At 42.6% G+C, this 143536-nt stretch overlaps 5 protein-coding genes across 6 annotated transcripts; 2 read left to right on the top strand and 3 right to left on the bottom strand.

The window, feature by feature from the left end:
- Window positions 1–24401: 24401 nt before the first annotated feature.
- On the bottom strand, window positions 24402–28129 carry inhbab (inhibin subunit beta Ab). The gene is made up of 3 exons (XM_047368920.1): window positions 27868–28129; window positions 27115–27680; window positions 24402–25802 (listed from the first exon to the last, which is right to left on the bottom strand). Exons 2-3 carry the CDS (start codon window positions 27524–27526, stop codon window positions 25027–25029), a joined length of 1188 nt encoding a protein of 395 aa, XP_047224876.1. The 5' UTR covers window positions 27527–27680; window positions 27868–28129; the 3' UTR covers window positions 24402–25026.
- A 9430-nt stretch (window positions 28130–37559) lies between these two features.
- Window positions 37560–88174, top strand: amph (amphiphysin). Its single transcript, XM_047367573.1, has 22 exons — window positions 37560–37715; window positions 45969–46049; window positions 46390–46444; window positions 46553–46647; window positions 47890–47985; window positions 48053–48160; window positions 48232–48317; window positions 53931–54006; window positions 54081–54163; window positions 57983–58121; window positions 71321–71440; window positions 71516–71599; window positions 72389–72415; window positions 73872–73895; window positions 80134–80358; window positions 84331–84372; window positions 84748–85023; window positions 85682–85717; window positions 86412–86462; window positions 86738–86926; window positions 87015–87116; window positions 87211–88174. Exons 1-22 carry the CDS (start codon window positions 37647–37649, stop codon window positions 87313–87315), a joined length of 2169 nt encoding a protein of 722 aa, XP_047223529.1. The 5' UTR covers window positions 37560–37646; the 3' UTR covers window positions 87316–88174.
- On the bottom strand, window positions 87884–97196 carry LOC124870154 (ATP-dependent RNA helicase A-like). Its single transcript, XM_047368680.1, is given in 20 exon segments — window positions 87884–88415; window positions 90528–90643; window positions 90727–90956; window positions 91034–91161; window positions 91291–91452; window positions 91533–91644; window positions 92328–92488; window positions 92561–92713; window positions 92789–92862; window positions 92936–93030; window positions 93107–93320; window positions 93396–93493; window positions 93577–93733; window positions 93805–93887; window positions 94988–95129; window positions 95217–95241; window positions 95243–95391; window positions 95478–95555; window positions 95702–95880; window positions 97058–97196. Coding segments are annotated over 20 exon segments (2676 nt in total). The 3' UTR covers window positions 87884–88234.
- Window positions 97197–99400: 2204 nt separating this feature from the next.
- Window positions 99401–123776, top strand: lamc2 (laminin, gamma 2). Its single transcript, XM_047368266.1, has 21 exons — window positions 99401–100306; window positions 105922–106098; window positions 106167–106284; window positions 109945–110066; window positions 110148–110279; window positions 110364–110553; window positions 111026–111138; window positions 111671–112063; window positions 112148–112381; window positions 112490–112626; window positions 115465–115612; window positions 116156–116361; window positions 116509–116588; window positions 116675–116812; window positions 118743–118887; window positions 118969–119118; window positions 119256–119370; window positions 120824–121020; window positions 122225–122383; window positions 122459–122558; window positions 122672–123776. Exons 1-21 carry the CDS (start codon window positions 100231–100233, stop codon window positions 122923–122925), a joined length of 3384 nt encoding a protein of 1127 aa, XP_047224222.1. The 5' UTR covers window positions 99401–100230; the 3' UTR covers window positions 122926–123776.
- A 311-nt stretch (window positions 123777–124087) lies between these two features.
- nmnat2 (nicotinamide nucleotide adenylyltransferase 2) lies at window positions 124088–136995 on the bottom strand. 2 transcript variants are annotated; one of them, XR_007038698.1, is made up of 12 exons: window positions 136798–136995; window positions 133965–134053; window positions 131848–131915; window positions 131535–131613; window positions 130587–130713; window positions 129706–129786; window positions 128386–128430; window positions 128126–128202; window positions 127360–127461; window positions 126813–126880; window positions 126548–126679; window positions 124088–126454 (listed from the first exon to the last, which is right to left on the bottom strand). XR_007038698.1 is itself a non-coding variant. In XM_047368267.1 (11 exons), the coding sequence occupies exons 1-11, from the start codon at window positions 136880–136882 to the stop codon at window positions 126352–126354; spliced, it is 924 nt and encodes a 307-aa protein (XP_047224223.1). In that variant the 5' UTR covers window positions 136883–136992; the 3' UTR covers window positions 124088–126351. The 2 variants fall into 2 exon arrangements, 1 of the variants encoding a protein (XP_047224223.1); XM_047368267.1 differs by lacking the exon at window positions 126548–126679 and having other exon boundaries at window positions 136798–136992.
- Between the last annotated feature and the right edge of the window lie 6541 nt (window positions 136996–143536).

Here is a 143536-nt window from a genome sequence, read left to right as displayed (position 1 = left end):
TCCTAATTTACCTCAGATTATATTTGCTCCTAACCCAGTTCATAAGAAGCTTCAGACAAACATTATGCTAAAAAAAAAAAAAAAACCAGATCTGTTTTAAAATAAAGAAAAAGCATGTTTAAAAAACTTGTTACTGTGGTGGAAAATAACTCCACGGTTCTGAAGGCCTTTTCTATGAGTCTTTTAGGAAACATGAGATTAGTTTAATTTTGTGTGGTACCACTGTCCAATCAGATTCTTTTTCACACTCTGACACAAAATAACCAACATCTATCCAGTCCTGCAATACAGGTTTTGCCAAAGGGATGTGTGGGACAGAGTCTCCTGTTTTGAAAAACTGCAGCTGGTGTGAGTTCAGACAAACAGCGACCGCAGCTGTATTAGCTGTATGGTTAGTTTTTCACAAGAAATGTGGAACCAAGCTTTCTCATATTCTTTGTCAGGACCCAAAGACACATGAGCAATACAGTTTAAATCAACAGATTGCATAAAATCAGAGCAGGGATTAACAGCTGATCTAACCTCCTCCAGCAACTGCTGTGAAAACAATGAATTTTGAACTTTCCATACATAAGCATAATGTAATGCTTGTGTAGAAGACTGTATTGCAGTAAACACTGTTTCAGACTGAGTAGAGACCTTTACTCCCTCTGGAGTAGAGATTAATGTTATTCCAAGCTTGCACATGAGGTCTCTCCCCATCAGATTAATGGGACACAGTTGTGAGAACAGAAAACAATGTTTGAAGGAAAACCCCTCAGGTGTTACACATGCGATGGGTTTTGTAACATGTTCCTTCGTAGTCTGCCATTATGCTGACATAGAGAAAACATAGTTTCCACTGAGTTTAGGGGGTGTTGGAAACTCATCCACCTTAACAACAGAGGAAGTTGCTCCTGAGTCTACCATGAGTGATATTTTCTTCCCTGAGACCATGTGATCAAACATTGGAAAAGCTTTATATGCCTCTGAGGTAAACTGAGCATAGGTTGGAGGGTAATTCTCAAACTTCTGTTCCAAAACGGAAATAGCATGTTGTAATTCAGTCAAGTCATGATTACAGTCATTGCAAAGCAGATCTTCATTGCGAGAAACAGGAAAAGAAGGAGAGGTAGTTTGGACTTGTGTGTGTGTATGCAGGTGGGAAATGGGAGGAGTAGAGAGAGTGTGTGTGTCAGAGAGGTGTGGTGCGGTACCGTCGCTGTGGTGGCCTAGCTTCCTCTGTCTTGACTAGTCAATCAGCCTTGTAAGGTGGAGCACTGGTTGGATGGGGACAGTCATCTTGCCAATGTCCTGTCTGGCCGCAGTTGTAACAGGCCCAAGGGTCTCTGCCACGTCCACCACGTCCATGTCCTTTCCATCTTCATTGTCTTCCTTGATCTCTCTCTTGTCCTCTCTTTGTGGCGTGCTGGTACATTGTAATTGCAGCAAGATGCAATTCTTTTTTCAGATTTGTCCTTTTTAATTTTCTTCAGTTCGTCGGCCATGAGTTGAGCATGTCTGGCATATCTGCGAACATCAGAGAAGCGAGGTTGTTCTGCCAAGCCCACATATGTAGCTTTTTGAGACTGAGCAGATTAGTGAGAGAACTGTTGGACGACTAGGAGTGACGAGAGCCTTTTTCAAGGCCAACAAAACACAAAAAAGAAGGGAGGAACAGAGACACAGCCCAGCTGATCGACCGCATTAAAAAGAGGATCAACCCATGAGCCCAGAAAGGACTGTGCCTCAAAATTAAGAATCTGATTTCATCTAAAGCCTTTTTATCCAGACAACAGAAGTGAACTTGATCGGTGAACAGCTGATTGCTCTAGGTTTCAGGCTTCTGGAAGTCCTGAATCAACCTCAGTTATACCTCCAGGGTTTCCTTCAACTGTTCAGCCTCTGGAAGCTATGGTCTTCTGAGACATATAACAACAAAGATCCTGTTTAACCATCAAAGCCTGGAGCATCAGTTCCTGCCACTTAAAGGAAGAAACCTGAAGATTAAGTCGTATTTCCTTCAAGAAACCACTCGTTGTTACCAGAAGAACCGTCTCCATCAGGTGCATGGATGAGCCTCCGTCTTCAAAGCTTCTCCAAACCCACTAGTTTCAGCATCAAGGAAAGACAGGTTGAGTTGATTGATTCATTTCTATTATTGAAATTATTTTGTGTTGCTGAATTGAAGCTGTTACTGACCCCTGCAAAAGCATTACTAATTAAAGAAAGCATATCAGAATCAGAATCAGCTTTATTGCGAAGTTCGTACATACAAACAAGGAATTTGACTCCGGTACACTTTGCTCTCTGGTTTTTGTTTTTTGCATTACAGAATATACATATTTACAATATACCCATATATAATAAAAAGGTGCATTTGCAACATCTGTATGCTGTTGTTTTGTTCTCTATTAAATGTTCTTCAGAGAAACAGCCTGGGGGAAGAAACTGTCTCTGTGGCGGCTGGTTTTAGTGAACAGTGCTCTGTAGCGCCACCTGAAGGTAAAACTCTGAACAGTTTATGTGCAGGGTGTGTGGGGTCTGCAGAGATTTTAGCAGCTCTTTTCCTGACCCTTGACCTGTATAAGTCCTGGATGGAGGGAAGGTCAGTCCTGATTATTCTCTCTGCAGTCCTGATTATTTGTTGCAGTCTGGACCTGTCCTGTTTTGTGGATGATCCAAACCACACTGAGATGGATGAAGACAGGACAGACTGAATGATGGCAGTGTAGAAAATGACCAGCAGCTCCTGTGGAAGGTTGAACTTCTTGAGTTGCCTCAGGAAGTACAGTCTCTGCTGGACCTTCTTTCAAACAGTGTCTATGTGTGAAGACCATCTCAGGTCCTCAGAGATGGTGGTTCCTATGAACCTGAAGTGGTCCACGGCCGATACAGTGTTGTTGAGGATGGTGAGGGGGGTGTATGGGGGTGGTGTTCTCTGAAAGTCCACCACCATTTCCACAGTCTTGAGTGGGTTGAGTTCCAGGTAGTTCTGACTGCACCAGTGTACCAGCCGATCCACCTGCTGTCTGTATGCAGACTCATCAACGTCCTGGATCAGTCCAATGACAGTGGTGTCGTCTGCAAACTTAAGGAGTTTCACGGACGAGTCCGATGAGGTGCAGTCATTTGTGTACAGAGAGAAGAGGAGTGGGGATAGAACACACCCCTGGGGGGCACCAGTACTTATTGATCTGGATCGGGAGAAGATGCTCCCCAGTCTCACCTGCTGCTGTCGGTCCGTCAGGAAGCTGTTGATCCACTGACAGGTGGAGGCTGGGACGTTGAGCTGGGTGAGCTTCTGGTGGAGGATGTCTGGTATGATGGTGTTGAAGGCTGAGCTGAAGTCTACAAACAGGATCCTGGCGTACGACCCTGGAAGGTCGAGGTGTTGCAGGATGAAGTGTAGACCTAAGTTAACAGCATCATCTGCTGACCTGTTTGCTCGGTAAGTAAACTGCAGGGGGTCCAGCAGGGGGCCTGTGATGTCTTTCAGGTGCTTCAACACCAGCCGCTCAAAGGATTTCATGACCACAGATGTCAGGGCTACAGGCCTGTAGTCATTTAATCCTACGATGGTGGGTTTCTTGGGAACCGGGATGATGGTGGATCGTTTGAGGCAGGAGGGGACCTCACATTTCTCCAGTGATTTGTTGAAGATCCTTGTGAAGATCGGAGCGAGTTGATTTGCACAGGCTTTCAGACATGATGGGGAGATGTTATCAGGTCCTCCAGCTTTCTTTGTATTCATGCGCTGAAAGTTTACCTCTTCCTTGGAGATCTAGAAAGGCTGTTCTTAAGCTTCTCACTGTAGCTTCTCTTAGCTGCTTTGATCTCCTTTGTTAGTTTGTTCCTGGTCTGCCTGTACCGCGCCCAATCTCCACTGGTGTGAGCTTCTTCTTTTTCCCTGCGCAGATTCCTGAGGTGTGGAGTAAACCATGGCTTGTTATTCCCAAAGGTGCAGAAGGTCTTGGTCTGCACACACATGTCCTCACAGAAACTGATGTATGATGTCACCACATCAGTTAGTTGGTTTAAGTCAGTGGCTGAGGTTTCAAAAACAGTCCAGTCTGTGCATTCAAAGCAGGCCTGTAGCATCTGCTTTGATTCCTCAGTCCACTTCTTAACACTGTGAACCTTGGGTTGGGAAGCTCTTAGTCTCTGTCTGTAGTTTGGGATGAGGTGGATTAGATAATGATCCGATTCAGAGTCTTCACTTGCGAAGGGGAATTGTCCAGTTGTCTTTTCTGTTGTGAGCTTGGTGCCAGCAAAAAGGAGCTCAGGTGCCGATGTTCGAGAAGGAGGAAGAAGCAGGGTGTGCTGATGCTTGGGTCTTGGAGTCGAAGGAAACAGGAAGCCGCCAGCTTGGTCCGTGTCCGAAAGGTTCAGATGGAAGTGAGAGAAATCCATGAAGCACTAGGGATCCAAGGCTTTATCTGTTATACATGAAATGTAGGATGTATGCGAAGGCTTGCAGGTAGACGGAGACGGACCGATGAGGGGCTGATCACTGTCTCAATCTCATAGGGTCCGATGAAACGAGGTGAAAGTTTTCGGGACATAGACTTTAATGGTACGTCACGTGCAGATAACCAAACCTTTTGGCCAGGCTGATAGTCCGGGGCAGATCGGCGTCAACGATCAGCGAACTGTTTATTCTGTTCTGCAGTTCGTTGGAGGGTTTGAATGGAGGAGTTCCATATGGTCTTGCAGCGACAGATGTGTTGGTGGACTGAAGGGACCGTGATGTCTGTCTCATCAGCAGAAAACAAAGGTGGCTGGTAACTTAACGATGCTTCAAAAGGGGAACGTCCTGTAGCAGAGGAAACGTGAGAGTTCAGAGCATATTCAACCCATGGCAGGTACAGGGGTTAGACAATGAAACTGAAACACCTGGTTTTAGACCACAATAATTTATTAGTATGGTGTAGGGCCTCCTTTTGCAGTCAATACAGCGTCAATTCATCTTGGGAATGACATATACAAGTCCTGCACAGTGGTCAGAGGGATTTTAAGCCATTCTTCTTGCAGGATAGTGGCCAGGTCACTATGTGATACTGGTGGAGGAAAACGTTTCCTGACTCGCTCCTCCAAAACACCCCAAAGTGGCTCAATAATATTTAGATCTGGTGACTGTGCGGGCCATGGGAGATGTTCAACTTCACTTTCATGTTCATCAAACCAATCTTTCACCAGTCTTGCTGTGTGTATTGGTGCATTGTCATCCTGATACACGGCACCGCCTTCAGGATAAAGTGTTTGAACCATTGGATGCACATGGTCCTCAAGAATGGTTCGGTAGTCCTTGGCAGTGACGTGCCCATCTAGCACAAGTATTGGGCCAAGGGAATGCCATGATATGGCAGCCCAAACCATCACTGATCCACCCCCATGCTTCACTCTGGGCATGCAACAGTCTGGGTGGTACGCTTCTTTGGGGCTTCTCCACACCGTAACTCTCCTGGATGTGGGGAAAACAGTAAAGGTGAACTCATCAGAGAACAATACATGTTTCACATTGTCCACAGCCCAAGATTTGTGCTCCTTGCACCATTGAAACCGACGTTTGGCATTGGCATGAGTGACCAAAGGTTTGGCTATAGCAGCCCGGCCGTGTATATTGACCCTGTGGAGCTCCTGACGGACAGTTCTGGTGGAAACAGGAGAGTTGAGGTGCACATTTAATTCTGCCGTGATTTGGGCAGCCGTGGTTTTATGTTTTGTGGATACAATCCGGGTTAGCACCCGAACATCCCTTTCAGACAGCTTCCTCTTGCGTCCACAGTTAATCCTGTTGGATGTGGTTCGTCCTTCTTGGTGGTATGCTGACATTACCCTGGATACCGTGGCTCTTGATACATCACAAAGACTTGCTGTCTTGGTCACAGATGCGCCAGCAAGACGTGCACCAACAATTTGTCCTCTTTTGAACTCTGGTATGTCACCCATAATGTTGTGTGCATTTCAATATTTTGAGCAAAACTGTGCTCTTACCCTGCTAATTGAACCTTCACACTCTGCTCTTACTGGTGCAATGTGCAATCAATGAAGGCTGGCTACCAGGCTGGTCCAATTTAGCCATGAAACCTCCCACACTAAAATGACAGGTGTTTCAGTTTCATTGTCCAACCCCTGTATGGGCACCAGTCTGTAGGATTAGTAGATGTGAGACAGCGTAAGGTGGATTCAAGTTGTTGATTGAGTCTTTCTGTTTGTCTGTTGGATTGGGGGTAGTAGCCAGAGGTTAGTGAAACTCTAGCTCCCAAAGTTAAACAAAAATTGCTTCCAGACCTGAGAGATGAATTGTGGACCTCGGTCAGATAGGATGTCGTGTGGTATGCCATGTAAGCGAAAAATATGTTTGGTGAGAAGTTTGGCGGTTTGCAGAGCAGAGAGAAGTTTCCTGAGTGGGATGAGATGGCATGTCTTAGAAAATCGGTCAACAATTGTGAGAATAGTGGTCATACCTGAAGATGAGGGTAAACCAGTAACAAAGTCCAAAGCAATATGTGACCAGGAACGACCAGGTATGCTAAGTGGTTGGATGAGACCGGCGGGGGGTTGATTGCTGGTCTTGTTTCTGGCACATGTGGAACAAGCCTGAGCAAAATCTTTAACATCCTTATGGATTGAAGGCCACCAAAACATTCTCTGTCTTAGAGCTATTGTCCTGCTAACTCCGGGATGGGCTGAAAACTTAGCTGTGTGTACCCAATCAATGAGTCTATGACGAAGCTGAAGTGGGACGTAGGTATGATTGGGTGGTCCTGTCAAGTTCTTGTTGTTGTGCTTTGCATATTACATCTTCCATCTCCCACCTGAGCGCCCCGACATTCCAATTTGGCGGTAAGATGGGCGCTGGCTCCTTTACAGATTCATCACCTGCAAACTGCCTGGAGAGTGCATCAGGTTTAGCATTCTTAGTTTCAGGTCTGAAAGAAATACAAAGGTCAAAGCGTGAAAAGAACAAAGACCACCGGGACTGACGTGGGGTCAATCTTTTAGCAGATTGTATGCAAGCCAAATTCTTATGGTCCGTCCAGACTTGGACTGGATGTTCTGTGCCCTCAAGCCAGTGGCGCCATTCCTCAAGAGCTAGCTTAATAGCCAGTAATTCCTATCTCCGATGTCATAGTTTCTCTCTACATTGTTCAGTCTGCGTGAAAAAAAGGCACAAGGAATCTCCCATCTTCAGAGTTCTGTGATAAATGGTAAATGGACTGAACTTATATAGCAATTTTCCAGTCATACAGACCACTCAAAGCACTTTACACTAGAGCCACATTCACCCAATTGCACTCACACATTCATACACCGATACGCAGATCGGTAGGCAACTTGAGGTTAAGTGCCTTGCCCAGGGGCACATTGACATATGGCAGGAGGAAGCTGGAATCGAACCCACAACCTTCTGATTGCAAGACGACTACTCTTCCTACTGAGCCACAGTCGCCTCCATAAGAATGCTCCTACCCCAATGTCAGAGGCATCAACCTCTAAAATAAACTGTTTCGAAGAGTCAGGGTGAATTAAGATGGGAGCTTGAGAGAACTTCCTTTTAGAGCCTGAAATGCTTCTTCACCCTCGGGTGACCATGAAAATGGGACCTTGAAAGAGGTTAAAGCAGTAAGCGGTGAGGCTGTCTGACTGTAGTTTCTTATGAAGCGTCTGTAAAAGTTTGCAAACCCGAGGAATCTTTGTAGTGCTTTGCGGGTGTCTGGTACAGGCCACTCCAGGACCGCCTTAATTTTCTCGGGATCAGATCGAACCTGTCCACTCTCAAGAATGTATCCTAAGAAAGTGACAGAGGTTTGATGAAACTCACACTTTTCACTCTTCACAAAGAGACGGTTTGCCAAAAGACGTTGTAGTACATGGCATACATGGCGAGGATGCTCCTCAATGTCCTTAGAATAAATCAATGTCATCAAGATATACAAAAATGTTCAAAAAGTCTCTAAGTACATTGTTAACAAGTGCCTGAAAGACAGCAGGAGCATTGCATAGTCCAAAAGGCATGACCAGGTATTCAAAATGACCGAGAGGAGTCTTGAAGGCCGTCTTCCACTCATCCCCCTGGCGGATCCTAACAAGATGGTAAGCATTTCTCAGATCTAGTTTAGGGCATACTGTAGCACCATGAACCGGTTCAAAAGCTGATGAAAGTAGTGGAAGTGGAAACTTATTTTTGACGGTGATTTTATTAAGACCCCTATAGTCAATACATGGTCTTAAAGAACCATCCTTTTTGCCTACAAAGGAAAATCCAGCCCCAAGAGGCGAAGAAGATGGTCGGATTATCCCTGCTGATAAAGATTCACTAATATAATTCTCCATGGATTTCTGTTCTGGGTGGGGATATTATATAGTCTACTAGATAGTAAGGGGGCCCCAAGGACGAAGGTCGATAGCGCAGTCGTAAGGCCTATGGAGTGGTAAGGACAAAGCCTTGCTTTTACTAAAAACTCCCTAGATGTTTTGATATTCTAAGGGTACATGTGAGAGATCTATCTCCTCATTTTCCTCACTACTCTGTTCAGAAAAGCTTGGGGAAAATGCTGACTGAAGGCAAGATGAATGACAACTAATGGACCAAGATTCAACACGACCCTTCGACCAATCAAGATGAGGATTGTGTTTTCGTAACCAGGGGTAACCTAAGACCAAAGAACCACGGGATACTGTAAATACAAAGAAAGAGATTTTTTCTCTATGGTTCCCTGATAACAAAAGATCAATGGGTTTGGTCCGATGTGTAATTTGCTGTAAAGCCTGACCATCAACGGCTAATACAGATCCCGGGGAAGGAAATGGTTCAACCTCAATTCCTGCTTCGCTTACTAACCCTGGATCAATTAAATTCTGTTCACTTCCAGAGTTGACCAAAGTGGACATAGTCAAGGTTTGTTGGTTAACCATGACAGTTGCTGGTAAGCTGAGTTTAGGGGCTTCATTATCTACAGAATGGTCCGCTAACCCCCCCTTTATGGTTAGCGGACACTGTCTTTTGGCTGCCCGGGACAAATAGGACAGTTAACAACAAAATGATCAGGAGAACCACAATAAAAGCACTGTTTGGCCTGTCTGCATCTCTGTCTTTCTTCTGGAGTTAACCGGGTGCGTCCTATCACCATAGGTTCTGACCCAGTAGCTAAGGGCTGAGTGGGTCTTGCAATGGGTGAAAAGTTAATCCGTGATGTAATACTAGATTCTCCTGTTCTGGTTCTCCTTCTCTCCCTAATTCTATTATCCACTCTTGTGGCCAAGGAGATTACTTCATCTAATGTGTCAGGTTCATCAATAAAGCCAACTCGTCTTTTAAAACCTCGTCTAAAGCATGAATAAATGCTGACCTTAAAGCAATATTATTCCAACCGGAAGCTGCTGCCAAAGTACGAAATTCTATCAAAAACTCAGTGAGAGGTCTATTGCATTGCTTTAATGCTCGCAGCTGCCTTCCGGTGCCTGACTGATCCACTTCAGTGGAGAAGGTTTGCTTAAATTCAGAAACAAATTCTTCAAAAGCAGAACCAAAGTTGCAGGAAACAGAAAATTGGGCCTCAGCCCATCGCAAAGCCTTGCCGGTCAATAAATCAATGATATATGAAATCTTAACATCATCATGCGGGAAGGAACTTGGAGAGTGGTTGAAAACTAAGGCACATTTGAGTAAAAATCCTCTACTATTACCTACTTCTCCAGAAAACTTATCTGGGTAAGGGGAAATGACGTCACAAGTGTGGGACAGTTGTGGAGTTACCGGGGATGCAGCAGCGCCATCTACCAGTGTGGTGGACTGGGCACGGAGGGTTTGCTGTAGCATGGAGGTGATCTGCACTAACTGCTGGTTGGTTTGACGCTGCTGCTCTGTAAGAAGATGGAGAGAAGAGTCATGAGAATGAAGCTGATTTGCATGTTCTGAAATAGTTCTTCTGAGTGTTTCTGCAGGGTCTTGTTGGCCAGAGTGTTCTGTCATTTTCGGTATAGATTTGACCAACATACAGAGAACACTCAGAAGGAAAAGTTTTACGGTTTTTATTATCAACAAGGTAGTCTAGGAAGGGAACTGGGAACACCAACTGTAAGGGAAGGAAACAGAATGGATTGGTGAACAAGCGAATGATATGAGGCAACTGATTACTTAGATCTGAGAAATGACTTACTAAATTGCTGTAGCAAGAACCGCCAGGGGTAGAGAGATTCAGAGTCTTCACTTGCGAAGGGGAATTGTCCAGTTGTCTTTCCTGTTGTGAGCTTGGTGCCAGCAAAAAGGAGCTCAGGTGACGATGTTTGAGAAGGAGGAAGAAGCAGGGTGTGCTGATGCTTGGGTCTTGGAGTCGAAGGAAACAGGAAGCCGCCAGCTTGGTCCGTGTCTGAAAGGTTCAGATGGAAGTGGGAGAAATACATAAGAAGGTAGTTCCTTAACTCAGTACTTAATAATCCAGGTACTCAGAGATACTCTGGAAACGAAGTCAGAACTCAGCAAGGTAACAAAGCCTCAGGTAGAAACCTGCGAGGGAACAAAAAATGCAAGATTACTTGAGTTCAAAAACAAAGCACAAAATTAGTAGTGGCTGAGCTTGTTACCACTAAGGCAAACACTCTGGCATCGAAGTGCTTGCAGTCTCCCGCTTAAGTACTCCTCCAAGCAATCACCAGATAGGGAACACCTGTCATCCGGTGCACCTGAGAACTCCAGCACTAACTGGAACACTGAATGTTTAGTTAAACAAGTACACAAAACACAATACTTTAAAGCACAATGTTAGAAAATTGGAGAGAAAATGGCGCTCTACACACCTAGAGAATTCCTGCTTAATCTGGAAAAATAGCCTACTGTTGTATAAAAAGACACTTCACCAAGCTAGAACAGCTTATTTCTCATCATTAATAGAAGAGAACAAGAATAATCCTAGGTTTCTCTTTAATACAGTTGCTAAACTTACACAGAGTCATAGCTCTGTTGAGCCATCCATTCCCTTAGCTCTTAGCAGTCATGACTTTATGGGATTCTTCTTAAATAAAATTGATTCTATTAAAAATAAAATCTTTGACATACTCCTGAAGATGATTACTTCATCCTCAGCAAGTGAGACAACATTGGAAATAACTGCAGAACCTGATTTGTGTTTGGACTGTTTTGATCCAGTGGAGCTTCCTGAGTTATCAGAAATATTAGCTTCATCTAAACCTTCAACTTGTATGTTAGACCCAATCCCAACCAAATTATTTAAGGAAGTGTTCCCTCTGATTACCAGCCCCATTTTAGATATGATTAATCTATCTTTAGTAAATGGATCAGAACCACAAGCTTTTAAGTTAGCTGTAATTAAACCTTTACTTAAGAAACCTTCGCTTGATTGAGATGATTTAATAAATTACAGACCTATATCCAATCTTCCATTCTTATCTAAAATTCTTGAGAAAATAGTTGCTAATCAAATGTGTGAACATTTATACAGCAATGACCTGTTTGAAGAGTTTCAGTCAGGTTTCAGAGCTCATCATAGCACTGAAACAGCTCTGCTGAAAGTCACTAATGATATTCTTATGGCCTCAGATAATGGACTTGTGTCTGTTCTGGTTCTGTTAGATCTCAGTGCTGCATTTGATCCAGTCGATCATAATATTCTCTTAAAAAGGCTGGAATATGCTGTAGGGATCAGGGGAACAGCGCTAGGCTGGTTTAAATCTTATTTGTCTGACAGATTCCAGTTTGTTCATGTAAATGATAAATCATCTTTAAACTCCAGGGTTAATTGTGGAGTACCACAGGGTTCAGTACTTGCGCCAATTCTCTTTACTATATATATGCTTCCAATAGGTCAAATTATCAGGCAGCATAGGATAAATTTTCACTGTTACGCTGATGATACTCAGCTTTACTTATCCATAAATCCTGATGAACCCAACCAGTTAGATAGACTACAAGCATGTCTTGAAGATATAAAAACTTGGATGACTTTACATTTTCTGCTTCTAAATTCAGACAAGACAGAAGTTGTCGTCTTTGGACCGGAGTCTTTAAAAAAGAAACTGCTTAGTCAACCACTTAACCTGGATGGCATTAAACTGACCTCTGATAATAAAGTAAAAAACCTTGGTGTTATTTTTGACCAGGACATGTCATTTAAATCCCATATTAAACAGGTTTCTAGGATTTCCTTCTTTCATCTCCAGAACATTGCCAAAATTAGAAATATCCTGTCCAGGAGTGATGCTGAAAAACTAGTCCATGCATTTGTTACTTCAAGGCTGGACTATTGTAATTCTTTACTATCAGGATGTCCACAAAATGCAGTTAAAAGCCTTCAGCTGATTCAAAATGCTGCAGCAAGAGTTCTGATGAAAATTAAAAAGAGAGATCATATTTCTCCTATTTTAGCTTCCCTTCATTGGCTCCCTGTTAAATCCAGAATAGAATTTAAAATTCTCCTCCTCACATATAAAGCCCTTAATGATCTAGCTCCATCATACATCAGAGATCTGATTGGTCCATATGTTCCTAACAGAGCACTTTGTTCTCAGACTGCAGGTTTACTGGTGGTTCCTAGAGTCTCTAGAAGTAGAATGGGAGGCAGATCCTTTAGTTATCAGGCTCCTCTCCTGTGGAACCAGCTCCCAGTTTTAGTCCGTGAGGCAGACACCCTGTCTACTTTTAAGGCTAGGCTTAAAACTTTCCTTTTTGATAAAGCTTATAGTTAGAGTGGCTTAGTTTATCCTGAGCTATCTCTGTAGTTATGCTGCTATAGGCTTAGGCTGCTGGAGGACATAATGACCACTTTCACCCTCTTCGCTACATTCTCACACTACTCTCCAATTCTGCATTATTTGCTGTTATTTCAGCTTTTAACTTTGTTCTCTCTATTCTCTTCCTAGAAGCTACACCTGGCCTGACTCTGTGTCTACCTGTGACACCTTTCTGGAGAGGGACATCGTCCGAGCTTCTGCTGGCAACAACTTAATGCTCACCTTCTACAGATGATCCACATGGCCCTGTCTTTCAGTGTTTAACCCTTTCTCTCTCCTAGACATGGCTACTGACTGAGCTTCTACTGTAACTAACTCTATGTTCTCTCTTTCAGACTCTAACCTTGAAAACTGGCTCAGAGTTTATCTGTTCTTTCTTTCTAGATGAAACGACTAAAAGAGCTACATCCATTAACATTTACTTTTCCTTCCCATAGAAAGTACTCCTAGATCAGTGCTTCTTTGTTCTCTTTGTGTCTCTGCTCTGTTCTCTCAAACCTCCAGTCGGTCGTGGCAGATGGCCGCTCACACTGAGCCCGGTTCTGGTTCTGCTGGAGGTTTCTTCCTGTTAAAAGGGAGTTTTTCCTCTCCACTGTCGCTACATGCATGCTCAGTATGAGGGATTGCTGCAAAGTCAACACCAGTGACTGTCCACTGTCTCTACATGCTCATCCAGGAGGAGTGAATGCTGCAAGTCACTGACTGGATGCAATCTGCTGGGTTTCCTTAGATAGAAAAACTTTTTATCCAATTTGAATAAATAACTGAATCTGACTGAACTGTTCAATGGTTACGATTAACTGGAATGTATGAACCTGACTGTTGTGAAGAACCTTGAGACGACATGGGTTGTTATTATATAAATAAAACTGAAATGAATTGAATTGAACCTTGTTTAACCACTCTTTGCTCTTTCTAGGGAACTCACCGGCGACTACACTTTAGGATACCCAGGCTGGCCCCGGTGGCCTAACCCTTAAGCTGACTTCGTTCCTGAGATCTCCTAAGGATATATTCACCTACGGATCTACAAGTCTCCACCATAACCTGGAACTCATTCTGGCTGGCTGCTCCTGTACCTCGAACTTTGTCATGCTCATTCATCCTCACCTGTTCACCCTCCACTGAACCGCTAAAACACCGCCTACCCGCCAAGTACAAGAGTCTCTGCAAACAGATACTCAGGACTCCACCAGCCGGGGACCCGGGATCACTGGGAGCGGAGAGGCAGGTTAGTGGCTTGAAAAAGCTTACGCAAATACAGGTCCTTCTCAAAATATTAGCATATTGTGATAAAGTTCATTATTTTCCATAATGTCATGATGAAAATTTAACATTCATATATTTTAGATTCATTGCACACTAACTGAAATATTTCAGGTCTTTTATTGTCTTAATATGGATGATTGTGGCATACAGCTCATGAAAACCCAAAATTCCTATCTCACAAAATTAGCATATCATTAAAAGAGTCTCTAAACGAGCTATGAACCAAATCATCTGAATCAACGAGTTAACTCTAAACACCTGCAAAAGATTCCTGAGGCCTTTAAAACTCCCAGCCTGGTTCATCACTCAAAACCCCAATCATGGGTAAGACTGCCGACCTGACTGCTGTCCAGAAGGCCACTATTGACACCCTCAAGCAAGAGGGTAAGACACAGAAAGACATTTCTGAACGAATAGGCTGTTCCCAGAGTGCTGTATCAAGGCACCTCAGTGGGAAGTCTGTGGGAAGGAAAAAGTGTGGCAGAAAACGCTGCACAACGAGAAGAGGTGACCGGACCCTGAGGAAGATTGTGGAGAAGGGCCGATTCCAGACCTTGGGGGACCTGCGGAAGCAGTGGACTGAGTCTGGAGTAGAAACATCCAGAGCCACCGTGCACAGGCGTGTGCAGGAAATGGGCTACAGGTGCCGCATTCCCCAGGTCAAGCCACTTTTGAACCAGAAACAGCGGCAGAAGCGCCTGACCTGGGCTACAGAGAAGCAGCACTGGACTGTTGCTCAGTGGTCCAAAGTACTTTTTTCGGATGAAAGCAAATTCTGCATGTCATTCGGAAATCAAGGTGCCAGAGTCTGGAGGAAGACTGGGGAGAAGGAAATGCCAAAATGCCAGAAGTCCAGTGTCAAGTACCCACAGTCAGTGATGGTCTGGGGTGCCGTGTCAGCTGCTGGTGTTGGTCCACTGTGTTTTATCAAGGGCAGGGTCAATGCAGCTAGCTATCAGGAGATTTTGGAGCACTTCATGCTTCCATCTGCTGAAAAGCTTTATGGAGATGAAGATTTCATTTTTCAGCACGACCTGGCACCTGCTCACAGTGCCAAAATCACTGGTAAATGGTTTACTGACCATGGTATCACTGTGCTCAATTGGCCTGCCAACTCTCCTGACCTGAACCCCATAGAGAATCTGTGGGATATTGTGAAGAGAACGTTGAGAGACTCAAGACCCAACACTCTGGATGAGCTAAAGGCCGCTATCGAAGCATCCTGGGCCTCCATAAGACCTCAGCAGTGCCACAGGCTGATTGCCTCCATGCCACGCCGCATTGAAGCAGTCCTTTCTGCAAAAGGATTCCCGACCAAGTATTGAGTGCATAACTGTACATGATTATTTGAAGGTTGACGTTGTTTGTATTAAAAACACTTTTCTTTTATTGGTCGGATGAAATATGCTAATTTTGTGAGATAGGAATTTTGGGTTTTCATGAGCTGTATGCCAAAATCATCCGTATTAAGACAATAAAAGATTTGAAATATTTCAATTAGTGGGCAGTCACTGGGTGAAACCAGGGAGGCAGACTCAGGCAGACAAATCCAGGGGTGAGGCAGGAGGCCAGCCAGTCTCTTCAAAAGTAAGTAAGTAAGTAAGTAAGTCAAAGTTTATTTATATAGCGCCTTTCACAGACATTAAATGTCACAAGTTGCTTTACAGAAGTGCACAATTATACATTAAGATAAAACAATAAGGCACAAAAAATTTTATAAAAACCATCACTATGAGGGTAGTGGTAATATATAAGTTACAAGCCTATAGTAGCATAACTACATCCAACACACTGGAACTGTTAAAAAGGTTTGCAAAAGAGATAGGTTTTAAGTTTGCTCTTAAAAAAGTGTCTTGGGCCGTCCCCTAGGCCTCCTCCCTGTGGGACCTGCCTGGAACACCTCCAGTTCCAGGCTTCCAGGAGGCATCTGAAACGGTCAATCTGATTGTCACAAATCAAGTCATTAACTCACAAAGTCTTTGAAGAGAGAGATCTTATGTTCAATAAGCCACAGTTAATTGTTTTATTTTTCTTTTCTGAGTTTTTATTTATTTTTATGAGATTTTCATGGTTTCCTCCTTTTAGATTATTTTTTAATCTATTCAATTTTGGTGAGAGCGAGACACTGTCTTAATACAATAGGGTTATGGGTGGGAATCAGTACAGAAGTTGCAGAGAGGAGTGTTAAACTACGACCCTGCGTCCTGCATGAATGACCTTGCTAATTTAGAAATTCTGAAATCTTAAAAAATAGAATGGCTGAATGAAAACAGCTTCATTTGGAGATTTTATTTTATCTAGCTGGTATGCATTCTGGGGATTTAAATAATGTGACAGAGAAAAAGAAACTTCCTGGTCTGGACCCTGGGTTGTCACCTAACGAATCTTACATCGTTACACAGTCGGGTTTTACCTCATGAACTGATTCTCCTTTACCTGATCAAGATGTCTGGATTTCTAAAAATGACACATTTTCCTACTTTAAGTAAATGATTGATGTCTTTATAGATGTATCCTTAATTGCAGAGAGCAACAGGAAACCGTACTATCCTCTGAAAGATTCAGAGTAGCTCAGTCCTCTTTCAGGTCGGCACTGGGGGCAGATAGGGGGGACGTCATGAAGGTGTGATCTAAACATGCTGATCTCAGGTCTGATTTAGCAGCACGGTGTGGGGGTGAATGTCTGTGAATAGCAGCAGTTTGTGTTGGAGCTGGTGTCGAGGTTAACAGGCCTTCTCTCGGTTAACAACGCTGACGTATCCTGCAGCCACCCACACACAAAAAATAGATCCTTCAGTTTGACTCACATGACGGTCGTCCACCTCTCATCACGTTTCTCTGGACGTCTGCGAGTGCACACTCGCTGCCTCCTCAGATGATTCCCACAGAGAAGAAACCTGACTTTGAATGAAAATATGAAGGGATGATCAATGCTTGAGCTCATCCAGCAGAGAGTGCTGTGATTTTCAGGACACATCATTCTCAGTAACTACCATGAGTTCCTTTGTTTATTGGACAATCATCAGAATCTATTCGGGCTTTCACCTGCTGACACCTGTAGATGGCGCTGTAAAATATATATTAATTCAATTCAATTCAGTTTATTTATATAGCGCCAATTCACAACACATGTCGTCTCAAGGTTCTTCACAACAGTCAGGTACATACATTCCAATGAATCGTAATCATTGAACAGTTCAGTCAGATTCAGTTATTTATTCAAATTGGATAAAAAGTTTTTCTATCTTAGGAAACCCAGCAGATTGCATCCAGTCAGTGACTTTGCAGCAATCCCTCATACTGAGCATGCATGTAGCGACAGTGGAGAGGAAAAACTCCACTAGCCATTACTTAAAACCTAATTAAGCCAACCAGAACAAAAATCAAGTGTACAGAAAAAAGCCAAGATGTTCTAACAAACAAACATTTATGAGATAAACTGTTTTATTAATGATCTCAACGATCTGATCTAGTTCACTCAAGAGATTCTGTCACATCTATTTTTTTTATAAAGCTTTCCCTGGCAGTGCAATTAGGTACGGCAGGGGTCCTTGGTTTGGTTCACTTAACAGTTCAGTCTAAATCTAGACTTGTAAATATAGTGAGGACATCTATGAAAATAATTGGGTCAAATTATCTGCCTCTGCCCTTGGAGTCTGTTAATGAGCGCACAGTAATTAGACAAGCGAAACGGATCTTGCAGGACCCGTGTCATGTGTTGTTCTCAGAGTATGAACTACTACCTTTGGGTAAACGCTACAGAGCCATTCGTTGCAAAAGCAAACGTTTTCAGTTTACTTCCTACTTCCATCTCTCTTTTTAATAATCTCGACCATTTACTTGATTGCTTGGTGGAAAGGGATAGTTTTTATATCGGTGTTTCATCTCTTAATTATTTGATTATTATCTAATCACAATGATGACTTTTTATGTTTGTTATTGCAACATTGATGAATGTAATGTGCTAGAACACGCAGTAGTCCTATTTATTATCATCCATTCTTTTTTGTTTCCATGCTTCTACGCTTGTTTCAGTGTGTATTTGTATGTCTGTACCACAACATGATTTTGCCTTGGTCTTGTCTTATACTGTGTCTTTATGTTCTTTGCAGTGACTGTACTGTTACCCACTACAAATTTCCCTTAGGGGACACAAAAGAATATCTTACCTTATCTTATTTCTCATGCAGAGCTCATCCAAAACAGCTGCCCTGTTGAACTCAGAGCATTTAACTAAAAGGGTAAAGGTTCTACCCATTCATTCTGATCCTTCACAGTGTGGATGTCGTTGTCTTCAGCAGTCAGAAGTATGCATCAGAGGAGATTTCCACTGTCAACCATAAGAGGGCGCTCACATATTTAATCATCAAGTCAGAGGATTTAACTGCATCAGACACTGAACTGCATTTTACAAGCATGTCCATGAATGTGTGGAAAGGTTTAAAGTGAGATCAACAATCTGACCCAACCCCTGAATACTGCACTAGATCAAGGCCGGAGGACAGAGATCTGAAGATGTCACACCTGGAGAAACAGGCCAGATTCAAACATCTATACACACAGATCTGCAGCAGGCCCCGGAAGATAATCCAGTCTTATTTTGCTGATTTTTCCACAAGTGGAATCAGGAATGACACTATTTTACACATCTCCTGTTTTTATGCTGAATCAGAGCTAGAGAATTATGTCGTCACAAGGCTCTTTACAAAGTCAATTCAATGGAATCATACACATTTCAAGTAAGATTCATACATTGCAGTTAATCCAAACTATCACAGAGTGCAGTCAGATTAAGTTTATTGCTGAAATTGGTTAAATGTAGCGGAAAAATTGTCTTATGCTTTAGATTTGGATAAGTGATTATGCTTCAACCAACACTTATAACAGTTGCATGCAAATGAGTTAATTAAAATGTTCTCATAACCTTGCTGAATCATGCTTTGAGGAAGGGAGGAAAACTGCCTGGGCAGTTTCAGACAGGAGGTAATGCCTTGTGAAAAGAACACCCTATTGTCTCTGGAAATGTTTATGCAGACGTGGTTTTTTTTGTCTAGCTTTGTAATGTATAAAGGAGCACTGAAGACTGCCTGCAGTGCTCATTCACTGAACTGTGCTTTGTGCCTTTCAAACGCTGTGAGCCTTTGAAATAAATACTCTGAAGACTAGTCTCGGTAGAAATCAATTTATTGAAGCAGTAACTCACTCTATTGATAATAGAGTTCCATAACAATATTTTTCTATCTAAGGAAACCCAGCAGATTGCATCCAGTCAGTGACTTGCAGCATTCCCTCCTTCTGGATTAACATGTAGCATAACACAGTTGGTCAGAGCAAATGGATTTGTTTGAGAGAGACGGGGTTAAACACAGAAAGACTTGGCCAGGTGTATCATCTATAGAAAGACAATGTGAAGATATTAGCAGCAGTAGCTCAGTTGATAGTCCCCTTTAGGAAGATGTAAGTTAAGCAGAACACCAGGACAGATGTAACAATAAACTGCAGATAATGCATAATTGGAGAGTAGTATGAGAATGTAGCGAAGAGGGTGAAAGTGGTCATTATGTCCTCCAGCAGCCTAAGCCTATAGCAGCATAACTACAGAGATAGCTCAGGATAAACTAAGCCACTCTAACTATGAGCTTTATCAAAAAGGAAAGTTTTAAGCCTTAAAAGTAGACAGGGTGTCTGCCTCACGGACTAAAACTGGGAGCTGGTTCCACAGGAGAGGAGCCTGAAAACCAAAACCAATTATTGTAGTTTTGTATCATCCACCAGGACCCTATGCTGAATTTTTAGATCAGGTCTAAGAATTTTTTTATGAATTAGTGTTCAGTAATGATAAAGTTTGATTATGACTATAATAATCATAGATATATTTTGATGTTGACTTTAAAAGTGATAGTCTATATTTGGCATTAAATGCTTTCTTAGAGTGGGGCTGCACGGTGGTGCAGTTGGTAGCACTGTTGCCTTGCAGCAAGAAGGTCCTGGGTTTGATTCCCAGCCTGGGGTCTTTCTGCATGGAGTTTGCATGTTCTCCCCGTGAATGCGTGGGTTCTCACCAGGTACTCCGGCTTCCTCCCACAGTCCAAAGACATGCCTGTTAGGTTAATTGGTCTCTAAATTGCCCTTAGGTGTATGAATGAGTGTGTGTGTGGTTGTATGTGTGTTGCCCTGCGATGGACTGGCAACCTGTCCAGGGTGTACCCCGCCTCTCGCCCATAGACTGCTGGAGATAGGCACCAGCTCCTCCGCGACCCACTATGGAATAAGCGGTAGAAAATGAATGACTGACTGCTTTCTTAGATAGAAGTTGCACAGACCTACACATGTCGTACCCATGGAGGGGTTGTGCAGGCGGTTGCATACTGTGCTTTTTTCCTCTCCTACAGCATATGATTGGCAGTTGGAGCTCCGCAGGGGTTCCTAGTTGAGCTCTTCAGGAGGGCTTCTTAAAAAGCAGGAGCCTAAAGGGAGACGTCAGCTTGTTATTCAATTCAGTTTATATTTTTTATATAATTAACAACACATCTGAAGGCTCTTTACAGAGTCAGTTCAGTGGAATCATACAGATTTCAAGTCAGGTTCATACATTAATCCTTATTATCAAATAGTCAGATTCAGTTTATTATTCTAACTGGTTAAACGTTTTTTTTTTAACGGAAACCCAGCAGATTGCATCCAGTCAGTGACTTGCAGCATTCACTCCTCCTGGATGAGCATGTAGAGACAGTGGACAGTCACTGGCGTTGACTTTGCAGCAATCCCTCATACTGAGCATGCATGTAGCGACAGTGGAGAGGAAAAACTCCCTTTTAACAGGAAGAAACCTCCATCAGAACCAGAACCAGGCTCAGTGTGAGCGGCCATCTGCCACGACCGACTGGAGGTTTGAGAGAACAGAGCAGAGACACAAAGAGAACAAAGAAGCACTGATCCAGGAGTACTTTCTATGGGAAGGGAAAGTAAATGTTAATGGATGTAGCTCCTTTAGTCGTTTCATCTAGAAAGAAAGAACAGATAAACTCTGATCCAGTTTTCAAGGTTAGAGTCTGAAAGAGAGAACATAGAGTTAGTTACAGTAGAAGCTCAGTCAGTAGCCATGTCTAGGAGAGAGAAAGGGTTAAACACTGAAAGACAGGATCATGTGGATCATCAGTAGAAGGTGAGCATTAAGTTGTTGCCAGCAGAAGCTCGGACGATGTCCCTCTCCAGAAAGGTGTCACAGGTAGACACAGAGTCAGGCCAGGTGTAGCTTCTAGGAAGAGAATAGAGAGAACAAAGTTAAAAGCTGAAATAACAGCAAATAATGCAGAATTGGAGAGTAGTGTGAGAATGTAGCGAAGAGGGTGAAAGTGGTCATTATGTCCTCCAGGAGCCTAAGCCTATAGCAGCATAACTACACAGATAGTTTCAGTTCAGATTATTTAGTTAAACGACGCTTATTTACAACAATGTCGTCTCAAGGAACCCCACAAAGGGTCCCACTGATGGTCATTGTTATACTAAAAACCACAAGGATTGGGATACCTCCCTCTGTCAGACTGATTATAACCATTGGAAAAGAGAAGGGGTCATACAGGTAGCAGAAATGGAGGGTGTGTTTGCACCTCAACCATAACTGAGGCTAAACCTGACTCACCCTTACTCCAACCAACAGGGAGGGAGGAAGGCTCCCTCCCTGATAAACTAAGCCACTCGAACTATAATCTTTATCAAAAAGGAAAGTTTTAAGCCTAGCCTTAAAAGTAGACAGGGTGTCTGCCTCACGGACTAAAACTGGGAGCTGGTTCCACAGGAGAGGAGCCTGATAACTAAAGGATCTGCCTCCCATTCTACTTCTAGAGACTCTAGGAACCACCAGTAAACCTGCAGTCTGAGAACAAAGTGCTCTGTTAGGAACATATGGACCAATCAGATCTCTGATGTATGATGGAGCTAGATCATTAAGGGCTTTATATGTGAGGAGGAGAATTTTAAATTCTATTCTGGATTTAACAGGAAGCCAATGAAGGGAAGCTAAAATAGGAGAAATATGATCTCTCTTTTTAATTTTCATCAGAACTCTTGCTGCAGCATTTTGAATCAGCTGAAGGCTTTTTAACTGCATTTTGTGGACATCCTGATAGTAAAGAATTACAATAGTCCAGCCTTGAAGTAACAAATGCATGGACTAGTTTTTCAGCGTCACTCCTGGACAGGATATTTCTAATTTTGGCAATGTTCTGGAGGTGAAAGGAGGAAATCCTAGAAACCTGTTTAATATGGGATTTAAATGACATGTCCTAGTCAAAGATTACACCAAGGGTTTTTACTTTATTATCAGAGGTCAGTTTAATGCCATCCAGGTTAAGTGGTTGACTAAGCAGTTTCTTTTTTAAAGACTCCGGTCCAAAGACGACAACTTCTGTCTTGTCTGAATTTAGAAGCAGAAAATGTAAAGTCATCCAAGTTTTTATATCTTCAAGACATACTTGTAGTCTATCTAACTGGTTGGGTTCATCAGGATTTATGGATAAGTAAAGCTGAGTATCATCAGCGTAACAGTGAAAATTTATCCTATGCTGCCTGATAATTTGACCTATTGGAAGCATATATATAGTAAAGAGAATTGGACCAAGTACTGAACCCTGTGGTACTCCACAATTAACCCTGGAGTTTAAAGAGGATTTATCATTTACATGAACAAACTGGAATCTGTCAGACAGATAAGATTTAAACCAGCCTAGCGCTGTTCCCCTGATCCCTACAGCATATTCCAGCCTTTCTAAGAGAATATTATGGTCGACTGGATCAAATGCAGCACTGAGATCTAACAGAACCAGAACAGACACAAGTCCATTATCTGAGGCCATAAGAATATCATTAGTGACTTTCAGCAGATCTGTTTCAGTGCTATGATGAGCTCTGAAACCTGACTGAAACTCTTCAAACAGGTCATTGCTGTATAAATGTTCACACATTTGATTAGCAACTATTTTCTCAAGAATTTTAGATAAGAATGGAAGATTGGATATAGGTCTGTAATTTATTAAGTCATCTCAATCAAGCGAAGGTTTCTTAAGTAAAGGTTTAATTACAGCTACCTTAAAAGCCTGTGGTTCTGATCCATTTACTAATGATAGATTAATCATATCTAAAATGGGGCTGGTAATCAGAGGGAACACTTCCTTAAATAATTTGGTTGGGATTGGGTCTAACATACAAGTTGAAGGTTTAGATGAAGCTAATATTTCTGATAACTCAGGAAGCTCCACTGGATCAAAACAGTCCAAACACAAATCAGGTTCTGCAGTTATTTCCAACGTTGTCTCACTTGCTGAGGATGAAGTAATCATCTTCAGGAGTATGTCAAAGATTTTATTTTTAATAGAATCCATTTTATTTAAGAAGAATCCCATAAAGTCATGACTGCTAAGAGCTAAGGGAATAGATGGCTCAACAGAGATTGTTAAATCAATACATGTTGTCTATGCCAGCAGCATTAATTGAATTATTTTAAATTAATTAATTTTCAGTCCTTCCTTTGTTAGTTCTTTCTATATTATTACCGAAATCTCCATCTTGAAATACAGTTCTCATATTGAAGGCCAGCCACTGCCTTAGCTCAGTGTGTTGAACCAGTGAACCCAGTCTGGAGGTGCCTCGGATTTGTTGGACAAACATTACGTGAGTATCCCAGCCTTTCCAGTGAACAAACTCAGACTGTTTGTCTCCTGGTTGATCAAACATCTGGTTTCAGGTCAGATTTGCTCTCAGGTCAGGTGATGACGTCAGTGTAAGAGAATCTGCTCTCAGGTCTGTTTACTGGCAGAATTTTGTGTTTGAACAGAACTGGAAATGAGCCAGTTAGTCTTGAAGGGAAGTGGGACACAGCTTCACCTGAGCTGATCATGTGACATAAATCAGCTGTCAGTTTGGATCTGATAGAACCAGCTAAACCAGATTAGAAGGGGAACCTATCTAAATTAACAGATTTCTGTCTTATTTATCCACTATGTTTTCAGGAAAGAGGTTCCGGATGCTTGGTGTTTTAGTCTTTGGGGCTTTTGACCAGTGAAATACACTTGGTTGTGGATTCTCCGCTTCTGCTTGGCCTGTGAAGGATTAACCTTCCTAACAATACGTACTGCACTGTGGCCTGCAGAAGCCAACCAGAGGCCAGAATGGGACTTAGGAGGAAGTGGAGGCGTAGGTCGGGTTCTTCCATCAGCCTAATGGTCTTTTTGGAAGCAGCTTGGAGCGGATCTACAAACACTGCCAGAAGACAACTGCTTTTAAAGAATGTCAAATACCCATTATCTGAAGATGAAGCAACTGGGACAGGTGCAGAATGAGACCGAAGCAATCAAGAGTCTGAAACCTAAAACCAGTTAAAACACTTTGTGCTTGCAGTTTTCATGGCCAGTGTCAACCCTTCACTACTGAGGATCTTTGTTTCTAATCTGAGTGAGAAATATGGTTCAGCAGAAACTTCAGGACTTCATCTGCTTCAGTTGTTTTTCACAGACAATGTCCGTCTGATCAGGTTTTAAAAAAGAAACATACAACATTTTGACTCACAGTTTAATGACAAATCCAAAATGATGCAAATAAATTATGTCAAGTTCTAAATGAAGCTCTGGAAACAGTTTCGGGTGTTTCATATTTTTGTCTCATTTTGATTTCAGAAACATGAGCCAAACTTTGATCATCGTCTGGATTTTGGCTTCTATCTGAATCTGAGAGGCAAAAAAACTCCAGAAGGTTTCTCTGCAGGTCGGTTCTACCTTCGCCTCCCTCAGCAGTTCTAATACTCTGTGATGATTGGCTCGTCTCCATCTAGTTTGTCCACTGAACCTCCACAGGAACATATCAGTGATGAACAGTTTTTCTGGAGCAGAAACAGAAGCCGGTCCAGTGTGAATGTTCTGTTGCAGAGTTAGCTTGGTCCAATGTGGAAAAGCATTTGTGCATTAAGAACATTAAGGGGCTTTTGGGAGGTTTTGCTGCTGCAGGTTTTCAGTCTTTCTAAAGTCTTCAGTTCTATGAGCAGCCGCACTCGTCCACAATCATGTTCTGGATGTCCTTCTTGATGATCTTCTGCTCCTCATTGTAGTACAACATGGACATGGGCCGCAGCCTGGTGGGTACACAACAGGACTTCAAGTTCTGAAATGGGCCGTAGCCCCTCATACGGTAATGACTGATGACCGCCGCGTGGAAGGACAGCGCTGAGTTGCCCATGTTGCTGGGGCAGTCCCCCTCGCAGTAGTTGGCATGGTAACCAGATGGAGCAATGATCCAGTCGCTCCAGCCAATGTCTTTAAAGTTTACGTAAAACTGTCGTTTACAGCAGACATGGATTTGGCCGTTGCACTCCAGACCTCGTTTAACTCTCCTCTGAGGCTCCTCTGAGGCCCGCAGCATCACCATGAGGAACGGCCGGTGGGACTGATCCTGGCCTGTTCCTTTCGCTCCGTGGCCGGGTGTAAGGATGGGCAACGCCCCAACCTTGGCACAAAGTGGACAAGAAACTTGCAAGCTGAGGGAGGTGCTGCCTCCATCCAGCAGAGTCTGAACGCTGTGAGTCACAGTGACTGTGTGCCAGCCACTGCGACGGCTGTCCACCATCTTCTCTGAAACAAACTCGTCCTTATGAGAACCACCATCATGGCAAGTCCACAGCAGTTGCAGCATCACTTTGCGCCTCACCCAACTGACCTTCGACATCTTCAGGAAGATCCAAACATTGGCCTCCTCCACGACGCCACTGCCACTGTTCTTCAGAATGTCAAAGGTCACTGTGTTTGGAGAATGTCCTGCAGCGGAAAACATATGACATGTTAGATCTGCTTGTAGAGACGAAGCTGAAAAGATGGTTAATTTCTACAAACCCCCCACCTGGTATGCAAATTAACTAACAAAGTGAAGGTCTCTAACAATAAATGCATGAATGGATCTTTGCCTCCTGATATATTGGACATAAACAGAGAATCTAAAAAAGACCCGGAACGGAAGATCCTGTCCTGTTGGGTCTTCTTTGTCTTGTGCTACAGAATAATTACTGAGACCCAGATTTCTCTGAAAAAAGAGATTATTTACGCCCTGAGACCACTCGGTATGCCCCCCCCTCCCACCGGCTCGTTACTGCCCATAAAATTTGGCAAGCCTCTGAAGAACCTTTTAATGACAGCTTTGTCAGCAAAGAAGGAACTATTTATAGCACAACACCATTATGCACATTTCTGTCAGCAAACAACAAGTGAACTATGCTGTTCACGAGCTGCGTCACATTCTCTGCATTACTTTTAGAGTTAAAACTGAAACTTTTAAGTTCTACGAGTCATGTGGTTTCTGCCTGTTTGTTGTATTTCGGTTCCCATTTGAGCTTCTGTATAAAAAGCGAGGCAAACCCAGTGCAGGATCTCTGCCTGCTGAAAATCTTACCAACCAAGAATAAAACTATGTTTTTACCACTGGGATTCTGGGACGTTTAGGACAGTTCACATGAATCTAAAGTCTGTAAATCAGTAAAAACTGTCAGATGCAGCAACTTTCATGATCTGATCAATAAACATCATTCTGACTGGATTCCAGATTTACAGTATATTCATCTGATTATTCAAGATGTTCTGGACTCCGATGGAACCAGATCAGATGGTGGTGTTTCCTAGCTGAATCCTTTTATTCTGTTCTATCTAAATCTTTTAATTTTACAACGTTTAATCCCAACGTGATGAGCACATCTCTGGCAAATTGGTTGGCTCAGGAACATGACCTTCACATGGAGAAAAGTTCTTTCATCTGACAGAAATCTGTAAACAAACTTTGAACTGGTTGGATTTTTCTGAATGAGCCGATAAGAGAGAACACACAGAGAACGTGACGTCTCCCATGCAGCTGAATTGCCAGTTTGTATTTCATCATGTTGATCATCCAGCTCAGGTTCCCTTCTCATACACACAGTAAAAGCACCATCATTCACCAGTTAGTTCAACCATGATATGGTTTGGAGCCTAGATTTATTAGGGGTTAGCAGCTCTGCAACCTGCAGTTACCCAGGACTGATCACACCCTTAACTGAGCTGGACTCAGCCATGACAAGCTGATAAAACCACAAACAAGACTCACCTGGCTCTCCAAAGATGATCAGTTCCGATGGAGGTTCAGGTGCTGTTGAGGTCCCAGGACCTGAACTTTCCTCTAGTATTTCTACAGTACCATCTTCAGTAACACGCCCAACGTGTAGCTTCTTGATGGCGTTGAGCAGTGCTGCACGAGGAACCGGCATTGTCAGGTTGGGTCGGGCACTCAGGTGCAGCATGTTCAGGATGTGACGCTTCACTGCTTCCACCATGTCGCTTTGATCTCCAGATGAAGACAAATTCTTCCTCATCTGAGACATGAAGCAAGATGGGCATTCAGAAGAGAGTGCCCCTTCCTGGAGATGTGGTGCAACCTCCAGTGGAGAGGAGATTGTTGGAGAAGTGTCAATCAGAAGAAAGATGGACATCACAAAGAACAACCCAGCCCAAGAAGACATACTGCTCCCTGTTGATGGTCCTACAGAGGATGAAATCTGTAAAGTCACTGTAGAGTCAGATGGTAGGACCAGAGAACCGAGGCTGATGGCAGAGTGTGATGGTAGGGTTGAACTGTCCAGAAAGTTAAGTCACAGCAGACTCTGGTACGAGGATCTGGTGGAGGGTTGCACAATAAAATCAGTTCTATCCAGAGAGTTATGCAGGTTCTGGGTCAGACAGTATAGTCAGATGTTAGAACCAAACCCCAGAGTTGGGTCGTCTTTCAGGGGTTTAAAATGAAAAAGATGCAAAAGAAGCAGTTATCAAGTTTGAGGCATCAGTAGGTGAGATTCTAAAGTACCTCCTGATGGTGTGATGCTCATTTAAATCTGTGGCTCTGGTCCTTCAGTCCTTCATGTGCCGGTTGTGATGTTGGGGATTCTGCTGCTGGTTCAGGTCTTCTCTGGTACTGAATTTGAACAAACACTGAGCAGGGTCACTCTGTTCTCCCTCTATGCTCTCTGACAGCAATTATACCTCTAGCAGTTAAACTCCTCCCTGCGTTCCCAGAGGTATTTTCCCTCTAAGTCACTCACACACTCGGCATGATCTCTCAGAATATCTCAGGACTGTTTGTAGTGTTTCTTCCTGATGCAACAACGTCACGACAGAAGAGGAGGAAGGAGGGAAGAGGAGGAAGGCAGCATCCCTGATTCATTCATACCACACACACACAAACACAGATGAATCAGAGCAGCGTCTTCGTCACCTCACGTGGAGGAGAAACTCCGTTGGTGTGAAATACATTTTTTTGCTCAAGATGAGTTGTTATAATCAGAGTGGAGCAGATGGAGTGAGTTCATGTCGAATCAGATCTTCTGACATCAGCAGGCCCTCTGCTGCTGACGGCAGGGAGCTACAGCATCACCTGAGGCGTGATTAACCTGTTCCTGTTGGTTGTTCTGCAGATGCAGAAAAACTGAGCTGCAATCTCCAGTTCACAGCAGGGCAGATAATTCACTAATTAATTCACTAATGAATCTGTTAAATCTGTCAGCAGCAGCTGACTAACAGAGAGCTTTAAGCAAACGAGGCAAAGAAAGTTTCTGCAACCCAAAGGGAGACTTTATTTAACGCCAGGAGTTCAAAGAGCTCTTGCTAAAAATTGCTAAACATCCCTGAAAAGCAGAGAGAAGACCTCAGGGCTCTGCAGAAATCATGGATGCAGACAAACATGAGTGGACTCATAGGTCCTCCCTGATCATTTCACTTGAAATAATTGTATTTAATTAGGAAATTGATCACATACAACATAAGCAAAAAGATTTCAGACTCTGTTTTAACCTTGTGCACCGTAGGAGTGAATGACAAAAACAGGCTGGCCAAAATTGTCAGCAAAGGATGCTGGGAGATTTTTACCAAAAGCTAACCAAACAAAAGGCCCAACAACCCACGGCACCCACTACTAGGGGAATTTGTTAAGCTCCTTTGGGAGGCGATATAGAGCAGCAAGAGCAACCAAGAACATTTTGAAGAAATCTTTCAAACTAAACGCAATAATGTTGCTCAACTGTTGACCGTCATTCAGACTTAAGTTTTGCCCGTTTTGTTCATGACCTTTTGTGCTTTGTGTCATTTATTGTGTTTTTATGGTTTTAACCACTATGTGAACCCAAAGGGAAATTTCCACATTTATGGATAATAAAGATTATTATTATTATTGTTTTTAATATTCACAATAAATGTCATAAATACATTATCCAGAAGAAATGGAAACAGAAAATATATTCGGTCCAGTCATACAGACAGACTCAATTACATGCATTCCAATTCACTCCTAGTTATAAAACAATTCAGGTGCAATTGCACTGCTTTGCAGCAATCCCTCATAATAATCAAACATGTGGCAACAATCAGAGGTGGCACAAAAGTAAAAACTAATTTCCACCGGTAATGTAACTGAACAACTATAATGATAACTCTATAAAACAAAACACGTTTTCCTGTGTTACAAACTGTATTCCCACTAGACTCGGGTGATTTTGCCTCTGTTCTCTTACGACTTTTACGTTGTGTCGTTATACATACATGTAGAAAAAACAAGCCAGATTTGAGACTATAAGGTTAGAAAGTACCGATATTTGTGTTGATGATAAGTAAGGGTAAAAAGTCATCACAAAAATAAATACTCAAAGTACAGATACCTGAAAACGATACTTAAGTACAGTTATGAAGTATTTGTACCTCAGTACTTCCAAACTCTGGTGACAATGGAAAGGAAAACCCCCCTTTAACAGGAAGAAATCTCCAGCAGAACCAGAACCAGGCTCAGTGATTTAAAGATTTGCTCCTGGTGATGTTTTTATCGCTCAGCAACACATATGAAATCAAACTCTGGTCAATTGTATATATATATATATATATATATATATATGCGGCCAATACAGGGTCAATTCGTCTTGGGAATGACATATAGAAGTCCTGCACAGTGGTCAGAGGGATTTTAAGCCATTCTTCTTGCAGGATAGTGCCAGGTCACTACGTGATACTGGTGGAGGAAAACGTTTCCTGACTCGCTCCTCCAAAACACCCCAAAGTGGCTCAATAATATTTAGATCTGGTGACTGTGCAGGCCATGGGAGATGTTCAACTTCACTTTCATGTTCATCAAACCAATCTTTCACCAGTCTTGCTGTGTGTATTGGTGCATTGTCATCCTGATACACGGCACCGCCTTCAGGATACAATGTTTGAACCATTGGATGCACATGGTCCTCAAGAATGGTTCGGTAGTCCTTGGCAGTGACGCGCCCATCTAGCACAAGTATTGGGCCAAGGGAATGCCATGATATGGCAGCCCAAACCATCACTGATCCACCCCCATGCTTCACTCTGGTCATGCAACAGTCTGGGTGGTACGCTTCTTTGGGGCTTCTCCACACCGTAACTCTCCCGGATGTGGAGAAAACAGTAAAGGTGGACTCATCAGAGAACAATACATGTTTCACATTGTCCACAGCCCAAGATTTGTGCTCCTTCCACCATTGAAACCAACGTTTGGCATTGGCATGAGTGACCAAAGGTTTAGCTATAGCAGCCCGGCCGTGTATATTGACCCGGTGGAGCTCCCGACGGACAGTTCTGGTGGAAACAGGAGAGTTGAGGTGCACATTTAATTCTGCCGTGATTTGGGCAGCCGTGGTTTTATGTTTTTTGGATACAATCCGGGTTAGCACCAGAACATCCCTTTCAGACAGCTTCCTCTTGAATCCACAGTTAATCTTGTTGGATGTGGTTCGTCCTTCTTGGTGGTATGCTGACATTACCCTGGATACCGTGGCTCTTGATACATCACAAAGATTTACTGTCTTGGTCACAGATGCGCCAGCAAGACGTGCACCAACAATTTGTCCTCTTTTGAACTCTGGTATGTCACCCATAATGTTGTGTGTATTTCAATATTTTGAGCAAAACTGTGCTCTTACCCTGCTAATTGAACCTTCAAACTCTGCTCTTACTGGTGCAATGTGCAATCAATGAAGACTGGCTACCAGGCTGGTCCAATTTAGCCATGAAACCTCCCACACTAAAATGACACGTGTTTCAGTTTCATTGTCCAACCCTGTAAGATCCCTATTGGCTTCACTCAGTCCTACCAGGAAATCTACAGGCAACTGCACCCCCGCCCAAACATTAAAAAGTAGGGTGTAATGCCAGGGAATTGACCAGCAGTTGTATTATATGCAAAGGTAACTTGAGAAATATGGTGAGGCTATTTCTGTTCAGGTGAAGGTGTTCAAAGTAAGTCATGTAAGGTGTGATTAAAATGCTCACACTGCCCATTCCCCTGAGGACAATAAGTGATAGTGCGGCTTTTCTCGATTTTATACAACTTACAAAGCTGATGGATCAAATTACTCTCAGAATTTCACCCTTCATCTGAATGAATCCTGCTTGGAGGACCGAAAACATACTTGTGCTTCTGCAACAGTACTAGCACAATAATCTTTTGTGGGGACAGTCTGCGTAAAGATTGAGAAGACCTCTATCTTTACAAGACCATTTTCTCTACCATCTGTAGATGGCTCTAAAACTCTGAAATCTATAGCCAAAATCTCATGAGGTCTGGATGCTTAGATTGTCCCCATATAGGTTTAAACCTTTGGCAGCAGAGCCTTTGACAAAACACACCTTTCACAATTTTTACACCACATCTCTACATCTGAATACATATTAGGCCAATAGTACCACAAGCGATTTAACTGCAGAGTCCGCTTCACACCTTGATGGCCATGATTATCATGAAGTGAGCTAAGGATTCCTTGCTGCAAACACTGCAGCAACAACAGCTGTATAATTTCAGTCTGGGTTGGCGTCCCTTTCCAGCTTGCCTTTTATAGAAGCTTAGACCATGGGGAAAGTGCGACACCTTGTGGTACCACGCATAACAAAGTGAACGTGGAAATATGCACAGTTCCCCTGTTTTACCTCTGCATGTTTCTGGAGTGAATATCCCCTGTGGTGACACCTATCTGCCAAAAAATAATTAGTGTATGTATGATAATCTCTTCATCCATGCAAGGCCGAAGAAAGGGGGGACAAACGGCTGAACTGTCGCATAGCCCGGGGATGGTTGGGTGTGTGTATTTTGGGGGGTGGGGGGGTATTTGAACCATCAAATTATAATTAAATACATATATACATTACCAGTCAAAGTTTTTAGAAACACTTTTTCACTTAATGGATCTCTTCATTTTCACCAAAGGAAACAGAACTGTTAATGAACACACAGAATTCTCGTACTCGTACTCGTCGTCTTCCGCTTATCCAGGACCGGGTCGCGGGGGCAGCAGACTCAGCAGAGACGCCTAGACGTCCCTCTCTCCAGACACCTCCTCCAGTTCCTCCAGGGGGAGCCCAAGGCGTTCCCAGGCCAGCCGAGAGACATAGTCCCTCCAGCGTGTCCTGGGCGGTCCCCTGGGCCTCCTCCCGGTGGGACGTGCCTGGAACACCTCCCGAGGAAGGCGTCCAGGAGGCATCCGGTATAGATGCCCGAGCCACCTCAACTGGCTCCTCTCGATGTGGAGGAGCAGCGGCTCTACTCCGAGCCCCTCCCAGAAGGCTGAGCTCCTCACCCTATCTCTAAGGGAGTGCCCGGCCACCCTACGGAGGAAGCTCATTTCAGCCGCTTGTATCCGGGATCTCGTTCTTTCAGTCATGACCCAAAGTTCATGGCCATAGGTGAGGGTAGGAACGTAGACCGACCAGTAAATTGAGAGCTTTGCTTTTCGGCTCAGCTCTCTCTTCACCACAACGGACCGGCACAGCGCCCCCATTACTGTGGGCCCACCACCTGCAGGGGGAACCGTGAGGGACCGGTGCAAAGAGGATTGGGTGGCGGACGAAGGTGGAGACCTCAGCGGCCCAATCCCCGGATGCTTAGGCTGGCTCTAGGGACGTGGAATGTCACCTCGCTGGGGGAGAAGGAGCCTGAGCTTGTGCGGGAGGACGAGAGATATCGACTAGAAATAGTCGGGCTCGCCTCCACGCACAGCGTGGGCTCTGGAACCCATCTCCTTGAGAGAGGTTGGACTCTGTTCTACTCTGGAGTGGCCCACGGGGAGAGGCGGCGGGCTGGTGTGGGTTTGCTTGTTGCCTCCCAGCTCAGCCTTCTCGTGTTGGGGTTTACCCCAGTGGATGAGAGGGTCGTATCCCTGCGCCTTCGGGTTGGGGATAGGTCTCTGACTATCATTTCAGCCTACGGGCCAAGTGGTAGTGTGGAGTACCCGGCCTTCTTGGCGTCCCTGTCGGGGGTGCTGGATAGTGCCCCTCCCGGGGACTCCATTATTCTGCTGGGGGACTTCAACGCTCACGTGGGGAACGACAGTGACACCTGGAGAGGCGTGATCGGGAGGAATGGCCTCCCCGATCTGAATCCGAGTGGTGTTTTGTTATTGGACTTCTGTGCTAGTCACGGATTGTCCATAACGAACACCATGTTCAAACATAAGGGTGTCCATCAGTGCACTTGGCACCAGGACACCCTAGGCAGGAGGTCGATGATCGACTTTGTTGTCGTATCATCAGACCTTCGGCCGCATGTTTTGGACACTCGGGTGAAGAGAGGGGCTGAGCTGTCCACTGATCATCACCTGGTGGTGAGTTGGATCCGCTGGAGGAGGAGAAAGCCGGACAGACTTGGCAGGCCCAAGCGCATAGTGAGGGTCTGCTGGGAATGCCTGTCAGAGCCCTCGGCCAGGGATGTATTCAACTCCCACCTCCGGGAGAGCTTCGACCAGATCCCGGGGGATGTTGGAGACATAGAGTCCGAGTGGACCATGTTCTCCGCATCTATTGTCGATGCTGCTGCCCGTAGCTGTGGCCGTAAGGTCTGTGGTGCCTGTCGCGGCAGCAATCCCATAACCCGGTGGTGGACACCGGCAATAAGGGATGCTGTTAAGCTGAAGAAGGAGTCCTATCGGCTGTGGTTGGCTTGTGGGACTCCTGAGGCGGCTGACGGGTACCGTGAGGCCAAGCGTGCTGCGGCCCGGGCTGTGGCAGAGGCAAAAACTTGGGCCTGGGAGGAATTCGGTGAGGCCATGGAGAAGGACTACCGGTTGGCCTCAGGAGGGGGAAGCAGTGCTTTGCCAACACTGTTTATAGTGGGGGCGGGAGACTGCTGACCTCGACTGAGGACATTATTGGGCGGTGGAAGGAGTAGTTCGAGGATCTCCTCAATCCTGCCATCACGCATTCCGTGGTGGAAACAGAGGCTGGGGACGCGGGGTTGGACTCTATCATCACCCTGGCTGAAGTCACCGAGGTGGTTAAAAAGCTCCGCGGTGGCAAGGCTTCGGGGGTGGATGAGATCCGCCCTGAGTACCTCAAGTCTCTGGATGTTGTAGGGCTGTCATGGTTGACACGTCTCTTCAACATTGCGTGGCGGTCGGGGACAGTGCCTCTGGACTGGCAGACTGGCGTGGTGGTCCCCTTTCATAAGAAGGGTGACCGGAGGGTGTGTTCCAACTACAGGGGGATCACGCTCCTCAACTTCCCTGGTAAGGCCTACGCCAGGGTAATGGAGAGGAGAGTCCGACTGATAGTCGAACCTCGGCTTCAGGAGGTGCAGTGTGGTTTTCGTCCCGGCCGTGGAACACTGGACCAGCTCTATACCCTCTACAGGGTACTCGAGGGTTCATGGGGGTTTGCCCAACCGGTTCACATGTGTTTTGTGGACCTGGAGAAGGCATTCGACTGTGTCCCTCGTGATGCCCTGTGGGGGGTGCTCCAGGAGTATGGAATCGGGGGCCCTTTACTAGGGGCCATCTGGTCCCTGTACGAGCGGAGCAGGAGTTTGGTTCGCATTGCCAGCACTAAGTCGGACCTGTTCCCGGTGCATTATGGACTCCGGCAGGGCTGCCCTTTGTCACCGGTCCTGTTCATAACTTTTATGGACAGGATTTCTAGAAGCAGCCAAGGGCCGGAGGGGGTCTGGTTTGGGGACCAGTGGATTTCGTCTCTTCTTTTTGCAGATGACGTGGTCCTGCTGGCCCCCTCTAGCCAAGACCTACAGCATGCGCTGGGGCGGTTCGTAGCCGAGTGTGAAGCGGCTGGGATGAGGATCAGCTCCTCCAAGTCCGAGGCCATGGTACTCAACCAGAAAAGGGTGGCTTGTCCTCTTCAGGTTGGAGGGGACTTCCTGCCTCAAGTGGAGGAGTTTAAGTATCTCGGGTCTTGTTCACGAGTGAGGGAAGAACTAAACATTTTTATATTTGTATATTTATATTTGATTCTTCCAAATAGCCTCCCTTTGCTGTGGTGACTGCTTTGCTCTCTTGGCGTTCTCTCCATGAGCTTCATGAGGTGGTCACCTGGAATGGTTTTCTAAAGAGTCCTGAAATAACTTCCCAGAGGTTCATTGAGAGACGGCCTGATTAATAGTGTGTGTGTGTATATATATATATATATATATATATATATATATATATATATGGCTGCACTGTGGTGAAGTTGGTAGCACTGTTTCCTTGATGGTCCTGGATTTAACTCCTGGCCAGGGGTGTTTCTGCATGTAGTTTGCATGTTCTCCCAGTGCATGCGTGGGTTCTCACCGGGTACTCTAGTTCCTCCCACAGTCCAAAGACATGCATGTTAGGTTAATTGGTCTCTCTAAATTGCCCTTAGGTGTGTGAATGAGTGTGTGCATGGTTGTTTGCGATGGACTTGCGACCTGTCCAGGGTGGACCCTGCCTCCCACCCATAGACTGCTGGAGATAGTCACCAGCTTCCCCGCGACCCACTATAGAAGAAGCGATATAGAAAATGATTGACTGACTGATAACATTTTTATAGTTTTCCCAGTAGTCATGATTAAAAACAACCCCATCCCAAACGCAACAATGCTTTGGCCTCTTTTGCTAAATGTAAATTGCTGTCTGCTGAAATCTGGAGCGCAGGTCCAGCAGGTGAGGACCGCAGGCTGAGTGGTTTTTGAAAACCTTTCTGTTGACCATCATATGTATTTGACAGTCAAATTTCTACCATAAATTATAAGCGATTTAGATCATTGTTTTAATTTGAAAATAAATATGGAAAACGCAAGTTTGACCCAGCATTGGACTCAGGTGCATTAGTTAAAAGACCGAACGTGCCTAAATAATTAAAGAAACCAGTTGTAATGAAAATGAGACAATCTGATGTTAAAAGCATAAATAATTATTTAATAATTTCATGGTTCTTGAATATAATCTAAATCATGAATTTATTTGATCTCTCAGTCTTACAACAAAAATAAATCCATAAATATACTTCCAGTGCTGGCGCATGTTCCCCCCTCTGCCAGTCCTCCAATGGCGTCCATCCTGTCATCAGCGGGCTCCAAACACAGCATCCCCAGGCCCTTTTTCTGATCTCTGGAGATTTTAATCATCTCTCCCTGTCCTCCACTTTCACAGTCCTGAAGTATTTGGGTCTTGATTTTCTTTTGGGTGTTTATTTTGACCATTTCTTTGCTGCTTTGCTCTTTAGATCTTGTTCTCTTAATGTAATGATGGTTTGAATGATGTGGTATATTGTGATGTGTAGTACTTTTTATAATAGGGCAACATGATTTTTGTTAAGACTAGTGACTGAAGGGGAATTGCCTGGGCGTGGGGTAATTCGACGCTACAGGTAGGCCTTTAGGGTTTTATATTTCAATTATTTTGCATTACATGTGATATTTTTTATACTGTATTTTGTCAAGTAGGGCCACACTTTTTTGATGACTGTGGATGGTTTTGCCATGATGGGGTTGGCTTATTCGATGCAACAGTTGTACAGTGTTTTTAATTTACTTTAGAGGATAATGTGATTAAATCATGTTTATTGTGAGCCTTTAGTAATTTGGTGTTTTTACAGTTTTAGCACAGTTACCTGCTGTCCTTTTAGAATTCAGTGTTTTGTTATTTGTAAGTCCATCCAGCTTTTGGGTTGTGTTTATTTTTCTGATATGTCAGGGTGGACTAACTATTCTTTACATTTTTGTTTGCATGTCTCGTCTTTTGTTTTCGGGTCACTTTCCTGGAAATAAATATCCTTTGTCACTGACATTCTTAAATATCTGAAACCCGATCCTCTTTGGAGTGTTACCTTTTGTGGTGTTGACAAAAGTACAGTGAGAGTGCTTCTATGGTTTACAGTGAACAGTTGTGGGTCTGTCCACCTGAAATGGTATTCTGAATTAAATGTTAATTGGATAACAGTGAATGAATAAAGTTTAATTAAAGTTTAATGGGATAGCCTCTTATCTATGTGGAAAATAAATATTGTTAATGGTCTTTATTTCCTCGTGGATAATTTGACCACACAACTTCATTGTTAATATATCCAAAGGTTTGCGTGGAAAACGGCGTGTTTTAGCTTTTTGTGTAAAGGAAGCAGAGCTGATAGCTGGTCTCATCAACATGTGTTCCGACCTTTTTGCCGAAGCTTCCCAAAGCTCTTCATCACTACTGACTTACACACAACCGCAGCTTTGGCAGGAATATCCAATCAGCTACTGGATTGCCTCTGAAACCCCGCCCCCTACCCGAGCGCGCACAGACACGCACACCTTCCCCCTCCTGTCTGCTCTGTAATCCTCCGGTCTTTGCTGGCATTATGGCGGAAATTAAAACGGGAATATTTGCGAAGAACGTGCAGAAACGGCTGAACCGCGCACAGGAGAAGGTAGGAGCCCTGAAGTTTGGCCGCAGGTTCGGGCGAATGTTCGGACGGATGCAAGATGGGAGACTGGAGGAGGATGTGCGTCTAGAGAGAGGCTGCAGGCCTCCGCAGCTTCTCCCTCAGCTGATCTGAGCCTGTCAGAATACATCCCACATTTTATTTTGTTACATTTTATTAATTATCCTTTAATTCGATACGGAGAACATGACGTCACCATGCCTCCGTTTAAATCAACTGATTAATAAATAATAAAAACAGCCAAATTGTAGGTCGCTGACGGAGAGCGTTTTGATTGGCGCATTACTGCTGTCAGTACATAAGCTTTCAGCTGCGGTGGAAAACGTGTTTTCACGTGATGGTGACGTCACTGCATTTCTGTCAAAGACTTCTGATTGTCAGAGCCTCTCGTTCTGATTGGCTCAACTCTGTGCAGGTACGAACTTTATTGATCTAGTGAAGAAGCGGTTCTGTCACTGCAGTAGAAAATAAAATACACACTGAAGCTGGTGGACCCTGTTCACCTTCAAAGTCCAGAGTTCAAGGTTCACCGGTAAGACCAACAGGAAGCGTTCTTTCAGAGATGGGGAGTTCTTCTCTGCGGGGGTCACCTCAGTGTGTTTGTGACTGTCCATGAAGAACAATTTGATCAGTGAGACATCCTGTTGAAGCTCCCAGAGCACATCAGCATCTGAGAAGATGGAGCTAATTTCTTCTTCTGTTCATCCATTGTTCATAGAATCAGAGTTGGTCCTCCAGTCATAACAATGGAACATCAGCAGAGTCAACAAAGTCCTTCAGCTTTACTGGTTTAATGCTTAAAAACATAAAATAACCAGTAATTAGAAAACCTATTGGGGTTAAAATGCTCAGAACAGCTACATGTTAACAGTCTTTGATAGTTGAGGAGTGGAAGAGCATCAGATTGTTTATGTGGGTAGTTAGTTAACAGATGGTTATTAGGTTGGTGGGTTAGTTACCTGACTGTTATATGGTTGATGCGTAAGACAGTGGCGACGTGGGACAAAGTGTGGTTGGGAGGCTGTTATATGATCCCAGAGCCGTTGTGTAGCTGAGAAGCTTTCTGACCACAATGCAGCTGCTGGTCTCCCGTGTCCAAGGCCTCAACCTGCCTCATCTATTTTTGTGATTGTATTGATAAGGATGTAGAAAACCCACTGAAATCATTTTCCCATAAGTCAGACGCTTTAATTTGTGGGAATTTTTAATATTGGTTGGCTTGATAAACGTAAAAGTAAAGCACTCAAAAAGATAGTTACCTAATTGACTTTAATCCAATTATTGAGGCCTCAACACAAATGACAAAACTACAAGGATGTAAATTGCTTTGTTTTTATTCAACAACTCTGAAAGAAATATAAAATCACAGAATTTTATAACTTGTAAGGTAGATATGATCCTATTCACTTGATACTGGCGGAGGTTGCTGAGGAACTCGTTCTTGAAGAGCTTCACGCAGACAAATAGGAATTTCCTCACTGTTGTGGGAACGTTTCCATGAAAAATAAAATTTCACCAGACAGTTTGAAGAGGTTCTGATTCTGAGGGACGGTGTAATGAATTGTTTGGGTTAATACCCCCAACAACTGTATATTTAGACAACTGCAGCTTCAGCATACTAGAGCTCGAAATACAAAATTGCAGCGAGAAATAAAAATGGCGGATACGCGAAGTTGGTCACCAGAAAGTCCATGACCTTTTTTGTTGTCCGATGAGCTAACCCCTCCCTCCTAAGACTATTTGGCTACTAGCTTTACTGGTCCTTCAGATCCCCGCTCCGTCCATTCCTGCGTTTCACTCTTTCCCGCCTAACAGCACCTCGGTAGATATGCGGTGTAACTCTAACTGTGTTGATGTCGGTTGTTCTGTTGACGGGAGTGGTCCTTCAGATCCCCGCTCCGTCCATTCCTGCGTTTCACTCTTTCCCGCCTAACAGCACCTCGGTAGATATGCGGTGTAACTCTAACTGTGTTGATGTCGGTTGTTCTGTTGACGGGAGTGGTCCTTCAGATCCCCGCTCCGTCCATTCCTGCGTTTCACTCTCTTCGTCCATCACTACATCTTAGTTGTCTTGAGTTGTCTGTCTCCAAAGCCTCTCGAGGATCCTTCGAGTAGGGATGGATTAAGACTATTTGGCTACTAGCTTTACTGTCTGGGTTTGGTCATTCTACCCTCAATAAAGCCCTATCCTCACCTGCACACTATGCAGTTACTGCGAGGGTTGTGACTGACGGCCTTATCAGTCACAGACAACCTTACTCTCTTTCAGGCTGTCGATCCGGGGTACTCAGGCAGAGACGTCCTTCTGCTGAGCATCCTTCTTCTGGGGCCCCTTTATCTCTTTCAGGGTCCCTGTTCGGGCGCCACCTTTCATTGTCCGATGAGCTAACCCCTCCCTCCTACTTCCCCATGTCTAAAGGGATTGCTCAATCCAGCTCTCCATCCAACGGGTCCGGACTTCCCTAAACCTGAAAGATCTTACTAAGTAGGTTTACTGAAAGTTCTGTTTAAGCTGGTGTCGGGAAATGACTCGCCTAGCCTCTGACAGCCTTCATACAAAAGTCTCGCCCTTTCTTCAACTGGAGGTCCGGGCAACCGAGTAGCCTCTCGCAGTCATCCACACCTTCAACAGTCACTTTTGTTCACGGCTGCTCATTCCCTAATTTACAACTGGCTCTTGGTATATGGGCTAGGTTAATTTTAGTAGCTCAGCACGAGCCCCAATGGCGCTGTTTTAACAAACTTGACTAAGGCAACCTATAAAAACCTCCTAAAATATCTTAGAACCAGGCAACAAGACTTTTTACCACCAATGAAAAACCAACAATGCGGTGAATCAAATAATTGAATGTCCACGATTTAACTAGAATTTTATATGCTTTCTTTAATTAGTAATGCTTTTGCAGGGGTCAGTAACAGCTTCAATTCAGCAACACAAAATAATTTCAATAATAGAAATGAATCAATCAACTCAACCTGTCTTTCCCTGATGCTGAAACTAGTGGGTTTGGAGAAGCTTTGAAGATGGAGGCTCATCCATGCACCTGATGGAGATGTTTCTTCTGGTAACAACGAGTGGTTTCTTGAAGGGAATACGACTTAATCTTCAGGTTTCTTCCTTTAAGTGGCAGGAACTGATGCTCCAGTCTTTGATGGTTAAACAGGATCTTTGTTGTTATATGTCTCTGAAGACAGTAGTTTCCAGAGGCTGAAGAGTTGAAGGAAACCCGGAGGTATAAATGAGGTTGATTCAGGACTTCCAGAAGCCTGAAACTTAGAGCAATCAGCTGTTCACTGATCAAGTTCACTTCTGTTGTCTGGATAAAAAGGCTTTAGATGAAATCAGATTCTTAATTTTGAGGCACAGTCCTTTCTGGGCTCACGGGTTGATCCTCTTTTTAATGCAGTCGATCAGTTGGTCTGTGTCTCTGTTCCTTTTCCATCCAAGCTTAATTTCTCCATCCGATCTTGTTCGCTGGTCTTCTGCGAGGAAACAACCCCGTTTCTGCTCTCATCATTGTTTTTATAGCGCTTGATGCCTTCACCGGTCAGGTCTTTATCAGGCTTCTTAGTTATTGCGCAACCTTTTCAGCTCAGCTTCTTGATTATTGCTCAATACTTTAGTCATGGTCATTATGACCCACTGTTTCTGCTTCTCAGCCTTGGAGATGCCAATAATATCCACGCTGGTCTGTAGTCGCATCCTCCGTTGCTGTCAGCATGCAGCTGGCTCTCGTCACTCCCAGTCATACTACAGTTTTTTCCCTAATCTGCTCAGTTTTAAACTTTACACAGTATTACACATTTCATTCTTCAGCTTTCAGCATTCACTTTAAAACACCGTTGCAAAACCATCACTTCATTCATTCTTTTTATTCATGCTTTACAAATGATTAATGTTTTATTTCTTTCATATATAGCTGATTGAAAATGTCAAACCTTAATGTTTTTCCTCTAATTCTCAGTTCTTAACCACATTTCAATCATACATCTTTTAACTTGTTAATCAAGGACTACTAATTTTATTCAATACATGTGAAAGAATATAAAATCATCATACATCATTTCTTTGGATAGACTTCAAATGATAAGACAGATAATATGTGGCTCCACACAGGCCTCTCCAGTCTCTCAGCTCCAGAATATGAGAACATGCTTGTTTCACTCCCCACTGCTTCAACTGTGTGTTTTAATAATTATTGCATGGATTACACATAAGGATATTTATTGTTACTTTTATGGAGTTAACTGTGAGCAGTTACTACTTTTTCTGCCAACTCCCATGGCAGGTTATGCGATCTCAGTCCATCTAGGCATATTGTTACCCTTCTGAGGCCGTGGTTGATGGCAGCATTCAGTCCTTCTTCCAGGGCTACCCACATTTTCTCTCTGTACTCTTTCAAGTCTTCTCCCTTTTTGTAAGCAGCAATGGGAGAGTGGATTACAGCATAATAAGGGTAATAGTTGGTCCTTGGCTGGGCTCAGCTTTTCTTTGGTCTTGCTCTTGTTCTGACTCGATGCCCTCTTCTTCACTCTCTGTTTCTTCAGTTAAATCATAAGTTGGTATCTCTGAGTCAGCTCTGTGGTGTTTTCTTTGATCTGGTCTGCCAGACTCACTACACTCCTCAAGCAAACTCTCTGTGTCGTCATCTTGGATGGCTCGGAGCTTTTCTTTGAACTGGCTCATCCTTTTGATCTCCTTTTCATACTCTTTTAACCTTGCCGTGGCTCTGGTGTTGGGGCTTGTGAGGTACCCGTTCAGTCCAGACTCACTTGCAACCATCTTTACGATTGGGTCATATTTTTCGGATGGACTGTACAGTGAGGTCAGTTTCCCCAGTCCCCATAGTTCAATGAACCCTGTCCACCACCGTAACCATCGACCAATTTCATCCTTCCTCTGGACTGCCTTGGGGCATGGTACCACGACAAGTCTATATCCATATTTTATCTCTGAACAATAAAATACGTCATCTCTTTGGAGGTGATCTGTTAGCTCACTCTCTAGTGCTTCTTTCGATTGCTCTTTGTTGAAACTGAAGAACATTTTCTTTACTGATGGAACCCATGTTGAACATCCATCCCCGCCTAACAGCACCTCGGTAGATATGCGGTGTAACTCTAACTGTGTTGATGTCGGTTGTTCTGTTGACGGGAGTGGTCCTTCAGATCCCCGCTCCGTCCATTCCTGCGTTTCACTCTCTTCGTCCATCACTATGTCTTAGTTGTCTTGAGTTGTCTGTCTCCAAAGCCTCTCGAGGATCCTTCGAGTAGGGATGGATTAAGACTATTTGGCTACTAGCTTTACTGTCTGGGTTTGGTCATTCTACCCTCAATAAAGCCCTATCCTCACCTGCACACTATGCAGTTACTGCGAGGGTTGTGACTGACGGCCTTATCAGTCACAGACAACCTTACTCTCTTTCAGGCTGTCGATCCGGGGTACTCAGGCAGAGACGTCCTTCTGCTGAGCATCCTTCTTCTGGGGCCCCTTTATCTCTTTCAGGGTCCCTGTTCGGGCGCCACCTTTCATTGTCCGATGAGCTAACCCCTCCCTCCTACTTCCCCATGTCTAAAGGGATTGCTCAATCCAGCTCTCCATCCAACGGGTCCGGACTTCCCTAAACCTGAAAGATCTTACTAAGTAGGTTTACTGAAAGTTCTGTTTAAGCTGGTGTCGGGAAATGACTCGCCTAGCCTCTGACAGCCTTCATACAAAAGTCTCGCCCTTTCTTCAACTGGAGGTCCGGGCAACCGAGTAGCCTCTCGCAGTCATCCACACCTTCAACAGTCACTTTTGTTCACGGCTGCTCATTCCCTAATTTACAACTGGTTCTTGGTATATGGGCTAGGTTAATTTTAGTAGCTTGGCACGAGCCCCAATGGCGCTGTTTTAACAAACTTGACTAAGGCAACCTATAAAAACCTCCTAAAATATCTTAGAACCAGGCAACAAGACTTTTTACCAACAATGAAAAACCAACAATGCGGTGAATCAAATAATTGAATGTCCACGATTTAACTAGAATTTTATCTGCTTTCTTTAATTAGTAATGCTTTTGCAGGGGTCAGTAACAGCTTAAATTCAGCAACACAAAATAATTTCAATAATAGAAATGAATCAATCAACTCAACCTGTCTTTCTCTGATGCTGAAACTAGTGGGTTTGGAGAAGCTTTGAAGACGGAGGCTCATCCATCCACCTGATGGAGATGTTTCTTCTGGTAACAACGAGTGGTTTCTTGAAGGAAATACGACTTAATCTTCAGTTTTCTTCCTTTAAGTGGCAGGAACTGATGCTCCAGTCTTTGATGGTTAAACAGGATCTTTGTTGTTATATGTCTCTGAAGACAGTAGTTTCCAGAGGCTGAAGAGTTGAAGGAAACCCGGAGGTATAAATGAGGTTGATTCAGGACTTCCAGAAGCCTGAAACTTAGAGCAATCAGCTGTTCACTGATCAAGTTCACTTCTGTTGTCTGGATAAAAAGGCTTTAGATGAAATCAGATTCTTAATTTTGAGGCACAGTCCTTTCTGGGCTCACGGGTTGATCCTCTTTTTAATGCAGTCGATCAGCTGGTCTGTGTCTCTGTTCCTTTTCCATCCAAGCTTAATTTCTCCATCCGATCTTGTTCGCTGGTCTTCTGCGAGGAAAACAACCCTCTTTCTGCTCTCATCATTGTTTTTATAGCGCTTGATGCCTTCACCGGTCAGGTCTTTATCAGGCTTCTTAGTTATTGCGCAACCTTTTCAGCTCAGCTTCTTGATTATTGCTCAATACTTTAGTCATGGTCATTATGACCCACTGTTTCTGCTTCTCAGCCTTGGAGATGCCAATAATATCCACGCTGGTCTGTAGTCGCATCCTCCGTTGCTGTCAGCATGCAGCTGGCTCTCGTCACTCCCAGTCATACTACAGTTTTTTCCCTAATCTGCTCAGTTTTAAACTTTACACAGTATTACACATTTCATTCTTCAGCTTTCAGCATTCACTTTAAAACACCGTTACAAAACCATCACTTCATTCTTTTTATTCATGCTTTACAAATGATTAATGTTATATTTCTCTCATATATAGCTGATTGTCAAACCTTAATGTTTTTCCTCTAATTCTCAGTTCTTAACCACATTTCAATCATACATCTTTTAACTTGTTAATCAAAGACTACTAATTTTATTCAATACATGTGAAAGAATATAAAATCATCATACACCATTTCTTTGGATATACTTGTTTATATTTTTACAAAAGATAAGACAGATAATATGTGGCTCCACACAGGCCTCTTCAGTCTCTCAGCTCCAGAATATGAGAACAAGCTTGTTTCACTCCTCACTGCTTCAACTGTGTGTTTTAATAATTATTGCATGGATTACACATAAGGATATTTATTGTAACTTTTATGGAGTTAACTGTGAACAGTTACTAAATGTTGCATGGATTACATGGAAATATCTCACTTTATTTTGACACCTTGTTTAGCTGTTCAGCAGCAAATACTGTGACGTAACGGTTCAAAAAAGTTATAGAGAACAGAGAAAACTGAACAGATTGACAAATACGACCCAAACAGAATATAAAGGTATCTCTGTAGGACCTGGAGAGACTAAATTCAATTTATCTACCCTCCTACAGACTCCAAGTACAGAACGACATCTATTTAAGGGCTAAAAAAGTTGATTTCCATGATATGTCCCTCTTAATAAATTAGGGCATTACAAGAGACAAATGAAATGGTCACATGTTCATCTCCAACGATTTAATGAAACAAATGTTTACAACAGCAGTTGGTGTAGCCCAGTAAAAAATCTCAATATGTTATCATGTTTCTTTGAGCAACAGTTACAGCTTGGCAATGACCTCTCATGTTGCTGACAATTCAACTTGTCTGCTGAAGCACCACAGTCCATTCTTCTAGAAGGGCTTCCTTCAGGTCATTGAGGGTTTATGACTACATAAGACTCAGTTGATCCCAGAGGTCTTCTATGGGATTCAGGTCTGAAGGAAGTGCAGGTCCCTGGCCTCCAGCAGCTGTAACCTGATGATGTGACCTCAATAAGCTGGGTGATGTGGGACCATAGTAAATAACTTATACTGTTGTGTAAACAGTAACATATTAACACATCAAGAATCAGAGACTAAGAAATATTTTTAAATGTTCTAGTCCTAAAACCAAACCTATAAACTCCCTCATTTATTATAAAACAATATTCAGGTTATTATCTGATTCTTTACTCAGGTTCTACAGAAACTGGGAAAAGCAGATGAGACCAAAGATGAGCAGTTTGAACAAGTGGTTATTAACTTCAAGAGACAAGAGGTGAGATGTTTCTTCTTCTGCTTTCTTTTCAAACACTGCTTCCTGAAAGAAGAATAGACAATGTAGTCATCGTGAATCTGTTTATTCATTCTTTAAGTTGCTAAATAAAACTGGATTAGCTAATGTGACTGCAGGAGGCCATGCTAATTTTCAAAGCTACCTGTATGAATTACCAGGTCTGCCTGACTCAGACCTATGCTCCAGAAAACCTCCTGAGCTTTATTTCAGTTTTCTGTAGTCCAAGTATTTATTCTAATCAGTTACTCTTGAGATCGTCATAATCTAAAGCTTGACTCTTCTGATAGGAAGTTCAATCTTATTTTACTCTTTTTTCTATCAGTCTGAAGGTGCTCGGCTGCAGAGGGAGATGAAGGCCTATATGTCTGCCATCAAAGGTGACAACTGATCAATTCAGTCTCATTCTATTCCAGTAGTCATTTGTGCTTAATGGATCTCAGGCTCTCTTCCTTGAAGCACTTGATGGAACTGTGTTTTTCTTATAGGCATGCAGCAGGCGTCCATCAACCTGACACAGTCTCTGCATGAAGTCTATGAACCGGACTGGCATGGCAAAGACGACATAGTGACTATTGGGAAGGTTGGTCTGGCAAATACTTCTGGTTGAGTGAACCTCAGCTGAGTGAATATCTGAGGAATACTGTAGTTCAATCGATGGACTATGTCTGTGATGTAACAGAAATATCATCTTTTTTATCATCTTTCTGTTTTTTGCTGAGTTGACAGCTCTATTGGCTTCTGCACACCTGTCCTCATCTGGCCTCTTTCTCCTTGCATCGTGTGTCCAGGTTCCAGGTTTTTAAAACCGAATACCAGGGGTCGCCCACCTTCTCCTAAACACAGACTTGACTTGCCCTTCCAGACTTTTTTGAGGGCCGGTGCGGGCTGGATGTGTATTGTGAGATAGTAGGGGGAGGTTGTCTATTGTCTGTCTAAGAAAGAGAGGGGGAATTGTATTTAACTGTCTTACAACCACAACAGCAGTCCATCCTCTGTGTGTTTTTCTGCTGCTCATTCAAGGACACAGGTCAAAGCACTTCGACGTTTAGAAGTTTTCAAATTAAAAGCTCTCACACGCTCTGCTTTTCAATACTGCAGATATTACTACATATTGATTGATCCGCGGTCCTGTACCAATACATACACGGCCCTGTATCGGTCTAGGACCCAGTGGTTGGAGACGCCCGGAGTAGACCATCATTAGATCCTGTCATTTTCAGGAATTTGGGTTTCTTTGGTTAATACAACTCCTGTTTGGTGCATGAGTTGGTTGAAACCGCAAGAGTCAGTGTGGTGAGCTGAGGTTCAGATGCCGAGGGGTGAAATAATAACCTGAGGTTTTGGCAGCGCTGGGGGTAGGGTCTTGGAAGAATATGTTGACCTAAAGTGATCTGTTTAGCTCAGGTTGAAACAATAGGGGGAGATAGTTCAACCTCAGGTTCAGCCAAAAAAAGTTGGGTTGTAAAGATTTCCGTAATTATGTTAAAATAAGACTAAACTTAATTGTGTGTTGTTTAAGTTGTAATTTTTGTTTCTTGATATTAGCTGTAAACATTGTTAGACTTTCTGTTTAATCTGTTTTTCAGTTTGGGGGTAGCCATCGTTAAGAGTTTATCCTGGACAGACCAGTTCTTGTTGTCTGGGTTAGACTTCATTCAGGGTCCACAGTGGTTCTTCTCATCAGGGTTTATCCTTTGTGCAGGCCACACCGTACAAAACCCGGTTCTTCTGGTCTTACGACTTTGTTGCACCCTAAAGACCTATGCAAACATTCAAATTAACTGATTTGTGTCAACAGATCTCAACTCTGTGTGTTATGCAGGACTGTGATGCATTGTGGGAAGACTTCCATAACAAACTGGTGGACTCAACTCTTCTGAACTTGGATGGGTACCTGCAGCAGTTCCCAGACCTAAAGGTAAGAACAGCTTGTGTACAAGATTGAAGGAAAAATATGGAGGAAAAGTGACACTTCATGGTTTCAGGTGCGTGTGGCCAAAAGAAGCCGCAAACTCATTGACTACGACAGTGCTCGTCATCAACTGGAATCTTTGCACGCTGCTGGGATGAAGAATGACAGAAAGGTTCTGAAGGTGAGCCTGAGCTGATGCAGTTAGAATGTGAGGTATATGAAGGTGCTTACTCTGTTTCATGAACCCCGCAGGCAGAAGATGAGCTTAAAAAGGCTCAGAAAGTGTTTGATGAGCTGAATGTCGGTCTGCAGGATGAGCTGCCAACTCTTTGGGATTGGTGAGTCACGCATACACATTCCTGTTGGAGCTGTAAATGGATCGGTTGTCAGGTTGAAGAAGCAGCTATTGGTTGGATCTGCCTCTTATAAAACCCCTTTCCTTTTGCAGCAACTCCCCATGTCCAGTATCGTTACAAAGCAGAGCAAGCAGAACAAGAATTATAATAAAAAATCATAATTTGAGAAAAAAAAATTAATTAACCAAAAATCATGAGGTACTCAGGATGGAGCTCATCCACCCCCGAAGCCTTGCCACCGTGTAGCTTTTGGACCACCTCGGTAACTTGCCCAATCCACTTTGCACCGGTCCATCATGGTTCCCCCTGCAGGTGGTGGGCCCACTGGGGGATAGCCTTGCGTCTCTCATTTGGGCTTGGTCCAGCCGGGTCCTGCGAGGAGTAACCCGGCCACCAGGCGGTCGCCAACGAGAATCGACCCCAGGCCTGGCTCCAGAGCGGGACCCCGTACCATGTGCTTTGTTGTAATAGTCCTCAAAAGTATTACCAATGTAGTGTTGGGAAGCACAAAATAATACTTAATAATGTACAGATGTAAACACTTCAATATTTTGACCTACAATGTCAAAAATTCTTACGTTATATTGAACAAAACATAATAGTCCTTTCCGGAAGGACCACCGCCAGGTACACCACACCTCTCGTAGAGAAGAGCAGAGGAGAGCCCTGGGGGAACCACTCAACAGCCGCATTGCAAAAGCCCCAGAGAGGTGCAGCAATGGGCCTGCAGCTAGCTATGCCGAAGCAGATCTAGCCAAGGACCCAAAGACCAACAGAGCCAGGGGCCCAAGCCCCACCAAGCAGCCACCAGGAGTGAGCTGGCACTCACCCAAGCACCCAACCCCAGACACAAAGAACCACCAACGCACTGGCGGGCAGAGACACCAGTCATTAGCAGGGAGTGTGATGGAAGGAAATAGGTCCCACATTTAATGGGGGGCATAAGATAATCCAGGACAGTGGTTAGTCTACCACCTCAAAAAGCCAACGAAGACACCTCCACACAGCGCGAGCCCCGCACACAGGGTCCCGCTGATGATGTACCCGCACCCCAAGGCCCTACATGAGTGTGGGAGTGAGATGGAGTGGGTAGGGGGAGATGTCCGGGCATGGTGAGGGAAGGACTAGGGGGCAAAATGCTCTCCCAGGGAGCCAGCTCCTGGCCAGTTTACCAGGATCCACCGGCACATCCAGCCCGGGGCTAATTGCAGCAGCACCACCGAGACCCAAGAACTGACTGGAACCAGGACCAACAACCCGGCACCCCGGGACCGCCCAAATCCTCAAAACCCTCATCCCCCGCCTTGACATGCAAGCCACCGACCGAGAAGCCACACAAATGCACCCTCACCAGCCTCTCAAAAATAAAGCCCCTCCACTAAAGTGCACCCCTGCAACAAGAAGGCCCACAACATCTACACCCAAGAACACATACCCAACACACATTCATTTATTCCTGCAGTGATTAGGTTTTTGAAAAATATAGTGTGATTTTATAGAGTCCCAAGATTATAGGTAATCCTCTCTGTGGAAACAAGCTTGAAGCTGGGTTGACTAATAGTTGTGGAGAGTTTCTCCGCCCACTGAGCTGGGGAACGGGACTAATAAAACTGCCGATCAAGGGACCCAGTCCAGTTTGCTGAGAAGTGTCCCAAGACCCAAGGCTAAGAGTAAGGTGTGTCATCAGTTAATCTTCAGCATCTTTTTGGACACCAGAACTTGACGGATCATTGACTTTATGGAAAGTTTTGAAAAGAAATGAAGAATTCATCAGCAGAAAGCCTTTTATACCCCAATGGGTTTTCATGAAGTTTGTGCTCGAAATTACATGCCCAAATCTAATTGAGTTTTTCTCAGCAATTACAAACTCTTTTTAAATAATCCTGGTAATGAATTAAAGGCTAATACTTAGGAGATTCAATCAGAAGTGTAAATATCACAGTAGCTGCTATTGCTTCAGATAATGAGGTGGAACACAAAAGAAATGGTTTATTTTTCCTTTGCCAGATGTTTTTCTGAGATTGTTTTTCTGCATTGTACAGTATATAAACCTTTAAGAAATATGATGAATAAGGCTACAAACTTATGAAAACCCAAAACTTGTGGACATTTGATACGCTGCTGATTCTGCAGGTTTTCCACCTCCAAAGCTTGTAAAAGTCTTTCATTTTTATCAAAACTGCTCTTCAACTGTGAGCGACGGAATCTAGAACATAAATCCAGAAAATCACATTGAGTGATTTTTAAGTAGTTAATGAGCATTTTATTTCATGACATCAGTATTTGATCCCCTACCAACCAGTAAGAATCCCAGCTCTCTCAGGCCTGTTGGTTCTTCTTTAAGAAGTCCTCCTGGTCTCCACTCATTACCTGCATTAACTCCACCTGTTTGAACTCGTTACCTGGATAAAAGACACCTGTCCACACAATCAGTCAAACAATCTCCAACCTCTCCACCATGACCAAGTCCAGAGACCTGTGTGAGGACATCAGGGGTAAAATAGTAGACCTGCACCAGGCTGGGATGGACTACAGGAAAATAGCCAAGCAGTTTGGTGAGAAGACAACAACTGTTGGAGCAATTAGAAGAAAATGGAAGAAGTTCAAGATGAAGGTCAATCTTGAACTGCCAAGAGGCCCATGATCACTCTGGATGAACTGCAGAGATCTACAGCTGAGGTGGGAGAGTCTGTCCATAGGACAACAATCAGTCGTACACTGCACAAATCTGGCCTTTATGGAAGAGTGGCAAGAAGAAAGCCATTTCTCAAAGATATCCATAAAAAGTCTCGTTTAAAGTTTGCCACAAGCCACCTGGGAGAAACACCAAACATGTGGAAGAAGGTGCTCTGGTCAGATGAAACCAAAGTCCAACTGTTTGGCCACAATGCAAAACGATATGTTTGGTGTAAAAGCAACACAGCTCATCACCCTGAACACATTATCCCCACTGTCAAACATGGTGGTGGCAGCATCATGGTTTGGGCCTGCTTTTCATCAGCAGGGACAGAGAAGATGGTCAAAATTGATGTGAAGATGGATGGGTCCAAATACAGAACCATTCTGGAAGAAAACCTGTTGGAGTCTGCAAGAGACCTGAGACTGACGGAGATTTATCTTCCAACAAGACAATGATCCAAAACATAAAGCCAAATCTACAATGGAATGGTTCACAAATAAACGTATCCAGGTGTTGGAATGGCCTAGTCAAAGTCCAGAGCTGAATCCAATGGAGAATCTGTGGAAAGAGCTGAAGACTGCTGTTCATGAACGCTCACCATCCAACCTCACTGAGCTCCAGCTGTTTTAAAAGGAAGAATGAGCAAGAATTTCAGTCTCTCGATGTGAAAACTGATAGAAACAAACCTCAAGAGACTTGCAGCTGTAATTACAGCAAAGGGTGGTGCTACAAAGTATTAACGCAAGGGGGGCGAATAATATTGCACGCCGCACTTTTCAGTTTTTTATTTGTTAAAAAAGTTTGACACATCCAATAAATTTCATTCCACTTCACGATTGTGTCCCACTTGTTGTTGATTCTTCACAAAAATTAGAATTTTATATCTTTATGTTTGAAGCCTGAAATGTGACAAGAGGTTGAAAAGTTAAAGGGGACCGAGTACTTTCGCAAGGCACTGTACATCTAGTGAAACACAGGACTCAGCTCATTGGCACAAGATTTAACAGACCAGCCACATATGTTATCAGGTCCGTGGCTTTTGTTCACTTTTAAACTGAAAATACTTTTTAACATCCTGGAGGTTGATATTAAAGTGCTCTGTGTCTTTAAGGTTATGAATAAGTTTCTGAATTTCCTTGCTAAAGTTGCAGGTATCAAAACGACAGTAAAATGAATTAAAAGCATTTGCCAGATCAGAATCTAAATTAAAACCAAATTAAATGACACGGTGCAGCTATGTGGCTTCTGAAGGCCCACAATAGTCTTCATACTAGTCCATGCTGAACCAAGTTTGTTTGTGGCCATTTTATTCTCCAATTTAGCTTTGTACTTTTGTTTTGCTTTTAAAAGTTCAAGTTGTAATTATTTTGTTGCTAAATGCTGGTTGGGAACGGTTGCTTGTTTAAAAGCAATTAATTTCTTGTGTTAACAGGATTTGACTGATTTAGTAACCCACGGTCTGTCATTTGGATATATTTTCAATTCAATTTAGTTTATTTATATAGCACCAATTCACAACACATGTCATCTCAAGGTTCTTCACAAAGTCAGGTTCATACATTCCAATTAATCCAAACCATTGAACAGTGCAGTCAGATTCAGTTATTTATTCAAATTGGATAAAAAGTTTTTCTGTCTAAGGAAACCCAGCAGATTGCATCCAGTCAGTGACTTGCAGCATTCACTCCTCCTGGATGAGCATGTAGAGACAGTGGACAGTCACTGGTGTTGACTTTGCAGCAATCCCTCATACTGAGCATGCATGTAGCGACAGTGGAGAGGAAAAACTCCCTTTTAACAGGAAGAAACCTCCAGCAGAACCAGAACCAGGCTCAGTGTGAGCGGCCATCTGCCACGACCGACTGGAGGTTAGAGAGAACAGAGCAGAGACACAAAGAGAACAAAGAAGCACTGATCCAGGAGTACTTTCTATGGGAAGGAAAAGTAAATGTTAATGGATGTAGCTCCTTTAGTCGTTTCATCTAGAAAGAAAGAACAGATAAACTCTGAGCCAGTTTTCAAGGTTAGAGTCTGAAAGAGAGAACATAGAGTTAGTTACAGTAGAAGCTCAGTCAGTAGCCATGTCTAGGAGAGAGAAAGGGTTAAACACTGAAAGACAGGGCCATGTGGATCATCTGTAGAAGGTGAGCATTAAGTTGTTGCCAGCAGAAGCTCGGACGATTCCCCTCTCCAGAAAGGTGTCACAGGTAGACACAGAGTCAGGCCAGGTGTAGCTTCTAGGAAGAGAAAAGAGAGAACAAAGTTAAAAACTGAAATAACAGCAAATAATGCAGAATTGAAGAGTAGTGTGAGAATGTAGCGAAGAGAGTGAAAGTGGTCATTATGTCCTCCAGCAGCCTAAGCCTATAGCAGCATAACTACAGAGATAGCTCAGGATAAACTAAGCCACTCTAACTATAAGCTTTATCAAAAAGGAAAGTTTTAAGCCTAGCCTTAAAAGTAGACAGGGTGTCTGCCTCACGGACTAAAACTGGGAGCTGGTTCCACAGGAGAGGAGCCTGATAACTAAAGGATCTGCCTCCCATTCTACTTCTAGAGACTCTAGGAACCACCAGTAAACCTGCAGTCTGAGAACAAAGTGCTCTGTTAGGAACATATGGACCAATCAGATCTCTGATGTATGATGGAGCTAGATCATTAAGGGCTTTATATGTGAGGAGGAGAATTTTAAATTCTATTCTGGATTTAACAGGGAGCCAATGAAGGGAAGCTAAAATAGGAGAAATATGATCTCTCTTTTTAATTTTCATCAGAACTCTTGCTGCAGCATTTTGAATCAGCTGAAGGCTTTTAACTGCATTTTAACCACCTTGCATAGAATAATCACGTCTCTCCAAAATGTCATGTAAGACTATGTGACCTCCAACCAATGAATGCATTTTCCTTCTCTCTAGCCGTGTAGGTTTCTACATCAGCACCTTTAGGTGTGTGACAAATCTGGAGGCAAAGTTTCACCGAGAGATCTCACTGGTGAGTTCATTTGTTCCTCCTAACCCTCTAGAGAGATGTTCAGAGAGCTGTAGTGATCGGTTTTCTCCTTCTAGGTGTGCAGGGAGCTGTATGAAGTCATGACCAAATTAGGAGAACAACACTCAGACAAAATCTTCACCATCCAAGGAGCTCCAAGGTAATTCCAATAATTTTGTAATTCTTCAGCATGTGACCAAATTGTTCACATAATTGCTCAAACATAGAAAGATGTTAAGGTGTAAACAGAAGCAACTCTGTGTTTACATGTCTCCTAATTGGACTTAGAAAACATTTCGTGGCCCTGGTTTAATTCAGATCTGCATACTTGTTAGAAAATTGGTGAAAAAATGGCGCTCTACACACCTAGAGGATCCCTACTTAATCTGGAAAAATAGCCGACTGTTGTATAAAAAGACACTTCGCCAAGCTAGAACAACTCATTTCTCATCATCTATTTGGAACAAGATGGCGCAGACGATGACCTCCTCGGAGCTTCGCTCTCTCTTTGTTTTTGTATTTTGTGTGTTTTTATGTTTTTCGAGCCACAGTCCTGTGGTCTCATTCAGTAGAGAGGAACTTCTCAACATCAGAGAGTCCTCTCTTGGGATTTTTTCACCATCTTTCATCGATCCGAGGTTGACTGAGCTTCTGGCAAGCAGAGCCGCGCCACTCTATGGGATTCTGCGCGGACTGAGACGTCGGAGGGGGAAAGCGTGCTGGTAAAGGTCCGCCAAAGAGGATTTCGCTCTTTGGCGGACCAAATGTCCGCTCTCTAAACAACAAGATGGACGAGCTGCTTCTTCTCACCGGTAAAAACACGGACCTCCACGGATCAGCGGTTCTCTGCTTCACCGAGACATGGCTGAGTGAAAACATCCCGGACCGAGCACTGCTGATGCCGGACTTCCAGCTGCTCAGAGCGGATCGCAGCGTGGAGCTATCGGGGAAGAAGCGAGGAGGCTGAATCTGCTTTTATATAAATGAAGGTTGGTGCAGAGACGTAAAAGTGCTGGAAAAACATCTAGTCCTGATCAAAGCAGATGCTACAGGCCTGCTTTGAATGCACAGACTGGACTGTTTTTGAAACTTCAGCCACTGACTTAAACCAACTAACTGATGTGGTGACATCATACATCAGTTTCTGTGAGGACATGTGTGTGCAGACCAAGACCTTCTGCACCTTTGGGAACAACTAGCCATGGTTTACTCCACACCTCAGGAATCTGCACAGGGAAAAGGAAGAAGCTCACAGCAGTGGAGATTGGACGCGGTACAGGCAGGCCAGGAACAGACTAACAAAGGAGATCAAAGCAGCTAAGAGAAGCTACAGTGAGAAGCTGAAGAACATCCTTTCTACTGGTGACACTTCAGCTGTATGGACTGGTCTGAGAAACCTGACTGCCTATAGGAGCCCCTCCACCCATCCTGAACAGAGTCGTCTCCTGGCCAACCGTCTGAATGGCTTCTACTGCAGACATGACAAGAAGCCGTTCACACCTCAAATCATCTCCTCTACATCCCATTCAGGGACAAATTCCTCCCATAAAGCAACCAACCCTCCACCATCAGATCCTCTACCTGCACTAAAGATCTCAGAGGAAGATGTAAACAGGCTCTTTCAGCGCATGAAAACAAACAAAGCTGGAGGACCTGATAACGTCTCCCCATCATGTCTGAAAACCTGTGCAAATCAACTCGCTCCGATCTTCACAAGGATCTTCAACAAGTCACTGGAGAAATGTGAGGTCCCCTCCTGCCTCAAACGATCCACCATCATCCCAGTTCCCAAGAAACCCACCATCCTAGGATTAAATGACTACAGGCCTGTAGTCCTGACGTCTGTGATCATGAAATCCTTTGAGCTTCTGGTGTTGAAGCACCTGAAAGACATCACAGGCCCCCTGCTGGACCCCCTGCAGTTTGCTTACCGAGCAAACAGGTCAGCAGATGATGCCGTTAACTTAGGTCTACACTTCATCCTGCAACACCTCGACCACCCAGGGACGTACGCCAGGATCCTGTTTGTAGACTTCAGCTCGGCCTTCAACACCATCATACCAGACATCCTCCACCAGAAGCTCGCCCAGCTCAACGTCCCAGCCTCCACCTGTCAGTGGATCAACAACTTCCTGACGGACCGACAGCAGCAGGTGAGACTGGGGAGCATTTTCTCCCGATCCAGATCAATAAGTACTGGTGCCCCCCAGGGGTGTGTTCTATCCCCACTCCTCTTCTCTCTGTACACAAATGACTGCACCTCATCGGACTCGTCCGTGAAACTCCTGAAGTTTGCAGATGACACCACTGTCATAGGACTGATCCAGGACGGTGATGAGTCTGCATACAGACAGCAGGTGGATCAGCTGGTACACTGGTGCGGTCAGAACTACCTTGAACTCAACCCACTCAAGACTGTGGAAATGGTGGTGGACTTTCAGAGAACACCACCCCCATACACCCCCCTCACCATCCTCAACAACACTGTATCGGCCGTGGACCACTTCAGGTTCTTAGGAACCACCATCTCTGAGGACCTGAGATGGTCTTCACACATAGACACTGTTCAGAAGAAGGTCCAGCAGAGACTGTACTTCCTGAGGCAACTCAAGAAGTTCAACCTTCCACAGGAGCTGCTGGCCATCTTCTACACTGCCATCATTCAGTCTGTCCTGTCTTCATCCATCTCAGTGTGGTTTGGATCATCCACCAAACAGGACAGGTCCAGACTGCAACGAATAATCAGGACTGCAGAGAGAATAATCAGAGCTGACCTTCCCTCCATCCAGGACTTATACAGGTCAAGGGTCAAGAAAAGAGCTGCTAAAATCTCTGCAGACCCCACACACCCTGCACATAAACTGTTCAGAGTTTTACCTTCAGGTGGCGCTACAGAGCACTGTTTACTAAAACCAACCACAGAGACAGTTTCTTCCCCCAGGCTGTTTCTCTGATGAACATTTAATAGAGAACAAAACAACAGCATACAGATGTTGCAAATGCACCTTTTATTATATATGTGTATATTGTAAATATGTATATTCTGTAATGCAAAAATAAAACCAAAGAACAAAGTGTACCGGAGTCAAATTCCTTGTTTGTATGTACGAACTTGGCAATAAAGCTGATTCTGATCATTAGAGAACAAGAATAATCCTAGGTTTCTCTTTAGTACAGTTGTTAAACTTACACAGAGTCATAGCTCTGTTGAGCCATTCATTCCCTTAGCTCTCAGCAGTCATGACTTTATGGGATTCTTCTTAAATTAAATTGAATCTTTTAAAAACTATTTTATTTTCTGTTTTATCTGCTCTGTCTTTTCAAGTTAATTGCGGTAGATTCACTTTCCTTTCTGTTGTTGCTCCATGCATGCTCATTATAAGGGAATGCTGCAATTTAGTGACTCAGTGCTTTTTACTGGGTTCCCTTAGATAGAAGACTTTTTACCACATTGAATAAAAAAGTGAAATGCACTGAATTATTTGATAACTAAAACTGAATTGAAAATGAATTTAATTCTGTCTGTTTAATTAAATTGAGCATATAATTCTGTATATACATTTGATCTGTTTGTTTTGTAATGTTCCTTCTGTTGTGAAGCGGTGGTATTTAATGCACACCTGTTCATACAATTTTGAAAATCACATGTTCAAATAGGCAGTTCTCTGTTGAATCTCTTCTTTCTTAGCAACAAAACCTTACCTGTTCAGATTAACCTTTATTCTTAGTGACTGTCTGGGTTAAAGTCTTGAGTTTAATCCTGGACCAGCTGGATGTTCATTTGGTAAATGCAGTGTTGATGCTATTCTTTGAGCTCGTTTCATTGAACAATTGGCATTTTCAAAACTTGGTTCTAAAGAAATACTTCACATATATTCAACAGTTTTTATTGTATAAAGGAAACACAAATGTAATAGAAAGACTTGCTATTGAATGTGAGTTCAGCCAATCAGAACCTCCCTTTATTCCTTTTTCTTAGTGACTCTGGACCACTTCGCCTTGCCAGAACCCCGTCACCACCGGACGATGAGACTCCGCCAGAGAGTCCAGATGCCAGCTCCAATCACATGCTCCGCCCAGTTTCACCTGGGCCGCCTCGACCAAAATCCCCAATTCAGGTAATGTCAGCCCAGGTGAGCACAGCTGGATCCAAGCTGACACAAAGAAACATCCATAATAACAATGTATCTAACATAAAGTAGGCACTTGGATAAACTGTCATCCCTCACGAGCAGAACATTGTTTTTAGAATTTGTATCTGTGTCATTTATTTATTGTTTTTGCATTATTAAAAATTGGATGATTTAAAATTATTTTTCTCAAGGAATCTTCTGCTTCCTGTCCTGATGTCACATCATTGGCCGCTGTTGATTGGCTCGTGTGACCTAAACTAAAAGCACAAATTGTTAAAAGATATAAATGTTTTTCATTTTTTCATGTTTTTTTTTGTTTTAGATGATGAATGAATGAATGATCTTTTTGGTAGCACTGTTGCCTTGCAGCAAGAAGGTCCTGGGTTTGACTACCGGCCGGGGGTCTTTTCTGCATGGAGTTTGCATGTTCTCCCTGTGCATGCGTGGGTTCTCACCGGGTACTCCGTCTTTCTCCCACAGTCTAAAAACATGACTGTTAGGTTAATTGGTTTCTCTAAATTTCCCAAAGGTGTGAATGAGTGTGTGCATGGATGTTTGTCCTGTATGTCTCTGTGTTGCCCTGCGATGGACTGGAGTCCTGTCCAGGGTGAACCCCGCCTCCTGCCCATACACTGCTGGAGATAGGCACCAGCTCCCCCGTGAACCACTATGGAATAAGTGGTATAGAAGATGAATAATGAATGATCTCTTAATAATATAAAATATAAATACATGAATAAATAGACGAGTAAAAGTAAAATAAATGTTATTGTACTTCTTTCTGATGTGTCCTTTAGTCAGTAAATATTTTTCAGTTAATTTCTAATTGATTTTCTATTGTCATTAATTGCATTTATCTTGACCTATTATCAGTCATAACTCCACCAATACTTGCCCGATTTCAACATTAAGATATCATTGTTTTATGACTGGAAGGGTTCTGCATGTTAAATCAGGAAACACTGGCACTTTAAGTATTTACAAAAAATATCTAAGTGCGTACATAAAGTGAAGCGATAACCGCTGACAAAAAAACCTAATCTCACTTAATCGAGGATGTTCGGCGTTTCTTTCTAGAAAAAAGTTCAGTAAAATTATACCAAATCATTTTAGGGCGTTGAACTGGCGGTAAAGGAGCTGGAGCCAGAGCTGCTGTGAGGTTTTGTATGACGACTTAGATATAGGTGGACCTATCTCCACACACAGTTTGGGACCTGGAACCCTGACCCTCTGCTGAGCACCTTGTGTTGGAGTTCAGTAAGTTTAAGAGGTCGCCTCTTTGCAGCTCCAGTTGCAAAAGGAAAGCTTTTGACTGTTTTCCGTGCTTATTTGGGAAATAGTTAAGAGTTAAAATTAAGATTACCTGGCCTTCTTGGAGTTTCTGGATGGTGCTTTGGAAACAACTTTCATCTGGGAATTCAGTTGTGCTCCAGGAGGGACTTCAGTGCCTGTGACATTGTGTCTTGGACACTCGGGTGAAGGGCAGAGCTGTTAGCTGATCACAGGGGGAGGCTGCCAGACAGACTTGGGAAATTGAACTAGTAGGAAATCCTATTATGAGAGACTCTGGCTCATACCTCCAGAATAATTTTTAAAAATATTCACAGGGAAGCTGTGGGCATGGAATCTGAATGGGTCACGTTGCGGGTGACTACTTCAGACCCAGAATCAGGATACAGATGAAAGGAGCATTTGTTTGAAGAGGCACTAATGAGTCCGTTCCTCTAAGTTTGAATTCAGGGTTCTCATCTGAATGCAATAGAGTGCCCCCTCTGGATCAGGGTCAATCTTTGACTCAAGCAGAGGAGTTCGGGTATGTTGGTGTCTTGGTCAACAATCATGTTAGCATGGATGAGGACATGGGTAGACAGTTTGGGGCCTAATCTGCCACTGCAGGTGTTGCTTTAGTCTGTTACGGGAAAGAAAGTGCTGAGCCAGAAATTAAAGCCCCCAATTTACCTGTCTGTCTGCATACATCTCTCACTATGGTCATGAGAGACAGATCAAGACTAAAAGAACTATATTCTGGATGTAATTGCCAATAATGAACTTCCTCTGTAGCGTGGTCAGATTAAGGGTTTGAAATAAGATGATGGGCTTACCTTCTGGAGGATTCAGCTAAGGTAGTTCATCTGATGAAGATGATCCTGGACACCCAGCAGAAGGTTTACTGGGAGAGTCCTACTGGGAGGAGAATCTGGGGCAGACCCAGAATATGTTAAATGGACGTTTTATCTTATCTTGCCTGGTAGTGCCTTAGGATTCCCCAGAATGCGTTGGACAGTATCACTGTGAAGAGGGATGCCTTGGTTTCCCTCCTGAAAATGTTTGTGATCCAAACTCAAATGAGCAGAAATCAATAGATGAAATTAAAAAAAGAATTAAAGAAATAACACCAAAATTTTGTAATCAAGAGTTCAACATTCTGGAAAAAAATCAGTGACATTGTTTTAACTGATGGCACATCTTTTCAGGCTAAGTAGAAGAAAAAATAAGGCTTAAGTCTTTAATAGGCATTTATCAAACAAATCTCTGCAGACGTCTTACTGTGCACGAGTTTGCACTAAACAGCAAGAGCAGTCAGACCAGCTGGAACACTGGAAACCATTCTAAAAGTCCTTCAAGAACCTAAATCCATGCGGAGAGCAGAGGTTGTTCCCAGTCATCTTGATCTAACACCTAGAGAAAGGTCAGAATATGGAAATATCCAAGGAAGACTCCGGAGCATCAGGACCAAAACCTCAAAGCAGTCAACCTTGAAATAGAAACTGCACAACAAAACAAATTAAAAACAGATGAGTAGAAACAGAAGTCTGTGTTCGAGGGGAAATTATAAGAAATGGGCTGAAGGAAAAGAAGGCAAACTTGAACCATCATCATCTAAATAGAACAACAGGTTCAACTGGGGTGAGGGGGAGCATTATTGGGTAGTCAGGGATCAGATTAAACTGGGATTAAATTAAATTAATTTACTGATATGGACCCAGTTCACAACATTCTGAGTCCTGGAGATGATGCTAAAATATTAGTGTGATGCCATCTTGTTCCTTCTCACACTATGGCACATCCTCTCTTGGTTCACTGGTGTAGGAAGATAACAGTCTAGCAATACATTTCTAACCATTTGAAATTTTAGCATATACATTTCGATAAGCAGCTGAACCAGCCTGCCACAGATTCTTTGGACACATGCAGACTGATTCTACTAGCATTTGTGAATGGATGAGTCACTTTCAGGAGCTCAGTGAATTCCAGCTTGGTATTCTGGTAGGACGCCACCTATGAAACAAATCCAGTTGGGAAATTGTCTTGCCCCTAAATATTCCATTGTCAACTGACAGTGTTATTATAAGAAAATGGAAGCCATTACGAATGACGGCAACTCAGCCATGAAGCCGTTGGCCATGTAAAATATTCGAGCGGGGGCAGCAGTTGCTGAAGTGTTTGGTGCACAGACTTTCTGCCGAATTAATCGCTGCAGACCTTCAAACTTCATGTGGCCTTAGCTCAACAGTGTGTAGGGAGCTTCATGGAATGGGATTTCGAGGCAGAGCAGCTGGATCCAAGCCATACATCACCAAAGGTAATGCAGTGGTGTAAAGCATACCACCACTGGACTGTACAGCAGTGAAGGAGTGTTCTCTGGAGTGACAAATCACTCTTCTACATCTCGCAAGCTGACTAACGAGTCTGGGTTTGGTGGTTGCCAGGAGAACGGTACTTATCCGATTGTATTGTGCCAAATGTAAAATTTGGTGGAGAAGGGATTCTGCTATGGGGCTGTTTTCAGGTACTGGGCTTTGCCCCTTAGTTCCAGTAAAAGAAACTCTGAATGCTTCAGCATACCAAGAGATTTTGGAAAGCTCCACGCTTCTAACTTTGTGGGAACAGTTTGGAGATGGTCCCTTCCTCTTCCATCATGATTGTGCACCAGTGCACAAAGCAAGGTCCATAAAGACATGGATGAAAGAGTTTGGGGAACCTTAGTTTGACCCAACATGTTAATCAGAGACTGATGGGCATAACACATTTTAAATATGTTCCAAACTTCCAAGCATCCTGACCTCAACTTGATAGAAAACATTTGGGATGAATTGGAGCGACGACTGAGATCCAGGCCTTCTCGTCCAACATCAGTCTCTGAACTCACAAATGTGCTTCTGGAAGAATGGTCAAAAATTCCCGTGAACATGCCCCTGAACCTCATGGACAGCATTCCCAGAAGAGCTGAAGCTGTTATAGCTGCAAAGGGTGGACCAACCTAATACTGGTTCAGTATTAGGTTGGTCTACGAAAATCTTACACTGGATTCTAAAATCCAGGGAGCAAATGCATGTGGATAAAACTGGGGTTATGTGGCATTTCCTGTTAGCCGAGGTTGAAACCCTTGTCTCCGCATTCTGCACAGTCTGAAGTCATGTGTGGATCCCTACAGACATGCCTGGTTTAAAGAAGGAAAAAGCCTGTTGCAATAGTCCAAGTTGGACAAAATAAAAGCATGGATAATTATTTCTAGTTGTACATGGTAGTGACATGTCCTTGGTAAAATATGTAACTGAGGGCATTTCAAAACTAAAATGTATCAGTAATTTCCCATTTCATACTGGTTCATGGTTGTTATCAGTGAAGTCCTCAAAGAATACAAGCTCTCAGAAAAAGACATGTTTGGGGTCATAATTCCAGTGGTTTTCCACAACGTTTAATTCAATTCAATTCAGTTTATTTATATAGCACCAATTCACAACACATGTCGTCTCAAGGTTCTTCACAACAGTCAGGTTCATACATTCAAATTAATCCTAACTATTGAACAGTTCAGTCAGATTCAGTTATTTATTCAAATTGGATAAAAAGTTTTTCTATCTAAGGAAACCCAGCAGATTGCATCCAGTCAGTGACTTGCAGCATTCACTCCTCCTGGATGAGCATGTAGAGACAGTGGACAGTCACTGGTGTTGACTTTGCAGCAATCCCTCATACTGAGCATGCATGTAGCGACAGTGGAGAGGAAAAACTCCCTTTTAACAGGAAGAAACCTCCAGCAGAACCAGAACCAGGCTCAGTGTGAGCGGCCATCTGCCACGACTGACTGGAGGTTTGAGAGAACAGAGCAGAGACACAAAGAGAACAAAGAAGCACTGATCCAGGAGTACTTTCTATGGGAAGGAAAAGTAAATGTTAATGGATGTAGCTCCTTTAGTCGTTTCACCTAGAAAGAAAGAACAGATAAACTCTGAGCCAGTTTTCAAGGTTAGAGTCTGAAAGAGAGAACATAGAGTTAGTTACAGTAGAAGCTCAGTCAGTAGCCATGTCTAGGAGAGAGAAAGGGTTAAACACTGAAAGACAGGGCCATGTGGATCATCTGTAGAAGGTGAGCATTAAGTTGTTGCCAGCAGAAGCTCGGACGATTCCCCTCTCCAGAAAGGTGTCACAGGTAGACACAGAGCCAGGCCAGGTGTAGCTTCTAGGAAGAGTAAAGAGGGAGAACATAAAGTTAAAAGCTGAAATAACAGCAAATAATGCAAAATTGAAGAGTAGTGTGAGAACCTAGCGAAGAGGGTGAAAGTGGTAATTATGTCCTCCAGGAGCCTAAGCCTATAGCAGCATAACTACAGAGATAGTTTCAGTTCAGATTATTTAGTTAAACGACGCTTATTTACAACAATGTCGTCTCAAGGAACCTCACAAAGGGTCCCACTGATGGTCATTGTTATACTAAAAACCACAAGGATTGGGATACCTCTCTCTGTCAGACTGATTATAACCATTGGAAAACAGAAGGGGTCATACAGGTAGCAGAAATGGAGGGTGTGTTTACACCTCAACCATAACTGAGCCGGTTTAGGCTCAACCTGACTCCCCCTTACTCCAACCAACAGGAAGGGAGGAAGGTTCCCTCCCTGATAAACTAAGCCACTCTAACTATAAGCTTTATCAAAAAGGAAAGTTTTAAGCCTAGCCTTAAAAGTAGACAGGGTGTCTGCCTCACGGACTAAAACTGGGAGCTGGTTCCACAGGAGAGGAGCCTGATAACTAAAGGATCTGCCTCCCATTCTACTTCTAGAGAATCTAGGAACCACCAGTAAACCTGCAGTCTGAGAACAAAGTGCTTTGTTAGGAATATATGGAACAATCAGATATCTGATGTATGATGGAGCTAGATCATTAAGGGCTTTATATGTGAGGAGGAGAATTTTAAATTCTATTCTGGATTTAACAGGGAGCCAATGAAGGGAAGCTAAAATAGGAGAAATATGATCTCTCTTTTTAATTTTCATCAGAACTCTTGCTGCAGCATTTTGAATCAGCTGAAGGCTTTTAACTGCATTTTGTGGACATCCTGATAGTAAAGAATTACAATAGTCCAGCCTTGAAGTAACAAATGCATGGACTAGTTTTTCAGCGTCTAGTTGAAATATGCAGTACCTGAATACCAGCGTTTAGTTATTTCATGAATTTTTCTCCTTCTAGGTCTAACTCAAAATGTCCCATCATTTAGAGAAGTTTAAAGGGCATCCTTGCCAGAATGTTGAAGAAAACAGTTTGGTTTCAGATCTGATCGCAGATTACGGTCCTACAAAGTAAACTTAAACGTGAGGAAATATTCCTGATTTTTGTCAAGGGTTGTATTGTTAAGGGGTCATGGATGAAACAAATGAATCAATATCAAAGGTATTAATTCCTGAAAGTAGAGTCTGATTGATGAAGTTGATTATTGATTATTGGCTCTGAACTCTCTCTGATTGTTTTTTCTTTTCTGCTGACATCTGTCTGTTACTTGGTGAGTTACGTGACATTCTCTGTATTCTGTCTAACATCTGTGTTTCAGTTGTGTTTGTGTCCGTATATGTGAATGTTCTGTTGGTGAAATCTACCAGAACATCATACCAGCAGGACCTACTGGTTCTGGTTATGATCAGCTCATGTGACACTGTCATGACATGTTCTCCAACATCTCGAAGGAAACTAAAACTGCATGATGATCAGTTTTTATTTCATCACACACTTTTACTTAGAAAAATTTAATTAGTTTAGTAATATATTTGATAAAGACTATTTATTTCTAATTACTTGTTTCAACAGTATAGCAGTCTATCATAACACTAATCAATAGTGGGTAAGAGATGAAGATGTTGGATTTTACAGACATCTGATCCACTAAATAAACCTATTCGTGTGTGTGTGTATGTACGGACCTGAAGATGCATCAGATCCAAACAAAAACTGAAAGTGCAGCATCTAGTTTCTGTTAATGTGTAAATCACTTAAACTCTTTGTTAGTGTGAACTAATATCATGGCAACGCCTCCAGAGACCGATCAAGTGGATTTATAACCTATCTGAATCCAACCCTGTTTACCACAGTTTATAAAGAAGGATCAGAGTAATGAGCAGGAGCCCAGCACAGACTCACATGCTGGGAAGTTGGAAGATACATTTTAAATGTAAGCTAGAAGCTGCAGATTTTGAACAAGTCTTTCCAAACAGTTGAACTGCCCCCATAATTATGACCCAAAATCCACTTGTTCTGCCTATCAATTGGGCATAATTTGATGTTTATTGCATCCAGATATCAGGTTATGATACATGTTCATATTATTAAAAATATACAGTACCTGAATACCACACCTCTTCTTCCTCAGTTATACCCCATAAAGTCACAACAAACGCAACTGTTGTTCCTCTGGTAACATTAGAGTGACTGTGTTCAGATGAACTGATTTCATCTGAACCGTGTTCAGGCAGAAAATGAACTTTATCTAGATGTTCAGGTGGACTGTGTCCAGATGTTCAGAGGAACCTTGCTCATTTAATCAGATGAAATCTGTCCAGGTTTTCATATTAACTGTCTCTAGATGTTCAGGTCAACCATGCCCAGGTGTTCATCTTAACTTTACCCAAGTTAACTGCATCCAGATTGAATTCAGTTTTATTTATATGGCACCAATTCACAACATATGTCGTCTCGAGGCTCTTTACAAAGTCAGTTAATCCAATCATACAGATTTCAAGTCAGGTTAATACATTCCAATTAGTCCTAACTGTCAAATGGTGCAGTCAGATTCAGTTATTTATTCAAATTGGATAAAAAGTTTTTCTATCTAAGGAAACCCAGCAGATTGCATCCAGTCAGTGACTTGCAGCATTCACTCCTCCTGGATGAGCATGTAGAGACAGTGGACAGTCACTGGTGTTGACTTTGCAGCAATCCCTCATACTGAGCATGCATGTAGCGACAGTGGAGAGGAAAAACTCCCTTTTAACAGGAAGAAACCTCCAGCAGAACCAGAACCAGGTTCAGTGTGAGCGGCCATCTGCCACGACCGACTGGGGGTTTGAGAGAACAGAGCAGAGACACAAAGAGAACAAAGAAGCACTGATCCAGGTGTACTTTCTATGGGAAGGAAAATAAAAACATTATTGGTCATAGCTCCTCTAGTGGCTTCATCCAGGAGAGAAAGACAGCTAAGCAGATAAACTGACCCAGTTTTCAATTCTAGAGGATTAAAGAGACCACATAGAGTTAGTCTCAGTAGAAGCTCAGCCAGTAGCCATGTCTAGGAGAGAGAAAGGGTTAAACACTGAAAGACAGGATCATGTGGATCATCTGTAGAAGGTGAGCATTAAGTTGCTGGCAGCAGCAGCTCAGCCGATGCCCCTCTCCAGAAAGGTGTCACAGGTAGATACAAGGCCAGGCCAGGTGTAGCTTCTAGGAAGAGTAAAAACAGAGAGGGAACATGAAGTTAAAAGCTGAAATAACAGCAAATAATGCAAAATTGGAGAGTAGTATGAGAATCTAGCAGAGAGAGTGAAAGTGGTCATTATGTCCTCCAGCAGCCTAAGCCTATAGCAGCATAACTACAGAGATAGCTCAGGATAAACTAAGCCACTCTAACTATAAGCTTTATCCAAAAGGAAAGTTTTAAGCCTAGCCTTAAAAGTAGACAGGGTGTCTGCCTCACGGACTAAAACTGGGAGCTGGTTCCACAGGAGAGGAGCCTGATAACTAAAGGATCTGCCTCCCATTCTACTTCTAGAGACTCTAGGAACCACCAGTAAACCTGCAGTCTGAGAACAAAGTTCTCTGTTAGGAACATATGGACCAATCAGATCTCTGATGTATGATGGAGCTAGATCATTAAGGGCTTTATATGTGAGGAGGAGAATTTTAAATTCTATTCTGGATTTAACAGGGAGCCAATGAAGGGAAGCTAAAATAGGAGAAATATGATCTCTCTTTTTAATTTTCATCAGAACTCTTGCTGCAGCATTTTGAATCAGCTGAAGGCTTTTAACTGCATTTTGTGGACATCCTGATAGTAAAGAATTACAATAGTCCAGCCTTGAAGTAACAAATGCATGGACTAGTTTTTCAGCGTCACTCCTGGACAGGATATTTCTAATTTTGGCAATGTTCTGGAGATGAAAGAAGGAAATCCTAGAAACCTGTTTAATATGGGATTTAAATGACATGTCCTAGTCAAAGATTACACCAAGGTTTTTTACTTTATTACCGGAGGTCAATTTAATGCCATCCAGGTTAAGTGATTGACTAAGCAGTTTCTTTTTTAAAGACTCCGGTCCAAAGACGACAACTTCTGTCTTGTCTGAATTTAGAAGCAGAAAATTTAAAGTCATCCAAGTTTTTATATCTTCAAGACATGCTTGTAGTCTATCTAACTGGTTGGGTTCATCAGGATTTATGGATAAGTAAAGCTGAGTATCATCAGCGTAACAGTGAAAATGTATTCTATGCTGCCTAATAATTTGACCTATTGGAAGCATATATATAGTAAAGAGAATTGGCCCAAGTACTGAACCCTGTGGTACTCCACAATTAACCCTGGAGTTTAAAGATGATTTATCATTTACATGAACAAACTGGAATCTGTCAGACAGATAAGATTTAAACCAGCCTAGCGCTGTTCCCCTGATCCCTACAGCATATTCCAGCCTTTCTAAGAGAATATTATGGTCGACTGGATCAAATGCAGCACTGAGATCTAACAGAACCAGAACAGACACAAGTCCATTATCTGAGGCCATAAGAATATCATTAGTGACTTTCAGCAGAGCTGTTTCAGTGCTATGATGAGCTCTGAAACCTGACTGAAACTCTTCAAACAGGTCATTGCTGTATAAATGTTCACACATTTGATTAGCAACTATTTTCTCAAGAACTTTAGATAAGAATGGAAGATTGGATATAGGTCTGTAATTTATTAAATCATTTTGATCAAGCGAAGGTTTCTTAAGTAAAAGTTTAATTACAGCTACTTTAAAAGCCTGTGGTTCTGATTCATTTACTAAAGATAGATTAATCATATCTATAATGGGGCTGGTAATCAGAGGGAACACTTCCTTAAATAATTTGGTTGGGATTGGGTCTAACATACAAGTTGAAGGTTTAGATGAAGCTAATATTTCTGATAACTCAGGAAGCTTCACAGGATCAAAACAGTCCAAACACAAATCAGGTTCTGCAGTTATTTCCAACGTTGTCTCACTTGCTGAGGATGAAGTAATCATCTTCAGGAGTATGTCAAAGATTTTGTTTTTAATAGAATCAATGTTCCGGAGGTGAAAGAAGGAAATCCTAGAAACCTGTTTGTGGGATTTAAATGAGATGTCCTAGTCAAAGTTAACATCAAGTTTTTTTTAACTTTATAACCAAAGGGCAATTTAATGCCATCAAGACTGACTAAGCATTTTCTTTTTCTAGAGGGTCTGGTCCAAAGACATCCCTTACCATCCTCTTCACTATGCATGGTGAAGATAAACTAGGGCCCCCACCCAACTTCGTTTGTCACAGTTCCTGTGAGTTTAAACCATTTAATTATTGCTCTTACTGAAAACATGGACAAATTCAGGCGAGCAGATGTGTTCTTTCTAAAATGGAGAGGGTTATGAAAACATGAAAATTGGTTCTAAATGAATGTTGGATGTCCTGTTTGAATGTTTGGAGTCATTAAATCAGATTATGTCAGTTTTGTTGTTCTCAGCAGCTCCTGTGCTTGATTTTCTATAAGGACCTCTTTTCTGCTTACATTGAACCCCCTAAAGAGAACGTCTAAACAGCTATTGCAATCCTTTACATGACCTTTCAGAATCAAACATAAGAAACTATGAAATTACCTTTTATTTTAGCCTCATTCATGGACAGGTTCCAATTGAATAGTTCATAGTATAGCCCTGTGTTAGGGTGTCTTCACACTGGCCACTTTTGGTCCGCTTTAAACGGACCAGAGTTCGTTTCCCTCCTTGGTCCGGACCGAGACTCACTTTTTGAGGTGGTCTCGGTCCGCTTCCAAACGGACTCTGGTGCGGTTCGTTTATGGTCTGAATACAAACCGGCCCCGATCCGAACCATCTACAAAAAGCGAACGTTTCTTTGGACATAAAAAGCCACCGTAGCCGGTAGCAAAGGTGTGTGTTGTAAGGTAATCATACCTGATAAGCTGTGTGTTGCTTAGCAACGCTACTGGCTTGTTGCACGTAGAGAACGTCGGTGTTCAACACGTAGAGAACGTCGGCGCTCATCACGTAGAGAACGTCGGTGTTCAACACGTAGAGAACGTCGGCGTTCATCACGTAGAGAACGTCGGTGTTCAACACGTAGAGAACGTCGGCGTTCATCACGTAGAGAACGTCGGTGTTCATCACGTAGAGAACGTCGGTGTTCAACACGTAGAGAACGTCGGTGTTCAGCACGTAGAGAACGTCGGTGTTCAACACGTAGAGAACGTCGGTGTTCATCACGTAGAGAACGTAGGCGTTCAACACGTAGAGAACGTCAGCGTTCATCACGTAGAGAACGTCGGTGTTCATCACGTAGAGAACGTCGGTGTTCAACACGTAGAGAACGTCGGTGTTCATCACGTAGAGAACGTCGGTATTCATCACGTAGAGAACGTCAGCGTTCATCACGTAGAGAACGTCAGCGTTCATCACGTAGAGAACGTCGGTGTTCATCACGTAGAGAACGTCGGTGTTCAACACGTAGAGAACGTCGGTGTTCATCACGTAGAGAACGTCGGTATTCATCACGTAGAGAACGTCAGCGTTCATCACGTAGAGAACGTCGGTGTTCAACACGTAGAGAACGTCGGTGTTCAACACGTAGAGAACGTCAGCGTTCATCACGTAGAGAACGTCGGTGTTCAACACGTAGAGAACGTCGGTGTTCAACACGTAGAGAACGTCGGTGTTCATCACGTAGAGAACGTCGGCGTTCAACACGTAGAGAACGTCAGCGTTCATCACGTAGAGAACGTCAGCGTTCATCACGTAGAGAACGTCGGAGTTCAACACGTAGAGAACGTCAGCGTTCATCACGTAGAGAACGTCAGCGTTCATCACGTAGAGAACGTCGGCGTTCAACACGTAGAGAACGTCGGTGTTCAACACGTAGAGAACGTCAGCGTTCATCACGTAGAGAACGTCGGTGTTCAACACGTAGAGAACGTCGGTGTTCAACACGTAGAGAACGTCAGCGTTCATCACGTAGAGAACGTCGGAGTTCAACACGTAGAGAACGTCAGCGTTCATCACGTAGAGAACGTCAGCGTTCATCACGTAGAGAACGTCGGCGTTCAACACGTAGAGAACGTCGGCGTTCAACACGTAGAGAACGTCGGCGTTCAACACGTAGAGAACGTCGGTGTTCAACACGTAGAGAACGTCGGTGTTCAACACGTAGAGAACGTCGGTGTTCAGCTCGCGTTCTCCAACAGGGTTCCAACATTATAAATGTAACGTCTCAATGTCTGTGTTGAATGAGCTGCTCTTCAGCCTCACAATAATATTACAGCTTTAATAACGGCGTAAATATGCAGAACAGAGGAGCTGAACGTCTACAGATGTTTTCCTCCATTTCCGGGTCTGTGTTCTGTCCCGCCTCCGTCATTTCTGTCCAATGGGAACAATGATCGTCACCCGCGTGGCTTTGTTTACAAGTAATAGTTCACTTGAAAAAAGTACAATGTAAAAACAAACCGCACCAAATGAAAAAAGTAAAGTTCGCTTTTGGTCCGGACCAAACAAGCGGACCAAAGAACCTTCCTGGTGTGAATACATCCTTAGTGGCAAGGGTTCAGAACTGATGCAGTTCTACCTTCAAACCTTAACCTTTTCTGTCAGATTCAGTTGGAGCTCTCCTAATAAGTGCTTAATTTTTGTTGGCAGCTTAAAAAGGGTCCACCTGTTCCTCCACCTCCTAAAGTCACACCCACCAAAGAAGTGGCTGAAGAGCAAATTATTGATTTGTTTGGTGGAGAATTTCTACCTGCTCCATCACCATCTCAGGTAGGAAACAAAATTAAAATCCAGCTTATGTGAGTTTTTTCCCCTTTCAACTTTTGTTTCTGCTGCTATCCACAGCCAAATGAACGACCAGGAGAGTCTCTTCTTGATCTGGACTTTGATGCTTTTCAGCCAGATGACAGTGTTTCACCGATTCCTCAGGTCAGGTGCTCTAACTCTTATTGACAACAGAACCAGAACACACCACAACACAACACACCTAAGAGAAAACGCAACAGATTTCATAAGAAGTGAAACAGCCCTCACGGTCAAACAGTGGTGCTCATGGAAGGAAAGCTTTGATCTGGATCTGATCTGGTCCACGTGTAGACCAGTGATGGGGATTTGAATGATTTTATTTACTAGGAGCCAGTATGTCTTCAGCAGCCACCAGAGGGCATCTGTGATGACATCAGGAGTAGAATGATGGTGTTATCAGGCAGCAACTGGACCACCCGGCAGTCAGAACAGTGAGTGTCACCAGACATAGAGGAAGCCTGATCAGACCGCAGTACCTGCTTTGATGGAGGTTGATTGGGCCCACGTTGTGTGTGGTCCAGGCAGTTTGGTCAGATCGTGGAGTCACCCAGCATGTGGAGCACATAGATGTTACTGTGGGTCAATGTTAGAAACAGTGGGTATGTGAGGGCCGCCACATATTGTGTCATTCTGCCCTCTGGTGGCTTGTCTAGATTTCCCAACTGGTTGTAAATCAAAATAAAATGTTTCCTTCTAATGTAAGGTGACCCTATAATAAAATAATTATTGTGTTGTCATCATTATTATTGTTATATCCACACCAGATAAATGTTTCTTGGTGTTGAAGTGTTTTTCTTTAGTAAATTTAGTTGATCCGGTTTGAATTGAAGCCAACTAAAACATGACCGAAAACAGTTTAAAGGGTGTTTTTTCAGATACGAGCTATATTAACATGTTTTCTTCTGGTTTTAGACGGCTGTACCATGGGACATGTGGTCGGTGAGTAGAAACTCCCAAAATCTTTATAGAAGCAACTGGTTTTGCTTTTTATGAAACACTTATAGGTTGTTTTTACAGTGAGTTTAAAAACCAAATAATTTATTCTCTCATAGAGGCATAGATAGAATGATGGAGAAAGAACATTCTGTTCATGTGTCGACAGATTTGGGTTGTCCAAAATAAAAATACTAAAACTAGATGAGAACAGAGGATTCTGTGTAGGATTATCTAAGGTCCGATTTGGAACCGATCACAAACAGAAGCCATGACATCTCCCCTATGATGAAACTCCTTGCAACACTTTTCTTCTTGCGTCTGGATCATTCCAGCATCATCGCTGTCAGTGAGATCATCTGCTGCTGAAGCACAAACCTGATCATGCAGAGGTGTGCATAACTGATCATCTAAAGATATTTTTTCAGGACTAGTGGCCTTTATTTATTTATTTCTTTTTTGACAGTAGGCAGACAGGAAAGAGGGTTAGAGAGAGGGGGAGACATTTGGCAAATGTTGCTGGGTCCGGGACTCGAACCCAGGACGGCCGCTTTGAGGACTGTAGCCTCTTCATAGGGTCGCGCGCTTAACCCTGACAACATCAGCGCCGCACCCTGCATAACTGATCATCTGCCAGAGAAGCGCACACACTCTGTAACTGTAATTGCACATTTGCCCTAGCACCAGTTTAGCATTGGGAACAGTTTGATGTAAAAAGGGCACAGGTTCACCAGACAGTCCAAAAAAGGTGGTATTTTGTGTTGACATCTTGGCTTGATGTTGTCCACTACTACTTCTTTTCCACCAATGTGGTTTGGAGCTCATTACGGTTCCTGAATGGGATTTTAAACTGATAACGTGTTTTCAAATGAGGTTCCAAATTGCAAACTCTGGTTCAACTCTGGCAGTGCAGAATGCTTTGTTCTTCTGCGCAAAATGTAACTTCACCTGTGGGCGGGTTGAAGCTGCAAACAATAAAAACAATAGAAAAAAGAAGTTCAAAACCCCCCTGATCAGCACCGCTTGAAGAACAAGAGTTCCTTTAGTGGAAAAACGCTACGTGATTGTTTTCTGTCAAAGCTTCCACTTCTCTGGTTTGGATTGTGATCCAAGTCACATCAGGTATTCAAACTAGGATCCCAGGAGTGTTTGAAATCCCCTCAACTTCCACTGTAGTTGTATGTAAAATAAAGGATCCAGCAGTCTGCAGATAATCATGATTTTGGTTGTTTTAAATGAGGAACAGTGCAGATATCAAAATTGGTAAAATGGACGTGTTTCCATCTGAGAGATGTTTGTGCCTTTCCTAAAATGTACAGTTCTGGTTGTTTTTAGATTATAAAGTATCCCTATCCATAAAAGTTTTTCTGCAAAAAGTATGGCAACGTTTTCATAATTAATAAATTGAACAGGTTGTAGGAGTTCTGTACTGATATGGACAATGGTCTGTTCTTTATTCCAGGAAAATTCCCAACCTGCTCAGCCTGTAAGTACCAGTCTCAGCAAACTGACACTCTTCTTTGTTGGATGCATGTATTATGTCAAACTGATGTAACTCAAATGTATAAACAGCACATTCCTAGAAACAGATCAGTCACATATTTTTAACCACCCAACTCATTTAATTTGTCTTTTGGAGTAACACAGCATTGATGAGTCAGGGGCTGGATAATTAACCTCTGGGGAGTGAAGCCGGGTTCTCTGTGGTGAAGGTCTAATCCAACAGATTTCATCAGATCTTATTAATTTAATGTGTCTCTTTGGGTTTGGAGACACATTAAATATTCTTTGTTCTTTAAACCCTTTCTGAACCTGACAAACCTCAAACTTTATAGACAAACGGATCCAATTTCAGTTCCTGAAATATATAATCAAGCCTGTGCAATAATAAATCTAAGCAAATCCAGCCAATTAAGTCACTAACTTTGTTAATCAATTTTCCAGATGAGCATGTGGCGACAGTGAACTGTTGATTGCGTTATGTCGTTAACTTTGTAGCAATCCCTCATACTGAGCATGCATGTGGTGACAGCGGAAATGAAAACTTTCCTGTAACTGGAAGAAAGTCCTGCAGAACCTGGCTCAGTGTGAGTGGCCATCTGCCGTGACCCACTTAAGGTTTGAACAGAGCTACACATAAACGTAGGTGTAGCTTCTATGAAGAGAAAAAAGAGAAATCATAAGGTCAGCAATAACTAAATAATACATAAAATGAGAGTAGTAGGAAAATGTAGCAGAGTGAGGGAAAATTGATTATTATTATGTCCTCCAGCAGCCAAAGCCTATAGCAGCATAACTACAGAGATAGCTCAGGGTAACCCAACCCTAAACCCTAACCTTTCGCTCTAAAAACACAACAAACATCTTACAGTTTCAGTAGTGTTATGGGAAAAATCATCTTTTACCAAAGGACATCAATGATTGCTTCTTCACAATGTCTCAGGATGCTAGAGTCTGTTTATCTCTCTTCTCTGAGGTTAATTACAAACTGCAAAATGTCAACACACCATTGTGATTTCTATTCATGGGTGGGATGGTTTGGTTTGGCTGCTCGAAGGAATTCCCATTGGTTAACGTTTGTTTACAAGGAATTACTTGGACTGCTTCCAGCCTATATCTGTACTGCAATTACATTGAGAAATGTTGATTCGTATACCTTTAGTTCACACAATTTGCTGCTTCTTCCTAGTTATTTTATTTTAAAGTAGTTTAAGAGCACCTCCTAACAGTAATTGAACTGACTCTGCATAACTCCCATGGTAATAACAATATAATGCATACAACCTGTTAAATAACCTGGAAAATCAAAGTTTCCAAACAAACTGCCTGTCAATCAAAGGTAAGAACAAGGTTTTACAAGTTTGTCATGTAAAATTTCCAGGGAGGAAGGATGGGAAGGAAGGGCAGAGCAATAGGGAATACAAACATCTTTCAATACTCTGTGGTCTTTCCCAAATTAATCCAGAACTGTAAAATATTTCACAGTCACGTACGTTTGCACCCTGCAACCCTTCTGGTACATCTTTAACATTTCAGCCAGTTTAAAACGTGAACAAGTATTGAGTCCTGAACACAACTCTGAAAACAAAGTTGACTGATCCAGGTCCTGCTGCTGATTTCATGAAATTCTTTAAAAGGTTGCTAGAGGATAAAGAAAGGAAAAGCGTGTCAACACATGAACTGTACAGCAGATTCAACTGCAGTTATGACAGACAAATGCAGAGAGGAGGAGAAGGAAACAATATAGTGGACACTTTCTCTTACCTTCCCTTGTCTGTGTCCTCCTGTCTAACAGGCAGACAGGAGGACAGATACAATAAGGGAAATTCAAGAGAGAAAATGTTTTCACTCTATCTGTCCTTCAGTCCGTGTCGACATGGACAGAAGGACAGATGGATGGATACAGTGAAGGAGAGTCTGAAACAGTGGTCAATCCGGATCTACTGAAGCTGGAGGAACAGAGAAAAAAAAACCTGAGAGCACATAACAAAGAGAACAGATTATGTGTAAATGTATAATCTTACCATTTTAAAAGTTCCACTGGTAGTCCTTAAATCTGCAGAGGAGAGTGGAGATGTGGGTTCACTGTTATCTGTTTCTTTTACACAAGTTGTTCTGTTGTTTTTTAGGTTACTTTTCCTTTTGCTGCCTTTGTTCCTCGTTCAGGGTTTAGGCTTATAAATTGCCTAAAAGCAGACGAAAGACATATAGCTCAGTGTTTAAACTACCCTTTTCTTTATTTTATAATAATAATAATACATTTTATTTAATAGGTGCCTTTCTGGCACTCAAGGTCACCTTTTTAGGGTACATATTGCAAAATACAGCAGTAAAAAACCTTTTACTCCAAAAACGTAACAGTAACCCATTACTAAATTGACAAGAAAGAGAAACGAAATATATATAGTCATGGCCCTAAATGTTGGCACCCCTGAAATTTTTCAAGAAAAAGAATTTCTCACAGAAAAGGATTACAGTAACAGATGTTTTGCTATACACATGTTTATTCCCTGTGTGTGTATTGAAACTAAACCAAAAAAGGGAGAAAAAAAAGCTAATTGGACAGAATGTCACACCAAACTCCACAAATGGGCTGGACAAAATTATTGGTACCCTTAAATTTGGTTGCAAACCCTTTAGAAAAATTAACTGAAATCAGTCGCTTCCTATAGCCATCAGTAAGCTTCTTACACCCCTTAGCCAGAACGTTGGACCACACCAGTAAGAGAGAACTACTCCAGTTCTCTCTTACAGGAAGGGCGCCTTTTCCCAACAGCAATTTTAAGATCTCTCCACAGGTGTTCAATGGGATTTAGATCTGGACTCATCTCCAAAATATATGTGTGTGGTCCGCTCCGCTCTGTCCACATAACCTCCAGCACTGGTTCTGTTCTGGTGCAAATCTCCCTTTTGTCTTTGGGGTTATAAAAAAATCAAATTATGTTTTTCCAATTGAACTCTCGCTACGTTCTTGACCCGGTGGTAATATGTTACACCCTGCAAATATTACACTAATATTCCTCTGTCATCTCATTTTCAAGTTCTCATTGCCATTTTTCTTCTATATAGAAAGTCGAGTTCCCCGTTCTCTTTAAAAGAGCTTGGTGCAGTGATGAAATCACCCATCCCATCTTTCCTTTATACGCATCAATTATTACCATGATTACTCCATTTTGCACCACAGTTTTGCCTATTTTATTTCCTTTATATAATGATCCCTTGCCTGTAGATATCTGAAATAATCTGTTCTATGTAAATTAAATTTGTATTTAAAATTTTGAAAGCTCTGCATTCCCCCCTTATCTAATATTGTGCATATAGCTGTGACACCTTCCCTAACCCATCTCTTAAAACCGATATCTTCCCTTCCTGCCTGGACTCTAGTATCATATTCTAACCATTCCAGGATCTTTGTTTCTTTTTCTAATTTGTGCCTCTTTAATATCATGTTCCAAATTTTTTGTGTGAATTTAGTTATGGGGTCTAACTAGTTATACTCTATTTTACGTAATTCTTTATCCCCTAATAATTTTTGAATTTGATAATTCCCATTCTTCATTTCAATAGGTTTCCACTCCCTCGATGTTCTGATTCTGCCTGATTGCTTGGGCCAGGGGTTCAATAAAGATGTCCAAGTGTTGGAGGTAGACAGCAGCCCTGTCTTGCTGATCTCTTTGAATATCTTATAAAATTCAGATGGGACCCCATCACAACCTGGAGTTTTATTACATTTTGTTCTACTAATTGCATCCCTCGTCTCTTCCTCTGTAGTGACTGAGTTTAACACTCTGTTCTGACGTTGCCCTATTGATGGCAGATCCAGGTGTTGGAGAAAAGCTTTTATACTCTCCTCATCTGCTGCCTCTGTGCCTCTGGCCGTGTGTTTAGTGCCCTGTAGTTCTCCTCAAATGTCCTCTCTATGTCCTCTGGTTCACTTAATAACTTGTTTGTGGGATTTCTAATTTTATAGATAGTGTTTGTTTGTTGTCTCCTAATTCGTCTGGCTAATAATCTGCTTGCTTTGGGTCCCCCTTCGTGGTTTGCTTCACAAATCAAGCTTTTTTTTTCAATCATCAATCTTCCTTCTGATTTCCTTAATTGTTTTAAACGTGTCTGTGTCATTCATATTATGATGCTGTCTTTGTAATTCCGTTAATTGTCTAATTTATGGCATTGTTCCAGTTTATTTTTTCTTATACATGTTGTGTGTGCTATTAATTTGCCTCTAACTGCCTTCAGTGCATCCCAAAAAATGGTTGGGTTCACATCTCCATTATTGTTTTCATTCCTGTATCTGATTACATCTCTCTGTATTTCTTCCACTACTTGTTTATTATTAAGTATCCCCACATTTAGTCTCCAGATTGTATTCTATTCTTCTCCTGCCGTTTAACATCCCACAATGCAACTGTACATTTAAAATTTATAGTACAGTGGTCCAATAAAATGTCATATTTTTTCCAGATTCATTTCTATTCACAGCAAAATTCTGTATTTTCAACCTTTGTCACCTTAACATAAAAGGATGATGTAGTTTTTACAGTTATTTGTGACAGTGCAGACTATTTTCAAGAAATGGAACAACTGTGCAAATAACAGCAGGGATGTCAACACTTTATAACTACCTCTACCACAGTGATGAAATTGCACTTTTCCAAGCCTTCAGGCACTGCCTCCTCCACAGAGGACATGGTAATTGATTGAGGAGATGCTCAACATGCTCGTTCCAGCACCCGGCACTGTCCTCAATCTGGGTCTGCAGTTCCCCTCCTAAAGCATACACAGCTTGGGATGGTTTCCCCTTTCCACGTAGCCAATTGGTTTTCCGGAACTTCCATGACGCCAATTGAAAGTCGCTCTCCATACCCTCTCTGAATTCCTCCCATTACCCGGGTTTTTGCTTTTGCCACCACAGAACCCATAGTCCCTCTGGTCCCTCTAAGCTGTTTCTGGAGTCGCCAAGAACAGCAAAGCCCTAAAGGCCGTCTTTAGCCTGAGAGCTTCTGTCACCACTGGTGTCCACCTGCAGGTCGTCTGGTTGTAGTCGCATCAAGCACCGTTTACCTTCCTGTACGTCGCATACGCAGTGGAGGTCCTGAACATGGGCATTCTGATTCCATGCCCCCAACCTCAGGTTCCTCTGTCAGATGTTTCAAACTCACCAGGTCTATCTGGCAGCCTCCCCTGCCACTGGATCCAGCTCACTAGGTGGTGGTTGGTTGACAGCTCTGCCCCTATCATCATCAGAGTGTCCAAGACATAAGCCATAGGCCTGATGTACGATTACAAAATCGATCATCGACCTTTGGCCCAAGGTGGCCTGATACCGGGTACACTTATAAAAAACCTTGTGCTCAAACATGGTGTACGTCATGGGCATTCCATGTCTCGCCCAAAAGTCCAACAAACAACAACAAAAAAAGACACGGGTTCAGATCAGGGAGGCCATTCTTCCGATCACAACCCTCCAGGTAGCGTGCGGCCATTGCCCACATGGGCACTGAAGTCCCCAGGAGCATCACTGAATCTCCAGATGGCACCCTATCAAGAGACTACAAGAAGGCTGGGTAATCTGAACCACGGTTCAGTGCATAAGCAGAGACAACAGTCAGACCCTTCCCTCTTGCAACCTGATGTTGGAAATGGGCAAATCCCTTGCTTCCTGGCAAAGCAAAGAGAGCAGCAGTAGTAGTCTGTAGGTACAAACACCACAATGTGGATGATCCCTCATTGTTAATTTGATCGGAGAAATATGTTAACTGGCAGAACCCGATACAGATAACATGTTCACAAGTATTTTTGTTGTAGTGAGTTGTTTTGAGTTTCTTGCATTAGTCAGAGAGCTCAACCAGGCACAAGGGAAATCTTCAACATTCATTTTACACATATTTTTCAGGTGATCCATCGAGATATGCACCATGCCACTTTGTTGCTGTGGTCCAAACTATATCTCTGAAGTCACACTTGGGCTGTGATCTCCCTTGTCCAACCTGAATCATATGTTTCATTAAAGGTTTTTTGATGGATGAGTTTATGTTCATAACCACCCACACAGCTACAACAAAGAAACCAGCTTACTCATGTTTGTATAAAATCGTAAATCACATGATCTGATATCGTGACCTGAACCTTATATCCTAATGAGCCCTTAAACCCCTTCACTGTGGTTTTGTATAGAGCAAGGGTCAAAAACTTAACCCCAATTCTTCGTTTTGCTTAAACAGGTTGCCGATGCTGGATTTGCTGCTGACTGGTCTGCAGACTTTGGTTCAATGTCAGCAAATGGAGATGTTGCTTCAGCTGCAGTCCCCATAGCTTCAGAGATGCCAGAAGGGCAGCAGGTCGGTGTTCAGGGTGGAGCTCAGTGCTGGCCCCAGGCTGAAAGCTCACCACCAGGTGGAGACACAACTTCTGTCCAGGACAGTGAGCCCAGACGAAAGGAAGATGAGGTTAGCAGCTGGGAAACCCTGACCCACTCCAACCTTCATCCATCTACAGTCAGTGATGTTAGAGATAAGACTCAACAGGTAGAACTAGACAGTGAAAATGTGGGGAAGGAAAATCGTAGGAAATCTACTCCAGGTCTTATTTTCACCAATGAGTTTGGTGACGTTATCGAGGATGGCACAGGTGATGAAGGAGATAAGAGGTCCAGGTCTCTGGATGGATCTGTGTCTGAGTATGAGACTGCTGAAGAATGGGCTGATGGTGGCCAGGGAGGTGGCTGGGTGAGTGCTGATGATGAACTTTCATATGCATCTCGACTTCCTGTGGAAATAATGGAGAACAAGGGAGGTGCAGCAGATAAAAAGGAGTCAGCAAAACAGAGTGGCCTCACATCACTGTATAAAAATCTCTCTGAAACTGTAGGACAAGAACTCTGTAGAGGAATATCTGCCATGACAGATGATTCAGACCTTGATGCATGGGATTCCCATCCATTGCCTGAATCTCAGGGGGGACCTGAGTTTGTATCCAATCCTTTCGCAGAATCACATGGAAGAGTTGGTTTTGAATCTTATCTGTTCACAGAATCACAGCAGGGAGCTGGGTTTGAATCAGATCCACTTGCAGGACCACATGGGGGAGTTGAATTTGAAACTGATCCATTCGCAAAACGACAGGGCGGGGGTAGGTTCGAATCTGATCGATGTGCAGAATCAAACGATGGAGCTGAAGTTCATCGGTTAGCTGAAATCGAAGTGGGAGCTGGATTTGAATCCAGTCAGCTCACAGAATCACAGGAGGGAGTTGGGTTTGAATCTGATCCGTTTGCAGAACCACAGGAGGGAGTTGGGTTTGAATCTGATCCGTTTGCAGAACCACAGGAGGGAGTTGGGTTTGAATCTGATCCGTTTGTAGAACCACAGGAGGGAGTTGGGTTTAAATCTGATCCGTTTGCAGAACCACAGGAGGGAGTTGGGTTTGAATCTGATCCGTTTGCAGAAGCACATGGGGGAGTTGGGTTTGAATCTGATCCGTTTGCAGAAGCACATGGGGGAGTTGGGTTTGAATCTGATCCGTTTGTAGAACCACATGGGGGAGTTGGGTTTGAATCTGATCCGTTTGTAGAACCACATGGGGGAGTTGGGTTTGAATCTGATCCGTTTGTAGAACCACATGGGGGAGTTGGGTTTGAATCTGATCCGTTTGCAGAAGCACATGGGGGAGTTGGGTTTGAATCTGATCCGTTTGTAGAACCACATGGGGGAGTTGGGTTTGAATCTGATCCGTTTGTAGAACCACATGGGGGAGTTGGGTTTGAATCTGATCCGTTTGTAGAACCACATGGGGGAGTTGGGTTTGAATCTGATCCGTTTGCAGAACCACAGGAGGGAGTTGGGTTTGAATCTGATCCGTTTGCAGAACCACATGGGGGAGTTGGGTTCGAATCTGATCCGTTTGCAGAACCACAGGGGGGGGTTAAGTTTGAATCCGATCCGTTCGCAGAACCATGTGGGGGAGTTGTGTTTGAATCCGATCCATTTGGAGAATCCCGGGGAGGTGAGTTTGAATCCGAACTATTTGTAGAATCACAAGGGCAAGTTGGGCTTGAATTTGAAACTTATTCTAATAGCCAGTTTAGGGACAATAGTGGATTTGGATTTGATCCGTTTGCCGGGACTTTAGGGAATTGTCGGGTTGTGTTTGGTAGAAATGGAAAAAGTGGGTGGGATTTAGACCCTTTTGCCAACAGCTATCCAACAGCCTCCTCAGGAACTGAAGATCCATTGTCCAGCACCTTGGTGTCTGACAGCCATGGATTCATCTCCACTGTCATTCAACCAAACTACATCTGTGGAACTGCAGCTGAGCAAAATAGAGAAGTTAACAAGCCCAGAAATCCCAAAGAACAAGAAAATTCAGACATGTCCGAAGATGAGGCTGCAAACCGAAGATTGGGAAAGTTGTACCAAGAGCTAGATACAGGAAAGGAAGAGGTACTTTGCCTTCCATCCTCCCCCTTAAGTATGATAGGCTAGCATAGAGTAGCATAAAGGTCAATACAGAAATCCCCTTCCAGTCCTTCATCCTCAAAAATATTAAGAAACTAAATCAAATATTCCTAGAACCAAGATCCCAGCCTGAGCTCCTCCTCATCCTCTCTCCTGTCTCTAAAAGTCTTCTGTTGGTACTTGTATACCCATTTTACATTATAACCATTTTCAGCTCAGCTAGCTTCATTTCCCAAAGACTTGATACTATTTTTCTGAAATGTTATTTAGGTAAACGTTCATTTTAATAGATATTTAAATGTAACATCTTCATACGATATGTTGGTAACATGATGGATAAAGAACAGGTTTCAAATATTTAATCTGCTTGTTAGTAAGATTTTAGTTGCAGACTTTTCCATACAGTTTTTAAAGATTTCTTATTTGTTGTTTCATTTTCAAGAAAACACAGATATTTGATATTGAATTGTGTACTAGACAGAAGTGACTTTTAAAGAAAACTAACCCCGCCATCATGTGTAACTGGACCAAAACCTCCTAATTATAGCACAAAAATCCACTTTTACCTCATTCTGGTGTTTGTTAGTTTATCCTAATGTCCCTCTTTGCCTTTATTCCTGAATTATGTTTCAAAGCCATATTTATGGAAAGAAACTTACCATCAAAAAATTAATTTCAATTGCTCTGACTGAATCTGTAGTTTTGCGTAATTTGAAATTAAGTGCATTGGTCTGAAAACGAATTTCATCAGACTGAAACTGAATTTGTTTGCTTTGAAACTGGCTTTGGTTGTAAGGAGGCGACTGGCTCAGTAGGAAGAGTAAACATCTCGCAATCAGAAGGTTGTGGGTTCCATTGCAGCTTCCTCCTGCCATATATGGATGTGCCCCTGGGCAAGGCACCTAGCCTACCGTTCTGTGTATCAGTGTATGAATGTGTGAGTGTTAGTGAGTGCAATTGGGTGAATGTGGCTCTAGTGTAAAGTGCTTTGAGTGGCCTGTATGACTGGAAAGGCGCTATATAAGTTCAGTTCATTTATCATTTGTATTGAAAATTCAGTTTCACTACTTTAACTTTCAGTCATCCTTTGAAGGTTGCATTTATAGGCTGATTACGTCATGGTGAAATGACAAAGACTATCCAACTTCGAAGGCTCCTTCAAATGCGGCCGACAAATGAGGTCGAAGTAGATTGTTCAAATGGAAGTAGCAAAGGCCGGAGGCGACAGAATAAAATTGGATATGTTGTGCATTCTGTGAAACAAAATGAACTTTTACAAGTTTTTAGATGAGAATGTAGTTGTGTAAACCTGAATTACCTGATCGGTTTATCAGGATGTTGCTTAATTGCACAAGTGTGGTAACGTGTTCAGACATGCCCGCTGGTGGCAGCTCACCATGCTAATCTGGCATGTTTAGCTAATAGCTACAGGTAGCATAAGTGTTACTGTTTGACCATCATTTGTTTACATGACACTTCTTATAGATGCTCATTTGACTTGGTGATTGATATCTGCCAAGCTCATGAACGTTGCACTGCTGCAGCTCAACATGCCGTAAAGGAAGTTTAACTTGATGTGAAACGTAAATCAATCAATCTGTGTTTGATTAATCTGTGGCTATCCTCAAGGACTTCGATGTGTGACACAAAAAACTGAATTTTGGAACTGAAATTTAATTACAGACCTGAAAGTGAAAGTAGCCAAACTGAATTTTTAATACAACGAAATACATTTTAAAAGCAAATGAATTCATTTCCAAAGCAAACAAATTAACTTTTAAACTACTGAATTCCGTTTCAGTTTACTGAAATTTATTTTCAAACCTATGCATTTAATTTCAAAAAACACAAATACAGATTCAGTCTAAGCAATTCAAATTCAGTTTCTGATGGCACAAGTTGCTTCTCATACTTATTGCCTACTATTAACTTATTGTTTCTGCTTCTGTTGCATGCAACCTTTAGGATGTAGCTGCTCCATCATTTTTTACAGATTTTGACAAGTTGGTGAGTTATCTAAATATATTTATTGCATGTTTATCTGTTGATAAACACCTTTTTTTCTTTAAATGTAAAAAAGATGTGATTGTTTTACTGTTTACTATTTTCGTCTGGGAAAAAATGACCCTGTTTTATCATTTATGGTTTAGCCTTTGTAGGTGGAAATGTAGAGAAAAGATTGTATCAGTGGGTGTAGAGGTTTTACTGTTCTGAATCATGATGGGATGAAATTAGCGGATTCATTCCTGGAGAAGTCTTTAGATCATGTCAGCTTAGATAAAATTACTTCTTTAGAACATTGTATTGATTTATGTGAAACCAAAGTTAGCACAGAGGCTGATTGAACATTATTTAAGCTCAAAAAGTGTTTCTTTGCTAAAGAATGAAGTTGAGAGCGAAAAAACTGAAGTCCCTGAAGCATCACAGAAACAAGCAGCTGATAAACACAATAAAGCTACAGCGCCCCATGGTGGAGGAGAACAGTGCACAAATCCATCTATTGCTGCTGGTGAAGACACTGAACATCAACCTGTAGAAGCAAAAGTTGAGGAAATGCCAGCTCCCCCTGCTGGTGAAGTTAGGGAACATGAAGCTGGTTCTGATGTTGAAGAGGAAAATGAAAAATCATTGGACACTCTACATGAGGAAGAACAAGCTGTGAGTGGAAATGCTCAACAACTGATTCTTTATGTCATCATCCTCAGCAGTGATGTTCCAGTGTCATCTTTCTTCCTCATTATCATCACTCTGATCATCATCAGCACATCATTTCATTATTCCAATGTCACATAAATCATATTGAGTCTTCATATTCACCGCTGTATCTGTTATCATTTAATAACAAGAATGTCATCATTTCCTGCTTTATCATCAACCTGAAAACATTCTTCATCATCCTCTATAATTTATCGGTACAATTGTGCCTTCATCAGCTCAACCACCCTCTTCACCATCAGCATCACTATCATCTTTACCAATAATAGCATCATAATCATCAGTAGTTGCTAGGTAAGACACCCACTGTTATGTCACTAAGATCATCATTGTCAATATTTTGTTCCTCATCTCCATCAAGTATTATCATCTACATCTGTGCGAGTTTTATCTTCATTATCATTTTACAATATATCTAGATGACCATATTAATGTATGTTCCTTCCTCATCAGCAGCATCAGTTTTAATATTGTGTTCACCATCCTCACCAGAACTGTCTTGCATTTAAATATGTGCCTTTATGGTGCTTCCTCTTACTCTTTTATGTAGTATTCATGTTTCATTTGAGGTAAGATGTGGTCATTGTGTTTCTATCCAAAGATTAAAGCTGGAATTCCAGAGGAGGAGCCTTCTGAGGTTGGTTATTTCACTTGGTTTTTTTGTTTTGTTTCTTGATCAATTATGATCTTTTCAACATTTTCAGATTGAATCAATTAATTTGTTTTATAAATTGGCCAATAAGCTTGAATAAACGTTTTGTCTAGGAACTTGTCATAGCTTCTACAGCATAATTTTCTTGGACATTAATGCTGCTATAAATGGTCCATTTTCAAAACACATTACAAAAAAAAAAGCATTATGGAAACCCCAGTTTCTGGTCTGTATTAGGGTAAATAAATGTTTTGCGTGCTAGATTTAGTTAGAATGACGATTTTATAGTGGGCAGGCAGAAACTATGAAGAAAGACATCTTTGCACTCTAGATGTGTTCTGACTTAAGTTTTTGAGGTAAGACTGAGTAACAGATTTTATGTTAGAGCATCAATCATCAAATGCATTATGTTCTATAGTTTAAAGCTGGGTTAAAATCAAGGTTCAAAGTTGTTTTAAGAATGCTGAATATGTCTTGATGGACAGTCATTTTGCCAACTGCTTTATTAGAATATTTTACTTCTCTTAATCGCAAAATCAATGTCACCCTTGATTTTATTGAAAACAGTCTATCAGTTAATTTCAAACAAGGAGAATCTCTGTACTGTTTGTTTTTTAGTGAGATTCATAGAATTTGATGTGCAGATTTTAGGATTTTTAACTGAAGTGTCTGTAAACAGGTCCCTCAGGCTGATGAGACCAAATCATGTGAAGGTGAATCGGCTCCTTCGGTAAATACAACCAACACAACTGAACATGTGACTCATAAAACTGATGTTCAGAGATGCCACGACTCAGGATCAAATGAATGGAAGAAACAAAAAATTAAAAACATTTTATCATTTGATCATAAGAATATTTCTATAGCTATGAATATAGTCTGTAAACAATTTAAAATGAGAACAGCGAAGAACTTGATTTTTCAGGGATATGAACAACTTCTGTATTGTCCACACAGAAGTTAGCAATGTCAGATGTTAGAAACTTAATACCTTCCTCTGTGCAGGAAAGGATGCCCATCCCCTCTGTTGTGATTGAACCTGCCTCCAGTAATGAAGGTGACGATGATCGGGATGCTGACATCATCTCGCCGACAGCAGTCAGTGACAACAGTGTGACGTCTCAAAGCAACACCCTCAAACACATGAGTCCTTCCGGTGGTGGGTCAGGATTTCCTGATGACTTTCTTTACAAGGCGGGTCTCATTTAAAAAAGAAAAAAACAGACATTGGTTTTGCATGTTTGGGTTGTGTGCTTACTCAGATATTATTTTCATTCTTCAGGTGGAGACTATGCATGACTTTGAGGCTGCAAATTCAGATGAGCTGGAACTGAAGAGAGGTGATGTGGTTTTGGTGGTTCCTACTGCTTCAGTGGAAGATCAAGTAAGGGCAACTAGGGCTGTAATAAAACAATAAAACGTAACAAATAATTTAAATAAAATAAAGCAATGCTCTGACAATGATATTTGCATTGCAGGAAGCTGGCTGGCTCACAGGGATGAAAGAAAGTGACTGGTTAAATCTTGGAGTTGGTGCTCAAAAAGGACTTTTTCCTGAAAACTTCACTCAGCGTTTGGAGTAACAACTTTATGTTAAAAATATATATATTTCTCAAATGTGTATGCAAGCTACCAAGTCAGCAGGTAGCTTAGCCTGTTCGGTTTCTAACAAAACTGCAGCACTGTTGTGTTGGACAGCTGCTAAAACCGGCATGACAATAAACAAATTGTTTTTCCACAGTAGTTCTTTATCAGCAAGATGTGACTCTGTTGTATCCTGTCTCTGAATTAAATGTTTCATTGTCCTAAAGCTAATAAGATTTTATTGAAAATCCTTGTCTAAACATAATGATGTAAATCTAAATTATCTCTAAAATTTTAAGTCTAAAACAGTCTAGAACAAAATAAAAAAACAAGATGAGCTGTAGCTCCCTGGCAGCATGAGTGTTTTAATTAACATACAATTTTTTATAGAAACCTTTAGTGCAGTGATTTGTTTAAGTGATTTTGTGTGCAATATGAAAATAATGAATACTGTATATTGGTTTTAATTGTCATAGTTACTGTGGATCTTTAATCGCTGTATCGTTGTTTAGGACATGTTGATGGTGTTTAGTTCATGTGTCATAAAATATGCCCGAAATCCTGATGTGAAATGTCCTAGAATTTATAAACAAATATACTTTAAGCATGGAAGAAATAAAAATTTCAAGATCGAAATTACAGAATCTCTCTAAATGAAAGTCTGAGCCAACAAAAAACAGCATATGTTCAAGTGGAAAAAAGGAAGTATTCACAATCTAATATGCATTGTTTGTTACGATTCACAGTGTCAAATATAGACTTTAATGTCCTCTTTAGCTAATTACAGGCTAACTGTACACAGGTCATATAGAAAGTTAACATGTTATAACTGAATAAACCACAACTTATTAATCAAAAGACTGACTGTTATGTGTTGCACATCTGTTGCCCAGATTATTAAATCAACCAGGCATACTGTTAGGACCACTGATAAGTGAAGGGAAGTATGATTGTGCCTTCTTCATGCAGCCTCTCGTTGCTTTGGTCCATCTGGTTGATGTATTCGGGATCTTTGGTCACCTCCACCACCAGAGCCTCCAGTCCGGCTCGCAGGATGGCGATTCCGCCCGCCACCTCGTGAGGAATCTTCAGCTTGATCCTGGAGATGATAGATGGGACATTAGCAGCATCTACAGCTGTGTTAATATTAAATCCTAAATCTAAACTTTGTCCACCTTTAATTTCAGTCTTCTCTGGTTGGAGTCTAGCAGCTTCCTACAAGTTCATTAGGAAATATTTTCCTAATGTGTCAGATTGTGAGGACATCTGCTGTCCACAGGCCTCCCCAGGAACATCTGTACTTCAGGTTAATCAGTCTAATTGATGGCAGGTGTGACCCATGAAGACTGAATCGATTAGTTTGAAGGTGTCCCTCCAGCAGGCTGTTTCAGAGGAGCATCACAGTGACGTTCAGTAACTAACTGATGGAGTCTCTGTGGTCAGAGTTCAAGGACCTCCGAGTTGGACCTGAAGGGAACATAGTCTTCAGATGTTAGCTTAGACACTGGAGGTTCCCACAGTGGACCTTCAACCGCTCTGTCTTTCTGTTCTTTAAATCCCGACTAGAAACTCTAATTAATGTTCTGAAACTTGTTCCCAGTCAGAAGCCACTGAAGGCATCACTGAAGGGGAACGGTTGACTGAGGAGAATGTCGGATCATCAGGTTGTGACCTGAAGCTTACTGGAGTTCTCCAGCAGGACCACATCTAAATGGCCTAAGAAAAACTAAATGAAGACTTTGGAGTGGCCTAGTTAAAGTCCTGACCTGATTAAGATGTTGCAGCATTACCTTAAAAAGATGAGACACAAATTGAAAAATCATTTTTGTTTCTCTGTTTTGTGTGTCTGAGGTTTAAATGTTTCTGATGATCTGAAGTGTGACAGAAACCTGCTGTGGAGCAGAAGGTTAAACCAGACTCTGGGTTCTTCGGATTATTCTGATGGGGTTGATTTTGTGGACTCGCCAGATTCACCTCAAAAGATGCGAATTTCATGAAAAACTTCATGATTTGTTGCCCCTCATATAATATATAGATCCATCACACATTCAGCCTTTATTTCTAGTAATTTCAATGATTCTGCCTCACAGAACTAAAACCCACAGATTCTGTCTCAGAAAATGAAGAATATTGTGGAAAAAGTCAAATATTGGAAGCTGGTGGTGTGACACTGATCAGCTGATTACCTCCAAACACCTGCAACGATTTCCTGAGCCTCCATCTGGGTGAGCAGGAGACACAAAAGGTCGTTGCTGAAGAAGCTGATTGATCACAGAGTTCTGTATCCAAGCATATTCATAGAAAATTAAGTGGAAGGAAAAGGTGCAGCAGCACCAGGGAGAACTGCAGCTTTGAGAGGATTGTCAAGAAAAATTCAATCAGAAATTTGTTGGAGCTCCACAAGGAGTGGACTGGAGGAGACGTCGGAGCATTAAGACCTTCTACACACAGATGGGTCCCACACATGGGTTAGAAGCATCTTGCTTGGGCCGAGGAGAAACAGAACTGGACTTTTGCTCACTGGTCCAAAGTTTTCAGATGAAAGTAAAGTTTGCATTTAATGAAGACCTCAAGGTCCCAGAGTCTGGAGGAAGAGCGAAGAGGCCCAGAATCCACGTTGCTTAAGGTCCAGTGTGAAGTTTCCACTGTCAGTGTGCCATGTCACCTGCTGGTTCTGGTCCACTGGGTTTTCTGAAGTGCCCAGTCAAGACAGCCAGAGACACCAGAACCAACAATGCAGATGACCCAAAGGCCACTATCAAAGCAACCTGGGCTTCCTGAACACCTCATCAGAACCACAGGCGGATCTCCTCCATGCCACGGTGCATTGATGCAGTAATTCATGCTAAAGGAGCCCAGACCCGGTACTGGGTTCATAGAAATGAACGTAGTTTTCATAAACCCGACATAAAATATCATTTTTATTGATCTGATGTCATATTCTAGTTTCCCAGCCATGATGAAGCTGAAGTTTGGTTTTCATCGTCTGGATCCAGAATCCCCAAAGACAAGAAATAAATTCTAGAAATATTTCCGCCTATGATGAAACTTCAAGATGAAGGACAACAAACATGGAACTTTATCAGAATATTCTAGTTTTTCTGGATGTTCCTGTAAGTAACTTCCCAAGCAGCCTAATGCTGATCAGGGTCTTCTGTAGAACCTCAGATCTCCTCGTAGGACCTTCACTTAGTCCCAGACGGATTCTCACCAGTCGTCGAGCTCCATGATTTCTCCGTTGGAGCTGATCTTCTTGCAGGCGAACAGCAGCAGCTGCAGAGGACTCACCAGAGTCATCCCTTTAGCCGAGATCGCTCGGGTCCGGATCTGAAACACAACCAGGTTTACAGAAACACGTGAGGAACATCTGTTCAGGAAGCTGAATCAGTGTTTGGTCCCTGCTTCTCCACCTTCTCTCCAAAGACGAAGAACGGCGAGGGGTATTTGATGTCGTGGCTGCTGAAGGGGCAGTTGACGGAGGACTTGTGGATGAGGGCGTTGCGCCCCTCGGTGGTCAGGATCTTCCTTTTCTCTTTGTGGTAGCAGACGTTGGGGTAGGAGCCGTAGGTCAGCAGAGATACCACCACGTCCAGGTTGTTGTCGGGCCCCACTGTGTTGAACATCTGCATCATCAGACACTCTGATGGAGGGGAACATCACAGATCATCATCACACTGAGCTCCGCTTCAATAGTGAGGCTGCGGGGCGTTCAGGTACCTTCAGGAAACCCAGAGTTCACCAGGATGTCCTTCAGCTGGACTTTGGCCTCCCGGGTCATCCTCAGCGTGGACATGTTGAGATGTTTGTGTTCACAGAAACGGTTTTCAGCCTCCTCGCCATTAATCCTGAGAGGGACGGGGAGAAGAGTTTGGTCCTGGTTCTAATCTCAGCTTCCAATGATCCAATAAAACCAAACTGAATTCAGACGAAGGTTTAACAGGAAATACTGGTTCTTATGGGTCGCCCTCACTCACCTGATTTCATCCCAGGCCTGGAAGACCGACAGCAGCGCAACGTGATCCGAGAAGCGAGTCCCGGCGAAGTTCCTGTGGACGAATCCGAGACGCTTCCCGTCGTTGATGAAAGGCTCCGGGAAACAGGAAGCGGCTGAGATGGTGCACATGGCGTCTCCAACACTGGGAGGAGACAAAGAGACCATCATTGACCTGAAGGTCTATCAGCTGAGAGGTCATCAAGCTGAGGAGGAGGAACCCACTGGAAGATGCAGCCCATGATCATCATCTTCCCCAGCCGAGGCTCGATCGGCAGCCGGGCCAGAATCCGACCCAAAGGAGTCAGCTCGTCGTTCGAGTCCAGGGCGTCCAGGTCTGAAAACCACCAGTTAGACCAGTTAGGAGCTGAACTGGTAGACAGGACAAACCGTCTGCAGATCTAAATAAACTAGATGGACCTTGTCTGATATTTTCGTAATTATTCAGAGAACAGAAAAATAATAAATAATAATAATGTTGAAATGAAACAATGTTGCTGGAATAAAACTAAAAATATAAAAACATCAAACAAAATATTTTTGCTTCGTTTCTTTGATCTACGTCTGTCGTCCAGAACTTTATTTCCATCAGTTTTTTATCATCTATTTTATCATTTATTACAATGTTTTAATTTAAATAATTTTCTCTCCATGAAAAACCGGATTTCTCTCTTGTTTCCATTTAGCCAAACTGGGAGAATCTAATAACTGCTGGTCTGGCGTTTTAAAGTAAATGTTTGTGATTTTTTTTACTTTGTTTTTTCCAACTAGCAGCTGAAGGTCTGGACCTCCTGAGTTTAGTGAAAACTAAACTTCTAATCACAGATGGATCTGCTCATCAGGCCAGTCCAGGGGAACGCTCTCGTGTCTGAACAGCGCCCCCCGAAGGTTTTTATGAGCATATCCAGGCCTTAAGTGCTGATAGAGGTTGACGTGTCAGAAGATGGTGAGAAGCATCTCTGAAACCTTCTCTCTGTCATTTTCAGATAATCCAGCTGTGACCATCAGAGCTCCTCCCACCTCTCAGCGTGTATTCCGCCTCGATGACGGCGTCCAGCGGCGGCGGCTCGATGGCCTTGGACAGGAAGTTTCCGATGCCTCCGAGCCTCAGCAGCTTGATGCTCAGAGCGACCTCGTGCAGAGGCGTCCTGAAGATCTCTGGGGTCATGTGGGTCTCCAGCCTGCAGGAACCCAAACACGTTAATGCTCAGAGCTCACAGGGTTCTGGACGTCTTCGGGTCAGCGGGTTGTACCTGTCGAACCGAGCGCGGCTGCACAGGTGGAAGCAGAATCCGGCTCGGACTCTGCCGGCTCGGCCTTTCCTCTGCTCCAGGTTGGTCTTGGAGGCCCAGACGGTGGCGTAGTTGGTCATGTTGTTGTGGGACGTGAAGAGCTTCACCTTCTGCCTGTCAGGAAGAACTCAGGGTTTAATCTGCTGCCCAGCGAATGAAACCAGGAGCAGCAGCTCAGGAGACTCTTACTTGCAGGAGTCGATGACGTAGACGACGTCGTTGATGGTGATGCTGGTCTCAGCGATGTTGGTGGACAGGATGATCTGGAACACCAGACCAGGAATTAACTCCTCATGACGACAGCAATAAAGCTTCCCGGGTTTTCCCAGAACTGACCTTGATGACGCCGTCAGGAACCGAATCGAACACCCTCCTCTGCTCCTCTCTGGGGATCTGGGAATGCAGCGGCAGGATGCGGTACCGGCTACTTCCTGGAACCAGAACAAGAACACCACATAAATTCATGTCTAAAGCGTCTGGGATGTAGGACAGATGGTCTTCTGGTACCGAAGTGAGGGTTGGTCTCCAGGTGCCTCTGCATGGAGTAGATGAGGTTCCAGCCAGGCAGGAAGACCAGCACAGCACCGGACACCTTCAGGGTCTCGATGTACTTCAGCAGAGCCTCCACCAGCTCGAAGGACGTCTCCTTCTCGTTGATCTGAGCCATGGAGCGCTTCGTCTCCGGCGTGTAGTCAGGACCACAGATCAGGTTACAGTTGGTCTGCAGAGAGAAGGTAAAGAAACGGTCAAACCAGGCTGGAGACCCTCAGGGCCGGAGGAGTCTCAAAGTTCTCACATCATCTTCTCCTCCATCCTCATCCTTGTCCTTCTTCTTTCGGTCCATCGGTGGTGGGACAAAGTTGGTCATCTGGATGCAAGCTTCCAGGAAGTACTCTGAGACAGAAAGTTTGGATTCTTTAACGTCCTTCAGGAATGACTATGGACCTGATGAAACCATCTGGAATGGGACGACTCACCTTGAACAGGGAAAGTGCATCCAAACACCTCGATGATGGGGCAGTTGAAGAAGTATTCCTTGAACATGGTGGTGTCGATGGTGGCCGACATCAGGATGATGCGGACATCCGGGAAGGCTTGGACCACATCCCTGAGGACCACCAGGAGGAAGTCCGTCTGCAGGAACAGAAACACGGTGAAAAAGCTCGGCCCGGATCCGGTCCGAGGTTCCAGGTGTGTGAACTCACGTTGATGTCTCTCTCGTGGATCTCATCAACGATGACGTGACTGATTCCTCGGATCCCAGCTTCCAGCTTCCGAAGAAGAACACCTGGAGAACACGGATGGGACTTCTTATTCCCCACATCACTTTATATTCGACCCATTTCTGAACATCTAGAGGTCCAGAGACAATCATGATCGACCAGTTAAATAGAAAATAATATAAAAATCACTCCATCAAAAATAAACATATAGATAAAAAATGAATTCCTTTATTTTCAGTTTGATTTATTTTGTAGATTGAAATCAGTTTTTGTGTAGCATCTGTCAGAGAGGCTGACTGAGCAGCCTGCTGTGCCACCAGGGAGTCAATAATGATCCAATGTGCAGCGGTCCACAGTGAAGATACGTCCCATAACCACAGGAGACCAGAACACCAGATGATGTTTGGTTTTAGGAGCCAATCTGAAACATTGTTGCAGCTTTATTGTAGGTCAGCGTTTTATTGTATCGTTTCCATGTGATTTATTTATATTATTCTGTTCCAGGATAGGAACCAACATCCAGGCTCCCAGTGTCTGTTGGACGAAGCTGTTTCAGCTGTTGTGTTTGCTGTGAATGAAACCTGTGAGCTGCTGCAGAGCCTCCCTCCTGAGGCGACTCGTCATGCAGCCTCTAGTGTCTCCATCCTCCACTCAGACTTATTACAGTCAGGTTTCTATAGATGCCTACAGAAAAATCCATTCTCCTGTTCCGTTTGTTCCACTTAAAACAAGCTAGAGCAGAACCTGAGGACAGCGGAGAAGGTTGGTCCTGGTCTTAATGTCTGGTTGAAGAATTTCCTGTTTTTATTGGATATTTTCAGTTTCCTTGTTGGTCTGTATCAACATTAGTCTTTTATATTAGTTCAATACTGGCTTCCCTTGAAAACTAGACTGTTTTAAAATGATTTTCATGTTTAAATATAAAATGAAGATCTCCTGGGTTCAGCTGATGAGAAAATCTGCAGCAACATTAAGTTCTTCCATGTTCTGATCTACCTTTAAGTCCAGATCAATAATTACATTTCTTCTTCTCGATAAACTCTTCATCATTTTGTCGCAGAGCTGCAGAAAAGTTTCACTGAGGATAATTATTAGACTTTAAAACATGTAAACCTGCGTGTCTGTCAGAGGGGCTCCCCCTGCTGGTGGCGCTGTTAATACGTACCAACGGTGCAGAAGAGGACGCTGGCGTGCGGTCGGGGCAGAACGGACTCAAACCGGACGCTGTAGCCGCAGCTTTTCCCAAGATCCTCTCCTCTCTCGTAGGCGACTCGTTCAGCAACAGAGACGGTGCTGATCCGTCTGGGCTGCAGAGAGGATCCGGATCAGGACCAGGTCACTTCAGAGGGAACTCAGGGTGAAGTTATCCTGATCAGAAATCAGTCGGGGGTTACCTGTGTGACCACGATGTTGCAGTCGGACGAAGCGGTCCAGGATGTACTGAAGGACCTGCGTGGTTTTACCGCAGCCTGTCGCTCCTCTGATGATCACCACCGGGTTCTTATCGATGGTCGCCATGATCTCCTCCTCAAAGTGTTTGACAGGAAGCTGATCCCGCTCCGACAGGATCTGGAAGATCAGGCAGCAGTTAAATGTCTCCTCTTCGGTCTGAATAAAGCAGCAGATGATCAGTGTGGAGGTGGAGGGAGACGGACCTTCTGCAGGTCCTCATCGTGGTCCAACTGGTACATCAGCTCACCATGAAGATCCTGGCTGATCTGCTCTGGCGTGCACTGAACGTGGATGGAGAATAAAATAAGATTCCAGGTGGCAGAGGCCTCACCTGTCAGTCCAGTCCTCCCACTATGCTGCTTGAAAATGTGAAAACATGAAAGCAGACGTAGATCTTCTGCTAAGCTCTCAGGATCTGAAGTCTTACGTAAGCCAGCGGTCCCTCATCAATGTTGCTGCTGGTCCATGGGTTCCAGTTGACCTGTGGAGGTGACCAGGGGACGACGCCATTGGTGCTCTGTTTCTGAGACGGCTCAAATGTGGCCATCTTCCCCTGAACCAGCGACACCGGAGAGTTCGGATCTGCAGGCTGGAAACAACGGGAAGCTTTTATTTAGTTGAAGTCTCAGATTGGTTCGACTTAGAGCTCTGGTGTCTACTGCCCCCTGCAGGCAGTGAAGGAAACTACAACCATCCTGTTCTGCATGTTTTCAGCTTCATATTCCTGCTGCCAACTTTTGATCAGATATGGATTTGATCTCACACTTTAGTGATGGGTTGAACTGGAGTTAGGATCTCATCTCCAGATGACTGTTAATCCCTAAAAGGTCCAAAGCTTTTAACCATCGGGTTTCTATTCATGCTTATATAAAACTTTATATTAAATCACTAAACCTCGCCCTTTAAAAAAAGGGCATTTTTTAAAATAAAGAATAATATAATCTTAATCTCACTGCTAATATAAAAAGTAGCTACAACTTTACACCAGCAGGGGGCAGAGTTTCCTCACTGTAGAATAACTGAATCAATCAGCCAGAGAATAAAAATAAATCAACTTTGACCTGCTGGTTTGAACCAGTGAGCAGCAGGTCAACAAGGAAAAAGTCTTGATTATTGTTGCTGTTCATTAAATGCAACAAAACTGAACACTCCCACTTTTATTAGTCTGTAAACGCATCAGCTGCAGGTTTTCTGAGTTGGAAAATCAGATAAAGTTTGGGACAGATTCAGAAATCATGTAATCCCTTTATGTTCTGTTGGATCACACACTGGTTCTACTGTCAATGATCTGCAGCACGTTCTTCCGGATCGATGCAATGAAACATTGAGGAGCTTAAAGTTCTGCCTGGACCCTGAATTATTTCACACACAGACCTGACTGGACAGTATGGACACAGCTCAGAACATTCATCCTCAACCATTGAGCTTTCAACACGCCAGAGAGCTGCTAGAAGCTCAGAGTCACATCAATAAGAGGTCCAATTCGGCCAGGCCGCTGGTACCAGAGAGGGTGTCTGTATAAATTCATCCTGCAGATTCTGCTGGAACATCTGAAGTCACTTCAGAAGCAAAAATCCAACAGAACAAAGTTTCCTGTTTAAAGTTTACAGCAACGACCTCTCGGGTCAATGTGCTGACTCAGAACCATGTACAGAACAGGTTTAAATTCTGCAGCTTCAGCTGACCTCTCTGGTATCACTTCTCATTAATGTTCTGTTTATGCAGAACTGGACCTCAGTTATACATCATTCTGACTGTAGAAACCGATCAGATCTCAGCCCACCAGACAGGATAACATCCTTCAGTCCGAGGCGGATCAAACAGTCCCTGTGGTGAGATCGGACCATAACTGGACTCACGCAGGAGGGGATGTGAACTCCGAGCTCCTGGACCACCGCTGCCAACTGCTGCTGCACACACATATGCTGTATGTATATATATATATATATATATATACATACATATATATATATATATATATATATGTATATATATATATATATATATATATATACATACATATATATATATATATATGTATATATATATATATATATATATATACATACATATATATATATATATATATATATATGTATATATATATATATACATATATATATATATGTATATATATGTATATATATATATATACATATATATATATATATATATGTATGTATATATATATATGTATATATACATATATATATATATATATATATATATATATACATATATATATATATATATATACTGGTCCTTCTCAAAATATTAGCATATTGTGATAAAGTTCATTATTTTCCACAATGTCATGATGAAAATTTAACATTCATATATTTTAGATTCATTGCACACTAACTGAAATATTTCAGGTCTTTTATTGTCTTAATACGGATGATTTTGTCATACAGCTCATGAAAACCCAAAATTCCAATCTCACAAAATTAGCATATCATTAAAAGGGTCTCTAAACGAGCTATGAACCTAATCATCTGAATCAACGAGTTAACTCTAAACACCTGCAAAAGATTCCTGAGGCCTTTAAAACTCCCAGCCTGGTTCATCACTCAAAACACCAATCATGGGTAAGACTGCCGACCTGACTGCTGTCCAGAAGGCCACTATTGACATCCTCAAGCAAGAGGGTAAGACACAGAAAGACATTTCTGAACGAATAGGCTGTTCCCAGAGTGCTGTATCAAGGCACCTCAGTGGGAAGTCTGTGGGAAGGAAAAAGTGTGGCAGAAAACGGTGCACAACGAGAAGAGGTGACCGGACCCTGAGGAAGATTGTGGAGAAGGGCCGATTCCAGACCTTGGGGGACCTGCGGAAGCAGTGGACTGAGTCTGGAGTAGAAACATCCAGAGCCACCGTGCACAGGTGTGTGCAGGAAATGGGCTACAGGTGCCGCATTCCCCAGACCTGGGCTACAGAGAAGCAGCACTGGACTGTTGCTCAGTGGTCCAAAGTACTTTTTTCAGATGAAAGCAAATTCTGCATGTCATTCAGAAATCAAGGTGCCAGAGTCTGGAGGAAGACTGGGGAGAAGGAAATGCCAAAATGCCAGAAGTCCAGTGTCAAGTACCCATAGTCAGTGATGGTCCGGGGTGCCGTGTCAGCTGCTGGTGTTGGTCCACTGTGTTTTATCAAGGGCAGGGTCAATGCAGCTAGCTATCAGGAGATTTTGGAGCACTTCATGCTTCCATCTGCTGAAAAGCTTTATGGAGATGAAGATTTCATTTTTCAGCACGACCTGGCACCTGCTCACAGTGCCAAAACCACTGGTAAATGGTTTACTGACCATGGTATCACTGTGCTCAATTGGCCTGCCAACTCTCCTGACCTGAACCCCATAGAGAATCTGTGGGATATTGTGAAGAGAACGTTGAGAGACTCAAGACCCAACACTCTGGATGAGTTAAAGGCCGCTATCGAAGCATCCTGGGCCTCCATAAGACCTCAGCAGTGCCACAGGCTGATTGCCTCCATGCCACGCCGCATTGAAGCAGTCATTTCTGCCAAAGGATTCCCGACCAAGTATTGAGTGCATAACTGTACATGATTATTTGAAGGTTGACGTTTTTTGTATTAAAAACACTTGTCTTTTATTGGTCGGATGAAATATGCTAATTTTGTGAGATAGGAATTTTGGGTTTTCATGAGCTGTATGCCAAAATCATCTGTATTAGGACAATAAAAGACCTGAAATATTTCAGTTAGTGTGCAATGAATCTAAAATATATGAATGTTAAATTTTCATCATGACATTATGGAAAATAATGAACTTCATCACAATATGCTAATATTTTGAGAAGGACCTGTATTTACTAACTGGAGTTGGTCTAAAACATCTAATCTTAATAGATTAGAAGGTTCTGATTGTAAAGAGACACAATGTTGAAAAGTCCAAAGAGGAGGACCATGAAGATGCATAAAGACTCCAGGCTGTTAAACTGAAACAATCCAGTCAGCAGCTGATGAGGTGTGAGTGTATTCAGGTGTGGTGTTGGCACGGCAACAGGAACAAATCGGGCGTGACGCTCTGTGTGTGTGTGTGTGTGTGTGAAGTACAGGGCGTGTCGGTCTGTTGTCATACCTGCAGGACACAGCTTACACATGAAAATATGAAGACCTCGAGGGAGGAAAAATTACAGTTCAACCCGTCCAGCTGTTTGATTTAACCTCTGTGTGAAAAATACACTCAGATGGGCTGAACTGGGGCTGATTTGAGACCGAATTGGGTCAGAACTTGGGCCTTTCTTTGGCTGAAGATTATAACACTTTTTGTTTATGAATATTTCTGGTTATTTTTGCTTCCCTCGCCTGTCTTCCTTTCCCTCTCTTCACTTGTTAAACTCATAGTTTTGTGATTTTGTGCCTCAGTTTGTTCTTATTTCATGTCTTTGTCTGTTTCATGTGGTTCTTCTGGGTTTTTCCTGCTCTTGCAGCCATTTATTGCCAGTTTCTATCCCAGCCTTCCTGCTTCAGTGATCCTTCATGTCTTGTCTTGCAGATGTTAGAGTTAAGAGTTACAACCCAGGACAGATAGGGCACCACAGCATCTGATGAGATTTTATGGTGATTTATTGAAGCCACCCTCTGAATCTTCTGCAGAGCTCAGCTGCACAGAGACATGTTTATATCAGACATCTGGATCTTCCAGTCCGTCTGAAACAGAGACCGTATTCTCCAGAGAAACGGGTTCTGTGAGACGTCTCTGTCTGTGTGGTAAAAATGGAAACATGATGGAAGACTGAGAGAAGAACTCCAGACTGTCGCCCTGCAGCCTCATTTCCTCTGACTGTGTGTGTGTTTGTGAATCACGTGTGAGTAAGTGAAGGCAGAACCTGGAGCGTGCTCAGACCTGCGGCAGGACCGGAGAGCGGTTAAAAACCCGAGCCCAGAGAGGCTCCAGCAGATTCTCTTCACAGCTGGTTTCAGGATCCACACAACATGTGGAGCAGCTGGATTTCACTCTGTGGGATTCTGGCTGCAGTTTGCTCGGTCCAGACCACCTACACCTTCTACTGTAAGTACCTGGACCTCTTCTGCTGCCTAGATTTGGTTCTGTTGATTCTTCTGCAGCGTGTAAGCTTCATGTTTACAGAAACATCATGAACAGCAACTGTCTTCCTTTATTAGAACTTTTTATCAATAGATAAACTGATTGTTGGAGGCAACCCAGAACCAGAAGCCGGTTCCAGACGAGGCTGATGTTCTTTTATGAATAGAAGAAAGATCAGAACTTGAACTCTTTGCTGATTCTTGACCGAAGGGTTCTGTTGACGTTCAGAATCTCAACTGATGCCATCAGGTTTTCATTAGTTATGAATGTTAAACGTATTAATGGTGCCGTTAGGAAGGACAGCAGCAGGTCCAGTTAGAGACGAGGTTTTGTTTAGTTGATTTAAGTAAAGGTTCCGTAGCTGAAGGATCCAGACCCAGAAGAAACCTTAAAGTCACTAAAATATGAGCTTTGGTTTTATTTTGCTGTAAAAGTTCACATGAAGTCTGCCGAGAGGCTCGTGGACCAGAACTTTTTGTTGCAAAGAGCTGCTGAAGTGATATTTCTGTTTTTATGTTGGAGCAACTATTAGATGACCTCCTCAGATGATTCCTTCACCCATCAGTAGATCTGTTAGAGACAACCTCCGGTTGGAGCTGAGACTGTAGAGAGAACATCTGCAGAGCAGCGATTTGGGTTTCCGTTAAAGTGGGTCATGGAGCTGGAGATGTTTGTTCTGGTTCCTCTGTTCTTATTTGGACCAAGGGTGATCTATGCCTCAGGTTCTGTTCCACAGTGATGGATAAAATAATGGTCTTATCTTGAAGCAGTCAGAGAGTCGACTGATTCTATTTAAAACTAAAGTCAGAACTTTCAGAACATCATGATGATGAGCTGGTTCTGAAGGTCCACAGCTTGGCTTGGATCTTAGATTGACATGGACACACCTGTGGAGAAGTGAAGAAGGGAAAACAGCTTTGGTTTGTCAAACATTATAAAAAATATGTACAGTGATCAGGCATAACATTATAACCACCCAGAAGGGTGTTGGTCCCCCTAGCCTGCTGGACTCCATCAGACCTCTGAAGGTGTGCTGTGGTATCTGGCATCAAGATGTTAGTAGCAAGTCCTGAAAAGGTCCAAGGTGGGTCTAGCACATCCCACTGATGTTTGGTTGGATTCTTCACCACATTTATTAGATACTGACCCCTGCAGATTCTGTGACCCAGACGTCTAGACATAACGGCCATAATTTAATGCCTGATTGTTGCTGCTGGTCCAGTGGTGAAATAAACCTAAATGACTGCAGGTCCTGTTGTTTCCATTCAGAACATTTAAATAAAAAAGTTCCTGCGTCGACCTGCAGCTGAAAGGTGAAACTTTAAACCTATGATTTCATGACTCGGTTCGACTGATTCAGACACAACAAGAACTTTAATTACAACAGCAGGAAGGAAACTCAACATAGAGGCAGGGCAAACAGAACCAGCAGAAACGGGCCACCTTCCTTTAGAACAAACAAACGATTTTTTTTTCTGCAGTGAAAACAAAACAAACTAAAAAAATAAAAGAAAAACAACAAACTTGTTAATTTTCCCAGATTTTAAACCATCAAAGCCGGAGGTAAAATAAAACTATATTTTTAAATTCCCAGCAGCTTTTCCTCACTTCTGCAATAAGCGCTCATGTCCTCAGATCACCGCGTAGCTGCAGGGAGGGTGAGGCCGCTCTGCCACCCTGCTTCAGCCGTCAGACGGGAGCTGCCTTCCCCTCAGGGTCAGACGTTTTAGCTGCTGCGAATGAAGACGTAGCAGAGAAGAATTTAGATGTGCTGACACATGATTGAAGGAAATGAATGACCTGCTGCAAACTCGGTTCCTCAGGAAGCAGAGAACCCTGCTGCAGAACCTAAAAACTCTACAGCTGTGAGGTCCGCTCTGGACCATGATGAGGTCCCCTATGAGCAACCAGAAAAACATGAGGAGCATCATCTAAAGGTTTAGTATTTCTAGGATTCAGACCCTGTTACAGACGTCAGGAGTGTGTGAAACATGCATGGATGGAGGACCCATGGTCCAGTTGGGATGCAGGTTGGTCCACATGCAGAGCAGAGAGGGGGGTGTAACATCAGAACCAGTGTAAGTCAGAGCTCAGCAGAACCATCAGTAGAAACCAGCGGGTGTGTGGTATTATTCTGCTCTGGGGTGTCTGCCGGGTCCAGTACCTGAGTCCAGATGGGAGGCGAGAATGCCAACAGGTTCTGTCTAATCTGTTTTGGGCCACCAAAACTTTCTCCATATGTGTGATTGGGTCACTGCAGGATACACAGCTAGGCCCAAAAGTATTCACACCCCTGGCAGATTGAGATCTGAAATGATTTTCTTCCAGCAGGAAGGTTGTTTCTGGTCACCAGACAAAGTTCTGTTGAAGATCATAAAACCAGATCAACCTAATAAATAGTTATCTGTTTTATTCATTTTAATTTAATTAAAATATTTACCTCCTCTTCAGTGATAAATGGAAACATCTTGATTCTTGTGACATTTGATGATTTATCTGTGGTGATGATCTCCAAGTCTCTGAGGTGGAATGCCTTCCTTACCATCACCCTAATCTTTAGCTACCTCCTCAGATTCTCTATCAAAGAGTCAGGTTAGGACTTGGACTAGACCGTTCCAATGTTAATTATGAGCTCCAGCCACAAGAAAGCTGATGGTCACTTTAAAAGATGACTGAAATCTGCCAGGGGTATGAATAATTTAGAGCTTCATGGTTTTGGATCTGTTCTGGATCTGCATGCTCCTTGGAAACTGAATAATGTCCATCCCCATCACTGGTCTTCTTGTAGACCAAGTTACCTCCAGAACTGTTCTAATAAACCTGATGCTTCATTAGTTGTTTCCTGTTATTCTTCATTTATGAGCGACGGCGTGATTAAATTTAGACTTAAACAACCAAAATAAATGCAGGCGTTCTTCTTCCAAACACCTGCAGAAGAAGACATCAGGAATGCATTTCTTCAAACCAAATGTATAAAAGCCAGAAACATCTTTTCCATGGAGAGTGTTCTTTAATCTAATGTTTCCTTCTACCTGTTTTAGTAAAACACGTCTGACATCATCAGAGCAACATCCCAGATTAACACCTCATGCAGGGAAGAGTCTGTGTGAAATCTCATGATAAAGTGTAATGAAATCAGAGCCAGACTCATTTCAGAGGGAAGAAGGTGTTAAAAGGAGGAATTCCTAGAAACTGTTGATGGTTCTGTTCATAAAGCAGAGGAGAGGTGGGTTCTGTACATCCAAATTGTTGGGAAAACAAATTCCTCTCTCTGTGGGCGTGTCCAGGTTTCTCACCTGGCTTCAAACGCAGCTTCAGGTTCCTGAAAGCAAAAGTGGATTTTCTTTGTTTGTTCCTGAAAGTAAAGGAGAAAAGTGGAAACTTTTGTACCGTTAGGATCCAAACTGATGCAGTTTTCCTCACTAGAATAAAAGCTAAAAAGGTGGAATATTTCCGTTTGTTTCAGGAAACGTGTTTCCAGCTGGAAATGAAGTTTAGAGCTCTGCTGCTGTAACTGTTCCTGTAAATCTGCAGCACTGGTTCTGGGTGTGGCTCTTATTTATTCTTCCCTCCGGCAGGTAAAAACAGAACAGAGCCTCAGACCCGAGTTATGAAATCTGTTCTTTCTGAGCCGGTTCTGACGTGCGTGTTGGAAACCGTCCCTTTAAGACACAACACCTGAGATCATCTCAGGGGAGCATGAACTGTTATCAGTCGGTGAGTCAGGGGCAATAAAGCGCCGGAGTGCTCTGATCCGTTTGGGTCAGCTGAATCACAGGCTGACCTCAGACAGGCACGCCTTAAACTCACCTGAGGCCTCAGACTGTGAATCAGAGGCTGAAAGGTTAAAGCTGGTTTTATTTATCAGGCTCAGCTTAAACCTGAACACAGAAGATTAAATGGGTTCATTTCTAATGATACGTTTTAATATCTCAGTTTGTCCTTCCTGGATGTGAAATAATAATATATCTTTGTCTCTTTAAAAGGAAACCGAACCGGGTCAGAAATCGGTTGGTATTTATTATCCTGGAGCCTAAAAGCAGAAGAAGGTCCTGCTTCATTAATGCTTTTCCATCATTTTGTTTGAAAAGTTAAATAATTTGAGATGTTGAAGCTCGGCTTCATATTTAGTCGTTTCAACCTAGAAAAGTTTTCTTCAGATTGACTGAAAATCTTCCAACCATCCCTGATGAGCTCATTACTGTAAGAGATGATCCGAAACCGAACCGTGAAACTGGACCTAATGAGAAATATTATTATTATTATTCAGAGCATAATCCTGAGCGTTCACACAATCGGATTATAAGATAAAACTAGTTTAGTTAATTTAGTTTGGTTCATTCAAATAGCCCGGAATCCCTGCTGCAGAACCAGTTCTGATATTTTTTGTTGGTTCTGATCTTGGAGGCTGTGAAGAACGTTTAAATCCAAACCGTTAATATTTTTAGTTGTAATAAATTCTTGCTATCCCAGCTGCATCTGTTGCACCAATAAAGTTACAGACGTGTTCAGCCAGGGCTGCACGGTGGCGCAGTTGGTAGCACTGTTGCCTTGCAGCAAGAAGGTCCTGGGTTCGATTCCCGGCCAGGGGTCTTTCTGCATGGAGTTTGCATGTTCTCCCCGTGCATGCGTGGGTTCTCACTGGGTACTCCGTCTTCCTCCCACAGTCCAAAGACATGACTGTTAGGTTAATTGGTCACTCTAAAATTGACCTTAGGTGTATGAGTGTGTGTGGTTGTTTGTGTGTTGCTCTGCGATGGACTGGCGACCTGTCCAGGGTGTATCCTGCATCTTCCCCATAGACTGCTGGAGACCCACGACCCACTATGGAATAAGCGGTAGAAAATGACTGACGGACGTGTTCAGCCAGTGGAGCATCTTAATGGTGAGATGTTGGCTCATATCTCCAAGCTGCTGTGAAGCTTCTTGCTCCATCTAATCTGTAGAACATAGAAACATAAATGAGAAAATGTTCTGGCAGGTCATCATCTCTGCTCTGGTTCGCCACTAAATGCTGTTTATCTGAGGATGAAGCAGCAGCTTGCAGAAACCCATCCTGTCCTGAACTCTGAGGTGTTTCCTCAGACCAGGCGATGGCTGGTTCAGGCTGAGCTCAATGGACCACGGTAATTTATCTGCAGAACTTCAGCTTGGTACTATCAGCTCCACCAACCACAAAACCCACGAGGATCATTGTCCTCCATCAACATCCATGATGATGTCACTGGTTTCCAGTTCAGGAAGTGGGAACTAAAAGTGCTGAAGGCAGAAGAAAGTGACTGACGTCACTAAAGCTGCAGTTCAGCTCCAATCTCATTTAAACAGATTTAAAACCGACTTTAATGGAAAAAGATAAAGGTCAAGTTTCACTTGCAGCAATGGAAAAATTAAACTCAAGTTTCAGGTCCTAAAAACCTGCAGTTAGAGAAGGAAAATGTTTTCTGTTCAACACTGGATGACAGAGTTGGCTGAAAACTGGAAGCTGAAATGTCTCCATGTAAAGAAAAACTCTTACTTATAAATAATAAGAGCTGAAAAACAGTTCAGAGGAACCTTCAGCCTCTTGTTTCATCCTGCAGCAAAGGTCCGATGTGAATGTAACGGCAGGGCCCGGTACTGCCTGCAGGACGCCTCAGGTCTGCGCTGCGTGGACTGCCGAGGAAACACCGAGGGCCGACACTGCGAGCGCTGCAAAGATGGCTTCTACCAGCAGGGGGCGGGACTGAGCTGCACGCCCTGCAGCTGCAACCCTACAGGTGAGCGCTCACCTGTCCGTGTGACGTCATCATGTCTGCAAAACAGGCTGAAAGTGTTTTCCCTGCAGGTTCGGTCGGTGACATTTGTGACAGCAGGGGGCGCTGCAGCTGCAAGGAAGGTGTCACCGGAGACAAATGTGAGCGCTGCCCCGATGGACCGATCGGGCCGAACGGCTGCAGACAGAGGTGGGAAAACGGGTTGGCTTCATGCTACGAGATGAACGGAATTTATCAACAGCTTCTTTTATTATTATTATTATTATTCAGTTGTTTTCATTTTAATAATCTTTCTCTCCATGAAATTCAGCTTATATTCAATTCAATTCAATTCAGTTTATTTATATAGCGCCAATTCACAACACATGTCGTCTCAAGGTTCTTCACAACAGTCAGGTTCATACATTCCAGTTAATCGTAATCATTGAACAGTTCAGTCAGATTCAGTTATTTATTCAAATTGGATAAAAAGTTTTTCTATCTAAGGAAACCCAGCAGATTGCATCCAGTCAGTGACTTGCAGCATTCACTCCTCCTGGATGAGCATGTAGAGACAGTGGACAGTCACTGGTGTTGACTTTGCAGCAATCCCTCATACTGAGCATGCATGTAGCGACAGTGGAGAGGAAAAACTCCCTTTTAACAGGAAGAAACCTCCAGCAGAACCAGAACCAGGCTCAGTGTGAGCGGCCATCTGCCACGACCGACTGGAGGTTAGAGAGAACAGAGCAGAGACACAAAGAGAACAAAGAAGCACTGATCCAGGAGTACTTTCTATGGGAAGGAAAAGTAAATGTTAATGGATGTAGCTCCTTTAGTTGTTTCATCTAGAAAGAAAGAACAGATAAACTCTGATCCAGTTTTCAAGGTTAGAGTCTGAAAGAGAGAACATAGAGTTAGTTACAGTAGAAGCTCAGTCAGTAGCCATGTCTAGGAGAGAGAAAGGGTTAAACACTGAAAGACAGGGTCATGTGGATCATCTGTAGAAGGTGAGCATTAAGTTGTTGCCAGCAGAAGCTCGGACGATGCCCCTCTCCAGAAAGGTGTCACAGGTAAACACAGAGTCAGGCCAGGTGTAGCTTCTAGGAAGAGAAAAGAGAGAACAAAGTTAAAAGCTGAAATAACAGCAAATAATGCAAAATTGGAGAGTAGTGTGAGAATGTAGCAAAGAGGGTGAAAGTGGTCATTATGTCCTCCAGCAGCCTAAGCCTATAGCAGCATAACTACAGAGATAGTTCAGGATAAACTAAGCCACTCTAACTATAAGCTTTATCAAAAAGGAAAGTTTTAAGCCTAGCCTTAAAAGTAGACAGGGTGTCTGCCTCACGGACTAAAACTGGGAGCTGGTTCCACAGGAGAGGAGCCTGATAACTAAAGCTGCCTCCCATTCTACTTCTAGAGACTCTAGGAACCACCAGTAAACCTGCAGTCTGAGAACAAAGTGCTCTGTTAGGAGCATATGGACCAATCAGATCTCTGATGTATGATGGAGCTAGATCATTAAGGGCTTTATATGTGAGGAGGAGAATTTTAAATTCTATTCTGGATTTAACAGGGAGCCAATGAAGGGAAGCTAAAATAGGAGAAATATGATTTATCTTTTTAATTTTCATCAGAACTCTTGCTGCAGCATTTTGAATCAGCTGAAGGCTTTTAACTGCATTTTGTGGACATCCTGATAGTAAAGAATTACAATAGTCCAGACTTGAAGTAACAAATGCATGGACTAGTTTTTCAGCGTCACTCCTGGACAGGATATTTCTAATTTTGGCAATGTTCCGGAGATGAAAGAAGGAAATCCTAGAAACCTGTTTAATATGGGATTTAAATGACATGTCCTAGTCAAAGATAACACCAAGGTTTTTAACTTTATTATCAGAGGTCAATTTAATGCCATCCAGGTTAAGTGATCAACTAAGCAGTTTCTTTTTTAAAGACTCCGGTCCAAAGACGACAACTTCTGTCTTGTCTGAATTTAGAAGCAGAAAATTTAAAGTCATCCAAGTTTTTATGTCTTCAAGACATGCTTGTAGTCTATCTAACTGGTTGGGTTCATCAGGATTTATGGATAAGTAAAGCTGAGTATCATCAGCGTAACAGTGAACATTTATCCTATGCTGCCTGATAATTTGACCTATTGGAAGCATATATATAGTAAAGAGAATTGGCGCAAGTACTGAACCCTGTGGTACTCCACAATTAACCCTGGAGTTTAAAGATGATTTATCATTTACATGAACAAACTGGAATCTGTCAGACAGATAAGATTTAAACCAGCCTAGCGTTGTTCCCCTGATCCCTACAACATATTCCAGCCTTTCTAAGAGAATATTATGGTCGACTGGATCAAATGCAGCACTGAGATCTAACAGAACCAGAACAGACACAAGTCCATTATCTGAGGCCATAAGAATATCATTAGTGACTTTCAGCAGAGCTGTTTCAGTGCTATGATGAGCTCTGAAACCTGACTGAAACTCTTGTGGTTTCAGTGGTTCTGATCCATTTACTAAGGATAGATTAATCATATCTAAAATGGGTCTGGTAATCAGAGGGAACACTTCCTTAAATAATTTGGTTGGGATTGGGTCTAACATACAAGTTGAAGGTTTAGATGAAGCTAATATTTCTGATAACTCAGGAAGCTCCACAGGATCAGAACAGTCCAAACACAGATCAGGTTCTACAGTTATTTCCAATGTTGTCTCACTTGCTGAGGATGAAGTAATCATCTTCAGGAGTATGTCAAAGATTTTATTTTTGATAGAATCAATTTTATTTAAGAAGAATCCCATAAAGTCATGACTGCTAAGAGCTAAGGGAATGGATGGCTCAACAGAGCTATGACTCTGTGTAAGTTTAGCAACTGTACTAAAGAGAAACCTTGGATTATTCTTGTTCTCTTCTATTAATGATGAGAAATAAGCTGTTCTAGCTTGGTGAAGTGTCTTTTTATACAACAGTAGATTATTTTTTATTGTGTTTTTGTTTATACTTTCCGCACATTTTCCTTTGCTTTTGTTTTGCTGTCGACTGAAAGTCCGTCAGAATAATAATAATAATAATATAAAAATAACAACTACAACAAATATTTTTACATGTTTTAGGTCAGATTTAATTTAATTTAAATCTTTTTAATGCTAGAAAAGTCAAATTCATAGTTTAAAAAAATCTGGCGCCGGTGGAAAAGGGCCCTTAGTGTCTGACATGACTTTATTCTCCACCAGGTGGCAGTATTTTCAACATAGAAAATCAAACTGAGTAAAGGTTGAAACACAGACGTTTAAAACTCATAGGAATATTTTTTCCTCTGACTGATGTAGAGTTTGGAGTTTTTGGATTTCTTATAATCCAGATAAATAGTTTCACTTTGTCAAAGTTCGTTGTTTTGATATATTTTTTTACTATAACCAAGGATAAAGATTGTTGTTGTCCAACCAGAACTCATTAAACTGGACCTAAAGAAGAATTTGGCTGGAGTGAATGGTAGTGATTTTTATGACTAGTGGCCTGTTTTTACAGTATGTAGACAGGAAATGGGCAGAGAGAGAAGTGGGGAGACATGCAGTAAAGGTGCCGGGGTCGGGAATTGAACCCTGGACTCACCCCGGACATTTGGACTCATAGAGGGTACTGTTTAATGAATTTATGTTGCAGCAGATGTGCAGGCTTGTGTTTTATCTTAAGCAACATTCACTCTTTCTGATATTAGTTATATGAGATGCTTGTGGTTTTCACATGAGGAGTAATTATCTCCAACCTTTAAAAGTCATTCGGATCAGAGTTCATTTTTCAGGCCCAGAGATCCTGTTCCTGGTTCACCTCAGACATCCTGCTTGTTGTTTTCAGACGTCAGGAAAGAGAGGATTCTGGGAGTTTGACTCTGCCGTGTTTCTGTTACGGACACAGTGAGCAGTGTTCTGCACAGCCTGGTTACTCCATCTACAACATCTCCTCCACCTTCAGTACAGGTAACGCCACACCATCCAAATCCCCACACAGAGATAAATACATATGGGTTTACCAGGTGGTTCTGACCTGCTGTGTTTCAGGTCCGGAAGGTTGGACGGTGGGGACAGTCCAGGGTATGACTCCTCAGGATGTTCTCTTCCGCTGGACACCGAAACACCAGGACCTTGAGGTGATCTCCAAACAAAGCCTGCCGGCTTACCTGCAAGCACCAGGTGAGACAAGCTCCTCCTCCCCTGGGTCCTTCACGGTTTCCTCCTCTTATCTTCTGACCAGGTGTTTCCTCTCATGTCCTGCAGACGTTTACCTGGGGAACAAACTGCTGAGTTATGGTCAGAACTTCTCCTTCTCACTGCGTTTGGACCGCGGCGTTCGGTACCCGTCTACAAACGATGTGATCCTGGAGGGCGCCGGTCTGAGAGTCGCTGCCTCTTTGGGTGACCTGAGATCCATCGTCCCATGTGGGAAGAAGATCAGCTACACCTTCAGGTCAGAAACCTGTTTCTCTCTCTGTGAATGACATCACCCTTGATCTGATAAGCCCCGCCCACATGGAGCTTCAGAACAGTTGGGTTTAAGGCCTCATTGGTTTCCTGATGTTTCTGACATGAGCTCAGGATTAGTTCTCATCCAGATCTTTCACAGAAGTGCAAACATTCCTGAGTGGAGGAATCTTGTGACCTGCTGAAACATGTGGAGACTCACGCTTTGTTTGTTTTGGCTTCACTGGCTGGAAACATCATGTTTGCTCCAAGAAGGGAGCTTGATGGTTCAACAACCACCTGATATCTTGACGAAAACATGAAGAACTAAACTGAAGCTGCAACAACTGGACCGATTACATCTGTTCTGGTTCTGCAGGTTTAATCTGAGGAATGATGACAGCGTTAAAAGAGTATCTCCTGACCTTCAGCTTCAAAAGCTGTTTCCACAGCTTGAGTTTTCTGTTTTTTCTGAATAGGCTGGACGAGCAGCTCAGCAGCAAGTGGAGGCCTCAGCTTTCCTCATCCGAGTTCCAGAAGCTTCTCCAGAACCTCACAGCCATAAAGATCCGGGCCACATTTGGAGAAAATGGTGAGATTCTTCGCGACTCTCTTTCTTATTCTTATTTCGTATTTTAATGTCATTTCATGTAAATGTGTTTAATTTGTTTAAGGTTGTTATGCAGGGTACCTCCAGGATTTTAAAAGGAAATAAACATATAAATGAAGATGAAAGACAAGTTCTTCCTGATGGGATGTTTGGATCTTTTAAAACACACTGATGTCCACCAAAGATCTGTTTTAACCTTCATTTCATGCTGTTCCTCTGTTTCACTGAGTTAGGACATCCAGGATCTAGACTGATCCTGGATGTCCTAACTCAGTGAAACAGATGCTGACGCCTCCTTTATTTATGTTGCAGCATCTTCTGAATCAAACTGCTGAGTTGCTGCTGCTCATGGTTAGAGGTGGACCTGATTTCACCTTAATGTGACTTTTCTAACAGCTGTCCCTCTGACCAGCATTAGAAGCAAAGTAACCGAGGAAAAACGCGTAAAAATCGGGATCGAGTGTTTTGTCCGCCGTGGGTCTTGGTTGCTCATTGAGCTGTCTCATTCCTTCAGGACGTGGTTACCTGGACAACGTGAACCTGGTGTCGGCACGGCGTGGAGATGGCGTCCCAGCCAGCTGGGTTCAGACTTGCAGATGTCCACCAGGATACGAGGGTGACTTCTGTGAGCGCTGTTCGGCCGGGTTCAGGCGCAGGGTCCCGTCAGCAGGACCTTTCAGCGGCTGTGAGCCTTGCAGCTGCAGGGGCGGCAGCTGTGACCCCCAGACCGGAGACTGTTACTCTGCCGACGAGACTCCCGGCGAGCAGAGCTGTTCAGAGGGGTTTTACAGAGACCCGATGCAGCAGGGGGACTGTGTGAGGTGTCCCTGTCCAGAGAGGACATCCTGCTTTCTGGCTGCTGGAGCTCTGGAGCCTCAGTGTCTCCGCTGTCCACCGGGGACCATTGGTGAGACCAAAAGGAATTGGACTTTTAGGACCCAGTTTTGGCATGGCAGATTGAATAATGTAAATGTTCTGTGTGTCCCCTCAGGGTTTTACTGCGACACCTGTCGGGAGGGTTTTTACGGTGACCCTGTAGGTCTTCTAGGCGTGCAGCGACCCTGCAGACCCTGCAACTGCAACGGTCACATTAACGTCGGCACGGCAGGAAGCTGCGACCGCTCCAGCGGAGAATGTCTGCGGTGTTCAAACAACACGACCGGACGGTTCTGTGAGAACTGTCTGAGAGGGTTCTACCACAACCGATCCACCGATGCCTGCAAACGTGAGGGCAGAATTCTGGCCGGAGTTTCAGTCTTCAGAGTGAAACCTTTCAGGCTTCGGTTCCGTATCTAAACCTGAGAAATGTTTCTCCTGTTTGACTCTTTGGCAGCTTGTAACTGTGACATCCAGGGCTCCGAATACGACCAGTGTGATGACTCGGGTCAGTGTCGGTGCCGACCGGGCTTCGAGGGTCTGAGGTGTGATCGACCCAACTGTCCCACCTGTTTCAGCCCCATCCAAAAGAAGGTGGCTCCAATCTCTGATTGGTTGTTTTATGGCGTTCGTGGTGAATAATTCAAAGGTTCTGGGGTTGTCTAGCGCCCCCTGCTGGCAGGAAGCTGGCCGCTACAGTTTGTCCTAAAACAAGGATTTTTCAGCTCAGACCAGAATTCCTCAACAAAACCAAAGACCTAAAGTCACCTGAATATGTTCAGACGATATAAATAAATCAGGGTTTATTCAGATTTTTGAAGAACATTTATTTGCTCCTCAGTTAAAACAGGAATAATAGAAGAAGAGCAGATCATCCCAAAGACAGAAGCTCCTCCTGAACTCTGGTACCCTATCCTGAGTTACTTTAACCTTTAACCTTTAGTATTAGATGCACCATGTTGTTCTGAGATGGTCTGTTTTTTTAGAATATTAGATAAAGAAGCTTTTATTCCAGGGTTCAGACATGCAGGTTTACAGGTCCTTCTCAAAAAATTACAATTAAATTACCCAAAATTCCTATCTCACAAAATTAGCATATTTCATCCAACCAATAAAAGAAAAGTGTTTTTAATACAAAAAACGTCAACCTTCAAATAATCATGTACAGTTATGCACTCAATACTTGGTCGGGAATCCTTTGGCAGAAATGACTGCTTCAATGCGGCGTGGCATGGAGGCAATCAGCCTGTGGTACTGCTGAGGTCTTATGGAGGCCCAGGATGCTTCGATAGCGGCCTTTAGCTCATCCAGAGTGTTGGGTCTTGAGTCTCTCAACGTTCTCTTCACAATATCCCACAGATTCTCTATGGGGTTCAGGTCAGGAGAGTTGGCAGGCCAATTGAGCACAGTGATACCATGGTCAGTAAACCATTTACCAGTGGTTTTGGCACTGTGAGCAGGTGCCAGGTCGTGCTGAAAAATGAAATCTTCATCTCCATAAAGCTTTTCAGCAGATGGAAGCATGAAGTGCTCCAAAATCTCCTGATAGCTAGCTGCATTGACCCTGCCCTTGATAAAACACAGTGGACCAACACCAGCAGCTGACACGGCACCCCAGACCATCACTGACTGTGGGTACTTGACACTGGACTTCTGGCATTTTGGCATTTCCTTCTCCCCAGTCTTCCTCCAGACTCTGGCACCTTGATTTCTGAATGACATGCAGAATTTGCTTTCATCTGAAAAAAGTACTTTGGACCACTGAGCAACAGTCCAGTGCTGCTTCTCTGTAGCCCAGGTCAGGCGCTTCTGCCGCTGTTTCTGGTTCAAAAGTGGCTTGACCTGGGGAATGCGGCACCTGTAGCCCATTTCCTGCACACGCCTGTGCACGGTGGCTCTGGATGTTTCTACTCCAGACTCAGTCCACTGCTTCCGCAGGTCCCCCAAGGTCTGGAATCGGCCCTTCTCCACAATCTTCCTCAGGGTCCGGTCACCTCTTCTCGTTGTGCAGCGTTTTCTGCCACACTTTTTCCTTCCCACAGACTTCCCACTGAGGTGCCTTGATACAGCACTCTGGGAACAGCCTATTCGTTCAGAAATGTCTTTCTGTGTCTTACCCTCTTGCTTGAGGGTGTCAATAGTGGCCTTCTGGACAGCAGTCAGGTCGGCAGTCTTACCCATGATTGGGGTTTTGAGTGATGAACCAGGCTGGGAGTTTTAAAGGCCTCAGGAATCTTTTGCAGGTGTTTAGAGTTAACTCGTTGATTCAGATGATTAGGTTCATAGCTCGTTTAGAGACCCTTTTAATGATATGCTAATTTTGTGAGATAGGAATTTTGGGTTTTCATGAGCTGTATGCCAAAATCATCCGTATTAAGACAATAAAAGACCTGAAATATTTCAGTTAGTGTGCAATGAATCTAAAATATATGAATGTTAAATTTTCATCATGACATTATGGAAAATAATGAACTTTATCACAATATGCTAATTTTTTGAGAAGGACCTGTATGATCATTCAGATGGAACCACCCCTATGTTCTGAAGATCTGAAACCTTCACCAGAGAAACGCATCAGTGTCACAACCAATGAGCTACAAGAAGCAGAAATCATTATCAACATCCATGAAGTCTCAAATAAATACATCACAGTAAAAGTACATCAGTACTTCAGAAAATAACTTCAAGTAAATCTTTTAGAAAATGTATTTTATTACTGCAAAAATATTGAGTAAAAATGTTGTTTCAGTTTAAAACATGAATTGGTGATCTAACTGTTTGCATATAGTAGTAGAAAGCCTTTATTTTGGTATAATACAGTAATATAGTAGGGTAACCACACCACCTTCACCGTTCCCGCCATGATGTTGTTTTGTCAACTTGTTGCTTCTTTGTTCTGAGGTTTTTTACAATCTCAAACTGTATCCTGCTAAGGATAAAGTGTGAAATATGATTTGTTTCCCTCTACTTACCTAATGTGGCCTCTTTTCTCATCTAACAAGGGCAGCACCTGTGAGTGGGCAGCAAAGCCTCGGTGACCCGTCCTCCCTTGTCTTGTATCATGATGTATGTTTGGATGGGTTCCCCTCGGGGATCAATAAAGTATCTTTGAATTGAATTGAATTAATAGAATATAGTTGTATAGATACGATATAAAACAGCAGCTTTAAGGTTTTTCCTGATGACATTTTATGGTTTTTTACCTGGAAACAAATGAAAACCTTTTCATGACTCATGCTGCTGTTATTGGTGTTTTTACACCTTGTGTCACTTCAAACTTTCTTTTTCTTAACATTCAGGATAAAATTTACCTGAACTTTGGCTCATTTTTCATTTCCATCCATTTAATTACAGCCAAACACTTCGAAGTGTTGGATGTTCTGCAAACAGCTGCAGGTAAAACTCAGTCTAAAGTATTTTTCTCTGCATCAGATGGAGGGTTACGCTGCCAAACTGAAGGAGCTGGAGATTCTGGTTTCTGAATCGGGCCGAGTTGTGACTCACCAGGAGATTGAGGCGGTTCTGAGAACGATGGAGGAGCTGGTAAACAACCTGCAGGAGAACAGCAAGCAGCTCACAGGTTAGAGAAGGACCTAATTTCTCTGGCGGATTTGTCTCTGATGACGTATAAAAACAGTTCAGGCGATGGAAGTAAAATCACCCGGATTCATATCAGGAATGCAGCTTCATTCTCTGTTTCTAATGTTTCTGTTTTAATTATCACTAAACTAACCATAAAAACTTTATAATTTATTTTTGACCTGCTGAATACAGAAAGTCATGTTCACCCTTTAATAATTTAAGTAGCTTTATTTTGTTATTTCTGGGAATTTGAGCTTAATCTCATTTCCTTTGTTCTGGAACACAAATGTATAATGTAAAATAAATGTTTTTTATTTCCTAAATCAAATCATTACCTTTTTTTTTTTTTTTTTTTACAAACACACCAAATTTAGTTAAAAATGTGAAAAAAACTGACGAGAAGATTTCATTTTCCAAACTGGACCTCTGTCAGCTGCCTCTAGTGGAGGTTAAAAGGAACTGCAGCTGAACGTGTTGAAAAAGTTTCGTCTGATAAAATAAAACCTTTAACTGGATGATGTTTCACATTCCTGTTTAACAGAGACGGAGAAGATCCTGCAGGGTCGTCTGTCGTCCATCAGCAGCAGTCAGCTGACAGCAGGACAGGAGATCCAGAACATCTCCGAGATATCCAACCACATCAGGCAACAGCAGCAAACCTTCAGGTCAAAGGTGGAGGAGGTGGAGACGCTGATGGATGAGATGAGACGCCAACTGGAGGAGGCCAGAACCAAGGTCCAGTCAGCGGTAAGACTTCACAACAATCCAACATAGATCTGAGACATGCAGCACATCTCAGGAACACAGAGGAACATGAAGACTTCATGCTGGTCAGATATTAACATGAGAGCTGGAGCACATTCATCCTGACTGGTTTCATCTGTTTGCTGTTAGGAGCTTCCTCTCCTAGATGACCCCCAGAGTTCAGACAGTCTGTCTTCACTGGTGCAACTGGCAACAGAGCTGGCTGAGAAGTAAGATCTGGGTCCATGATGTCATCTGGTTCTCCTTCACCTTCTTCATCATCACTGCTGCTGACCTTCTCTGTTTTACCTTCCAGACACAAGACGACGGCCGACTCTGTGGAGCAAACAGCCAACAAGGCTCTGAGTGACTCGAAGGAGAGTCTGGCTCTGGTCCGAACGCTCATGACCAGAGAGAACAAAGTGAAGGAGCTGATTGGAGATCTGCAGACCCTGTGAGTAGATCCTGCTGCCCTCAGAGTCTCCTGATGATCCAAAGTCATTCATTTTCATAACACAACTCTGCACCACAAACTACATACTGTTTTAGAGTCAAAAAGAACCGAAAGACGAACCCAAACATGAGGCCAAGCATGGATCATAAGGAGAACATTTTGGACCTTTCCTCGGTCCGTTCATTTCTCCACTGCTTCAGTTAAGATGTTTATGCTCCAAAGTAATTAAGATAATTAACTGAGAATAATGGGGCTGCACGGTGGCGCAGTTGGTAGCACTGTTGCCTTGTAGCAAGAAGGTCCTGGGTTCAATTCCCGGCCCGGGGTCTTTCTGCATGGAGTTTGCATGTTCTCCCTGTGCATGCGTGGGTTCTCACCGGGTACTCCGGCTTCCTCCCACAGTCCAAAGACATGCCTGTTAGGTTAATTGGTCTCTCTAAATTGCCCTTAGGTGTATGAATGAGTGTGTGTGTGGTTGTATGTGTGTTGCCCTGTGATGGACTGGCGATCTGTCCAGGGTCTACCCTGCCTCTCGCCCATAGACTGCTGGAGATAGGTACCAGCTCCCCTGCGACCCACTATGGAATAAGTGGTAGAAAATGACTGACTGACTGAGAATAATGTTTCTCTCAGAACAGTTAGGGAGTTGCTCTTCTTCTCCAGCTCCTTGGTGAGGTTCCCCAGGGTTCCATCTTGGTTCCCCTTCTCTTCATTTTGATGATGTTGTAGCTTTGACCCATTTTTAGAACATATAGTATTAATTTTCATTGTTTTGCCGATGATATCCAAGTCTGTCTGTCCATTAAATTTTATAGCAAAATCTACTATCATTAAACTGTCTAGAGACATAAAACTTGTTGAAGTAGAACCTTCTAAGATGTAATGAAGACGAGATAAACGTCATTTGGTTTGGAAAACCCAAATCCTAGCAGTTCAGTTCTTGGTGTAATGCTTGACGTGGTCCTCAGGCTGGAAAAACAGATCAGAGCTGTTCTAAGATCAGTTTTCTACCAGCTAACAGTTATTATCAGGGTGAAGCCCAATCTACGTGTGAAAGATCTGGACCAGTCGTATCTCCATCTTCTGTACCGTCTACAGAAGATGTCAGTAATTTAACCAGCAATAAGACAGGTGAGCTTCTCTTTACTGGCTTCCTGTCTGTTTTTGGATTGATTTTAAATGTTATTTATTTTTAATGCTTCTTATGGTTTAGTTAAGATTTCCACAGAACTAGGACCACTTTTACACCCCTGACTAAACTCATCTTCTCACCTTTTGCTTCTGTTTCCACTGCTGGTTAGACTCTAGTAGAGGTATATTTCTGTTTTATCAGCTTTTTTGTATTTATTGTTACTTTGAAATGGATTTTATTGCTTCTCGTTATATTTTTACCTTGACAGTGAAGCACTTTAATCAGCTTTAGTTGCTTTTAAATGTGCTAGATACATTTTATTCCATTTTTATTCTAATTTAGCCTCTTTTCTCCTGGAACAATCTGTGTGAGATTCTGAGGCCAAGATGGCAGCATTATAAACCTGAACAAACCAGTTGAAGCAACTGGGAGTTGAGGTTAAAACAGTGGAATCTGAACCCTAACATCCAGACTGGTGGAGTCTTAAAACCAGTTAAACCACTTCACTCCACCCAGTCTTTTCAAATCTTCTTATCTTTCTGAACAAATAAAATGTTCGAAACAATAGAAAAATAAACATATGAAACGGTGTGTGGGCTAAATAATGATGCATTCTGTGGACGTATCGATGTTCTTTTAAGGCTTGGTAGGACGTTCTGGTCAGGTTGGGAAAAATCTTTCTCAGGACCAGAACTTTTAAGGAGAAATGCAGATCAACCAGAGGTTTCTGTGAGTTTGGGGATAAAAATTATTTTAAATTTCAGGAATGATTGAGTATAGTCTCCTGTCTGCATCCAGCTATGATCAGACCTCAGCAGATGTTAAACATTTGGAGAAGCGGGCTGGTGGTCTGAGCGACGAAGCCAAGCAGGAGAGCAAAATGGCCGACAGCATGCTGAAAGACATCTCCAGGTTGGAAAAGAACCTCCCTCCATCGATGAAGGTAACAGGAGCTAAAAATCAACATCTGGATTATTAACCACCTATTCAAGTCTCTGAGGCAGAGTTGTTTCATGTTGCTCAGGGGGATGTGGACGCCATGGTTACCAGGCTGGATGGGTTGAAGGAGGCGGTGGAGAGGAACATCTCGGCCGTGGAGGATCTGCTGGATGCTGTGGAGGAAGACAGGACGATTGCTGAAGACCTGTTGGACAAAGGAAAAACTGCCCAGCAGGTATGGACCAATCAGAAATCCAGCTGAAAACATAAGTCTGTCAAGATATTTTAATTATGGATAATAAAACATAACCCGGTAAGTCTGGGAGCGTTTGCTGGAGGTTCCTCCTCAGATCAGCTGATCTTTGTCTGCAGGAGTTCAACAAGCTGCTGGACAGAGTCAACGATGCTAAAAATGAAACCGAGAAGGTTCTGCAGAGCATCAGAACCAACAACGACGACCTGGACAGCACCCTCAACACCCTGAGAGGTACAAACGCCCGCTGAATGGGCAATAGGTGGCGCTATGGGATCATTTCACATGCATGTAGTACGCATGCATGGTGATCATTTTCACTTCAGAAACATTTTCCTGGATAGGAGGCTTCAGCTGAATATCAACCAAAGATCGTTCCATCTTGAACGGTCAGAACTGTTCTGCTCCTGTGAAAATGACTCATTTTATAACTGATAGCAGAAAGCGACTCATAAAAGTTGTTCTGATCCACAGCATTTTATTATCAACTGTAAAAAGATCAACCAATCATAATTCAGCTCTGACATCTTTTCTAATCTCCATCTTTAAGCGAACCAAAACCCAGCAACCAAAACGATCTGCAGTTCCAGCCCAGAAACCAGGACCAGAACATGTTCAGCCCATCAGTACCTGATGCCTTTGGGCTGGGGTTTGCAGAGTTAAACGTTTTGGTCGAGTTCATCAAACATTTTATTTTTACCCTTTTTCTAAACATTGAAACATTGGCTTCTAATACAGAGATCTTTTACTATAGACAGGTAAAAGTAACCAAGCAGTGGATCAGTAATCCATCTGGCAGTTGTCTTCTGCACATTTGAGATCAGGACACCAAGGAGGGATTTTCCAACTCCTCCTGGAAGGTCCCAAGGATGTCCCAGACCAGAAGGCCCCTTCAGTGAGTTCTGGTTCAGCCCTGAGGTCTCCTCCCTGAGAGACGCACATGAAAAACCTCCATAGGGAGGCATCAGGAAGGCAACTTTGGCTCCTTCTCCACCACCACATAGCTCTATCTATCCATCATCTTCCAACTAGAAGCTTTCCCTTGAGGCAAAGAATCACCCAGACCCTGAAGTAGCTCTCAGACATAGAGGAGCCAACTCTTTCCACAGCTTTGGACCACTCTGTACACACTAAAGGTCAAAGACACAAACAGAACCACATCATCTGCATAAAGCATGCATAAATTAATGAAACCCCGAGGTTTCCAATCCAGAGACCCTTCTCTATACGGTCATGAACCAGAACAGAACCCCTATCCCTGCTGCCTCTGGCCAGTCAGAAATCATTAACTGAGTCAGCGATGTCCTGCACACAAATCCGCATCATGGAGCCAAAGGAGGCGTGTGCTGAAACTCAGTTGGGTTGATAAAAAGTGTTACACCAGAAATGAGAGTTGAACAGATTTCAGACACATGAGGCCATATTGGTTTCCAAGCAAAGCTACAACTGTAGAAACAACCTTGGCTGAAGTCCAGCGATCTTCAACACAACCTGAACGATGTGTGGTAATGGTGAGAACTGATGTGAGTTCTGCACCAGTCCGCCCAGTCTCGGTTTGTTTTTTCCCTAAATCAGCCAGCTGGTCACTCGTCGCTACACCTCGTCCTCAGGCCAGGCGGGGGTGTAGACCCAGGATATCATTGAGCTTCATTAATTCTTTTCTAACTTCATTGTTTGTGTTTCCCAGGTTTTGATCAGCAGATCAGTGACAGCAAAGCTCTGGCTGATGGAGCCATCAAACGTCTTCCAAGCATCAACTCCACCATCCAGGAAGCTGTTCGTATAAACGGCGAGACACAGTCTGCTCTGGACAAAGCGTCCAAAGATTACAATAACGCCATGGGAACCATCAGCATACTGGACAACCTGGCCGACCGCCTCGAGGTAAAAGCAACAATTAGACTTTAATGGAGGTGTGTTCATGGCTCAGATGATTCAATACATTTCAAGATTTTATGTTTTTTCTCCTTTTCCATGAAGATGCGTCACCTGCTTGTAAAAAAAAAACCCCATTTAATTTAAAAATCTGTAATTAAGAATCACTTTGACCTTTAAACACATTCAGTAAGTTTAACAGACCTACTCTGATGTTAGTAGCTGACTGTGAGCGCCCCCTGCAGGCTGAGTATCAGCTGCTGTTTCTTACATGATTCAGGCCCTGGCTGCTCTTCTCTTCTAATAAATATTACTTTCAGGATCTTCTGACTGTAAACAATGAAAACATCAACATTCAGAAGATCCTGAGTGCGGCTGACGCACTGCTGGGCTGGAGTCCTTTTAAATCCTCTGTTTTCAGTCCCACTGTTGGTCTTTTCCTCCCGGTCCGGAAAATCTTTAGCTAAAATTTAAAGTTTAATAAAAAAAAGTTTTTTACTTGGAATAGGCCATGTGATGATGCCCCCAGCCAGAACGTTCAAACTTTACTCAGCATCAGAGACTTTACTACATCCAACCAGAACTGGACTTTCACTGTAGCTCTAGCTCCAGGGTTTTGGAGGAGCCAACAAAGTTTATTTTTGCCATTTTATTTAAAAGGTTGTTTCATAAATATTGTGTTTATAAGTTTCCAGAAAAAGTCAATATTTGTTGGATTTTTGTGCCGATAACAACAAAACTGGTTAATAATACCAAACCCTCAGTAGCTTCTTCATTGGTGTATTTCAGTGACGTATTACACCGCCACCTACAGGCCGGGCATAGAACTGGCACGGTTTGGAAATAATGGATGGAGGGATCATTTTCATGGATAAAAATCCATGAAAATGAAGGAACAAAGATTGCTGTGGAAAAATTGAGATTTAATGAGTACTTGGCCTAAAACCCTGTGGTTGATCTGAACCTGCCAGTCTGTTGTAATTTACATGCGTTAAAGAACTTTCACAGACAGGGCCCCAAATCTGGCTGCAGCCCAGGGGCCCAAATCCTGCTTTAATCAGAAAACAAATGGTGGAAAATAGCAGGATCCTTCTGCCTGTTTTCCAATCTAAAGAAGATCTCTTCAGGGATACTGCTCAGGAATCTTTGTTTTGGTGGAAAACATCTTCAGTTCTCGGGTTCTGTAACGTAATGTTCTGATGTTATCCCTCAGAAAGCAGTTGGGTCGCTGCCACCTTATGAAGGTTTGGTGGATGAAGCCAGCAGACTGAACAAGGAGGCCAAGGATCTGGAGAGCAGGACAAAGCAGACATCTGAAGATCTAGAAGAGGAGCTGAAAGAGGCGGACAGGCTGGCTGCTGATGCTGAGGAGGTAACCTTCGGTGACAAACATGAACTGTCAGCGATAAGAAGCTGGAAACAAATATTACTGATGTTTTTCCTGCAGGCAGCTGCTGGGGCAACTTCAGCGTTCATCAACGCCAAACAGAGCAGGACCGCCGTGCAGGAAATGCTGCGAGTCATTAACACCATGCTGACCAACCTGAGTACGTTCTGCACGTTCACATGATGTTTGTGATGAGCTCAGCCTGCAGAGCATCCTCACACTGCGCTCATATATCTCAGTCTGGGTCATTCAGAGACGTTTTTCTGTCCTCAGACAACTCCGCCCCCGTGGATGAGGAGCAGCTGAGGAAGCTGGAGGAGACTCTGGCCAAAGCTGAGAAGGATGTGGTGGGTCGTCTGAGACCTCGGCTGCAGGACATGGAGGAGCAGGAGGAGGCACACCGCCGCCGGCTGACCGCCATCAACGTGGACATCGACAGAGTCCTGGCAGATATCGCTAACCTGGAAGACATCGTGAGGACCATCCCCAGCGGCTGCTTCACCAACCCGCCCATCGAGGAGGCCTGAGAGGCATCGCCAGCTCAGACTTGGTATCTCCTGACCTTCTGAGAGGTTTTATCTGCTGCAGTGATGAGTTCCTGCCATATGAACAGAAACCGGGTCGGTGGGGCTGTGTGTAGACCCACTGACCCGGCTCAAAAACACAGCTCTGCTCATTGATGGTTTCAGATTATTTTTTATAAAGAAATAAAAGCGCCCAAACTTGTTGTTCCACCTCTGACTTCTCCTAATTCAGAACAATTAACACCAGAGAAAAAGTTTTGAATATTTTTAACAGTTGATATTTTAGCATTTTTAGACAATCAGACGCCTTTTATGAAACATGTTCATTAAATTAGTTTTTTTCAGAATTTTGACATAAATTTAACAAAGTTTTCCGAATAAACTGAGGACTTTATCTTCATCCGTCGCCACAGTTTGAAAGTTTAACTTGAAGCCGTCCAAACGTCTCCACCTGAGTCCTCTGTTACCATGGAAACGGTACTGTCCTGGTGTTTCATTGGTTGCAGTTTATTAACAGATCTCTGTGTTATATTTATTTGTGAATAATGAGGAAGAGGTGAACAACCTTAAAGTCTTAACGAACTTTCTGCAGGTTAGTGGAGCCTTTTGAGGTGTTTCCATGAATTAATCGATTATAAATGAATAGATTATTGTTTTACTGTGTGATAATCAACAAGTGAAATAGATTGCTTTATTTTTCTGTATTTATAACTGTATATACTCATATCATTTTTTTGTCTCTTATAAATTCAATTTTTTATTAGTTTTGTTACCAAAAGTGTTGGATCACTGAACAGCAGAAAATATTTATGTTTCCTGATTGATTTAAAATAAAATCAGTTTCTTTTATCACATTCTGGTTTCTGTTTAGTTATACAACATATGACTTAGTTAATTAGTTAGTTAGTTAATTCTCTTAGTTACCCTGCAGGTAAATATATTTCTAAATACACAGTACTTTTAATTAAATAAAAATCCTCCTGAGGACGTTTTATTATTTAATTCCACTTATTAAGATTTTTTATTATTCTTGTTCAAAACAAAACAGTTTTAAAAACATTTTCTAAACCGCAAAAAGATGTTATTTTTGGACTCACAAGAGTTCACCTTGACGTTTTACATATAACCTTCACCAGATAAATAAATAAAATAAATACACATTAGGTGGATTTCTTAGAAGAAATACTTTATTTCGCCAGCAGAGGGTGTAAATGTAACCATAATTGAATAATGACTGAATTCATAAAGCTTAAAAGAAAATGTTTTAGTGCCTCCTCAGATTTATTTGACCAAACGTCCTGAAACACTTTATATAAATGTACATCCTGATCTGCAAAGACTCATTCATGCTGCTAGATTCTCTCACACTGAGTTTATAACAGGAACCGGCTGAGAAATACATGTTCTAACAGAGGGTGACCAACATGAACCTGATATCCTTGGATCAAACACACACACACACACACACACACACACACACACACACACACACACACACACACACACTCAGGTTGGTACACTTACAGAGTGAATCAACAATGAGCTGACGTTGAAGATGATCTCCACTGAAGCTACGGTTTATTTCGATCTATATTTATATAGTAAAATTATTTTTATTTCCCAAACACGTTCACAACAGACCATAATAATCTAACGAGTGATAAACGTTCATGCCAGAACCAAGCAGTCAGAAGAAGAAAGCATGCAGATTAAAAACAGGAGCAAACTGAGAAAAAACTCTCCTGAATGCTTTACAACAGGTGCTTCTTCATCATCATCATCATCATCATCACATTATCATAACACCCATCATCATCATCACCATCTTCATCAACATCTCCTCCAATGCTTGTTGTTGTAAAGTCTCCCCGCAGCGTGAAGCATCGCAGCAGTTACCCTGCAGGTCAACATGTTCACAGATCTGTGGTTGAAAGTTTTGAAGAAACCTCCAGGTGTCCCTCAAGAACACCTTCATGTTCTAAACAGGAACCTTCTTTATGTATAAGCTAGCAGAGGTGGGAACAGCTCTTTATGCTGTGAAGTTACGTCCTTTCAGAAACACTGTTGTAGATTCATTTACTGTTAATGGGCTAAAATAACCTTTGGGTCAAAAGGCTCAGGTGAAGAAGAAGAAGAACATGTTGCTGCTGTTATAAATGTTTGGGGTTAAGGTTGGAATCATTAAATTCACTAAATGTTCTGCTGCACCCTTTGGTTTGTAGTGAAGTGTCCAGATGACACTCTGTCCACATGTTGGCAAACATCACATGACATCATGGCGGCCAGCAGCGATGAGCAGGAAAAATGCTTCATAAAAGAAGGTTGGATGGTCCTACATGATTGTCCTAAAGCAGGTCAGAGTTTATCATGTGTGAACTGGTTCAGACTTTGGAACTAAAAAACATTTTTTCTCCCCCAAAGTTTCAATTTTCCCTTGAGGTTTGTCATCAAGATCCAATATGGCGGCCATGCTGCAGAACTACAGAGTTCATTTACACATCTACGGATTTAGATCTTAATTAATGAGCCACACAGCAGGTGTTGTTTTAAAAGAGGAGAATCTGAGCAGAATCAGCCGTAGTCTCGGGTTTCAGCTGGTTAGAGGGTTCAGAGGAACTATCCGGTTCTGGTGTTTCTGATCCGGTTTTACTGCTGCATGTCTTGGTATTTTTTACATGAGGAAATCTTAATGAGCTATTTTCTGAATGGGCTCTAGTTATGGCTTCATCACAGTGGTTTCAGCGGTTCTTTATGCTTTATGTCCCCCGTTGTTTCATGTAGCTGTGTTTACATCACACCTGAGGATCACTACAATTAAAAGGTTCTTGGACAACATCTTTACTGTCAGATTTTCCTTGTGTCTGGGATTGACATTTTCAGCAACAACTGAAGGCTGAGAAGATGATCTGGGATCGGACCAGAATGAAATGCAGAAAAACTGATGGATTCTCCAACATTAGATACAAATGTTAGCAACATGATTTAAATCTAAAGTTTGTTGGTCTGCAGCAGATTTCAGATTAAACTCAGTCAATCAGAAAAGTGATTTTTAGCCTCCCAGAAATCCTTCAGCTCTTCATCAACCAACTGAAGTGTTGCATGAAGACCCTGAAGTCCTCACCCTGATATAGACGGGGAGTCCATGAACACAGAGCATGTCCAACCCTGTCATGCACCTCTAACCTTTAAACTCAAAGACCCTGACCCCCCCGCCCCACCAATCCCCTCTGAAGATAAAGTCACATGACACAGAAGGAGGGACACCGAAGCTCCTGTTAGAAAGCTCAAAGAAGAGAATATGTTGACACAGAAGACAGACAGGTTTGGTTTTTCTGCAGGGGGGCTGGTGGGGTGTTCATATAGATGGTAGCTGTTTAACCCCCCACCCTCCATATTAGTCCCGGTTCTCATGCAGGTGGGTCAGCGACCCTATCCCGAGGCGTTGATGTACAGCTGGCTCTGCAGGATGTAGTCGATGACGGGTTGACTCAGGTAGTCCACGACGTGTCCGTCTCCGTGCTGCAGGGCCAGTCTGGAGTTAATAAACATTTATTAACTGTTAGCTGATGTCTGCTTATATAATCAAAAAACATTTTACATGTTTAAATAGGTTCTGTCTAGAAACCTGCATGAATTTGTTCTGGTCCATTAAAGCTCCAATTCTTTCCTGGCCTTTAAATCTCCGCTCTGAGCTTCTCTGAAGGACCTGAATGTGGGTCGCACGCTTGTCCTCCAACACAACCGGCGCTAACCCCATCTTTTTAAATGAATTACTTTGTTAACATCTTAGAGACGGACCTTCACTGGAAACCTGAATATGTTTCACAGAAGATCCAGGTTTTGACTCTTTTTTGAGGAATATGGCCGTCGGTCCTGTTAGAACATCTCACCTGCTCTTGGTGGAGCTGACGATGGACATCGGGTGGTTGGTCAGGTCCTTCACCACGATGATGTTGTCCTGAAACAGAGCAGCTCAAAGATCACATGATGCCTACAGGATGTTCTCACGTTTTTATGACGAAGCAGAAAAAGGACAAACTTTAGAGAAATGGACAAAGTGTTCAGAAACTGATCCGACTCATAAAGCAGCGCCGACAGACGGACCAGCAGGAGAACATGAGGGAGGCAAACATGAGAAAAGTTCAAACATCAACCAAATATCAGTTTTTATTCACCTTTATTTGGTTTTTAATCTATTTTTTGGGATTTAATCTTGTTGGTGATGAAGAAACGAAGCTTTGAGGCTGATTTTACAGAAAGCATTTATGGTTCAGGTTGTGTGTTAATGAAAGGCTGGTCACCAGTAACCAGAACTAGTTTATTCTTTAATCACTGGCTGGTCTCAGCAGGGCTTTAACCTCCAGTAGTTTCTCACTAGTCTGTATTTTGTCCCTCTTACTGCACCGTACTGCAGAAACCCAGATTCAGGTCTCCCACCTTGTATTTGCGAAGGATGGAGGAATGACTCATGATCCTCTCTGTGTCCACACCATCACGAGGAACGACCACAATCCCAAAATCGCCCACAATGACCTCCATCTGAAAGCAAAGAGACAACCTTCAGGAACTAAACCCTGTGACAGAACCGAGAAGCTTCAGGTCCAAAAGGTCCAGTCAGGCTCCACAGTGCATAACTTGTTAGACTCATAAATTTATCTTCAGTTTTAACAGTTAGTGAAATGATTCAGGTTCAGTTTCTCATGAAACCAGAAGACCAGCTAATCCTGGTTTTATCACCAAATAATCAACACCAACAGATGAAATCGTCAAGTTAAAATATTATAAGATATGCGTGGATTAATGTAATTAACCAATTCAAACAGCAGGGGGTGCTAGTTCCAACAATGTGACCAGATGCAGATATTTAGAGAAACAAAGAACATGCTGGATGTTTTGCATCCGTGTCAAGTTCATGTCAGATCCACAAACATCTGATGGGTTCATCTGACATTTAAAGGCTCATTCAAGAGTTTCCATGCCACGTTTTTATGCAAAACTGGAAAACTGTGCATAAAAACATTGATGGAAGCATCGGCAGTAGGTGGCTCATAACTTCCTGATTAATTCATGTTTTAACCTCCTTTAATGTGTGGAAAAACTGTGAGTTTCTGTGTTTATTGCTCTAACTGATGATCATGTTATATTAGGACAGCTAATTGAGGGAGGGGCTATATGCATGTGGGCGGGGCTACATGGTGCTTACATCACTGTCCTTCCACAGGCCAGGGATGCAGAAGGACTCCAGGAGATCACTGCCACACAGGAGCAAGATGCGTAACTCTACAGAGGACGGACAGGCAGGAGGAAAGAGACAGACACATCCTCAGTAAACATGACGTTTACCAGGTGAACATCATGTTTCCTCCATAAACATCATGTTCACTGGATCCAAACAAGACAGGAAGGAGTTCAGACACAGCAGGAAGGAAAACCAGAGGTCAAAACCTCCTGATCTAAACTTACCGATCTCCTCGTACCTCACCGCGGTCCCCAGGTTGGCGTTTTCATCTGAAACAGACAAATCGGTTTTTCATTCTGACCTTTAACTCTAAAAACTCTCTGCTCTGCTGCTCACTTCTAATGTTCTGCTATATTTTATCACTTGGACCAAATGAAAGCGTCTCTCTCCAGACAGGGAGCCAGTCTCTCATAACGATGAGTGTTTCTCTAGACGTGCAGCTACCCTGGACTCTCTTCTAGAGGACAAACCACGTTATTTCCATGAGACCATGAGGTTTAATCCTGACTGATGATGAAGTCAGAGTTTATCCTGTGAAGGTTTGTGTTTGTTAAAATAACCTGAACTGAGTACAACAACTAAGTTCAGATCAAATGTTTTGTGTAAAAATCTCATATCTGGAAACCTCTGACCTCAGAGAGGAAGAACTCTGGTGATTGGTTTTCCTTCGCCTCCATTTTTCTCATTGGCTGAGGAGTGCATGAGTGGTCCTCTGAACAGAACTCAGAGAAAAGTTGGACCTGAGTGCACTTGTTCTGTCCACCAATCTTTAATGAGTCCTTTGCTTCTAGTCGGCCATCTTTGGATTAACAACCTGGTTTGAAACCCAAAGTGAGGAATCTCCAAACATCCAGATGAAAAAAAAGACCTCCGGTCCGTTTCAAACAGGACCTCCTGTCTGAAACGGACCTGCAGGGATTGATAGACACATAGCTGTCCTCTGTGTCCACCTGTCTCCAAGTCAAAGAGACGGATGTCTGGGTGTATTGTCCCTTTTTGTCCTGAGTGGATTCTGATGTGACTGTGGGTGGAGTTCTCTGGGTCTGTCAGATCAGAACCTTTCATTTTCCCATCTTCATCTCCTTTTTTAAATTAAAAATATTGCATAAAGCTTTGAATTAGCGCATCAAACGGATCCCCTCCATGCAAAGAGTCAATCAGGCCTAGAACCTAACAGAAACCAAGGTTCTGCTTTAGACCGACCGTTCTCCAGGACGGACTTATTTTATTGGTAGTTTTAAATATATTTTTCTTACATTAATAGTTTAATGGTTCACTTTTAAAAGCCTGACTTTGAATCCTTGGTCCTATAGACGAAGCAGTGTTTTATATCAAATGCATTTAAAATAAAAAAATAAATAGTAGATTTTTCATGTTTATTCTTTCAGTAAATAACCAGAAAAATAAAACAATATCTTCTCAGTTGTTGAAGGTAGGAAGGTGTAATTCATGCTTCATGTTGAATCAGTCGTCCAGATCATTTCAGCTCTTATTTTCTGTTTCTCTGATGCATAAAAACATTGAATAAAATCGGGTTTTCTCACCAACAAACGTGAAGCGCTCCATGTTGGGCCGAACGCAGCAGATTTTACCCAAACTTTCGCTGATCTTCCCCCAAAGTTTGACTGAACAGAAACAGAAGGACATGATGAAAGAGATGCCAGATTAAAGCTCACATCAGAAATTCAACTGTTGCATAATTAGCTATAATAATGATGTATTTATAATGGTAGAAAGGGAACCTGCAGTAATAATGATGACGTTTATTTTCTAACAGTTTATCTGCCTATTACCAGATAATAACCTATTACCTATAATCTGACATTTCATATGCTATGTTATGCTATTCTATTCTATAAATATTCTATTCTATTCTATAAATATTCTATAAATATTCTATTCTATTCTATAAATATTCTATAAATATTCTATTCTATTCTATAAATATTCTATAAATATTCTATAAATATTCTATAAATATTCTATTCTATTCTATAAATATTCTATAAATATTCTATAAATATTCTATAAATATTCTATAAATATTCTATTCTATTCTATTCTATAAATATTCTATAAATATTCTATAAATATTCTATAAATATTCTATTCTATTCTATAAATATTCTATAAATATTCTATAAATATTCTATAAATATTCTATAAATATTCTATTCTATTCTATTCTATAAATATTCTATAAATATTCTATAAATATTCTATAAATATTCTATAAATATTCTATTCTATTCTATTCTATAAATATTCTATTCTATTCCATGCTTTTCTATTCTATTTTATGCTATGCTATGCTAGGCTACGTCCTTATCCTGGTATAAAGCTGTAATGTCCTCCTGCAGCTTTGGGTCCTTCCTGTAAAATGAAGCAAATAACCGGGCTGAACAATGGGACCAGTTGGACTTACTGGTTGTGGGCTTGTGGTTCATGTTGTTATGGTCCTGGTAGATGGGTGGAGTCTGGTTCTGTGGCTGACCAATGACTGGAGTGGTGGAGGGCGTGTTGACGTTGGACAGGATGCAGCCGGTGACTCTCTGAGGAACAGACATGGTTTTAGAGGTTTGAACTAGACCACATTCATTTTCCTGAGACCAGTCTGGGTCAGGGATCAGATGATTGTTTTGTATTTTTTAGGATTTGTCTGCCTCTAACTTTATCCTCCTTTGCTGTTTGCTCATCATCTCAGTTGTGGTTCTGTTCTGGAGTTTTTTGGATTTTGTCTCATTAAATATTTGTTTAGAATCTCTTCTGCATTTTTTGTAGGTTCAGGTTCAGGTTTGAGCTGTTTTTAAGGTTAAATGTTTTTTTTTTCTTTTATCTTCCAGTGGTTTTTATTAGTTTTCTTTAGATTATGTGGCTCTTTCTGTGTTTTTTAAGGGTCTGTGTTTTATGTCTTTTTGCAGTAATCTGATATAGTTTAGCATTGACTGTTTTTCCTTTTGGTTATTTACTTCAGTTTTGTCATTTTAATGCTTCTTTGTGATCCAACCTTTAGTTTTATTCTTGCTTCTTGTAGTTCAGTTGAATTCCTTTGTTGTGAGTTGATGTTTTTTTTTTTGGTGTATTTTTGGGTGAATTTCTGGCCCCCCAGACGCCTGTGGCCCCTCATCCCCAGGTCCATCAGGTCTAATCGGTCAGTCATCAGTTTCAGCATCAGAAGCGGAAGAATGAAACCTCCTTCAGTCTTCAATAAATTAACTCTGGAGCAAAACTAACATAAATTTATCAGCTGGTTTAAATCAGCAGGGCAACAAGTTTTTATGTAGATTATTAATCAGTCCTCAGGAACAGACCAGAAGACATCTTTAAAACTGTTTCCTCCTTAAAACCAGCTCCTGGACTCGGGGTGACTGACCTTCATGAGGTCACGGTGATGCTCCAACACGCTGCAGGTGGTCTGCCAGGTGTCCTGGTAACACTCCCAGGGGTCCACCCTGCAGATACATCAGCCTCACAGTGAAATCCTGCTCTCATTCTGCTCATTTAAAGGAATTCATTTATTCTGCTTCCTTTTTAATTAAAGTCAAATATTTCCCATTGAAAGCTATGATGTGTTAAACATCTGAAACAGTTAAAAGCTGCAAAGTTAAAAACAAAGAGAGAATGAACCTGTTTTAATATGAATACATTTAAAATGCAAAGATTCTGCTGGATGATTGGTGCCTCACCTGATCCAATCAGAAGACTGGACGGCCAGCTGACACATGGTGAGGCGATGTTGGCTCGACACCAGGCCCTGCAGAGAGTAAACATCTCAATCATCACATCTACAGCAGGAACGCGGTAAAGCAGGAGATCTGAGGACTTTTAGTGTTTTTACGCTGAATAAAACCCTGAAACAACACAGGAAACTCTGCAGGACCATTTCAGAAGGTTAGTTTACTCCAAACTGAAGGTAACCTGCTCAGAACCGCCAGGATCTCAGGAGTCCTTCTGGGATGGTTTTTACCTCTGAATGATCCGGATTCATCTGGAAAACCAGGACTAGAATCAAGACCAGACTCCGTAAGAGCAGAACATCGTTCTGCTGGTTCACCTTCAGAACCAGAACTAACCAAACCCGGCTTTAATAAGGTGAAAACTGATGTGAATCAATAATTAAAGATGAAAGCATGTCAGAAGAATCTCATGATATTAAAAGAGAAGAAAAGATGTAGCAGAAACTGGATTTCTGCAGCATCTATAATTCATGTTGTGTGTTTCTGTGGAGTGAAAGTAGGACAAGACCTTCATTAATTCCTGCAGAGCTGCAGCTGCAAACACAACGATGGTATCTGAGGCTGCTAATGGAGGAAAAAACAACACGAGCTGATCTCCCAGCAGGGAGAACAGAACCGCAGATTCTGTTCAGGCTGCAACATCAACAGAAACAACTGAAACGTTTCTGATCCGACGACAGAACAAAGGATGAGTCAGAGTGAACTGATCCATGTTGTGGTTCTGACAAGCATTATCACCTTACAACAATGTCCTCAACTAATTCTTCTTCACAGAACATCAAACACTGCACAACTCTCTGAGATGCAACATCAGAGTCCTTCAGGTTCTTGGAGATGATCTGCAAAGGTCATCAGTTTAATAACTGAAGAAATCACGACCCGAACAGGAAACACGAGACTCGGGTTTTAGATCACCAGTTAATGCAAACAAATATCACGTAGCGTCTGGCACTTCACAAAAAACATCCTGCTTATACACAGAAATATATCAAATAACTTCAGGAAGATTATTCTGACAGGTTCAAAGGTCATCCATTGATCCTAGTTATAAAACAATGCAGTTTATGATTCCAGCTGATTTCAGCGAGTCATTGACTCTGCAGCAATCCCTCATACTGACCATGCATGTAGCGTCTCTCCTTTAACAGGGAGAAACCTCCAGCAGAACCAGAACCAGGCTCAGTGTGAGTGGAAGAAACACTGAACCAGGAGTACTTTCTATGTTAATGGGAAAGTAAAGAGTTAATGGCAGCAGCAGCTCCTCTAGTGGCTTCATCAAGGAGAGAAACACAGATCTTCTCTGAGCCAGGAGGAAAATATGGTTCTCTGAACTGTTCCTAAACTGGCCTGAAAATCCATCTTTTCTGTTGAAATATGATACAAAGTACTTTCTGGATCAACCGACGTTTTACTGGCTGCATGTTTGTGGTTGTTGATGATGCTGATTGGAGTTTTACCTAAAACTCTTCAACAAAAAAAGTTGTTTTCATTAAAACATTTTATCCAGGCTTCTAGGAGCTGCTGCTCTTTTCTTTAGAAGAAACCAACAGAGCTGAAGGTCAAGAGTTTCTGGGAGTTTCAGGCTTCACAGTCTGGAGACTTGTCCAAGAGAAATGCAGCATGAGTCTGACTTACAGCATGAAAATCTTATTTCTACAGTTGAATCTTGACACATTTTAGCTTCATCAACGCAGGTTTGTGAGTTAAACAGATGAGGTCCCTGATACACATCCTTGAGATTCACCTCAGGAACATAATGCTTCTCAGAGGACTTCTGACTGAAATAACAGTTACTGTTTTTTGATCTGATTTTCAGCCTACAATTAAACCAACAAATAAAAATAATCTCTGTTCATCATCATTGACATGAGTTCATTGATCTGGTTTAAAGGACCTGGTTCTCTGAAAGGATTTCAGCTGCAGGTCCATTATGCTACCAGAACAGCAACCAGAGACTAGTTGTTCCATTAGAAGAGGGAGGCAACACTGCTACCATCTGGTCACTCTGAGACTTGCATCAACACAGACTGGCTTACACTCTGAGAAGGTGCTCTGGTTTTACTCACCTGTTTCCCGTAGGAGTCGTGGACCGGTGAGATGATCCCTCCGATCACAATGAAACGTCCTGTTTGGTGCAGATATTCTCTGGCTTTTTCTGAAGGAAACACAAAGAGGAAACACATTTATTGCTACACAAACAGCTCAACTGAATCTGGATTGTCATTTAAATTTAAATCATTTCAACTTAGAAAAAGTCTCCATAACAACACAGATGCATTTACTGTCTGATTAATCTAAATGAAAGCAGAATTAAAACCCAATCCATGGAAGAGCATCTGATAAGATGAGACATGAAGATCAGCTCCATGTGGAGCTGAAAGCCACATTTTAAACCATCAGGTTAAATATCTGCTAAAGGTTTTTATTTGTTCCTGTATAAACACTGGACTAATCACCATCATAACTGGCCTGTTTTAATATTTTCAGGGTGATTTTTCAGATTTTTATGGTTTTATCTCCTTCCTGCTGATGATGTCTGGCTGTGATTCTGTTCTAAACCGACCAAAATAAAAGAGAACTTCTCCATCTCTGTGGCACCAGCAGGACTTTCAGACAAACTCAATGAATGTAGAGAAACCCAATGAAATGGTTTAGTTTGGTTTGTTAATAACAGCCTTCCAAACATGCCTGCTCTGATACATTTTCATTAGCAAAACTCCAGTTTTTATTGAACAAACAAGAAAAGAAGGAACTCTGTGAGAGGATTTATGGCGAACCTGTAACATCAGGTCTCCTCAGGTTGATCATCGTGTGAAAGTTCTGGATCTGATCCAACTGACTGTAAATCAAACCTTCGCTGTTGTTTCTGTGTAATTCTGACTCATTCATGTGTTCATTTAAATCCTTTTAAACGTCCATCAATGAAAAAGTCCCAGTTTTCCAGTTTCCTGCTTCATCCCATCTGTTTCTCATTCCCAGTTTGACCACCTTTAGCTGCATTAGAACCTCCAGTTTCTCCCCAGATCCAGGGTCCAATCATCAGGCTAGTTGATCTCAGTCAGCCCAAACTGGTGACAAACCTCCAACCTGAATCTTCAAGAACGTAAAAGGAAGCTTTGGCTTTCTGAGGAGAACATCTATGTGTGAAGAATTATTACCCGACTAAATGCATCTCACCTTCCATCTGTTGAAGTTGAGCCTCCCATGTTCTGCTTACCAAAAACCGTCCTGTTTTAGAAGAACCCACAAGTTCTCAGCAGGGTTTGGGTCAGGTTCCTATTCTGTCATCTTTAAGGACTTTGAAATCATGCTGACTTGTATCTGCACCACTGCTTAAACAAGGCATCTTCTAGAACCTGGAAGTAGGTCTGGAAGCGGATCTTAAGTCCAACTTCACCCACAGTGGTCCAACTCATCTTTATATATCAGCCAATACCAGTACCTCCACCCCCACCCTGCTGATGTCTGAGTCCAAGTGGAGCTCTGTACCAGTTACTGATCCAGCCACAGGTCCATCCATCTGTTCCATCAAGTCTATTTCTTGGTCCGGTCCTCATGTTGCAGTTCATGGGTCTTCTTCAGTGGCGGTCAGGTTCTAGCCTTCCCTACCTTGGCCATGTCTCTGGGCCCTGAAAACCTGGTACCTCTGGGTTCTCCATGTGGGTTGCAGTTCTGAATCGTGATCATTTGTTTCTTCTATCAGAACCTGGCCCTGAAGTTCAGCAGCGCTGCATCCTTCTGAAAGACTTTTAAATCTCTGTTTGGGCCCATTTTCCCTGAGGAACAGAACTTGCCTGATAATGACGCTCATGTTGAAGAAAGGTGTGGCTTTCCTTAGGCCACGCCCCCCTGATTACACGTCACCTGATCTGCTGAAATCCAACAAGCACGCAAATTCTGACGGCTTGAAGGTGGAAGATATGTTTAAAAATGACATTCATCAACTGATCATTGACCTAATAATTCAGGTTCTGTATTTCCTCCTCTGATGTTTAACTGCGGTTCCTATGTGAGCTAACAGAACCTAAAGCTTTCATAAAATAAAAAGTTAATTAAAATAAAATGACATGGATTCCTTTCAGTCAGTTGACCTCTGCTTAACTTTACACATGAATATCTGAAACACAGTTTATAATATCGTATTGCAGTTTACTTGGAATTTAAAAAGAAAACCTTAACATAAATAATATTAATTAGTATAAATGAATTATTCTTCATCCCTCAAACTGTTCGGATCAATATTTCCAGCTCTACCAGCCACCGAAAAACCGCCAAGAAATCAGTTAAACTTCATAAATAAATGAATACAATCATTTCATTTGTCCCAGAAGGTGAGTTAGGATGATACTTTGGAGGTCCAAAGAAACGAACTCCTGCATTTAGAACCAAACACTAAAAATCTGTTGTTTATGCTGAATGATTGACCTGCATCTGTGTTCTGGTTCTGGTTCTGGTTCGGGCCTGTTTGTACCGTAGAAAAACTCCGCCCGTTCCTTTATTTTGAGGTTTTTTCTAAGCGTTTATCCTGAGGGAGTTATCCGAACTTCCTGCTCGGTATCGGTTCGTTGTGTAACACGTTTCAGGAAATTCCCGCAGGATCCTCAGGATTTCTTTCTGGCTGCGCCACACGGATCCGTCCCGTGTTCCCCTCTCAGAACCGGTTCTGCTGAATGTATCAGCAGCTGGTTCTGTGTTACCTGCGTCGCCCATTTCAGCACCACCGAGCTGGACAGCACCAGCCTGGGGCACCAAGCCGAACCCAGATCAGATTCCTCTTTATTTCAATGACTGAACCAGGTTCCGATCGGTATGATTGGCACCAGAAACCGGGTCCAGCATCCTTCTAGATCCCACAGAGGACTGCCCCCCTTCCCCACCCATACTCCCACAGACACTCACCGAACATATGGATGTGTCCCTTGGTGATGGGGTTGAAGCTGCCGCAGGACAGCAGGATGACGTGCGTCTTACTGGTTTCCGTCATGTTGCTCCGGTCCGATCCCGGTCCCGTCAGGTTCTGTTTGTCAGAGATAGGCGAGGCCGATGGCGAGTCTGCGGCAGGGTACTGAAGGAAGCAGCGTCAGAGCTTTAAAGCGACAGAGACAGAGCTGCAGGAGGCTGAGAGCTGCTGTGTGTGTCTGTCCCTTTAAATCAGACTCCATCACAGGGAGGCAGGATGCTGAAGCTGCCTCTGATGCGCTCCCTGTGTCTGTCCCTTTAAATCCCGCACAATGAGTCTGAATCAGGCTCCATCATCATCACTGAAACCCTGATGGAAACATCTCCAGAGTCTGGTGAAATGAGGTAGATCAGAGGGATCCTTTGTCATCAAGCTGATCGCCTGATTGGATCAATCAGCTGCGGTCAGAAATATGACAGGAAATGTGTCATTATGAGTTTCCTGCTGGAGTTGAGAAGATAGTTCTAGTTTCTATATATTTTCCATTCTGTAATCCAGACTTTCCTGATGAAGTGGTCTTTATTTGAAGCTTTTTGGAAGCTAATTTCTTCAGAGTAAACTTGGAAAACCCAGTGGAGGAATTTTGACCCACTCTGCTTTATTAAATTTGTTTTAATTCAGACACATTGGAGGGTCTGTTTAATGTCATGCCAGGGCATCTCAATAGTCTGGTCTGAATGGAGACTTTGACTAGGCCACTACAAAACGGTCATTTAGTTTTTTAGAAGCCTTTCTGAGGTGGACTCTCTGGACTGGTAGAAAGCAGAATTCATGGTTCCATCAGTGACAGCAAGTAGTTCAGGTTCTGAAGCAGCAGAGCAACCAGAGACCATCATACCAGTATGATGTTATTTTTCTGCAATGGTTTTAAGGTTTTACACCAGATGTAACCGGACATTCGTCAGTCCACTGAATATTTTCCCAGAATTCTTGAGGATCATCAAGATGGTTTTGGTAAAGGTGAGACTTTTTGTGTTCTTTTGGGTCAGCAGTGGTTCTGGTCTTAGAACTCTACCATGGCAGACATTGTTGCCTAGTCTTCCTTTTTTATTGTTAAATCATGACCTCTGACCTTAACTGAGGCAGGAGGCCTGCACAGCTTCTCCGTGTGTGGATGAAGGTTCTCTGGACCTGTAATCCTTTCCAGACCAGAAGATGTCAGTGACTTTGTTTCTCATCTGTTCTAGAGCTTCTTTGGATCAGGGCCTGATGTGTTGCTTTTGAGATATTTGATGTGATGTGATGTGGATGTTTGTGTGAATGAAACTGAAGCAAAAAACATGGTTCATTTAGGTTCATTCAGTATTTAACAAATGAGAGCAGCTTTGTTTCTTCCTGTCATTTAAAACTGCATTTCATTTTTACTTCGATGATCTGAAACATTTCAGTGCCACAAAAAAGCAGAAATTTGTTAGAGGGGAAATACTTTTTCCAGCTTTGCATGACATAAACAAACCGATCAGAAATGAATAATAATTCATGTTAAAGCAGAGTTAGACTCCTGTGGACCAAACAGACAGAAACTCTTGTTGTTAGCATTAGCAGCTAAACTGTTCTGGTTCGGTTGGATTAAATGTTCTCTGAGGCAGAGATAATCTCACAGTCTGATGGTAAAATAATTCAAACAAAAACCAATCAGAGCGGAGAGAAGGACGCTAACTGGAAGCAGGAAGTAATCTGTAAACCAACAGGTATGGAGGATGTGACTCTGATCAGGAATCCATAATAACATGTTGAATTTAATTTCCTGAGCTCAGCGCCTGTTAAACAGTTTTCAGTGAGTCTCAGCCTGTGTTCACAGAGAAAACTGAGGTTAAAGGTAAGATTTACCATTAAAATTCTGAAAGCTTTATTATTTATTTATTCTGGGACCTTGGATCAATGAGGGACCGTCACCAAACTGTTTTCATAAAGTTGGGAGCCTGAAATGGGCCAAAATGTCCTGGTCTGCTGAAGCAGTACACTGTAAACCTGGATAAGTTGATTGTACTCAAACAATTTGAGTCAAGTTATTGGATAAATTTGCCTTAAAAGGTTTAAGTTATTGAGCGTAAATTAATTTGTTCAAGTGTAGTTATTTAAATAGTCAGAGCTGAACCTTTCAAGAGTAAAATTTTGAAGTAACCAACAAAAGTAACACATTGTTGATTCTACTTGAAAGTAAAATATTCAAAACCTAATATAATTTCAATACACTTAAAATGCAAACAAAATATTTGAAAGATATTGAAAATGTTAGACTCCATTAATTTCTTCTTTTGTTAATGTCCACACAATGCAGAAGACTTTATATAATTAATTGAAACTCACAGCAAAAAACAAAATATGTCTTAACAACAATGCTCTAAAACTATTTTATTTTCATTAAATATCCATCCATTCATTTTCTATACCCGCTTCTTCTGTCCCGGGGAGCTGATGTCCACCTCCGGCAGTCTGCGGGCGAGAGGAGGGGTTCACCCTGAAAAGGTCACCAGTCCATCGCAGGGCAGCAGAGACACACAGGACAAACAACCATGAACTCACCCATTCACACCTAATGAATGGAGCGTGGTTCATCATGGATTAATATCTAAATTTTATGTCTATATGTATGGTATAATCAAATTCTAAAGTAATTTAGTTTTATTAAACCCTATAATAATAATATGTATGTTTGCTCCCACAGTTCCTTTGTAATGTGTCCATTTTACCAAACGTTTCTTTAATCCTTTTAAATTCTCTCCTCATAAATTTTTATTTTTGGTCATATTTCTGACATTTTAATATAACATGTTCTATTTATTCATCCTCACCATAGATGTCACATTTTTTGAACATGTACTGCAGGCAAATGTCCTTAAAACAAGTCCAAACTTGGGAAAACAGTAAAATGCAGGAAGATGAACATTTATTATCCAAGAAGCAAACTGCAAAGGCCTGAAGTTGCTGTGTGGAAATAAGAAAATAGAGAATCAGATAAACCCAACTTGTCTTCAGGTTTTAGCTGCTCACAACAGGGCAATACTTTGCCAGCTGTAAACCTTGATATTTAAAGTTTCTTAAAGTTAAAGCAAAAGAGTTGCCCCAATGACTTTCCATTAGCTCTTCACATACTCAAATGTTGAAGTACTACAACAAAACTATTTTTATTTTACCTTCTTGTTTAATGAAGTTTACTTTGGTAAAATGACTAAAACAAACCAAAGAAAAAAGGTGGAGAAAAGCAAAGTGAACAGAGGAGCAGATCCTGCTGGTGGAGGAGAAGAGAGGAGTGTTAAAGGTAGATTTGGTTCTGGGATCATGGTGGGAACCAACTGACATTCCCAGTAGATCAATGCGTCGTTCCTCTGCTTTCAGCACCAGCCTGGAATGTGAGCAGCTCTGGTTCCTGCTGCATTCAGAAGCTAGAGAGGAGATAGCAGCACCAGAGAACTTCTCCACAGAGAAGATGACCATTTAGGCTGAGGCTGCTGACATCATCATGAACAATACAGCAGATTCACCTCATTTACATCTTCCTGCTCTGGATATAGAGCTCAGATTATTGGACTGTTGGAGACACTTTCTATTTATGTATTTATCTATATTTTCTTTGAACCATTTTACAGTCTGTAAATATTGAAATAATTCTATACGATATTGTTTGTAATTTTGTTCACTTTTTATTCAATTCAATTCAGTTTTCAATTCAGTTTATTTATATAGCACCAATTCACAACATGTTGTCTCAAGGTTCTTCACAACAGTCAGGTTCATACATTCCTATTAATCGTAACTATTGAACAGTTCAGTCAGATTCAGTTATTTATTCAAATTGGATAAAAAGTTTTTCTATCTAAGGAAACCCAGCAGATTGCATCCAGTCAGTGACTTGCAGCATTCACTCCTCCTGGATGAGCATGTAGAGACAGTGGACAGTCACTGGTGTTGACTTTGCAGCAATCCCTCATACTGAGCATGCATGTAGCGACAGTGGAGAGAAAAAACTCCCTTTCAACAGGAAGAAACCTCCAGCAGAACCAGAACCAGGCTCAGTGTGAGCGGCCATCTGCCACGACCGACTGGAGGTTTGAGAGAACAGAGCAGAGACACAAAGAGAACAAAGAAGCACTGATCCAGGAGTACTTTCTATGGGAAGGAAAAGTAAATGTTAATGGATGTAGCTCCTTTAGTCGTTTCACCTAGAAAGAAAGAACAGATAAACTCTGAGCCAGTTTTCAAGGTTAGAGTCTGAAAGAGAGAACATAGAGTTAGTCACAGTAGAAGCTCAGTCAGTAGCCATGTCTAGGAGAGAGAAAGGGTTAAACACTGAAAGACAGGGCCATGTGGATCATCTGTAGAAGGTGAGCATTAAGTTGTTGCCAGCAGAAGCTCGGACGATTCCCCTCTCCAGAAAGGTGTCACAGGTAGACACAGAGTCAGGCCAGGTGTAGCTTCTAGGAAGAGAAAAGAGAGAACAAAGTTAAAAGCTGAAATAACAGCAAATAATACAAAATTGGAGAGTAGTATGAGAATGTAGCGAAGAGGGTGAAAGTGGTCGTTATGTCCTCCAGCAGCCTAAGCATCATCCAAGGTCTGCCTGCTGAAGTCAGAAATAATCTATTTAATCTATTTATAATCTATTTTTATCAGTAGCCACACTCCAGCGAAAAGCTGTTTTCCTGCCAGGTCTGTGGACAAAGCTTCATAAGGAGCCACAGTCTGGTGATTCACAACCGAATCCACACAGGTGAGAAGTTGCTCTCCTGTGAAAACATTTAGGCATAAAAGTGCTTTAACAATCCTGTTACGGCCCCTGGCCTTTAGAGGCTTTGCAGTCTATTTTTATGCAGATTCAGGTGTGGGAGCAACTCAGCTGATTGGCCACCTGGTGGCTGCAGAGAGGCAACTCCGTTGGACCAGCAGGAGTTCACCAAGCCAATCAGTGGATGATGAGGCCCACCTGCACCCTATAAAAGGCTCCTGGACTCATTCTTCAGGCTTTGTGCAGCTGACCCCCCACTTTGATTTTTGTAAAGACTTTTGAAGATTGTTTGGATAGCTTTGAAGTATATTGTACTGCTGACCCATTTGGTTTTGGACTTGGTTGTTTCTAATAGTTCAACCTAGCAGCTTGTGTTTGGGAAGTTTGACATCCCCTTTTTAAGTCCCCTTGTCTTGGAGTTTTTTGAGTTTGATTTAGGTTAACTTGTTTTTTCTTGTTTTGTTTTGATTTGATTTGATCATTTAATTGTTGAGACACCGGCGTTGAGGGATACTGTCCGGCTGAAGAAGGAGTCCCATCGGGTCTTTTTGGCCTGTGGGACTCCAGAAGCAGCTGATGGGTACCGGCAATCCAAGCGGCATGCAGCTCGGGTGGTTGCTGAGGCAAAAACTCGGACGTGTGAGGAATTCGGAGATGCCATGGAAAACGACTTCTGTACGGCTTCGAGGCAATTCTGGTCCTCCATCCGGCATCTCGGGGGGGAAGAGTTACACCACCAACGCTGTTTACAGTGGGGAGGGTGTGCTGTTGACCTCAACTCGGGACGTTGTGGGTTGGTGGGCGGAGCACTTCGAAGACCTCCTCAATTCATAACTTTTATGGACAGAATTTCTAGGCTTCATCAGCTCGTGATCTACAGCTCTCACTGAAGCAGTTCGCAGCCGAGTATGAAGCGGCCGGGAGGAGAATCAGTGCCTCCAAGTCCAAGGCCATGGTCTTGACCCAGAAAAGGGTAGAGTGCCTTCTCCAGGTCGAGGGGGAGGTCCTGCCTCAAGTGGAGTGGAGTTCAAGTATCTTGGGGTCTTGCTCACAAATGCGGGAGATCGATAGATGGATTGGTGCTGCGTCAGGAGCGATGCAGGTGCTGTCATGGTGAAGAGAGAGCTGAGTCAAAAAGTGAAGCTCTTGATTTACCAGACGATCTACGTTCCTACCCTCATCTATGGTCATGAGCTTTGGGTCGTCACCGAAAGAACGAGATCACGGATTCAAGCGCCTGAAATGAGTTTCCTCCGCAGGGTGTCTGGGCTCTCCGTTAGAGATAGATTGAAAAGCTCGGTCATCTGGGAGGGGCTCAGAGTAGAGCCGCTGCTTCTCCACGTCGAGAGGAGACAGTGGAGGCAGCTCTGACATCTGGTTAGGATGCCTCCTGGACGCCTCCCTGGTGAGGTGTTCCGGGCACATCCCACCGGGAGGAGGCCCAGGGGAAGACCCAGGACATGCTGGAGGGACTATGTTTCTCGGCTGGAGTGGGAATGCTTTGGGATTCCCCCGGAGGACCTGGCAATGTCAATTCTCAGAAAAATTCAGTTAGATTTGCTCACATTATTTGGAGCTCAAACTTTGAGACGTTGAACTTCATTGTTTTGTTTTAAAAGGTCAACAAAAGATAAAACTATTCAGACAGAATTTAAGTTCAAGTTAATAGTTATAATAATTATTGTTTCCTCACACAATTACATGACTGTTTCTCAGTTCCTTGTCCTTTTAAGTTCTTTCATTTTTTATTAGAATTTTTTATTTATTTATTTACATGTTTCTCTGAAAACTGGAGTTTAAAGATAATTTATCATTTACATGAACAAACTGGAATCTGTCAGACAAATGGAGTTTTGACAAAAATTCAGAATGAAAGACTCACCTTCACCTTCCAGTGACACTGGCCGCCAACCCACCACCAGTGTTGGATCAGGGGGAAGACATCTTTAAAT

Source organism: Girardinichthys multiradiatus, chromosome 6 (genome assembly GCF_021462225.1).
Source record: "Girardinichthys multiradiatus isolate DD_20200921_A chromosome 6, DD_fGirMul_XY1, whole genome shotgun sequence".
Classification (NCBI taxonomy): Eukaryota; Metazoa; Chordata; class Actinopteri; order Cyprinodontiformes; family Goodeidae; genus Girardinichthys; species Girardinichthys multiradiatus.
This window is presented reverse-complemented; position numbering and strand designations above follow the sequence as displayed.

What these genes read in the sequence shown, in the direction of transcription:
- amph (XM_047367573.1), top strand. Translation starts at nt 37,647, where the DNA reads ATGGCGGAAATTAAAACGGGAATATTTGCGAAGAACGTGCAGAAACGG. An exon ending in TGAACCGCGCACAGGAGAAG is followed by an intron (nt 37,716 to 45,968) that starts GTAGGAGCCCTG and finishes TTCTTTACTCAG; the next exon opens with GTTCTACAGAAACTGGGAAA. An exon ending in TTCACCGAGAGATCTCACTG is followed by an intron (nt 54,007 to 54,080) that starts GTGAGTTCATTT and finishes TTCTCCTTCTAG; the next exon opens with GTGTGCAGGGAGCTGTATGA.
- inhbab (XM_047368920.1), bottom strand. Translation starts at nt 27,526, where the DNA reads ATGTCTTCTTGGGCTGGGTTGTTCTTTGTGATGTCCATCTTTCTTCTG. An exon ending in GATCATCTTTGGAGAGCCAG is followed by an intron (nt 25,803 to 27,114) that starts GTGAGTCTTGTT and finishes TTTCCGCTGCAG; the next exon opens with GACATTCTCCAAACACAGTG.
- nmnat2 (XM_047368267.1), bottom strand. Translation starts at nt 136,882, where the DNA reads ATGACGGAAACCAGTAAGACGCACGTCATCCTGCTGTCCTGCGGCAGC. An exon ending in GAACCACAAGCCCACAACCA is followed by an intron (nt 129,787 to 130,586) that starts GTAAGTCCAACT and finishes GTTTCTGTTCAG; the next exon opens with TCAAACTTTGGGGGAAGATC. An exon ending in GCCTGTGGAAGGACAGTGAT is followed by an intron (nt 127,462 to 128,125) that starts GTAAGCACCATG and finishes CTTTGCTTTCAG; the next exon opens with ATGGAGGTCATTGTGGGCGA.
- lamc2 (XM_047368266.1), top strand. Translation starts at nt 100,231, where the DNA reads ATGTGGAGCAGCTGGATTTCACTCTGTGGGATTCTGGCTGCAGTTTGC. An exon ending in CCGAACGGCTGCAGACAGAG is followed by an intron (nt 106,285 to 109,944) that starts GTGGGAAAACGG and finishes TGTTGTTTTCAG; the next exon opens with ACGTCAGGAAAGAGAGGATT. An exon ending in AAGGAAAAACTGCCCAGCAG is followed by an intron (nt 119,119 to 119,255) that starts GTATGGACCAAT and finishes CTTTGTCTGCAG; the next exon opens with GAGTTCAACAAGCTGCTGGA.